Source organism: Ptychodera flava, unplaced genomic scaffold (genome assembly GCF_041260155.1).
Source record: "Ptychodera flava strain L36383 unplaced genomic scaffold, AS_Pfla_20210202 Scaffold_45__1_contigs__length_1260105_pilon, whole genome shotgun sequence".
In the NCBI taxonomy this organism is placed as follows: domain Eukaryota; kingdom Metazoa; phylum Hemichordata; class Enteropneusta; family Ptychoderidae; genus Ptychodera; species Ptychodera flava.
Window position 1 is genome coordinate 503,114 of NW_027248367.1, and position 115,174 is coordinate 618,287.

Consider the following 115,174-nt stretch of genomic DNA (forward strand, 5'->3'; position numbering starts at 1 on the left):
GGCTTAATTACTATCCATCCACGGCAGGGCCAGCTATCCTCAATAACATTGTTTCCCTCTGAACGTAGGTAACCATGTTTAGCAGAGCAGAGCTAAATTTGACTGTTCCACACAGCCATGTGTCCTGTTGATAAAGGTCTTGCTATCCTAACACTTGTATAAACGTTGTCAGTCTACAGATAATGGCCTAAATTTAGTAAACCCTGCATAAGATCAAACACTCCTTGCCTTGCTTGCTTCACACTCCTTGCCTTCTGGTTTTAGGTTCTCTTTGTCTGAAACATAAACAAATACAAAATTTTTAAAATGTTATGTATTTTGTGCAAATAAGTTTCAGTAAGATAATCCAAGTACAAAGCCTTGCCTTTTTCATGGTGGCATATTCTATGAATAAGAAGAACAAAGTTTGATATGGACTAAGGAATTACTATTACATCTCTCTCTCTCTCTCTCTCTCTCTCTCTCTCTCTCTCTCTCTCTCTCTCTCTGTGTCAGGGTAGTGCAAACATGTTGCAGTTACATATTGCAAATACTAAAATATAAGAGTATGTAATACACTCTTGATGGAAATCTGCAAGGTATTAGCACACATTTGTTTCAATAAAATTTATACCACAGATAATAACTTTGTACAATGCTTACACACACTATCTATATCATCCTAACATTTGAACAAGCAGCTAAATAGTTCACCTTTGGCACTAGTGTCCATGAATAAAAAACAATTAGATTATGAGGGATATTTATATAAGGGACTGGTCAGTTTCTTCAGCCTGGGGGGGGGGGGCGGTGGATTCATGGGGGGGGTCACCCTGTTTTTGACTTTGGTGATAGGGGGGTCACCATGTTTTTGAAATGCCCAATAGGGGGGGTCAGTGTGTTTTGAATTTTGACAAAGGCTCATCATTGCCTAGAATGCTAGTGTCAGCCACGAATTTCATCATTCAGTTGTATTTTTCGGCGCGCCCTTCGGGCGCGTAACTTTAATAATCAGTCATATTTTTCAGCACGCCCAACTTTAACATATCAAGCATACATACATCAGAGATATCTGTATGCTCAATATTTTTCAGCGTGCTCTTCAAGCTCATTACTTTAATATATCAGACATTTTTCAGCATGCCCTTCAGGTGCATGACTATATATACAAGGCATATATCAGAGATATCAGGATGTTTCATATTTTTCGGCATGCCCTTCGGGCGCCATACTTTAATAAATCAGAGATATCTTGATGTTTGCTAAGTGAAAGTGTACCATTATGAAATCTGCAGTTCATATGAAAAGGATGACAAATTCCTGATACTTTTCTGTTCTCTCTATGAGAATTCAGTATGAGAAAGCAACATGCACAAATATTTCACAATATATATTTGATACAGTGACTTATTTTAGAGATAGAAAAATGACAAGATATCTTTCCTTCTCATTGATGCAATTATTTTCCTTTGTTTCACAGGTTTTCTATAGAAAGATGCTTTATTATGAACAAAATAACAGTTAAAAAAGGCAGTTTTTGTCATTATTAGCTGTGCTTTTATGGTTTCAATGTTACAAGGAAAGGTCCTCTCAGACACTGTACACATCACATTTGGCTAAAAAGCTCTCTATGGATCCTCAGGAGATTTAATTGGATGGTTGGCAAGTCTAACACCCATCAAAGTTTTTGATTCACTGCTTTTTCCTCTTTGATATTATGATTGACATCCATTTCTGTACAACAGTTCAGGACATCTGGTTAAGCATAGAAAGTGTGAAATACATTCACAGCTCATTCAAAATACAGCTCATTCAAAATGTACTGTATGCAAACTTTAAGATTGACACTTTGAATTCCTATCTTACAACTGACATGTCAACAATTTCATTAAAACATAGAATGACTATTTAAAATATAAATATATGTAAAATGTAAATATATATATACGTATATATATATATATATATATATATATATATATATATATATATATATATATATATATATATATATATATATATATATATAATATATATATATATATGAAATTTATGTCCACCTTTTGTTTTACCTATGTCGCGCCCCCAGGGGGGGTCACCCTGTTTTCGAAATTTGGAATAGGGGGGTCACCCTGTTTTCAAAAATTGGAATAGGGGGGCAGCCACTTTTTGAGATCGGCAAAAATAATCCACCGCCCCCCCCCCCCAGGCCGAAGAAACTGACCAGTCCCTAAAACCATATGTAATACAAAAGACAGACGGTCAGTTCCGCCTGCAATACACATCTTCAGTCAGTAGGACACCTACAGTAAACCTAACAATGCCCTAAATGCTATATATTGCATCTGTCAATGTCTCCCTTACCAAAAAGATAGCGCTATTTATAGTATATATAGCGCTATTTTTGTAGGTTCTTAGGAGTTTTTGGTAGATCTCAAGAGGTGTTAAATAGGTGTCAGTTTACTTGTAGGTCTTCAGGAATAAGTCTTGTTATGCATCTCCTTAGTACCTAATAACAACTATCTTACACCTACTTCTGTATTAGATCAACTGTAGGTGACAAATAGATTTGTGTAGGTAAAGCACACCTACATAGACCTATCATGACCTATCATGCACCTAAAGGAAAATTGAGGCGCCCTCACAGGCGAACAAACGTAAAAGCCGTGGTTGAACTTTAAACCCTATTTGAATAAAGAATTCTGCCTACAGGGGTACACCCAATTGATCATTGCTTAGGGGATTTCCCGGCCTTTCTTATGATAAAAGTTTGTCGGCTGCAGGCTGGTGAATATTTATGTGACCTTTGCGCTTGTTTTCGACCCAAATGTTAAAATTGGCCGATCTGAGCGATAGCACGGAGGTTGGACATCGCTTTGCTGACATTTTTTGTGGTAGCAGCAGTGAGTCATTTTATGGTTTTACCAAGTCCCGACATCGAGGATGACATGATATACTCTCAGTCTCTGGTTCTACTATGTGATCGCCATGAATCGACTGACAACAAAGTTGACGAAGACAGTGCAGCAATGATCAACCCGGAAATAACGCTAACATCGATTCAAGACCAACATCGTATGCTTCAACAACTTCAAGTTGCGGTAATTCTGACGACGATTCGGGTGAGTGGAGTCATGAATTTGAAACGAGAGATGGTTTGACGATAAGAACATTGATGTTTGGTCATTGCGGGAAGTTCGTAATCGGAGAATGACGGTAGCTGTTGTAATATTGAACTACATTGTTACCCGAAGCCATGGAGGTACAATTAGTTGGATGTAGGAATCGAACGATACGCGAACTAACTGAACAGCATGGAGGCGAAGCAAAATGATTCTAAGTCAAAATGGCCTGAGAACATCTCAAGAACCTGGAACATTTTGATTGAACATTTTCAAGTTTGTTTCGTACTAGTAACACAAGATGGGTCTGGTTGATATGCATGTATGTTTTTCAAATATTTTAGCTTGAATTTCTGGCCCACTTGATCCAGTGCCTGCCTTCAGTGCTACTATGCCGAGAGACATGTTAATTAATTTGTGTTGACTGTGACAGAGTAATACATATAAAAGAGGTGATCCTGCAATTGACAAGCTTGGAAAATTCGTTGAATTCTAGCCCTGCGTACGATGCTGTGTGTTCCGCTACAGCTAATCGCCCGCTCACCACAGCCCTGCAAAGACCGTACGTAGGGTCGGTGACTTCAAATCCATTTTGGGACTTGACGTAAAAAGCCAAATTACTGCTGAAATTCAGCATTCTTGGGCCCAAGTCGTATCCCTGCCTGCCTCAGCTACTCGATCGCTTCCAAAAATACCAGTCTTTTATTCACTTCTCGTAAATAACGTCGATGTCGGCAACTCTCTCGCTAGCCCCTGCGTACGATGCTGTGTGTTGTAGCTGTAGCTACAACACACAGCATCGTACGCTGAATTTCGACAGTAATTTGGCTTTTTACGTCAAGTCCCAAAATGGATTTGAAGTCACCGACCCTACGTACGGGTCTTTTCAGGACTGTGGTGAGCGGGGCGATTAGCTGTAGCGGAACACACAGCATCGTACGCAGGGCTAGTTGAATTCGTGGAACATGATCACCGGTATAATCTTAGAAAATTCTGAGCGATGTTTGTCTGTGGATGTTACCATGGTCAAGTTCAAGGGACGATATTATTCCACAGAAACAAGCCAAGCATGTAAGTTATCCGGAGTCTAAGCAAACGCACAGAAAAAAATAAATTTCTTGTAAAATTTTCGAACCAAAGATTGCTAAAATTCTCAATTTATAAATTGTAATGTTACTTTATCAAATGTGCATTTCCGTGCTTTTTAGAATGTAGTTACTGTGGTCACATCATAGGTCCATCGTAGGTCTCTAATAGGTGCTAGTTATATCTTGTAGGTGTGTTGCAGATCTATGTAGGCATGTTAGTAGGTCTGTCGTAGGTCTGTACTAGGTACAAGGTAGGTGTCTCAGTAGGTGACTAGTAGATTTCTGTAGGTATCATGTGGTTTGAAATCTTCTTTTTTCCAGGTGAGGCAAGTGGTAGGTGTGCAGTAGATTTTCATAGATATTTAAATGATTAATTTGCATCTCATAAAGATTTCGCTGAAATACTACTTATCGCCTATGATAGACCTACCTGTTGCTTGTAGTTTTGTAATAGGTGTAGGTAGATTGCAAGTAGATATCCATTGTTTCAGTTGGAAATAAAGCTCTGTACACAAAACTTTCACCTCTTTGTCACCTATTTGTCACCTCTGTAAAATAGCACTATCACCTACTAAAAATAGCGCTATGTTTTTGGTAAGCTGTCTTATCATCTCTGTTGTTACTCTGTCTTTTCCTTGTTGCTTTGAGGTCTGTCATGTTACTAATAAACATCAAGCTATGCCAAGTGTCATCATCGATACATACATCTAACTGTGCACTGCAAGTTGTCAATTATAAAGAGGAACTAGCCTACCTTTTCTACTCTGCGCTGCCGCGGTGCTGGATTACTTTGAAGGCACGGGTCGGACTTCCCGTTGCTCAACTGGTGGCTGAATTTCTTCGCCGTTGGTGTGGTCATAGGCCGCCATTTTGATCTACATCGATGTCCCGTTGGTCTAATGTGCGATCTTCATTTTCTGAGTGGCTTTCTACTTGGCTCCGGTCAAAACAATCAACAAAACAACACAAAAAAAACAACGGATCAAAGCGTAGCTGTCGTCGGCCGCCATTTTTAAATTCCTGTCAACTTTCGCTAACGATCGCCGCTTAGATATCACAAACTTGACGAAGCTGTTCGTATTTGAAATAGTATGTGGTTGCTTCGAAGGTCCTATTAATCCTGTTTCATAAGTCAGGTCCATGACATATGTACCAACATCAGTGATTGGTTCATCTGGTCCATTTGCGTTATGCTGATTGGTGGGACCTCATGCGTTAGGTCTCATTGCTATGTATTATTCACTTTACAGCTCCCTGATTGGTTAATGTGTAGGTCCGGCCCATTATTCACTTTACAGCTCCCTGATTGGTTAATGTGTAGGTCCGGTCCTCCAGTGTTCACTGCCTCATTATGCAATGTCCCACGTGCTTCCTGGCTACCGCTGAAGTAATACGTTATTCGTGATGTTCACCGTGATGTTCACGGACCGGCCGAAAGTTACAACGAAAAATGCCCGACAAACCTTCATACGTTAAATATCCATGTTTTTACTTATCTCTGTCCCTTTATGCATTAAGTAGACTCGGTTCAAGTCTGTGATTTGTTAATGTTTGAGAGGAGTGAACGCAACGATATGTATTTTGCTTTCGTGTGAAACGCGCCCGTGAGTGGAGTGGACGCGATGATTCGGGTGAATCCTATACCCGGAGGTGAATCCGGCAGAAACTAACTCACTATCCTGCGCAGATTCAAAGGTAGCGCATTCAATCGCTGGGAAAAACATGGCCTGGGCTACCAAATTCCGAATAGTTTTGTACGAAATTGGACAGACACAAGAGAAACTATTATAAATGATTTTATTTTTTTTAAATTCATCGACTTGAACCAAATATAGCATTACAGGCATGTTGGCTCTTTGTTTTCCAATTGTTGGTTACGTACAAAGTACACGCTTTTCATTTTCATTTTGATTTGACGGGGGCATTGGCCGCATCGACAACAGTGAGGCCTGTGAATGACAAGAGGAAACAATAGAGCTTCAAGGCATTACGTAACAAAAATTACGTAACGGTTTCAGACGTCAGTAGCTCATTTCAACCATCTACCGAAGGGAAACGGACAAAATTTCTGCTGACAATATTTAATTCATGTATAATTCACATCACATAAAATGCCATGAATAGTGAAGGAACTCTCGAACAAGGTCAAATCTAACTAGATATTTTGACAAAAACTCGGCATGAGTACCTTTCTTCACATACTGGGATCGAGCTGCGACCACGTGCAGGGCATCATCCAAAAGTACATGGGACATTGCATAATGAGGCAGTGGACACTGGAGGACCGGAACTACACATTAACCAATCAGGAAGCTGTAAATTGAATAATACATAATAATGAGATCTAACACATGAGGTCCCTCCAATGACTGCTCCAAAAGTGGACCTTAGAGAAGCGGATTAACCAATCAGAGCATGGAGTACATGTGTGTAGGACGTGTAATGTAGGTCATTTTGAAACAGGAGTATTAGGTCCCCCTAGCTTTCTGACTCAGTGTTGTATGGCTGGCATTGCAATTCAGGCCGGGAATTCGACCTGACGTCAACGTATTGCAAAATCAGGGGTCAAAAGGTCATCTTGCGGCACTTTAGTGCCGAACGGGGTTCAGAGGGTTAAAGGTAAGTATATGATAGATAACTGGTGTTGTGTCAAATTGTGCAAACATGAAACTTTCAGTATCATTTAGTTTACTGCTACTATGTGGTATTCGCATAAACTGCAGGGCTCCCTAAGTCACCAAAATATTATAGAACTCATTAGCCAAATCAAAAATCTTGTAGCAACTTTGAAAAACTTTTAGGCAGTTTACGATCTCAAGTGTGGCAACAGCTTTCTCGGCATTCAGAAGTTCCCAATTTACAAATCAAGATGTTTTGTATGTTTTCATGATAGTGTTTACATTAAAGGAATTTGTTCAGTTTTTATTACATTAATTATCTGTGTTTTTATTATATTAAAAGGATAGAAATATTTTTTTCATATCTGATGGTAAACTTTTACCGCCAAAAATAAAATTAGTTGGTATATTCTAAAAGTCTGGTAGCAATGTGAAGTTTATATTACCACAGATACAGAATACTTCTGCAGCATTCACTCAGTGTTGTTTATTAATTAACCCATATTGTTTTTAATGCTTTACCTTAGCTGTCAACAACATCATTGAAATGTATGCCGATGATTTTACAATCATGGCAAAAGGAAAGAATCTGGCAGAAATTGAAAAAACACTGAATGATGATCGTGAATCAGTAAGACATTGTGTATGCAAAATAAAATGGTTATAAATACAAGTAAAACAAAGACCATGCTTATGACCACACATCAGAGATTGTCACGTCTACCAAGGAATGTTCTTCATTGTAATCTTGGTCAGAATATTTTAGATTCTGTAAATGAAGAAAGACTTATGGGAATAGTTGTAGATCAACACTTGAACTGGAAGTCAAATACTGATTCAATTTACAAAAAGGTCAACTTAGACGTATAATACGGCATGGCCATTAAGGTTCCAAGACAAGAAATTGACCTTTTTTAATCTAACAATTCTCTGGTGGTTAATAAGCTCAGAACCCCCTAAATTATACATTTTCTTAAAGCCTAGATATAGGGGAACAATTTGGTAACCACAGTGTTTACATAACTATCACATGACAGGTAATTTGCATAACCTTTCAAAAATCGGTTTTCCCTATGTTTTGTCTCAATACTTCAAAATATCTTACTCAAACTTGCTGGAATACAAGCTGTCACAATGCTCTTCTAAAGTGTGTCTCAGATTTTTTATATCTTGGTTATTTTTTAGCACAATTTTAAAGAAATTAACTAGGGTTAAATTCGCTGCTCTGGAAGTTTTTCTGGCATAAAAATTGTTTAAGAAGGTTTAAAAAAATTCTGAGACACACTTTTAAAGATCCCTGGGACAGCTTGCACTCACACAAATTTCAGCCATATATCTCAAAGCATTGAAACAAAACATAGGGAAAACCGATTTTTGAAAGGTTATGCAAATTACCTATCACGTGATAGTTATGTAAACAATGGTGACACTATGGTAACAAAAATGTTCCCCTATATCTAGGCTTTTGGAAAATATATAATTTACGGGGGTTCTGAGCTTATTAACCAATAGAGAATCGTTAGCTTTGAAAGGTCGATTTCTTGTCTTGGAACCTTAAAGTACTAGACGTACTACTACACGTACATAATATAATGCATATATACTTCCCATTTGGACTATTGTTGTAGTGCATTGGGAACTAGCAAATATAAACAAGTTATTCAAATTACAGAAACGCACTGTGCCAGTTATGATGGGCACTAAGTATAATTATCAGAAAAATGGACTTTTAAGATCATTACATATTATGCCTTTACCTGATAGAATTTTATACATAAATATGTGTTTAGTTTCTAAATCCTTGAAAGGTATAGCCCCATTGTATATGACGTAAATGTTCCAATATGTCAATCAGTGTCATAGCCGTGTGACCAGAGCTAGCTTTCAAAATAAGTTTGATATCCCTAGAGCCAAACTGGATGTTTTTAAAAACACATGGTCAGTCCAGGGAGCTATGGAATGGAATAAGTTGAAAACAGAATTCAAATCTTCTGAGACACTTGTCTCTTTTTAAGCAATTATTAAAACAACATTGGGCAGAATTTTAATTTTTTCTTGTTTTTTCTATTAAATGTGGCAGTTGTTATATGTGGTTATTTGTATTTTAACTTTTGAAAATTGTTTTTGTGGTTTTGTATGAATTTGTTGTAATGTCGAGAGCCCTGAGGGAGATAAACTCTCTCTAGAGTTTACCAGGCTACCCTCATTAAATAAAGCCAAATAAAATAAAATGAAAAATAAAAATAAAGTGTTCACAGTATGACAACTTATCATATATGTAAGCTACAAACTCCTCGGGTGGCAAATGTATGCAATCTTTAAGTCATGAAAATTTTGTGAGCCACACAAATAAACATTTTCGATGAAAAAGAAAGCATTTGGTAGCATAGTGGCAGTGTAGATACAAGTATTGTTGTCTTTAAGGCTCTGGTATTGTGTGATAGTTGTGATCAAGCAGGCTCAATAGCATGTTAAGCATAAGTATTTTTCGTGAGACAAAAAGGGTCTGGCCCAACCCAAATGCTGTAAAACAAGACACAATGATATTGTTCATTTAATTTCCCAATGTTTCTAAAAGTACATGTAATCGTTGTTTTAATGATTATGACAAATTTTAGCCCAGAAATATTTTCATTTGATATTTTGATATCATCAAGACCTGTCTGGTGATGTTCAATATTGCACTGTTGGAATCTGCAAAAATACTAAAATAATTCAGAATCACATGATTTCTTGTATAAGTTATAGTAGTTTGAAATAGGGCAAATTGAAAATTTTAACAGTTGTACTTTTGAATTGTTGCTTGGATGTTAAGTTACCATGCAAAAATTGCAGTTCTCATATGTGATGATTTGAAAATGGATATGCTTACTGCAACTATTGTTGACAATTTTCCTTTGCCATGACTCTTACAAAATTTATATTAAAACTGACAGTCAAGCTAAATGCCATTAAATGAGAGCACCAATGAATTACCTTTGAACATAAGATTGTACCTATTGGACCTCCCTAGGTGGTTTCTTTTGAACCATAATTGTGTACTTAAGGGTCTTCATTCATGACATCACATGAGATGACCTAGATTTGTCCTTTGAGAAAACCTCAGTTTTTTCTCCTTTTCCTTGTTTTATGCCTCTGTTTGTGAAAGTTTCTTTGACATTATGGTTTTTACTATAAAACTGAGTAGCTGCAGGCCAAATTGTGATTCAAGCAAAGTATTTAAGGCTTGGACTCAGGGACGACTCGTGACTCACATTGCAAAGCCAGCCTCAGTGTATTCATGGACGTAAGTCCACGGTGGATTGTAGTATCGAACAGCAACAATGTTTGTTTTACGTACCAGGAATTTGTAACTTTGCAGAAAGGAGAGTTAACTGTTTCAACATCTTACAACATTTTACTTTTAGCTGTAGTTTTCTGTTGAGGAGGCACTAGCTGTCTAAAAATTCAAAAGCCACTATAATATAGCCAAGCAGATTGCAACTTTGTGCCACAGGGCTGGTCTGATTGAAGTTGGTTTGTGACAATTTTTTTCGGCCATTTGTCAGAAATTACTAAAAAACTTTAGGTCATTTTGCAAAAAAATGGCCATTAGCTGAAGGCAAGTAGTAACTGAATCACTGTTATTTCGGAGTTCTATGACTTATTACAACAATTATGAAATATGCAAATTATTAGATATTTATCAGATCAATATCTGTGGCAGGTTTCACTAAATTCAGTGCTGTAATATCAGAGTTATATACCTAATTACACAGTTCATTAAATATGCAAATTAACCTTAATTAACTTTGCAGTACTAAATGCTTTAACAACACAGTTAGATATCTGTCGGATCAGTATCTGCAGCAGATTTCATGATATTTGGTGCAGTTGTATTGGAGTTATATACTAATTACAAAACTTCATAGAAAATGCAAATGAGCTATTTAGTAACTTGACACTGCTCATTGTTTACAGCAGATCCATTTTGGACACCATTCTACCTGCATGCATGTTCACATGCTGATGCTTGCAATCTTCGAAAATTCCCTTCCACAGTTTAGCCAAGGGAATAAGATTTACCTCATTGACAACTTGACATTTGTAATATTAACAAATTTATTAGGAACACATTCAGCATTAATTTCAGAATTCTGTATTCTGAAAAATGTATTACTCATATTTGTAGTTTCAAATTTGTAAATTTATAAATTGCGCAACACCTTTCGGATTACGAGTGACCCATGTAAAATATAGTTGAACGTTCCAGAATCAGAAATTACGGCTGATTTTTCAAAAGATCAGAACAACAACTGAAACTGCAGTTGAACATTCTCTTGAGAACATCAGCTTATTTTTTTCTTGAGATGCTAGGAAAATTCCAATGGGTTTATCCCATATTACCTGAAGAGAATATCTACAACTGATTATTAAGGACTATTTACATTTATGATCCAACCATTCTGTTCAGATTAATTTTTAAATCATGTTTATAACAATTTAACATCATTTCCATGTAAAATTTGTCTTCGCAGCCATTTTGCTATATTTATGTGATCATCAATTTTTCTGCCAATTAAGATAATATCATGTAATCTGAAAACTAAGCACAACAAGCAATAATTTTATTGCGAGAAAAAGCTAGTGTACAAATGAGGAAGCCCTAATCCTTTCACATCCTTATTTTTGGCCAAAATCCATTGTGTTCAATAGTGATCTATTAACAGGCAATTGTGTTGAACAGGTCAACCTGTAAACCGCCATGCCCAAATACATTTATCACACCTATACAGCACTACATTCACTTGTATACATTCACACACTAGGTTATTGTCTCTGAAAACTCAGCAGCACATGCAATAATTTTGTTGTGAGAAAAAAAGTAAGGAAATCTAAATCCTTTCACAAGCACGCTGTTGGCCAAAACTCAATGTATTCAACAGTGATCTGTTTACAGGACACGGGGGGGGGGGGGAAGGTCAATCCGTAAACCACCATGTCAGAATGCATTCACCTCACGTATACAGCACTACATCCACTTGAATAATTCACAAGCAACAGGTCAAATATACAGGTAAACTCCGTCCCATAAGTGGACAGAGCGTGGCTCAATATTGGTCGACTATCCCATAGGTAATGTAGATTTCAAGGACCATTAAAAATGTTGAATGGTAGTCAGACAAGATAATGAGCTTTGATAGGTATTTAGGGATGATAAACCAAATAAACGCAAGTTTACAGTATATATTTTTCAAGCATGTGAGTACTGTTAATGACACATCAAGAGACATACAGTTCTTATTGTGTTGAAAATATAATAAATTCTTGCAGGTTGAACTACTACTTATTCAATAACATTGCTCATCCTTGCTCTGACTCGAGTCTCCGGGGAAATAGTGTGGATGGTTGCTATGGTTACATGAATAATTTTGTCAAGCTGCCAAAGGGATATATTTTTCTAAGTGCTTAATTCAGAATCAATAATAAATGCATCATGATCAAATATAATCTGATACAGAAGACAAGACGGCATTGATAACTGCACTTACAGTTGTACCTGTACTTTATGTGCAGGTAATCACATGCCCCTTACAAAATAGACTCTTAGATTTAAATTATGTAAAGTTCTATACTATTATATATGTATTTATAGAAGATCAATGGAAGTTTATAAAGTCCTGGCATCATTTCTATAGAATATACTACAGACATTAAAATAATATTCTATAGAATTCTGTTGATTGAAAGTTTACAGAACATCTTTCATGAACGAGGTACGATGTTGCCTTTGGATACAAGACCATCATCCTCGAAATAATGACTAAATGGACTGTCTGGATACAGTGATAAAGGCTTAATTACCATAGACAGCAATATGGACTAAACAATTTATCAAGAGCGTCAAAGTTGTTTTAATATGTTGAAAATTGACTATGACAACGCTTTCCAGAAATATTTCTTTTCCAAATTGAGCTGGACACGATGAAGAGTGGTAGTCGGGGGGGGGGGGGGGGGGGGGGGGCAATGGAACCTTATACATATTTGCCCTCAATACCTGGTCTTTTCGCCTATCTTCAATTCTTCTAAAGTATGGACGTCATATAGACATTGTCGAATGTTATTTCACCTGTATAGTGTTAATAAATAAATAAAATAAACAAAAAATATGGAACGTTACTCTTTACATCAGATAGACGTTTTTTTCAAAGAAAAGATATATTCCATCATGATGACTTATTTTGCGTAACAACGCTGGCATTAAACCAAGTAATATTCTGTAATATGATACTAATCTATATAAACCTACAAATTCGCCAAGCTTTTCAAATAGTTACAAAATATCCTGGCCCAGGCATTTTTTCAGTAACCTCTTCAACACCATGATTTACCCAGACTCACGGTTATCATTTCGGAAAAACGTAATCATACATATAACAGGAAAAAAAACAAACATAAAAGACATCCTTGCTCAAGCAAAAATCAAATGCCGAGTAACGAACGCGTGATTTTACGGGTCTTTTCTTTTGGTTACGTAGCTCTAAAAAGTTTAGGGTCGGCAGGTTAAAAAGATAGGGTAGGTCGGGTAATCGGTACAGCACAACTTTTTTTGTTCGGTCTAAGTCGGTTGAGCGTGGGATTTTAATCCTAAGGTCAAGGGTTCAACCCCTTAGCGGGCGGATAAAAAGTTTTGTTGACCATAACAAATTATACTTGACAGCAGATATCAGGGGGAACAATCGACAGTGTAGCGAAAGACTCCAGTCTTTGATTACGTAATATGTTATTGACAGTTGTGATGTCATTAGCTGACGGGAATTTTTGTTGAACGGCAAACTTTTCTCATCGCTGTCACCTTTATTTTGATACCGAAAGAGCGTTTTATTTTCAATTTAATGACACGTTATCAAGAGTTCATACATCACAAGGAACAAAAATGCTCTAAGGAAATTTGTAGCTCAACCTTCATGTGCAAACGATTTCATCGCTTTTTTCCGCTCAGTGTGTTCATTTTCAGACAAGCTTCATTTTATCGATGACAAGGTATGTTTGCTTGGCTCAAATCGGCTTTCTTGTAGACAACCGGCCGGGATAAACATAATTAACATAATTAACCCTATTATCCATTAATTATTTTATCGAATGTTTCAAAATCAATCATAACTATAAAGCAACAAAGTTGAACCATGTTGTGTGAAAGATCAAACAATCATCACGTCTGTACGATTACTTTGCCGCAATAGCAATGTCGGCTCATGCGTATTACGGTATCATTATTATACCGGATAGTAAAGTATTTTGCATACGGGTACACTGCATGAAAACCCAATAATTCAGATAAATTCACATTAATAAGTTGCCTGTATTATAGTGTAATACACGTGAATTCACATGAATCCACATGAATACAGGCTTGCTGAATACAAAAAATGGATTCTTGACTGTATTCATCTGTATATGCACTCTTCAGCTAAAATACAGGCAATAATTCATGCTAATACAGTGAGTATTATAGGGTTTTTATGCAGTGGTAGTTCAAAGGTTACTGCTCGACAGTCCGAAAGCCTGTGATACTTTTACAAAAGCGACTACCTCATTCGATCACGTGAAACTTTCAGGGATGGAGAACTGTTTTGTCATTATCTGGTGAGCAAAATTGATATTCAGCGGATATCAACTTTATGTGCATTGCGGTGCATTTTGATGATATTTTTAGCATTATTCTGTAATAAAAACAAAGTCTTTTTGTATTTTTCCCTCGGAAGTAATATGAAATACAGAGTACAAATTAAGCCCTGCTTGCAATATGAAACCTTTTGGTCTTACACGTTTGCATTCAAATTCAGTTAACGTTTTCAATAAATCATTGCAGATTACACACATGCAGTCTTAGCTGATCATTATGTTATTTCAGCATGAGTTTTGAAGTACACCAAGAAAGGAGTTAGACCTAAGAGTAATATTTAAATCGCGCTTTAATTTTTTTTATTTTCTGGCATAGTTCTGCAGAAACAATAGCTTCGTCGTTGACTAAAGATTTTCTTGTGTACGTACTGAAAAACATCAACACGCAGTCGAAAGCGACGAAACTTTTAATAATGGTTGCCACGGTGAACAAGCCATCGTTTCTTGGTTTCAGATTCATTTTCAACGGCAAGTCTGATGTCCCCGGCTGTTCTGATGTCGACTTTTTCTGTTTTTTGCACAACCTAGTGAAAATATGATACCACCGTTTGAGAGCGATTGTCAAGTATAGTGAACAGAATCTGTGAAACAGTGAGAGGTTACAATGATTGACCTTTGACCATAACATTCGGACGACCGGGCACCTAAACTGGTTAACCCCTTTAACTCTATGTAGGCCGGCCTACTCCATGCAAATCGAATAATGAATCGGTGAGATACTCTATCTGTAGACTGTTCATGGTTGTCGACATCATTCCACATCGAAGTCGGCGAAATACTTCTTGTATTTATAATTCGAGGTTTACGCTTTGTCTGTAACTTCCAAAACGACTTGATGAAGTTTGAAAATCGTTACTGCCACCCCATTTCAACATGAAAATTTTTGTCGAATTCCTCCACGGCTTGATCCGATTCCTTGTAAGTGTCACCGAACCCAGGGTTGACAGCCTCGTCTGTGTCGCAGAGGGAGTCAAAACCTGCTCAGAGAGAGAGAGAGAGAGAGAGAGAGAGAGAGAGAGAGAGAGAGGAGAGAGAGAGAGAGAGAGAGAGAGAGAGAGAGAGAGAGAGAGGGGGTTCAACTGACAGATTCAACTGTACATTGAAATAAAAATTGTGAATCCCATAAACCACGATATGTTTACATCATCCCCGAAAAGTACCGTTATTTTTAGCTTTATTAAACTGCCCTAACTTGATAATCTGCAATAACCAGGATGTAGTGCCTGATACAATTCTCACCTTGTACAATCTTGCAAAGGACCGTTAATTTCATTGGTGCACACAGTAGATCTTTGACGCCAGGTACTTTGATTGCTTTGTGACATTTCCTTTCAGCTTCTTTAAATTTCTCCTTGCAATGGACCACACCAGCGTTGAAAACATCTGTAGTAAAACAAAACGACAGGAAATTAGGAACATTCAGAGAAGGGCTGAGTTACTGAGTCATTAAAGGAGACTTTCTGATCTACATTGTGGGGTTCATATTATTGCTCTTTGTGTAAGAAAATTTTTTATTGTGTTAGTTTTTCGAAATTAAATTTATTTTTTCTTAGTAGAGTTAACAGAAGAATTCGGGCCGTTTTGAATTTCAAATATCGGTAAATCTGGTAATCTGTTTCTCTAGTACCAAATTTGCACGGTGATCCTAAAGAATGATCGAAATATCCCTGAGATAACTTTGCGCAAAGTCACTTTCGACGTGCGTACTACTTTAACTGGACGTGTAGCATTTGTACCTCAGAGTATTGTCACACAACCATGTAAATCTCTCGTGCGTTAGTAGACTTGTTTGTATATGAAGGACTGCAGAAAAATCAGAATTGTTTCGGAATTTTTTCCCGGTTTGAACAGCGGCAATCGTTTGTCCTTCCTGTCATTTTTATTTATATCCTATGACAGTCATGTAATATGGCAGAATATCATCACACATCAAAAATAAGAAATGCATCATTTGGCAATAATCCCGTTGGTGACAGTCTCTGGGAAAATGGGTACCATGCAGTGTTCAAAAATTATTGGAAAAGGGGAGTGTGCGTGAAAACAGGAAGAAGAGGTGCTTTTGTAGCAAAGCCGATCCGTGAAGCAATGAGAATACCCCTTTGAAATCTGGTAAAAAAATTCCTTTACATACATCCATGTCAGGGCTAAATGGAAAATGAGATAGTATAAATATAATGTTACTTTAAACTATAGTAAATACAGGCGAAAATATAGTAGACATTTTGGAGTTTTCAACTATCAGTGCCAATCGTTCTTTACAACGATGAAATGGCTGTTACTATATTTTGAAATCATTTCTCGCTTTCTTCAGCTTTTGTAAATTAAGGGTATATTTTGGGCTAATTGTTTCCTAAATTTCTCAAAATAAGGTTGTATTTTTCGTAGGAAATTCCAAGGTAAGGGATGATATGAATTTTACTGAACAATCGTACATATACCTAATCTCGTGACTGTCACTGCCACGTCGGGGCTGAAATGTATAAATTTGTGAAGAATATAATGACCTCGAATGAAACGCTATTAAATCACTCCACGTGCGTAAAACATTGTGTCGTACATTATAAAGCGATTAACCTTTGCATCTGTAATCCAGTTTTTCTCTGTAATTGTCTTCAGGATTCTCTTTTTTCTTGGTCTCTCTTTGCATGCCTTCATCGTCCTTCTCAACTTCCTCTTCTATTTTCACAAATTCTTCTTTCAGTTTTCCTGATATCTCCTGCATGTCTTTACTCTGAGACTGAGCAATATCAAATCAAAACAGATCTGATGTCATTTCTAAACAAAATTCAAAAGCTACGTCTTTGAACGATTTTAACGGTAATGTTTACTTAGCAAATTTAGACACACTACATCTTATTTCAGCAATGCGATACTCTGACAACTCTTCAAGTGGCCAAATTTTACAACCGGCGTCTACCGTATACTGCATGAATGGCCTTATGATGACATTTTTCCACATCTCTTCCACATTATTTATTCGACAAAATAGTATAAGGTTTGCCTGATTGCTTTGAAAGATCACCTCAGGGGTCAAAGTTCAAGGGTGAGTTTGTTACCTGTATATCTTTGAGGACATCTGAAAAGGGTTGATGCATTAGTTCGTAGAGTAATTTACTGTTGTTGTAGGTCAGTGATGCAGTACAGCTGATGGACCGTGAAAGCTCCCTGGCGTTGGTGAAGATGTTTGTGACCGGACCTTACATAAACAAAAAGAATACTTTGATGATACAGTACATCTCATTATGGCAACCAGAGGAGACCAACGATAACAATAATGATAATGATGATGATGATGATGATGATGATGATGATGGAGGACGCACTATTGATCACGTACGGTCATAAAAAGTGTATGAATGTGGTTATTGTTTGAACGACGAAGAAAATTACTGCCACGGCGACGATGTTGCTGCTGCTGCTGATGGTGATGATGATGATTATCATTACGACGACGACGAAAACGTCGACAACAATGATAATGTTGATGACGGTGACGGTGATATCATCTTACACGATGTGCTGGTGACGATGATGCAAATATTAATTATTCAGCCAAGGGATGTCTCATCGACAATTATTTTGGGAACCTTTATTCGGCGATGTCTATCAATAAGCTTATTCTCCCATTCAAGTATTCATATTGGCATTCTATAAACTTTACTCTTTTTTTTCATTGAAACAATGAAAGTTAATTGTGAATCTTGTTGTTCGAATTTGGACTGCACTTACAAACACCATGTAAAATTTAGATACCTTGATTCAAACACTTACCACCTAATAACATAGCGATAGTCATGGTGCTGACGATATTTCTTCCATACTTGCTGAACAGATATGGGATAACCAGGATTATGGTACATCGAATCTGAGTGGATGTTGCAAAGCCTATAGCCAGCAGCGCCTTGAGAGCGCCCCCTATCAGCAACTTTTCTCCATCAGTGAAAGGTAGCCGGATCAACACAGTAAAATAAAGAGCTGAAAGTGAGGATGGGAGAACAATTTGTTTCGTAATTTAAAGACTTTATCAAAAATGATGTATCAGTCACCTGAAAGGAACAGAGATTTTGAAAATGTCGCCACCGAAACTGTAACTGTACAGAGAATACACAACGAAAACGGCATTCACTGATCATAAGAAAAATACGAAAACAAATCAAGAGTCGCTGAGTATTAAATAATGTCGGTAAGGAACCCTACGCTACATTATTTTAGTCCAATTTCAGGGGTGAATGCCGTTCATCACAGCTTACCGACGTGCAGTTACTCCAAACTGTTTTTGTTGTTGAGCTTCTACCGTGTGAAGAAACTCAAAGATTAGCATCGTATCCTGAAAAATCAACTAAAATTTCATTGCAAAGAAAAAAAAGATTTCTCGCCGTGAGTAACGAGCTGAGAAATGCCCTATCTTCATAAACACTCACCAACACCAACCGCTGAACCAAAACAGAACCCAAGCACTAATTTATTAATCTATATTCATCAGCTTTGCTCCATAACAACTTCTCCAAGCGAGGAAAATGACGCCGCAATGCTTCTCTGAAACCTTCCGAAATAAATAAATAAATAAATAAATAAATAAATAAATAAATAAATAAATAAATAAATAAATAAATAAATAAACGTTAACATATCTTTGCCATTAATTGTCACCTCTATTTTAAGAACCGCAGTTATGCTTTGCGATATTTTCACTGGTTACTTATTTAAGAAATTAAACCGAAGGTGAACACGCTTATACTATTTTGGCGCATAGCTTGCATCTTTTTTATTCAGTGTGAAATCTGATATTGCCGGAGGGAAGGCAAAACGTATCAAATGGTGACTTGTTGTTTTGCTTTTACCGGATTTCAACGTTTAACACCAAAACTATCACTTAGCATGTTTTGCACATCTATACTTTGATATGAGACAGACATAGTATGTAACATATAAAACCAAGCACCAAGCATCTCTACGGCCGCCGAATGACGTAAACTCCTCGTGAAATAAGACGACATACATTCAAAGTTTATGAGAAAGAACGACAAACGTTCTAAATCAAAAACAAAACAAAACAAAAGCAAAACGCCACTGTATGCCTACGGCTCCATTCCATCTAGCTACTGATCTATCAGAGAACGTCTAGAAACAGACTTGTCGAGAGTATTGGTTAGAATAAGTCAAAAAGTGTGACGAAAAAAACACATTTGAAAGTCAATGTGAAAGAAGGTGTAAATTGGACATTACCTGTGGAACACTTCTGTAAACAAACGGCCAAACATTTCATTTCTCTGAGATTTCTGCAGCATAAAAGTTAAAAATTAAAGAAGAACTGTTAGTGATGTGTGGTTCTTCTTCTTATAAATGACACAAACACCGAACCGAGAACGTAGATGATGGAATTAAACGCGTTCTACAGTGCGCGTCAGGACCGGTTGCTGGGTAATGCGCGCCACCATGGAACTCTTTGAAGACGCGCGATGATCATTGGAATTCCATTGAACCATGACGTGCAAATCTAATGACTTTATCTCAGCAATGTCATGCTATATTTTTGAATAATTAAAATAACAGCGCAAACAGTGACACTGGTTCTGTATATATGACAGTAATTTCTGTCGCAATATCCTTATTTTTGCCCGAACACTATATAAATCCATATGCTGTTACATCTGTACGTACACTAATACAATATGAGTTTGCCTCTAGAGCCGGAGGGATGCCTGATTACCGTAAAGTGGTGAGATCCGCTGTTTTAGTCACTTGTCCTTTTCTGTTTAAGTGGTGGGAATAGCCATGAAAAACTACTTTTTGTTCTTCGCCGCAAAAACTGGACAGCAAATCAAAAGATTATACAGTAAATATCTTTGCATTTACAGTAATTGAATTGAGAGACTGAATGAACTGTGTATTTGGCGTACCGCGTATTTCAAATCCAAACCATTGGTTGAAAATCACGAGTAAAATTGATAAATCGCGTCCAGCTAGCAATTACAACGTAATAATAATTCCTGCGATGGTGTTGTCGCAACTCTGTCCATCTTCACTCTAGGTTTTACTGGGGAATAGCCTCAACCTGTCTGTTGCGAACAGAAGTCGTACGTTGTCCAATCCTTACCAGATATCGGAGGTACCAAGGGACCGTAATATTTGTGTAATGGAAAACGAACACGCCGTTAGAATTGAGATTGATGGCTTTATTTACAGCAAGAGAACTCAGCCTGAGTTACAACTTAAGCTCTCTCATAATCGCTCTCTCTGAATGAATGTTATTTCTCATTGATCACAATTTTAAGTTCACTCTCTTACATAATCTACCTTTACTCTTAAGGTAATGACACATCATCTCGTGATACAACGAATTGCTGACTCTTCACAATCAATACAATTGCATTTTTCTCAGTGGTGTCCGTAATGGTTGAAATACTGTGTACACAAATGCCTTGCGTACACAAATGCATCGTATAAAATATACGGTGTTATCTTTGACAAATACATTCTATGCGGGGATACATTCTGTTGTCAACAATATCGTTGGACAATACAGACACACTGGATGCATTGACAAGTTGTACACTGGAGATTTCGACAATTTTGGATTACAGCACGAACACAGTTGAAACTACACGGGATCTCGAAGCTGTTGAATTTATTACAGTGTTTACTATTGATGTGGACTCTGACACGTAGGCAAAGGTCATTGTTTGTTGCACGTGAAAATTTGGGAGTCACTTTTTTCTTGCCAACACTTTTGAAGTGTTGGCACTTTTTACATGTAGCGTCATTTAAGAAAAAAAACAACAACAACAACGCCGGCCCTCCCTCGCTCTAATTTATTATTATTTTATTATTATTATTATTTATTTATTTATTTATTTAGAGAACCAGCTCATACACCAAAATACATACAGAAAAAAGGGGGACTGATAAACTTTAAAAAACTATAAAAACACTAAATCATGAAGGAAATTAAAACATACAGACAGAGAAAACTTTAAAAGCAGTCAGAAAACAGTCTTTTCCAGAACAGGCTACCACACATAATATATGTATTGATAGCAGCACTAATAAGAGAATTTACACTATTCATCAGCCTCATATAAAATTTCGAGCGTAAAGTGCGCTGTTTACTTTCGAGTCCCTTAGCCACGTGGGCGCAAGTGATACATCGAATCGATCGTCTCTTTGATGTTTGTCGGTTTTATTTCTTTTGTATATTTTGGTTCTTAATTTCTCCTTGAATGTATGAAACTCACTATTTTTACAGTTTCTTTATTTCTTCATTCCGCTATTTTGACATTTCGCGGTAAAACATTTCTTTACCTTGGAATGACACTAATTATTATGGAAGAGCGGTCACGACATGCGACATGCGGGTTTTTTAAACTGCGATCTGCGGTTAGGATTAGGGTTAGGGTTAGGTCGCAGATCACAGTTTAAAGACGCAGGTCGCATGTCGCAGGTCGTGACCGGTCTTCCATAAATTATTGGCCCTTTCAACCCGTTTCGACGTCTGTTTACATCTCTCGAAATGTAACTCTAGAGGGCGCTACATTAAAGTAACCGAACTTGTGTTACAGTAGTGCTTGCCGGTCAAATTGGTTAAAAGGGGGCTGAGAATTTAAGTCTAACTGATAGGTACAAAGCTACTTTATGCAGTTGTCTTAATTCAACAGGAATTGTCAGCAATTCAGTAAATGATTTAAATTGGAAGATTTTCCATAGAGGCCTAGTCACAGGGAGCCTGGCCAAAACTTTCAATTTAAGTGATGGGAAATGCCATATTTGTGGCCAAACAGAAACACTGGAACACATCTTATTTGAGTGTAAATGTGTAAAAGAAATCTGGCAGAAATGTATTCTTTCTTTGTCAGAAAACACAACTTTGATAACGATATCAATATCAAAAACATTAGCGATTGCAGGAATCGAAAATGATAAAGGGACTGGTCAGTTTCTTCAGCTGGGGGGGGGGCGGTGGATTCATGGGGGGGGGGGTCACCCTGTTTTTGACTTGGTGATAGGGGGGGTCACCATGTTTTTGAAATGCCCAATAGGGGGGGTCAGTGTGTTTTTGAATTTTGACACAGGCTCATCATTGCCTAAAATGCTAGTGTCAGCCACAAATTTCATCATTCAGTTGTATTTTAGGCGCGCCCTTCGGCGCGTAACTTTAATAATCAGTCATATTTTTCAGCACGCCCAACTTTAACATATCAAGCATACATACATCAGAGATATCTGTATGTTCAATATTTTTCAGCGTGCTCTTCAAGCTCATTACTTTAATATATCAGACATTTTTCAGCATGCCCTTCATAGTGCATGACTTTAATATACAAGGCATATATATCAGAGATATCAGGATGTTTCATATTTTTCGGCGCGCCCTTCGGGCGCCATACTTTAATAAATCAGAGATATCTTGATGTTTGCTAAGTGAAAGTGTACCATTATGAAATCTGCATTTCATATGAAAAGGATGACAAATTCCTGATACTTTTCTGTTCTCTCTGTGAGAATTCAGTATGAGAAAGCAACATGCACAAATATTTCACAATATATATTTGATACAGTGACTTATTTTAGAGATAGAAAAATGACAAGATATCTTTCCTTCTCATTGATGCAATTATTTTCCTTTGTTTCACAGGTATTCTGTAGACAGATGCTTTTTTATGAACAAAATAACAGTTAAAAAAGGCAGTTTTTGTCATTATTAGCTGTGCTTTTATGGTTTCAATGTTACAAGAAAAGGTCCTCTCAGACACTGTACACATCAGATTTGGCTAAAAAAGCTCTCTATGGCTCCTCAGGAGATTTAATTGGATGGTTGGCAAGTCTTAACACCCATCAAAGTTTTTGATTCACTGCTTTTTCCTCTTTGATATTAATGATTGACATTCATTTCTGTACAACAGTTCAGGACATCTGGTTAAGCAGAGAAAGTGTGAAATACATTCACAGCTCATTCAAAATACAGCTTATTCAAAATGTACTGTATTCAAACTTTAAGATTCACACTTTGAAATTCCTATCTTACAACTGACATGTCAACAATTTCATTAAAACATAGCATGACTATTTAAAATATAAATATATGTAAAATGTAAAATATAATCTATATATATATATATATATATATATATATAATATATATATATATATATAATATATATGATTCATGTCCACCTTTTGTTTTACCTATGTCGCGCCCGGGGGGGGGGGGGTAACCTGTTTTTGAAATTTGGAATGGGGGTCACCCTGTTTTCAAAATTTGGAATAGGGGGTCAGCCACTTTTTGACGTCGGCAAAAAATAATCCACCGCCCCCCCCCCCCCCCAGGTCGAAGAAACTGACCAGTCCCTAACGCAACAACTGACATTAGGCCTATTAACTGTATTACTTCCTTTGTAAAATACAGTTTGGAATATTCAAAATTCGGTTACTCTTGATGGGTTTAAAGTTTCCCCTGAATCCTATGTTATGCAATTAAAATGTTGTCGTTTCTCATGAATGAATACATTGTATTTCACTTATAAGATGATGAACAAAGCTGAGGATTTTATCACAAAGTTTTCAAGCCGTGTAAGACTTGAAGAAGAAGAATGCATCCTGAATGCATTATTATGATGATCTTTGTTGTTAAATGACTGATTTTTTGGAAGGTTATTTTATTCAGACAAGCTGCGTTGTAATTTTAACGCATTCACAGTTATGTAAACCTTTTTCATTGCGAATTTGTTGAAACAAATCTATCTTTAAAAAACGTAGTACTTCAGCACTGACCTCAATCTCCGTACAGAGATTGTGCTCGGCGTTGATAATTATAATCTAACTAGGGAGTCTCAGCTGTAGCCACGGCACTTGCTAACTAATTATAAACGGAAGTAATTTCACTGAAATAATTGATTAAGTTGATTAAGAATTTCAAGTTCTAAATATTTTAAATTATTATTATTTTTATTTTTATTTTTTTGCGAAACGTTTGCAAAATAATTTACTAAAATATTTATGAACGAATTTGAGACTAGGAATAACTTCAAACACATGTACACAATGGCGGCCTACTTGAACATACTGAACAGCGAAAGCCGTTTGAAGTGTTCAGGTGGCTATTGTGCCATTCTTATCCACACGTTAGATTGCCGAAGGACTTCTGGACACATGGTACTTTATTTCACGAAAACCTGTTCTTTCTAATAGTGTTCAACTTAGACAGTCGTCTGAAAAGTTCGTCATGTTTCGTAGGAAGTCCATCGTCAAACTTGCTGAAGATGAGTGTCTTCGTGAAGTCCAGCGGATTTTGAGAGAGAGACTTTCTCAGAAGTCTGTTCAAACGAAAGTGTATGGCCTTGACAGCCAGAGGAGGTTCGTATTTTGTTGTTGCTTCGATCCACTGCCGTTTTGACTATATTCGCAATTGCTCAATACGACCACAGGCCACTGCTGACTGCAGTTTCGTAGCCCATAACTCACCCCAGCGATCACAGGCTCGTGACTCAATGCAGGCGAACCGCTAGCCGTCACTGATGCAATAAATGATTGCATCAGTGACGGCTAGCGGTTCGCCTGCATCTAGTCAAGAGCCTGTGCCAGCGATCTTGTGTGGTGGGGACCACAGTCGTTCAGAACCAAACACGACGGCAGCTTTTGGTACGGTGGTAAATGCTCACCACACAGCGGCTGTCGTGTATCGGTTCACAAGTGACTGTGTTGGGGACCGTTCAAAATCGCCGGGAAAGATGTTGGCTACGGAGGTGCACGACGTCTACACTGCTTTACAGGCGTGACTAAACATTAATTAATAAACTCATTTCAGTTTTCCAACAGTACCGGTATGTATCATCCTTACTGCTCTGCAATACTTGAAAAATCACGGTTGGCCTATATGGGTTTAGATCGTACTCAACACTGTCATTTTCAGTACCTTTATGATACAAGTTGGTTTTGTTAGCTCCGCTGTCAGAGACGCGGAGCTTATCAAATAGGCTGATTCTCCGTCGTCGTCGTCGTCCGTCGTCGTCTGTCGTCCGTCGTCTGTCAACAATTGCCTTCTCCTCTGAAACCGCAAGTCCGATTGCTTTGAAATTTAATATGCAGTTCACTTGGGGTGACCTCACTTAAGTTTGTTCAAATCGCGTTGAAATTTGCATATTTGTATTTTTGGGGCATTTTTTGGTGTTTTTGGTAAAAAAATCTTCTTCTCTCAAACCGCTTGTCCGATTGCTTTGAAATTTCATATGAAGTTTACTTAGGGTGACTTAAGTCAGATTTGATCAAATCATGGTGAAATTTACATATTTGTATTTTTAAGGCAATTTTTGTCATTTTTGGTAAAAAAATCTTTTAAAAATCTTCTTCTTTAAAATTACCGGTCAGATAGCTTTGATATTTGGTACATATGTCCCTAGGGATGATCTATTTCAGATTTATTCAAATTTTGCAGAAATATGTAAATTTGCATTTTTAAGGCAATTTTTGCCATTTTTGGTCAAAAAATGTATTTCTCAAAAAGTACTGGTCTGATAGTTTTGAAATTTGGTATACAGGTTTCTATAGATGAACTAAGTAATATATATTGAATTTCTGATGAAATCTGTAATTTTGTACTTTTGGGGCAATTTTTGCCATTTTTGGTCAAAAAATGTGTATTTCCAAAATTACTCATCTGATAGCTTTGAAATTTGGTATACAGGTTCCTACAGATGAACTAAATGATATTTATTGAAATTATGATGAAATCTGCAATTTTGTATTTTTGGGGCAATTTTTGCCATTTTTGGTCAAAAAATGTGTATTTCCAAAACTAATCATCTGATAGCTTTGCAAGGTGGTATACAGGTTCCCACAGATCACCTCAATGATATTTATTGAAATTAAGATGAAATCTGCAATTTTGTAATTTTGGGGCAATTTTTGCCATTTTTGGTCAAAAAATGTGTTTATCAAAAAGTTCTGGTCTGATAGCTTTGCAATTTGGTATACAGGTTTCTACAGATGAGCTAAGTAATATATATTGAATTTCTGATGAAATCTGTAATTTTGTATTTTGGGGCAATTTTTGCCATTTTTGGTCAAAAAATGTGTATTTCCAAAACTACTCATCTGATAGCTTTGAAATTTGGTATACAGGTTTCTATAGATTAACTAAATGATATTTATTGAAAATAGTGACGAAATCTGCAATTTTGAATTTTTGGGGTAATTTTTCCCATTTTTGGTCAAAAAATGTGTTTCTCAAAAAGTACTGGTGTAACAGCTTTGAAATTTGGTATACAGGTTTCTATAGATTAACTAAATGATATTTATTGAAATAATGATGAAATCTGCAATTTTGAATTTTTGGGGTAATTTTTCGCATTTTTGGTCAAAAAATGTGTTTCTCAAAAAGTACTGGTGTAACAGCTTTGAAATTTGGTATACAGGTTTCTATAGATGAACTAAATTTGATCTTTTATAGTTATGATGAAATCTGCAATTTTTATTTTTGGGGGCAATTGTTGCCATTTTTGGTCAGAAAATTTTATTCTCACAAATCTACTCATCAGATAGCTTTGGTTGACATGTTCTTAGGAATGATCCAATGTGATATATTCAAAGTATGATGAAATCTTCAATGTGTATTTTTGCAGCTTATTTTAGCCACTTTTCTCTGGCCACTGCATTGAGCTATCAAAGATTTCCACCTTCTTCATCAACATGTGTCAAAAATAGTTATTCTCTACATAAACACAGCGGAGCTATATCGGCCGCTAGGTCGCATGTTTCATTCTAGACATCTTTTAGATCTGAAGATGTGTTTCCATGGGGGAAAGCAACTCGGCCTTAGTGATTTGTCCCAGAGGCAGTGGTAAAACAATGGTAAGAATAGAATAATGTCTTTTACCTTTGATCAAAGACAGTATTTGCTAGACAAAGTTGGAGAAAACACTTCCTCCTTATGAATCAGGCAATTTTATTTCGCCTGACTGTTTTTGACATTTTATGGTTCATCATCATTGTTTTCCCCACTTTTCTCTCGCAAGGGGGGGAATGCTGCCCTCTGCTTCAAAACAGGATTTTTAGCTCCCATAGCCATATGTATACATGGCAATCATGAATGGAAGCTATTCTTATAGGCTAGGGAAATGTCTATGTCTGTATGTCTGTACGTCTGTATGTCTGTATGTCTGTATGTCTGTCCGTCAACATCAAAAACTCCAAAACCGCTGTACATTTCATCTTGATATTTGGTGTGTACATGGATGATGGGCTGTAGATGAGATTTTGTTCAAATGAAGTTGTCATTGCCAAAAATATGCAAATTAAGTGAAAAAATGTAAAAACAGTCAAAATTGAAAAAACTCAATAACCACTGAGCAGATTACATGAAAAATTAGCAAGTAAGTACTTTGGGCTGACATGAAATGATTGTGCACATCTTGGGTCAGTATCTTGGACTTGCTATTTTTCGTGAATTTTTTTGTAATTTTCTCCCATTTTTGGTCAAAAAATCTCCTGCTCTGAAGTCTGATTGATTTGAAACTTGGTATGGAAGTGCAATAGGAGTGACCTTTCCCAAATTTGGGCAAATCGTGGTGAAATTTGCATATTTTTAGTTTACACGTCCATAGACTCCCATGTATAAGGCAGATCTCCATAGACTCCCATGTATAAGGCCACGAAAAATAAAAATTTAGTTTCTCATCGTATTCATATTGCAAAATGGATGCAGTGATACAATTTTTAGTCCCCACGGATGAAGTCCAGTGAGCTTATAGATCGGGTCATGTCCGTCTGTTCTTCCATCTGTGAGTCCATCCGTTCACGCAGATATCTCGGATATTTTGACAAAATGTCATGTGACCTTGATGACCTTTGATCTCAAATATACATATTTGTCCATAACTCAGTAACCACAAGTGCTACCACCCTTCATATATGGTATGATGGGACAGCTTATGACGTCACATATTGTACCTCATTAATTATGCACATATCTAATTTTGAGCGAGCCAATAGAGCTAGAGGTCTGATTTTTGGTATATAGGGATAACTTAGCAAAACAATTTTTTTGACAAAATGTCATGTGACCTCGGTGACCTTTGACCTCAAATATACATATTTGTCCATAACTCAGTAACCACAAGTGCTACAGCCTTCATGTATGGTATGATGGGACACCTTATGACGCCACATATTGTACCTCATTAATTATGCACATATCTAATTTTGAGCGAGCCAATAGAGCTAGAGGTCTGATTTTTGGTATATAGGGATAACTTAGCAAAACAATTTTTTTGACAAAATGTCACATGACCTCGGTGACCTTTGACCTCAAATATACATATTTCTCCATAACTCGGTAACCACAAGTGCTACACCCTTCATGTTTGGTATGATTGGACACCTTATGACGCCACATACTGTACCTCAATAATTATGCGCATATCTCATTCTGAGCCCCAATAGAGCTGGATGTCTGATTTTTGGTATATAGGGATAACTATAGGACAGAAATTTTTTGACCAAATGTCATGTGACCTCGATGACCTTTTACCTAAAATATATGTTTATGTCAATAAATAACCACAAGTGCTATGTCCTTTGTATTTAGTAGGATGGGAGACCTTATGACAACACACGCTTTACCTCATTAATTATGTACACATCTAATTCTGGGCAAGCGAATAGAGCTAGAGATCTGATTTTTTGGCATATAGGGATTAATTAGCAATATAATTTTTTTCAAAATGTCATGTGACCTCGATGACCTTTGACCTTGATTATACATATATATGCATATTTCAGTAACCACAAGTTCTATACCCTCCAATTTTGATAGGATATTAGACCTTAAGATGTCACATCTTGTACCTCATTTATAATGCGCATATGTATTTCTTGGCTGGCCAATACTGCTAGAGGTCTGATCTTTTTTCCCGATTTAGAACTATAACTTAGACATGCCTCATGTGTTTCAAATTGGGAACAACGACATAGACCTATGTGCCCATAGATCTCAACATACACTCCAGTGATACTTCTTAATGACCACATTTTCCTGCCCCATCAAGACTAATACTCCTATTACAAGTGGGGACTATGTCATTGTAAATGACTTGTTGAGTTAATGGTTGTATCACAGTATTCGATATATCTAATTCTGTATTTTTTCCATTTTATATTCTGAATAATTACATTAAACATATTTCACTGTCTCCAGTACATTTCATTTAAGTATTTTCACTTCATGCACTTTATCCCTTTCACACATGTTCAAATATCTGACCAGAGAACAAACACTAAATAGTCCAGGATGGGAGCTACAGTGTCATTGACGCTATTTTTTTTTGAAGGGAGGCACTATAATAAATGAAGCAAATCAGACCTCTTTTGTAAGTTTTTTACAACACAGTTCTCATAAGAAACCTAACAACGAACTGATTAGGAAACCCAGGCATTTAACTGTTTACGTAACTATCCAAACAAAAAGGGTGAAATGACTAGAAGTTGCTCTGGTAACATTTACCTTCTTATACCACCCAAACAAAAAACACAATACTGTAGGGACAAGCACTAAAATATTTGTTAGTAAACAAGAAATTCAGGTATGATAGTATTATCAAACATTTCAGCTATTTTCCATGTAAAATGTCAAATTTATCAGCCAGAATAATAACAAAATGAGTTCTCTAGGACCTCCAGTTTAGCGGTCACACTTTATAAACAATGAATTTAATTCTGTCTTCCCAGTGGTCTGTATGTTTATCCAACTGTAAACAGTAAACTAAAGGGTTTATTCCAGAATTGCAAACGTAAAAAGATTATTGCTTTGACAATATATGAACACTACCGTAAAATTCCCAATTGAAGCCGCGGCTTGTATTAGAAACATTTTTGAGGGACCCCTGGGACCACGCACTGAAGTCATGGTGCGGCTTCAATTACGTACATTTCCTGTGTTTCGATATTTTTCTCAATGCTCACCAAGCATTGCAGGGGCAATCGCTATTGTTATGCAAATTAGTACCAATGCGTGAATAAATTTCCGGCATAAAAAGTCCCTACCCTCGTGTAACTCCAATATAGAAAAGTTAGGAGAGTGTATTTGGTCGTTAAACTTGGTAAAATTCCTTTTATATAATAAGGAAACTATTAAAAGATGTTAAAACAATGGGAAACTGGAGTTCCCTTGACAGCATCGTAAGGAAAATGACACGTTTTTCCAGCACTTTCTTGATTCTCTGACCCTGGTCACCCCCGTCCTCTAAATAGAATAGTCTCACTAAGGTCGGCCATGTTGATCAGCAGCGGGCATGATGTCTTTGTTTCAAGTGGTTTCAAGGGGTTTTTGGACGCTGAAATTTCACAAAAATGTCACTTCTGTACTCAGAGATTGTACAATCAATTTCTTTGGACGTGTAAGTCGATTTTGAAAGCAACAGAAGATCAAATGGTGTTGAAAAAAAATCGTGCATAAAATTAGCATAAATTAAGCGTTCACTGCAGATGGGTCCCCTTGATTTACAGCCGTCTTGTGTTGCCGAACCGGTGGCTCGTACTTGAATAGTGCAATAAAGGCAAGTGAATGACCTTTGGTAACTTTACTGCCATGTTTTTGTGAACTATTTTGCGGTCAAATTTTATTTTCTCAAAAACGGAACGTTTACAAGCTTATACGCACCCACCATGGTCATTCAACAGCCACAGTACAGTATAGGCATGGCAGTTCATTATCAATCAATCAATCTTTATTTACTCGACACATACTAACAGAGAGTATGGTATGGTACATCAAGATGTGTTACAAATGTAAGTGAACAATACAGAGAAAGAAAAACAACCATTCATCTCTGTAATACGAAAACATGCAATAATTACATTCATTGGAGCTGCTTCAGCTCAGTATAAACATGTGCTCTTTAAGAAAACAGTAAAAGTCTGAACAACAAATGAACAAAAGTTACCAGGACATTTTTCAGCCCGGAGCTGCTGGAGGGTTCAGCATACATTTGTATTCTTTAGAAATACAGCTAGATCAAGAACATTTTGTTCCATTAACTTTTTAACAACTTCTTCTTTTTCTAAGAGACTATAACATTTACAAAAATCTGTACCACTACTTTGTCCCAATAAAATTCTTTCTGAAGTATGATTTTTACATGAAAATAATAAATGAAACTCATCATCAATTTCATTATAATCACATCTCTGACAGATTCTTTCATTCAAAGGTAATCTAGGTTTACTTTTTCTTCCCATTTCAATACCCAAGTTATGGTCACTCAATCTGAATTATTATGGCAATATGATGCAGGTGGTGGTGTTGTACGTCAGGCATCGGTAAGGGTACGTGGGTATTGAATGAAAACTACGTATTTGAAACATGGTATCTCAATCTCTCAACTATTTTAACTTGTACACAAACACCGTTGCTTCAAAATTGTTGCATCAGGTATTGACTATGGCGGTGTTTACCACACTGACAAAAACTTCGGCCGTGTTCAAACATACACACAAACGTACCGATACATGGGGCATTGTTTGTACTTTTGTTACTATCATTGACAAAATGCACAATGGTAGAAGTGTTAAAAAGGAACTTTTTATTGTGTATTTTTTCTGTAAGAAAGACACCTGTCAATCATTAGCACAAGTCAATGACGCATTGCAAGCCAGCTGGTGTGAATTTCAGCATGCATTGTTTCATGATGGGCTCAGAGAAGGGGTGCGGCCTCTATTATGGTACAATTCAAAAACCCCAAATGGGCAAACAATGAGCCAAGACAATGTTTCAAAGTCAGGGTGCGGCTTCAATTAGAGGTGCGGCCTCAATTGGGAATTTTACGGTAGTGTGAATAGATTTAATTTCACAACTTTGATGTTTGGTAATTTTTACTGGAATTTTCTTGAAAAGTGGATTTTATAAATGAAATAAAATCCCAGTGAATAATTTATGCAATATTACATTATACAGGCTTTGTTGAAAAAGGCACTTTATTCAGAACAGAAATAGCTTGTCGTAGAGGGCGCACTTGTTCCAGCATGATTTCATGTCACTGACCTGAAATCATTTTGGCATTATTAAACAAAAATTATCAAACATCAAAGTTGAGAAATTTAATCCTTTCCCTTGAAACTTATTTATATTATTTATTTATTTATTTTATCTTTAACACAAACTGTTTTTGATGAACAGTGAATTTCTTAGTTGATATTGATCACCAATTTGAGTCATCGGGACCTCTAAGACAATGAAAACAGATATTTCAGTTTGTAAACTTTATCCCAAATTCATCTCGCAATGGTTTCATCCTTTTGTTGTAACTTTATGGTTCAGTCCATATAATGTAATGTAGGGGTGTAAAGAGTACACTTACAGAAATCTAGTGAATGATATGGATTTGATTTGCTTGTAGCTGTTACAGAGTGTACTGGATGAAGTGAAATCAGACAAAATAGCCAAGGAGAATTTATTGCAAGTCAACTTGAATGGTTTACTTCAGACAGATGATAGGATTGCTCTCAAGGAAATTACAAGACAGCTACAACTGGAAAATACTCTTGGAGATAAAGTCTTTGTAAGTGATAGCATTGCTGAGGTTACTATACACAAATGTAGGTCAAAACAAAAATTACAGGTACAAATTGTTTTACCATACTTAAAGGTAGAATGTGCCTTAAGTTCCATTTGGTGTATTGAATGTTTACAATGTATACAGAAAAATGGTTCAAAGTTTCAACATATACACAGTGTTACATTATTTTATATCTATGCTGTACCGGTACATTTAATCTATGTTGATGAGATCATTTTGAAAAAGAGTTGCTGGTATATTTGTATTGTGGTACCAATGTACATGTGCAGTGGTATCAGTGTATATGTACGGTTGCAGTGTTCTCCCTGAATAAGGTAACAGGGGCGTGGCACCCTCTTGTAAATTCTGAGCGCCCCCTTGCCAGAAATGAAAAAGATTTATTTTTTTTGAAAAATAAAACAAAAAAATGTACGGGGGAAAAAAAGTTGACAGTGATTTACAAGTAAAATGCAAGCTAGGGCGTCGATCCTGCAGACTGCAAACGTAATTCTCATCCATCTTGCAAATCTCGCGAGTTTGTGATGTCATCCGAGATCATAAGCCCATGTGCAACTCATTCATTGATGCACCGTCCCTCCTCCCTCGTGGGTGGAGGGACGGTGATTGATGGCAGCCATATTTGCATGGCACAGGCCGTAACGTTAGCCACGGTCAGTCCCTCCATAGGGGCCGTGCATTGTAACCGACTTAGCTGTATAAACATGCCTAGGAACTTGAGGGTAACCAAGGACAGCAGAGTACTCTGAAGTTTTTATAGGAGGTTAGAATTTCGCTTGTGTATTCCTTCCCAAAGCAAAACGACCTATTGTTAGACTCGGTCGGACGTGTACGTGTATCAGGCTGAGAACACATTTAGCATAAGTGTTATGGTGATAATTTTGACATCGATGAATAAATGTATGTCTGTCGCTATGTTTTCGTTTTCAAAAAATATAATCTTCATTGAAATCAGTGAACTGGAATAAAAGTTATGGAACACTGTCTCAGATTTCTTTTCCTTTGAGCTTTTTTATATGAAAAAATCTGAAAAAATACTCCCCAAGTGCCACCAAATAACACTATTTTAATCTCTGTTTTTCAAAAGCTCCAATGGCAGGAGGGGGGACAACCCCCCTCCTGACCTCCCCCCGCGACCGCTGACGCGGTCGCTTGTGGTGCTTCGCACCACGTCTTCGCCCTCTTTTAACAAAATCCTGGGGAGAACACTGGGTTGTACTTGCGTACCTGTGTGATGGTATCAGCATATATTTATGGTGGTAATGGTGTACATGTACCAGTATGGTGGTAGGTACCATTTTGCATATGTTGTGGTACCACCATCAATGTACTAGCTGGCATACATGTTTGTATCTGTATATATGTATGATGGTACTTGTGTACATGTGCAGTGGTACCAGTATACCGTACAAGTATGTGTATGGTGGTATGTGGTACTGGTGTACATGTGCAGTGGTACCAGTATATGTGTATGGTGGTACTGGTGTACATGTGCAGTGGTACCGGTATATATGTATGGTGCTACTGGTGTACATGTGCAGTGGTACCAGTATATGTGTATGGTGGTACTGGTGTACATGTGCAGTGGTACCACTACATATGTTTGGTGGTGCTGGTTTACATGTGCAGTGGTACCACTACATATGTATGATGGTGCTGATGTACATGTGCAGTGGTACCAGTACATATGTATGGTGGTGCTGGTGTACGTGTGCAGTGGTACCAGTTTATACGGTATGTAGGGTGGTACAGGTGTACATGTGCAGTGGTACCAGTATATATGTATGGTGGTACTGGTGTACATGTGCAGTGGTACCAGTATATATGTATGGTGGTACTGGTGTACATGTGCAGTGGTACCAGTATATATGTATGGTGGTACTGGTGTACATGTGCAGTGGTACCAGTATATATGTATGGTGGTACTGGTGTACATGTGCAGTGGTACCAGTATATATGTATGGTGGTACTGGTGTACATGTGCAGTGGTACCAGTATATATGTATGGTGGTACAGGTGTACATGTGCAGTGGTACCAGTATATATGTATGGTGGTACTGGTGTACATGTGCAGTGGTACCTGTATATGTGTCTGGTGGTACTGATGTATATCTGCAGTGGTTCTGCTGTACATGTATGTCATGTATGATGGTGCTGATGTACATGTGCAGTGGTATCAGTACATATGTATGGTGGTGCTGGTGTACGTGTGCAGTGTACCAGTTTATAACGGTATGTAGGGTGGTACAGGTGTACATGTGCAGTGGTACCTGTATATATGTGTATGGTGGTACTGGTGTACATGTGCAGTGGTACCAGTATATATGTATGGTGGTACTGGTGTACATGTGCAGTGGTACCAGTATATGTGTCTGGTGCTACTGATGTATATCTGCGGTGGTTCCGCCATACTTGTTTATCAGTTCGGTATACCAGTACATGTATGCTGGTACCCATGTTTGGTACTGGTGTAAATGTGCAGTGGTACCACTGTACATGCAGGGTTCGAAATACCCGGTGGTCATGCGTCAAAAAACCACCAATTATCTCATTTGGACCACCAGATTCTATTTTGGGTGGTCAATCTTGACCAAGTTTTTTGAGGTCACAATAGTGCACTGCAGAGCTGTAAATCTTACATGCCTCTCACAGTTTTTTACTAGGAGTATCCAGAAACAATATATTGTCCCCAGAGATAGATATTTTAGCAGTTTAAGTAGTACAATACATACAATGTCTTGTCTGTTCAATCACAGTCACTCCATTGTGGTTCAATGTCAGTCCTTCAACCCCACTCCACTACTCAACTGAGTGTTCCTTTGGATAGACAATGTCTCTCTTTGTTTTACTGTTTACTGCTATGATTATTGTGATAAAGTCTGCAAACGTTGAATAACATCTCCTAGCAAATTTCGTCTAGTCATTAAAGTGACACAGATCAATGTACAAAACTCTTACAAAACTTCATAATAATCCAAAAAAATGCAATAATTGTCATGTTATCAGCAGTAATTGTCATTCTTTATTACACAGTAATTCTGTCAAAACTTAAAATCTGTAACTCAAGTCCTTTGCATATAACCAGTCAGTCAGTCAGTCACTCATGCAGCAGTCAAGTTGATCTGTAAATGACTGAAAATTTTCCAGTGGATTTACTGGGCATCCAACATACATGTAAACCAACTTAACATGTGTAGCAGCATGGTGAAATGGTTTCAAAACATCATGTACACCCCACTATTCAACCCCACGGACCCCAACCTCCACAAGATTTTACACTCTGATATGATCAATTTTTTTGACCACCAAATGTTGCAATTGACCACCAAAATTTTAATCTGGTGGTCAAACTTGACCACCAAACAAAAAATAAATTTCGAACCCTGACATGTACAGTGGTTCAAGTATAGTTCTACCCATCTTACATGTAGGATGGTACCTGTATACACGTATGGTAATACTGGCATATATGTATGGTGGTACTGTTATTTTTGTTAGTCCCCACGGACACCGTCCGGGGGGACTTATAGGTTTGGTCATGTCCGTGCGTGCGTGCGTGCGTCCGTGTGTGCGTCCGTCCGTGCGTCCGTCCGTTCACGCAGATATCTCAGAGATGCCTGGAGTGATTTCATTCAAACTTGGTACAAGGATTACTTCATATGTCATACAGATGCACGTCGATTTGTTTCGTGATACGATCCAATATGGCTGCCAGGCGGCCATTTTATTACGATTTTTTCATGTACAGAGCAACAACTCAGGCATGTTATAACTAATTTTATTCAAAGTTGATACAAGGACATTGACCAATGTCATAGATATGCACTTCAATTTTTTTGGTGATACAATCCAATATGGCCGCCGTGCGGCCATTTTGTTACGATTTTTTCATGTACAGAGCCATAACTCAGGCGTATCTCAATCGATTTTATTCAAAGTTGGTACAAGGACATTGACCTATGTCATACATATGCACGTCAATTTGTTTTGCGATACGATCCAATATGGCCGCTGTGCGGCCATTTTATTATGATTTTTTCATGTACAGAGCCATTACTCAGGCATGTTTCAACAGATTTTATTCAAAGTTGGTACAAGGACATTGACCAATGTCATAGCTATGCACATTAATTTGTTTTGTGATACGATCCAATATGGCCGCTGTGCGGCCATTTTATTACGATTTTTTCATGTACAGAGCCATAACTCAGGCATATCTCAACCGATTTTATTCAAACTTGGTACAAGGACATTGACCTATGTCATACACATGCACATTGATTTGTTTTGTAATACGATCCAATATGGCCGCCGTGTGGCCATTTTATTGCGTTTTTTCATGTCCAGAACCATAACTCAGACATGTATCAAGCGATTTTATTCAAAGTTGGTAAAAGGAGATTGACCAATGTCATACATATGCACGTTAATTTGCGTTTGTGATACGATTGGTCATACATTTGCACGTTAATTTTGTTTTGTGATACAATTCAATATAGCTGCTGTGCGGCCATTTGTGTTATGATTTTTTCATGTCCTGAACTCAGACATGTATCAAGCGAATTTATTCAAAAGTATTTTTATCACAGTATTTTTATAACAGACCTAATGAAGAGGACTCTATCCTCTCTGAGGACCTGTAATCAAAGTACCCATTAACAAGTGGGGACTGTGTCATCAACGATGACTTGTTGACAGTAGCATAATGTTGGACAACATGATGCAGAAAAGAAATGATCAGAGGCAATGTGATCATGTTACATCTCCCAACAGTAACAGTATTTGATGATAGCGTGTCTAACCTCAGTACAGAGTCTTTAACAGTATTTGATGATAGCGTGTCTAACCTCAGTACAGAGTCTTTAACAGTATTTGATGATAGCGTGTCTAACCTCAGTACAGAGTCTTTAACAGTATTTGATGATAGCGTGTCTAACCTCAGTACAGAGTCTTTAACAGTATTTGATGATAGCGTGTCTAACCTCAGTACAGAGTCTTTAACAGTATTTGATGATAGCGTGTCTAACCTCAGTACAGAGTCTTTCAGTGTACATGGTTTCAACTCCAACCCCCTCTTCCCTAGACATGACATCCATCATTTCTGAAATCTTTGATTTCCATTTCACAGGGTTCATTTGCAGAAACACTGGCGTTTCTTCTGGAGGCATTGAAAAGTGGTAAGTAGTTGTCGTCTCTTTGTGATTTCTGATAATCACCTCTCCTTCAGTTGAGTACTGTGTTTACTCATACAAATCTCCTTTAGACCATCGACTGGTGAACTAAAAGTCTACTTTATTACTATGCCTGGCACAAGTGTAGGATTCCGTATATAAGGTCTTGCTGTGATGCCAGAGACAATCAACAGTGGTGTCCAAATATGTTCAGTTGGTATGAATATTCATGAGTACAGCACCACAACTCAGAACTGACACATCTGTAAGTGTAAATGTGACAGATATTTGACCATATTAGAATTGCTAAATTATTTTCCTTGTCACTATGCAGGGATCCATCTTTGCCACTGAAATCATTTTGTGATCAAATGGGTCACAGATGGAACACTGAGGCAATTGAATGCTGGTAATCTTAACAACGTCATGTCTACTTTCACCAAATAGGAATGATTTTTCTGTGTTGCAGGTGACAAGACATCGCGGCCAATCCTTTTTGTATGGGAGGAATTTGATCTGTTTGCACATAATAAAACAAGACATTGTTGTACAATCTGTTTTATATCTCCCAGTCAGCTCAGACACCCACTGCTGTCATCGGACTCACTTGTAGACGTACAGGTCACTCAGATAAAGTTTGATATCTCTCAGTCAACTCAGACACCGATTGCTGTCATTGGACTCACTTATAGGCTGGTAAGTTACTGCGATACAGTTTGATATCTCCCAGTAGGCTCAGACAGTCATTGATGTCATCAGACTTAATTGTAGACTTGTAAATTGTTTCGATAAAGCTTGATATCACCCAGTCAGCTCAGACACCCATTGCTGTCATCGGACTCACTTACTTACTTACAGACTGGTAAGTCATACAGTTGATATCACCCAGTTAGCTCAGACAACGATTGCTGTCATCGGACTCACTTATAGGCTGGTAAGTCACTCTGATAAAGTTGATATCCCCCATTCAGCTCAGACACCTGTTGTTGTCAGTGGACTCACTTAAGACTAGTAAGTCACTCCGATGAAATTTGATATTTCCAAGTCAGCGATGGAAATTGACCCACAACATTCTTATGACAAACAGAAGATTACAAAAAACAATTCCATCTAAAGTACCTACCTCAAAAAGTACCTTTTGTCGGAGTGATATTGAAACTGTTTTACATTTGTTTTATGAGTGTGAGGTAACTAAGAAATTTTGGTCTTCTCTTTTCAGACCTGGGAATATATTTTCACTGTACAAATATTGTGTCAGCCAGAGTCATTTTGTTAGGAGATCCCGCATTACCAGAGCCGTTAAATTTCGTTTTATTAGTTGCCAAGAGATATATTTACATTAGTAGATGTGAAATAAAACACCACCATTTGTCAGTTTCAAGTCCTTTATTTTCAACAAACATACTGCAATACAATTTGAATCTCCAAGTAGGCTCAGACACTCATTGCTGTCATCAGACTTAATTGTAGACTGGTAAATTGTTCAATAAAGTTTGATATCGCCCAGTCAGCTCAGATACCCATTGCTGTCATCGGACACACTTACAGACTGGTAAGTCACTGCGATATAGTTTGATATCTCCCAGTCAGCTCAGACACCCATTGCTGTCATCGAACTCACTTGTAAGCTGGTAAGTCACTCTGATAAAGTTTGATATCGCCAAGTCAGCTGAGACACCAATCACTGTGAATGGACTCACTTGTAGACTGGTAAATCACTCAGATAAAGTTTGATATCTCCCAGTCAGCTCAGACACCCATTGCTGTCATCGGACTCACTTACAGACTGGTAAGTCATTTCGATAAATTTGATATCGCCCAGTCAGCTCAGACACCCATTGCTGTCATCGGACTCACTTGTAGGCTGGTAAGTCATTTCGATAAATTTGATATTGCCCAGTCAGATCAGACACCCATTGCTGTCATCGGATTCACTTGTAGACTGGTAAGTCATTTTGATATAGTTTGATATCTCCCAGGGGCTCAGATGCCCATTGATGTCATTGGACTCACTTGTGGACTGGTAAGTCATTTCGATAAATTTGATATTGCCCAGTCAGATCAGATACCCATTTCTGTTATCGAATTCACTTGTAAGCTGGTATGTCACTCTGATAAATTTTGATATTGCCAAGTCAGCTTAGACACCAATCACTGTGAATGGACTCACATGTAAAAGGGTAAATCACTCAGATAAAGTTTGATATCTCCCAGTCAACTCAGACACCCATTGCTGTCATCGGACTCACTTGTAGGCTGGTAAGTCACACCGATAAATTTTGATATCTCCCAGTCAGCTCAGACACCTTATTCTGTCATCGGACTCACTTACAGACTGGTAAGTCACTGCGATACAGTTTGATATCTCCCAGTCAGCTCAGACGCCCATTGATGTCATTGGACTCACTTGTGGACTGGTAAGTCATTTCGATAAATTTGATATTGCCCAGTCAGCTCAGACACCCATTGCTGTCATCTGACTCACTAATAGGCTGGTAAGTCACTCTGATTAAAGATTTCATATTTTGAAAGGACTCTAAATGTTTCATGATATAGTATTCCTTTTTGGGATATTAATGTATGATTAAAATAATCATTTCCAAAATTTGTCACAAAAGACTGACATTTTTGTTTTATCAGTAACAGTAAAACAAGTTGCAGTGCCTGTCAGAATGGTGTCACAACAGCAGAGGAATTGTTGGAAGTTGTTTACCGGTACAAACAGTTGTTGATACAATTGTATTTGCCATATGAATACAGTGTTGAATGTTTAATCTTCAAGTTAAAGAATTGGCATAGCCTTCCAGATCAATAATTCTATGATGTCACTTGTATTACATTCAACATCTCTCACTCTGTGATGTCATACATATTCACAAAACTGATCTCCTCATCATATTAGAATGATGTCTGTCTTGCTTTGATGTGCAGTGATACAGGAGTAAACTCAACAATAAAAATACTAAACCTGTTCATCCCCTATTCCACACAGACAGGTCCACACTCACCATTGTCAACAATGAGTTTAGGCCAAACCATGGTTTTAAAAGGGTTACAACCTTTGCTGGGCAGAGCAAGGCTAGACAGATTTTCAGGGGATAAATCACATTACAGAATTTGACAACTGAACTTTTGTTTCATAATTATTTGATTTATTGCTTACACTTATTTCTAATAAAATACAACCAATTTTTTGTTTGATTTCGTACAGGATGTCATGGAGTTACTTGAGAAGAGGATGAAATCATGTTTCTCACATCGGCAAATTCACATCTTCAGATCACTTACATTTGAAGAGTACAAAGAAGTCTTTGTTAAAATTCTTAGTCTTCCAAGAGAGAAAATCTATGCAGCAATGGAATCAACATGTGAAGATGAGTCATGTCATATCATGAACCAATCACAGACGAGGGCTAGATAAGGAGGTAAGTCATGTGATATTTTGAGCCAATCACAAAGGAGGGTCACATCATGGAGGCATGTGATGTCATACTCCAATCAGTAAAAAAGGGTCATATCATGTTTAATTTCAGTTAATTGCTACAAAATCAACTCATATTGCTGAGTTAGCCCATTAAGAAGAATCCCAGTAGGATAGCTGTATACCATGTTAATGTTAAATATTACTGTACATAACAAAATTACTGTATTGAAGAATATGGAAATCATTATTGTGACATATGCACTGTTACAATTGAACAATCTCACTGCAGACATGACTTTCAAAAGACATCAGTGGGTTTTGCTATCAAAAACAAAAAGCAATTTTCAAAAAACTTGTATTTATTTTTTCCTGTTTCATTGAATGACAAATAGTTGTGTGTGCATATCATTTTTGGTGATAGTATTGGACTTGAAATGGTGAGGAAGGCTTGACATTATCTCTTTGTTTTCTTTCTTTGCAGGAATTGTCAGAGGAAACAATGACAGTTGATGTCTTGCAGAGACTCTATCACTCTGATAAAAACATCAGAGCTTTGAAGTCATTTCTGGTGAGAAAAGTCAATAGTATCCTAAAACCTGTCCTTTTTGACACCTCTGTGTTTAGGAAACCTTGTTATCAGGTCACCTTTATAATCAGGATACTCCTATAATCAGGACATCTGTATTGTCAGGACACCTCTGTAAAATGGATGTCTCTGTTACTTGTTTATATAGATGCACCTCTGCTATGTACAAAATCTACAAGTAAAATGTTTCAAGTTTAAAGGCGTTGAATTGTCTCATCAGAAAGTTAACCCACAAGATTACAATTTAAATGGAAAACAAAAGGCTATCACACCTCCATAATCCTCTTACAGACTACAACAAAGGTGATCCCAGGGATTGCCATAAAGGCCTTTAAAGGTAGCGGACTCCATCCCAGTGATTGAGTTTGTTCTAGTCTGTAAGAGTATTATGGAGGTGTCATATCCTTTTGTTTTTCCCTGATATTGTAATCTAATAAGTAGATTTTCTGGCAAGACAATCTGACGTCAAGCCTGCACCTTAAATTGAATTGAACCTTTCTGTAAAGGACATTTGATTCTTGAATAAATCTTGAGATATTTGTGTTGAAAGAGTTTGAAGACAGACATATATACTGAAGTTTAGTGTAGTATCAATGCCAGAAGATTTTAACTGACATTTTGGTTGAAATCACTCAAAATGGCACAGAATACTTTTTGGGTAAAATTCAAAAAAGGTAAAATCTCTGTGTACAACCAGAATATATCTATTAAAATGGGAGTAACATTTATATAATAAATACAGTCAGTACAAGACAAAATTGTTTTTGCACACTTGCCAAACAATGAAATTTGCCGCGTACAGCATTGTAGCACTGACACATGGCTTTGTAAAGTTTGCAACGTCAGTGTCTGCAGGCCACTTTAATAATTGCAATTAACATTTGTTATGAACATCTGTACAACAGAGATCCAGCAATCATAAAATAGTTGTGTGGCTGATATTGATTAGATTTCTATATCATGTCAGTGATGTTGAAAAGTGTATGTTTTAAGTGAGAGAAGACTTCATAGACCATTGTTTTGTTCATTCATGGATATAATTTTGTTATTGTTGCAGCTTCTTCCAGTTTGTAAATTGACACCAGACCACTGCCAATTGGAGAGAACAGATTTTTTAGAATCCAGCCAATACTTGACAATGGACTCCAAAGCTGCTATGTTACATGGTGAGTAAAATAGTCCAATCTTTCAGATTCTATGATATTTTTTATTTTGAATTTTATGTTTGCAAGGATGAGTAGCTCTGTTCACTGTACCAGTGGTCCATAAATCAGCATCAAAGCAGAGAAGGTTGTCCCCGTTCCAGCTTGCTTTTTCCAGTAGACACTTTAATAGTACAACTATATTACCACAAAGTTGTCTACTAGACAATTAGAATGATGAGCATCATGTGATCATTGTGGTCTTGGTGTAAAACCTTGGTGACCTTTGACCTAAGATCCTTTGAATTGCTCACTATAAAAGACACTAGTTGTATAATAGTTGGGTGACACTACAACAGAACATTCTCATGCAGAACCTTTAATGACACACCTACAAAGATCCAGTAGATTTTGTTGTTAGTTTCTCTTTCATGGGATTTTTACCAATATTAGCAAAATGTTACAAAATTTGGTTAAGCACTTTCTTTTTGATTCTGTATCACCTTGCAGGAGTGTCTGTCCTTGAGTTGTGTCTGATCATAGCAATGAAACAACTAACTATTCTGTATCACCTTGCAGGAGTGTCTGTCCTTGAGTTGTGTCTGATCATAGCAATGAAACAACTAACTATTCTGTATCACCTTGCAGGAGTGTCTGTCCTTGAGTTGTGTCTGATCATAGCAATGAAACAACTAACTATTCTGTATCACCTTGCAGGAGTGTCTGTCCTTGAGTTGTGTCTGATCATAGCAATGAAACAACTAACTATTCTGTATGATGGAGATCCTGTCAACTTTGAGATGGTTTATAATGGTTTGTTAAAGTCATCTTTCTTCCATGTAGTTCCACTCACCCACAGTTATTAAGCTTACTCTTTCACCGAAGTGGTTTGCCCTCACCCATTGTTATCAGGGATGATTTTGGACCTGTTCATTGCAAACCGGGGGTGAACAGGTCACTGTTAGTTGATTTCAGACTCAATTTTCAATGTAGACACTGTCCAAATCAATAAGTATCAATCTCCTTAAAGGTCTATTTATTTGTCCCATGACTATCAATAATCTGCAAATACATGTATATTTTTTGAAATATGAAAACTACACGTACTATTGCCAGATGTGTTGTACATTAGTGTTTGACTTTTTTCAACTTAAGGACATATAACAGACATTAAATAAAATTCAACTCGGTCAAAAGACGCTAAGTACAGTTATCACATGCACAAGCCAAGTTTGTCCTCTCCGAACAAAAAATACGGGATTTATCTCTGGTCGTTCTACGTCACGACAACCCGCGTCTATATCATCAATTTTGGTGCGTCGGACCTTTTTTTTGTCGATCTTTGATGTGCTCGTAAATATGTAAACAAACAACATGGTGGCCGATGTTTCTCCAACGATCAAAAGTCATGTAATAAAATCGATATTTTCACAGACTACGACATTACTAATCCGAACAATGTAAACACAAGAGTGTACCGCCTGTGTATTCCGAAGGAATTACGTGAATAATTTGCGGAAGCAACGATCTCGAAGCTGGTCGCGCATACCGTGGGTTCCGTACGCATTGCAAACAGGGTCAGGCGCGACGTTTACAGTGGTCGCGCCGTCGAGATTTAGTCGATATTTGTTCCCGAAAAAAAGCGTATCTTCGTCTGTGATAAATTTCTAGGACTATGCTATCTTTGAAATAGAGTATAACTTTGCGGAAGGTAGCCTACATGTATACCGAGAGCTGTCATTTGCTCCACACACGAACGAACGTGAGCGCTAACGCACACGACGGACGACTGGAAATGATTGACAACTTGTGCACCGCGTACTGATATTATTCCTAAAGTAGTTCAAAAGTTTAAACGCGGAATCGTCATGGAAAACTTATTTTATTTTGCAAAAAATAACGAATTCCTGGCTTGTGCATGTGATAAGTATATTATTCCCTAATATTTTTCTTCGTTCAGCTCGGAAAATACTCGTGACGTAATGACCGTGTCACCACTCGTCTTCGACTCGTGGTGACACGGTCATTACGTCACTCGTATTTTCCTTCGCTGAACGAAGAAAAATATTAGGGAATAATATCTAATTATCCTAAATTTCTTTGACATATTTTTACAGTCAGACACTTTTGTAAGTTTTCAGATGAAAATGAGTAATTTCACCAAGATACCAGTGACAATAAACAAATAAATAAATGATTCAATCCTAGAAAACTAATAGCAAATAATCGCCAATTATAGAAAACAAAAAATGAAGAATTATATTTATGCCTTTATTTACAAACTAAAGTTGTCTTTGTTATTTGCAGAATATCAGACATTTGTTCAAAGGAAAGGCCATTCAATACAGTGCTATGAAAAACCAGTTGTGCTGAAAGTAAGTGTACATTAGTTTAAACAAGTTTTCATGTTTGTGGAAAATGTTATGAAAATCTCTTGTTGATATTGTTAATAATTTTTATCTGACCATCACCTTTATGCATAATGTACTTCATCTGGCAAACATTGAGATTGCTTCCAATGAACAGAAACTTTGTTTAAGTTAATACAGCTCTGTATAGTTTTTGCAAGATTTCTTTGATTTTGGTAGATTGTTAAAATGAGAACAGTAGATATTACTGTCTTGGAGTCATCATTCCATGAAATGTGATTATTGAAAAATAAGTTGAAATCACAAAGCAAATTAAAAATGATCTTTCTCAGGGAATTTGTCAAAAGAAATTTAAAGATAATTTTTTGTAACTGAAGATATAAATTAATTCAAGTTGTATCTCCTCTTTAAGGCATTTGAACATTTACAAGCTCTGGAGTTGTTGAAGCCAGTAGATGGAGGTCAAAGGTCACAGAAAGAGTATCGACCTATGACCTTACTAGTGGATGCCTCACAGATCAACGACGCATTGCAGAAATATCCAAACTGTCCAACAGAAGTTAAACAATGGAACACACAGGAAGTGCATGCCTAATTATGCAAATGAACCTCAAGTTATTTGAATGTTAAAGCCCCAGTAATGCTAACTTTCGATGATTTTTTTCATTTTTATTTTTATTTTATAAATCAATTGCAACTTCTTATTCTACTCCCCAAAGAATGTTGAAACACCCACTATTTAGCTTGTCAACTTATCCTTCAAATGTGTAAAATGCATTTTTATTGTTTACATTTGAATTGTAGTCTGGACCAGAAGTCAGTTTTCAACAATAACAATGCAGTTTACAACCATAGGGGCTGAGTTGACAAGCTGGATACTGTGTATATCAACATTCTTTGGGGAGAAGAACAAGGAATTATGGTTCACATTCAAAATAAAAATGGCGAAATTATCATCAAAAGTTAGCATTACTGGGGCTTTAATCCCCACATTTGGTATCTGTTCAACATAATATATTCAAATGGGAAATACCCTGGCATTTTGCTGGCAAGTTTGATATTAATGCTGAGAAATTGAACTGTCAAAGTAGACGCTGTATTTTGTTACTGATAAAATGCTTTCATATTTATTCATAAACTGCTTTCTTTGAATTAATTCATTCATCACCTCTGACCAATACACATGTCAGGAGCATACATGAAAAGGGCCCATGAAATCTTGATTGTTTAAAATTCATTTCAGTCTTTAAAAGTACACTGCCATTATCATTTTCCAGGATGCTTTCAATCCAAGGATTAGGACAAGTTTCATGTTCCTAGGCACACTTATAACAATTTTCTATTGAAAATCCAAACAAGAATTTGTAATCGGCTAAATGTGAAAATGATGAACAGAAAGATGAAAAAGTCAATCTTAATGTTGCAAAGGTGTTTGACAACAGTCAGAAAGTAGCAGGATAAAGTTCTGTTCAAAAGCCCATGTAGATTGACGGTCGAAATGTCACCTCTAAATCAGTCAACAGATGATACAACAGTAATTAACACAGGTAAATCACTGAAATCAGCAAATTTCTTTCAGTAAATCGTCTTATACTTTGGAATCTACGTTGGTATTGTACGTATTTTGCGCAGATTTTACTTCACAAATAATTTTAGGCTATATTAATGTAATTTTCTCATAAATATTATTATTATTATTAATCTGAAATGTAAGAGACGTCCAGATACGCTGAAAAACTTGCTGATTTCTTCGACTTTTCATCGGTAAGAGGTAAAATGTTGGAGTATATTGAAAAGGACTAATGTGCTTTGACCCTACGTCGAATTTACGATTTCGATGCATGCTAGGTGCATTTTTGGCGATCGAAAAAAAGTGTGTGGCAATGAAGTGACACCCCTTGGGTAATGTTAGGCTGTATTGAATTTGCAACGCACATGTATAGTTAGGCAGCAACGCACATGTATAGTTAGGCTGTATTGAATTTGCAACGCACATGTATAGTTAGGCTGTATTGAATTTGCGACGCACATGTATAGTTAGGCTGTGTTGAAATTTGCAGCGCATACTTTGTTCTTTTCTGCAAATAGTATCAACAACGACAACAACAAAATAACAACAACAATAACAACAACAAATTTACTGAGTCCGAATATATGTTTATTTATCTTCATTTTTAAATTTTAATCATCATCATCGTCATCATCAAAGATTGAATCCCCTATGCCCTACCGGTCCCGCCCTGCTCTGCAATGCAACGGCCGCCTTTTTCATAATCGGAAATGCCCGAAATCCGAGAGTGAAATATAAGTAATGACAAGCAAGATAGGCCTGTTGTTTGATATAATATACAAATGATGTTGACAATAGTATTTCAGTATCTTCTAAAATTTCACTTTTTTCAAAACTGTACATAGTCACTGTTGGGGGAACGTAAATTTAGTGCGCATTTCAACACTGTGGTGAATGATTAGTGTCAGCCCTGCACTCAGATAATAAACATACATCTGAACTTCGCTCAGACCAGATCTCTCGAACCAAGTGAAATATGGGAGTAAGTTTATTCATGCTTTGTAGTGACTGTGATAATTTGCAGCCCTCAGGCCGTGCGCTTGTTCCTACTGTCGTGTGGTAGGGCCGCGCGGCGCTTCACAGTCAACTTGACAGACGAAACTGGTGCTCGGCCCGAGGGCTACAATAATTACAATAGGTTTAAAACCGTGCATTATTCGTCTTTATTATATATAGTAGCAAGCGAACCTTTATTACAAAGCTCTTGTAGTAAAGTATAATACAATGTCTTTAATTTCAATTTACAAAGTGACCCTTCGATTAAACGTCGGGTGTCTGTAAATGTGGTAACTAGCCATAACGACCAGTAACGACCAGAAACGAGCAGTAACGAGCAATAACGACCTAGAACTAGACAGAACGAGCCAATAACGATCCATAACGAGCCCAAAAAATTATGATCTGTCCATACATTAATCTGCAAGGGCAGTTCCCGCCAATCTTGGAAATCCCGCCCTCTACGGCCTGTTTGGACATGGTGCGGCTCTTTACCAGTAATGAGCTGCAGCGTAGCAATTACAGTCAACAATGACAGGAAACAAGCAGTAACGAGCAATAACTAGCAATAAGGGGCCAGAACAAGATAGAACGAGCAATAAGGGGCGATAAAGAAGCCCCCCCCCCCCAAAAAAAAGATCTTTTCCCCAATGGATTACTCATGCTAAGGGACAGAAAGAAATTATAAGACGGGAGGGCTGATGTTTTTCAACATGACACTGAGGAAAAATAGTGAATTGTGAACTTCAAACGTGTTTCCATGAAAAGTAGTGACGCACATCAATTTACGTGCTCAAAAAAAGCATACCGTGAACCTTTTAAAGAATAGCTTTATCCTTTGAAATAATCAAAATAAAATCAAATAAAGTAAACAGTTGCACAAAAACCCTCCCTCCCCACCAAGGGGGCTGATTTCTTCCCCCTGTGGTTTTGTAAGGGAAAAATTGTTTATAGTTTATCCCTGGATTACCATGTGAAGTGAGGTTGTAGTTTTCGCCCGAAATTCACATCTTCACTTCCAAACACCACATTGTATTTGACAAACATTTACAAAAAGACATAGTCAGTATTGTATCGCAAAAAGAGTCCATGCTTTTCTCATAGATTGCCATATAGTAGCTCAACAGCTTGAGTAAAATTAGAGACAAATCATATTTCATGCACACACATGCACTTCTTACCTCCAAATTTCTATAAAATACATATATCAGCTATCAAACATATATAAATGTAGGGATGTCGCTTGTTTTGTCAGGGAATTTATCAGTCATAAAGTTTTCTCACATACTCAGCTCATACTACTGCACAAGGAGAAATGCACTCAACTATGATTGCCTCAATGAAATACAAGTAGTGTTTCCATCCAAATACGGATCAAGAGCACCCAAGACTCTGGATTTAATTTTTAAAATGGGGCCCTCCCCTCATAATCTCTCTCCAGTCCCTTACCATGATCACGGGCAAGGGTCAGAGTTCAGGCAAATGTGGTTTCATGAATGCAAAACGGATACTATGCGCGCTCAAGTTTATGAGCTGTCTGGGAATTGACTTTTCTGTCTTTTTTTATCAACAATACATAAATAAATGTGAATTTTTCTTTTTATTCGAAAAATGTTTATCAGGCTTCACTCGTACGCCACATGTTTACTGAGCACTGCCGCAGAGGTTTCGAGATTGTACAAAGCATGTCGTAGAGGGCGGGATTTCAAGGACAGGCGGGAAGTGCAGTTGGGAAGTGCAGTTGTAGTTCAATTTATGTACAGATCATTTTATTTTGCTCTTTATTGCTCGTATTTGGCTCGTACTTCTATTTCTTTTCTAGCTCGTTATTGCTTACTGTATGAGCACTGTTGCACAATTTTTTGGCAATACCAAATGTCATAGAGGGCGTGATTTCTAAGCTTGGCGGGAACTGCACTTGTAGTCTAACTTAGAGTCAGATCAAATTTTTTTGGCTCGTTACGGATCGTTATTGGCTCGTTCTGTCTCGTTCTAGGTCGTTATTGCTCGTTACTGCTCGTTTCTGGTCGTTACTGATCGTTATGGCTAGTTACCACATTTACAGACACCCATTAAACGTCGGAACATAAACGGTCACGGTGTACAGTTTGTATGAATGTTCATCCCTTTATAAACAAAATCTAAAAACAACTTACAGAATCATATACGGACACTGCAATACTTTGACTTATATCACATTTGATCTTGTGTGTAAACGAACCGTCACAGCAAAGACAGATACAATGTTTAGTCGAGTCGTGACGCACACTAGAGGAATTCGCTGAGCAAAATTTCATTCAAGGCTGTTTACGCAGCATCGTTCACGTTTGCTGTGGCATTCATTCACAAATTTTCAAATCACATCAACTTAATACTTTGATACACTGTAAGTCATAGCTACCACTCAGAGAATTGAAGTCAGTCACGTGGACTTGTAACTTTGTATACATAGTAACTTTACATCTGTCAATCATAGTTTCAATCAGAATGTCTAGACGCTCGATAAACTTCACTCCATATTGCTGTGCATGGATGGCTGTGTTTTACCGGTGTTATACGGCCCGTCACCACATGTGGTGGGAGGCCGTATAAACGCCGGTAACACACAGCCCTGCCATGCAGAGCTAAGCTGCAATCCATACAACGGTGAGTACCAATACACACAGTGTTACAGTACTCTAGAGCTGACTGGCGTGTCGGTATCTCAGTATCAAAATAAAATCTAACAACACAAATCTGAATTCTGATCCAACATTTTTAAATTGTAACCATATACAGACCTGCTTCCCCTCTCAGTCATGTAACATACATGCGCCAGTGGCCACTGTAATCTCATTATAAACACGTCTACGACACTGATGATGTCACTGATTTAACTTCAAAAAATAAACTACTTGTAGAGTATTCAGTGCCGCCTAATCCCTGACTATCAACTATTCGTCTTCGCAGTGTCTTACTAACTTGACATCATTGCTTCTGCAAGACTGTGGCGGCAGATTTCCAGTGTACGCAGTGTTTGGAAAACACGTTTATACCTGATATGACCCCAATTAAAACACTGATCTCATCAAAATCACAAGGAACAATCATGGCGAGTAAAGGAATATTTGGCCATTTTGTTTGGAATAAAAATGAACAAAAATAGGACAGATCAATAAAACATGCCGATAATAAACTTAACGATTAAAACTATTTGACTTTTATTTCAGATCGTTTAAAATTGACATTTGTACATAGATGTATAAAAATTAAAATCTGAACATACTCAAAATAAACCACTGTTTGTTTACATCCATTATTTTGTAAGATTATTAAAGACTTCCCATCAGACAAAAATATCGCCACTGCTACACTGTGGTACTAGTTCATTGTATTCAAACTACACAGCAAAATCTATAAAATACATTCAACTCTCTTCTAGGATTCAAAATACATTTAAAATTGTACTGGCAGACAGTGACAAATTAATCTACCGAACAGTCAGTCTATGCAAAAATTTTCAAACAACATATCTTTATTGTTAATACCTTAATTTCCATCAGTAAACAGCACAACAATGCATTGAAAATAAATTTCATATGTTTTTGTAAATTACCAAATGTCTGAAAAATCTGAAGAAATATAAATGATATAAATATCAGTGTACAATGTCATCATATTGCTGTTGTAGATATCAAAATCACGAGGTGACGCTCACCTATTCCTGTACACGTTGGTAAAAGTTGGATTGAAATCTAAAACAAAGATTTGTTCTCATGAACGTCACGAGAAATAAACGACAATGCCATAAAATGGCGATCTACGCTGGTGTCACATTTCATGTTTGTTTACATCTTACACACGTCTACGTCTGTGATGTAAGCGTCCTTAGTTACTGGTCTAAATTTTGATACAATGTTTCATACAGCATCAACCACTTTCCTAAGGACCACCGACAATTCTCACTGTTAAATCTGTCTAGAGTCACTATTCGATTTACAACAAAAGTAGGGATACAGAACGAAAGCATTGTGAATATTTCAAAGCTATACCCTTGAAAAGTTTGTACAATTGGTACAACGAAGTAATTACCTGAGTTGATCCAACTCGCGTGCCCCTCTCAACAAAGTGAGATCGACCTGGATACAACGCCCTCTACGTGCATTCCTGAACTTAGAATGGCGGTGATCGCTAAGGTTGAAGTCGTTGTTTATAAACCATAAATCGGAGTAATCTTCCTCCATCGGATGGAAATATCGACAGATTTCAACAAAATTAACATCATCAGATATGCAGGTATTTTATCTCATCTTATTTTGCACACACAATTGATATTCCGCCCGATATTTATGGCGATGTGATGGAAGGTGTATCTGTACTATTGCCTGTAGACAACCCCTTGTCAAAATTGATGAAAATTTTCAATAAAAATTTCACAAAATTTGTAAGATTCTTTCATCGGCATACAAAGGAAGTGAGCGACTGCATCTCTGAGATTGTCCGATCCAAACTTTCAATTTTAAAATGAAAAATAACGCCAATATTTAAATGTCAACAAACATTTTTGACCAATGTTGTCATTGGGGTATGCCGTGTACAACGGCAGTCAAATACCTCCATGACAAAATTGGTCAAAATTGTTGATGAAAAATCCACAAAACATCTCCGTTTTGGATTTCTAACATCCCTGAGATGGATCGACTGACAAAAATCACAATTTTTGTCAACAACTATATTTCTAAATTTGTAAAAATAACCTTGCAATCAACTTGTTGCCATGACATCCTTGTCAACAATGCAGCCAAGTCAATGCAATGCGTTCAAACTTCAACGCTCACAAAATTATTCCTTTCAAAAAATTCCTCCAAATTCTGACATTTTGATGTCATGTAGACATACACTTCATGTTGGTGTATTTTATCTACTTGGAAAATACTTTGATTTGGTCACTGCCTCTCTCTACAACACCAATTTTATCACCCATGACTGCAATGTACATAGGGTATCTCACATTACCTTCCAACAGATCACAGATCCACTTTCCATCACATCGATATTTTACGATTCTATCAAAGTTGTAACAAACATAAACATTATCATCTTCATCCACAGCAATGGATCCGTATCCCACAATGCTCCACTCTGATAGCTGACTTTGTCCGAATTGATGTAAAAAATTCAGGTCGCTGTCAAAACACTTGATGCATCGATTGCCACCGTCATAAACCATGATGACATTGTTGCTGTTTACAACCACAGACACCGGCCTGGAGAATTGTCCTTGGCCTCTAATTTGACCATTGACTTCTGCTAGATATTCTCCACTTTGAGTGTACTTGACCAGTCTATCATCTCTGTCCTCAGGTCTCACACTGGTGTCCGGAGAGGTCAAACTCAAAGTGACCAAAACAAAGTCATCCATCAGAGCTATGTCCCAGACTACTTTGATGTTTTCAGGTAGAGTAATTATTTGGATAATTTTACCATTTTCATCACAAACAACAATTTGTTTATTTTCATCATCAAGTATGAAATAGTGGTTGAAACGTGAGATGGCTACACTCAGTGGCCGGAATGGCTTTGTAAACTGACCATCAAAGCTTCCTATGACTTTGTCACAGGTATAATCTTTGTTCAATATCTGTACAATATTGTTATCACTGTCACACACCACAAGTTTATCACGGTGAAAGGCTAAACCTCTTGGACTCTTGAACTTTTGTCCTTGGTCTTTATGTTGACCATTAACCAATGTCACTGACCAGTCACCTGAAAGGTCAAAGGTCAAATCTGTGAAAATTATTGAATGCATTGTTGCACAGCTTACTTTTTGTTCTGCTGTAAAAAGAAACACTTTAATTCACATAATTTTTTCACTGCAACATAATTTTTTTAAATTCACATCGATTCTTTTAAGTGTAATATTATTTTTTAAAAACTTCTATCTCAATTTTTGGTCATTTTGCAAATTTACCATGGCAACATTTTCAACAGAAATACGCAAAATCAGTATTTTTGTCATACATTTTTAATTTCTTATACTAAATTTCCAATTCTTCCAATTGTGCATATTTGTGTATTTTAAAGATGTAGCTATCATGTACTGAAATACGAAGTCATACATTTATTACAAGTAACCATGGCAACATGTGTTTAAGACAATTGCTCAAAATATTTATTTTCCTGTAACTTTTGTATTTTATGTAGTAGGTCCAAACATTTTTCGCAAAAGTTCACAGATGGACATAAGCTTGTTTATCATGTATTAATGAATTAGTACAGGCAAGCATAACAAGTAACCATGGCAACATAAATGGTCAAATTTGCTTTTCTTCATAACCCTCTTGTTTGTTGAAGTAAAATGAAAAATCTTTCGCAAAAGTTGTAAGACTGAAGTAAGCTTGCTCATGGTGTAGGAATACATTACTACACTAGAGAATTATTAGTCACCATGGCAACAGATTTAATTCCATTTTCTCTAAATTATCTTTATCTTTATCTTTTTGCAGTTGAAATATAAATTATCCTGGAAATATTCACTGGCACAGAATGTAAACTTTTTCAATGATATGCCAATGAATTGAAACACTCTTAGAATGTTTGGTAGTATCCACGGCAGTGTTTTATAAATATCGCTCAAAAATTCTTATTTAGCCAACAAATTTTTAATTAGTGAACATTTTTAACAAAAATTCTGTGGTGTTCTCCTGCAGATTTGTGAGTGTGAATATAAATGTTGAAGTTTTAGTGAATTTTGTTTCAATTTTGCAGTCATTTTAACCAAGATCTTCTTCTGTACATAAATACATTAGTGCTATAGTGCATACAAGTAACCATGGCAACATAAGAGCTAAAAAATTGCTTTTCTTTGTACCTTATCTAGGGGTTAAAATATAATGAAAATTCTGTTAAAAAGGTTAAGGACCGAAGTAAACTTTCTATTTGTGTATCAATACATTAATACACTTGTGTGCTACTAGTAACAATAGCAAGTTTTATTCTATTTGTTTAAAATTTCATCATAACAGTTTTCTCATTCAAAATAATATGAAAATTCTCTAGTATCAATAGTTCTCATACTGTTGCCAAATTCCAAATGATAATTCAATGAATTGATACAGTCTTGGAATATCTGTTTTCCATGGAAACAGTTTCATGATTGTAACTCAAAAATTCTTATTTTCTTTTCACAACTTTTGATGTTCCACCAGACGTTTGTGAGTTGAAGTCATTTTTTTTAAATTTTCTAATAATTTTGACCAGAACTGTACATAAATACAGTTTTACTAGTTGATAGTAGTAATGTTATCTCAGTTCCTGGATCATTTACATATTCCTATAACTTTGGTAGAAACACACACAAATATTGCATTGCATTCCATAATGTGATTTTCTTCCATTTTAATGGTCACACAGATTTCAATTTTCTGAGATATCTGCAGTCTGGCATAGCATCACAGTTTTAGAGATCATTGAAATAATGTGTGAAGACAGGCTCTTGGTAAGTAACTGTTTCTTCAAAAAATCAATCGGCAATTTGCAATCTTTGACCTTTAATTCATTTTATCATATACCGGTACCTATGCCCACATCTCTTCATTCTGGTGACATTTACTGTAAAACATCAGCCATCATATTATATGAGAACTGTCTAGTTTCTGTTACCCAAACTGCACTTTTGGCTCTCATCCAGCTGCCCCCACACAGTCTTAGGAAATCCCATTCAAAAATTTCTGAGCAAAATAGTGCATTACCGACAAGAGCAATGCATCCTGGGAGCAACTGATCCATGACGTAATTATTATATTTTTAGACAAAATCATGTATAATATGCAACCTGTAGCTTCAACATGTTCAAGGTTATGCTAAAGTGGCTTTTGAAGTCCAGCCTTTGTAATAAAGTGTGAACTGTGAATTTTATATCCTGGGTCAGTTGTATTCTACTTGTCTATAAACTGATCCAAGACATAAAAGCTATGGTTCACGCTCATACTAAAAAGGGACTTCAAAAGCCACTTCAGCGTAACTTTGAAGGTTTATTTTTTCAGTGACTTTGTTTCAAAACTTGATAATTACAATGTAGATCACTTATTCCCTCGCCAAGATGCATGGCTCCAGTCCGTATTACACCATCTTGCTCAAAAAATATTTTTTGAATGGGATTTCCCCGAACTGTAATGGTACAGCCAGAGGAGAGCCCAGAAGTGCAGTCTGACCCCCTGGGTAACCTAGACTAGATAAATGTCGAGATAACAACAACAAATGTTTTCAACTTTTGAGTGTTCCTGAGCCACATTTGCAAAAAACAAAATGGCTGCCAATTTCTCTGCCTAAAGACAGCATAAACTCTTGAATGTTCTCAATGTCAGTATTTTACGAATTAATGTATATTCATGTCATATGGAAAGGTTAAGCTTTTCTTAGCTTTGGCAGTTTAGATTCCTAATAGATTCCTAAATTTTATAATTTTTTTTCTTTTATTCTACCAGCAATAATTGAATGAAATGGTGAAAGTTTACAAGATGTCAAAGCGTGATCACTGCAATACATGCATGAGGTCAAAGTTCAGAGGTAAGAGTTTAACACTGTCCTAGTTCGGTCAGTTGTCCTAGTAGTAGTGTTTTGCTTGGTTCCAGTCCGTATTACACCATCTTGCTCAGTAATTTTTTGAATGGGATTTCCCACACTGTATTGGGACAGCCAGATGAGAGCCCAGAAGTGCAGTCTGACCCCCTAGGTAATCTAGGCTAGATAAATGTCGAGATGACAACAACAAATGTTTTCAACTTTTGAGTGTTCCTGAGCTACATTTGCAGAAACCAAAATGGCTGCCATTCTCTGTCTACATCTATAAATCTGCACTGTGTAAAGACAGCATAAACCCTTGAATGTTCTCAATGTCGATCAGTATTTTGCGAATTAATGTAGATTAATGTAATATGGAAAGGTTAAGCTTTTCGCTTAGGCAGTTTAGATTCCTAATAGATTCCTAAATTTTTCTTTTATTCTACCAGTAATAATTGAATGAAATGGTGAAAGTTTACAAGATGTCAAAGAGTGATCACTGCATTCATGCAATAAGGTCAAAGTTCAGAGGTAAGTGATCAGTGCATTACATGCAATGAGGTCAAAGTTCAGAGGTAAGAGTTTAACACTGTCCTAGTTCGGTCAGTTGTCCTAGTAGTAGTGTTTGCATTCAACACATGGTTCAATGTGAACTACGTGGGGCAGTGACTAAAGTGTTCATATATGCTTCAACACAGGGTTTACAGCAGAGTAAATTGTAGCAGCTTGTGTTTGGAAGTGTAACAGAACACATGATGCAAACATGACAATTCCCTCAGATTCAACTCTGGACCTGTCTCTGTTAAATTCACAGATATCATCATTGATTTTGTTTTTTTATCATGGTGATAACTGCTCCAGAATTCAAGCATTCCTATGAACTTCAAAAGTGGTAAGTCACCTAACAGTAAAATGTCTTACCCTCTCAAGAAAGCAATACTCTTTTCAAATCTGTAGTGATAGGCAAACTGCATCAATATTATTACCGAAAATTTACGTGATGAATCATGGAATTTTGATGAACCGTGAAATAGTCCATATTTATGAAATGTGCACTCTGACCTCAGGTCTATCCCAGAATGCATCAATTCTGATAAAATGGGTTTGTACAAAATTCTTCCTACAGCTGATTACTGTTCATAACAGAGACAGGATTACTTGATCAACAAGGCAGATATTTATGAAATTCAACACATGGTAGACTGTGTTCCCATGTGATCAGAATTGATACATGTAATAATGATTACTTTCCTGCAGTCAGTGTGTTCATTACAGCTGTAGTGGAAGGTGTCAAGTGACTTCTTGTAGGTTTTTTACAACTTGAAAAAAAGATGGTGTCAAGTTTAAGCATCCTTTGTCAAAGACAGTGGTCTGTCAATAGTTGCTATTGTCCATGAAACCAATCACAACTGTAGTGGACTGCAGGTAACCATGGTGTTTACAAATTTATGTAAACAACTGATGCAATGGAATGCAATCAGCTCTCTGAATGGTGTAACAAAACCTAAAAACAAGTCACAAATAAACACCATCAATGACAGCTACATTGTACAATGTGCAATCTCACCAAAGATCTATCCTGAAGTCCATCAATACGTCAGTTTCAAGTTGTCAGGAAACGCACAAATTTTTAACATCGGTCGCATGGGAGCCCTCGAGATTTCGCAAAAAAGGGGGCTAAAATTTCAGTGATGGAGGGGTAAGTTGCAACATCACCCGTGAAGACGTCCGTAAATGAACATGAAAGAGCTAGGAGAATTTTTAAAAGCAAGGAATATTCCTCCTTCCAAAGCTAAAAACGCTGAGTTGGTAGAGCTTGCTGAGAAATCCATTGACCTTGGATTAGAAACTAATGTAAAAAATGTGAAAGAGGCCTTACTATCCAAAATGTTTTTGTGTCGAGTTTGTGTTTGATTCGTTTCGAATATCTGTTCCTACATTCTTATCCGATTGTTTGTGTTAATAAAAATGTTTGTTTCGCTTCGGATATTTGTAGGGAAGTTTGGATTTGTGTGTACGGTAATGTTTTGTTCGTGTGTGGAAAGCTTATGGCGAGACGCAGCCAGGCCTATGGTGTGACAAAGTTGATAGAGTGGCCCTTTGACGCTTGCGTTTCGAAACCGTGTGGTTTCTTATCAGTCGCAGTGTAGATTCTTTCCTTAGTTTGTGTTTGTGAAAATTTATTTTAATGCATTTTAGTGATCTTGCTCTTCGAGTAGCGAGGCAAGTTCCCGTTTTACATGCGTTGGCGAGACGCCGACATCGAGACTACGGCTGTTTCGTTTAGCGAGTACGTTGGTTGATCTGGAAGAATTATCGCCCTCGAATAATGTCGAATAATGTCGCTCACGCTTATGTTTTGGCGATGTGTCCGTCGAATTCGGCAGAAAATCACACGAAACGAGAGTTTTTGAAGCAAATTGAATACCAGGTATGAATTTTGAGAACGATAGGGAACGATCATCAGTTACATGATAGACGAAGGTCCTACTAATTATTGCCAGTGACTGCCCGTAGCTGCCCGAGGACTGCCCGATGAGCAAGTGGGCCAAATTTCGCCCATTTTAACACTAAGCCAATAGGTTGAACTTATAATATGCCCAGACAACAAAACCTGAAAGATGCCGGGCTTTCAACGAGAAAGACGTCCCCCAACTTGAATGAGAGATCATACCATTCAGTGCAAGGGGTGGTAGGCTGTCAGGCTGTACGCACTCGGCGAGGTTATTGTGCCACCTCTCGGACTGAATGGGTTGATCTCACTTCAAGCCGGCGACGTCCCTGGACCAACGTCTTCCGTGTTCCTAACTGCCGGAGAAAACATCAGGTTACACCAAATCAATGATATTTTTGTTTGGCTGGGCATGATATAAACTGAACCTATTGGCGTCTATAGTGTTAAAATGGGCGAAATTTGGCCCACTTTTTCCTCGGGCAGTTCTCAGGCAGTCCTCAGGCAGCTACGGGCAGTCACGGGCAGTGATTATATAAGTAGGACCGTAGACGAACTTGCTACTTTTCACAGTAAAATCGAACGTCGATGACATGGTGGCATAATCCCTATAGGAAATTGCCATTTGGTTTCTTGACTTTCTTTTTCTCAGGCATATGTACACACTTCGCAGAGGCGCAGAGTCCGAAAGCGGAATAGATGACGAACATGTGGAAACTGTTAGGTAACCAGCTAAGTTCACGTCGTATTATCCTTATCCTTGTCGATCTCAGGTGTTTCTCTTTCTGACATTGGGGAAAGAGTGGAAGGTCCCGCCATTCATCCATGGGTATTTATCAAGATTGCTGGCTTTGAAGTAAAAGTTTGGCATAGTCCAACGCTTACGGTGACAACAGAGCAGATGAAAGTAGACTAAACTTAGGTTATTGATACGGAGTCCAGAAAGTAGCCCTCACTTCCGGTCAAAGGAAGAGCGCCCCTAGTGGCGAAAGCTTAAAATCCTTGAATTACCACATGCCAGGTCTTATGGTAACTCGAAACCGACGTATTCTAATGATATAAGGTACCCGGTACTACCGGTATGGCACTCGTGTAACAATTTTTCTTAAAAGTTTACATTTTTTTTCTCTCAGATTATGGTGATACAGAATACCACTGTGAAAGTCTCCAAGACTTCAAATTATATTGTTGTGTGATGTTCTGTGATGTTAAAAGTTCACAGGTAAGTGAGTACATTAAAATCGGGATTTCCATAAGTTGTCATTCCTGACATGAATGAAGGCATGGCATGACATCAATGACCTTAGTGTGAACTGTAGTCAACAATCTGAGTTAGTTCATGTCAATACCGTAGTTTATATTTTTGCCTTTGCATGGGACAAGGGAGTACTTGTAGTGTGTCAGTTCAAGTTGTCAATCATCCCTACATGTCATAGTTTTTGATGTACTAAACACAGACATAGGAACGTTCTAATGATATCAGGATCTGACTGAATTAATTCATGGATATATTTTCTTCAGTAAAAGTTCACACATTTTGAAGAATTTTTCTGAGGCATTTGATGACAGTTCATAATAATGTTTCTATTGTTTTGTAGATTGTGACACATAGCTGATACAATGGTGAAAGTTTTCATGACTTCAAACGATGATTTCCTGAGTACCTCATTGTGTCAAAGTCAATGGTGAGTGAATCAAACACACTTTGTTTTACAGTAAGTAGATTTTCCCATCATGCAACTGCAAAGATGTTAGGGAGTGCTTTGTAGGTCTTAGAAGAAGATAATGTAAGGTACAACCTGAAAAGCAATCTATGATAGCAAACTGAGAGTCTATTATCTGGGACACTGTGCTTTTCAAATGATTGACACTTTTGCAGTGTAAGGTACTGTGGCTGGTATGACCCCCTGGGGAGGGGGTACTCCGAATATTTTTATGTGGGGGGTATGCCACTTACGTTGAAAATATCTAACCATGAATTAAAAAAATATATGACCCATTGTTAGGGATATTCTTGACAAAGTGGGGGAATTTTTAGATTATGAGGTGATTACGAAAATACCGCAAAGGATGCACGTGGACATTGGCTCATCGTATCGCCGGACGCGAAGCGGAGGGCGATGCGCGGCGCCAATGTCCCAGTGCATCCTTTGCGGTATTTTCGTAATAACCTTATTATTATACATCTTACATTCCTGATCGGGGCATCAAAATGTCGGAGTAGTGACCGTTTTCGTGCAGTGTCAACAATTTTTCTTCCGATTTTATCGCGCCAGTGTGGAATGCTACCTTGGACGCGCTTCTGCAAGTTTTGGAGTGTGTGCACTACACACATACGTACGTACAGAGCGCGCGAGAGACTTGTTCTGGCACTCGTCCAAGGGGTCCCTTGAAACCGTTCTACAGTGAACGCGCAGATACAGCCGCAGGGAATGGGGCGCCTTGAAACCGTACGTGTTACGGAACGGGCGCGAGTTCCGTAGGGCTTTTTTAGCACAAGCTAAATCCTATTGTTCTCGATGGTAGATGTATAATAAATTGTTTTACTGCATTTAAAGATCTCCTTGATTACTGACCCAGAATAAGGGATTTCTGGATGAAGAGTGACCCATGTTTAGGGATTGTTTTGTGAAAAAGTGTTCCATTCAGGCGGCACATGCCCATACACATTTTCATAGTGTGAAATAATAAGGAAGTCATTATGATCATGAAATCAATGGTTTATCCCTGAAAACCTAATATTGAATTTTGATGTTCTATGCACAGTGATATATAAAACGTTTTGACTAAAAAAGAGAAAACTTAGCCTCAGAAAATGTATATTTCTTCAGGTAATCCCTGACAAGTTATAAACCAATGTGATTGGTATTGGACAAACAGTTTCAGAGATGTCAGAGATGCATTTGTTTGAAGAAAATTGAGAAAAAATTGATGATGATCAGTAAGGGGTAAAAGTGGGTGGTACCTAAACATTTCTAAATGAGATAGTTGTTCTATGAATATGAAATGATGTTACTTTAACATCAAATCAAATTTTAAAAGTTCTGTATGAAGAGGGGGGAACCCCCCCCCCCACCAGGGTCCTTGGAAATGCCTGGTCAATAAAGCAAGATACATGTATTAGTATCTAGAAATGTAGTGACTACAAACGCTGCATCTGGCTTCAAACTATCCCTGTATTTTCTTGATGTAATATGCTTGTCTTTGTTGCATCTCTGCCTGCTAGAGGACACTAAACATAAAATATATAAATGTATGTTTGATGCACAGCTTTAACCCTTCAATTATTGTGCCGTACAGAATCACTTTCCCAAATATGCCAAATTAGGAAAGGCAGTAAATATGATCCAAAACGTTGGATATAATTTTCAACTACTTGGCATGGTCAGTAAAAACCTGGTGTTTACAGTATCTGGGTTTTCAGGGGCCTTCAAATGTTCAAGCCCTTGTTAAAATGCAACAAATTGGAGGGATTATGCCTCAACTTTACCTGATTGTGATTTGAACTTGACAGGATAAAGATTATACAGTCAAAAACTGCTGTTATGGTCACCCCTACAGATCAGTCACAACCTTACGTAAACATGGTGACTTGCGAAGTGTTCGTCTAACTTTCCGTTGTTTCTGTTGCACAGAAATGTTACGACATACATGTATCTTACGTCACTTTGTAGCAGTCAATGTTCCCGGCCCTCAACAGAACAGGTAACTCACTATGTGGTTATACTCAATTTTGGTACAAAACCTGTTTATATTGGTATAATCCATGCATATCTGACTGAATGTCATCTGTCAAAACTGCTTACACTAAATTCAAAAAATGTGTATACTTTTACTGATTATATGCTTGTGTCATATGATTTTAAAGAGGCACATGATATTGAATGGCGATACATTATTGTCATCGTCTTCTGAATTCACTAGTCAACACACCACTTACACTGAAGCCTGAAGGTTATTCCACAGCCATCCTGTATAAAGGGAGGCCTGTGACCTCCATATAGTGGTCACTTTTTCTTGATCTTATGCATGACCATTATACATACACAACTTTGACTGTAGATGTGACATGGACTTATTATTACAGCACTTAATTTTGAGTTTGGAGTTTCACTGTTTGGGACACATGGATTTCTTGACTGTGAAGCACAAGTTGTTTTAGTCGAAAACACAACACCGAAGGATGTGCAGTCGATTGCTGCATGTTCTCTTATCATACAGAACGTTAAAATAAAAATACACTGTAGCAGAACTTTCACCTCTCTAAATTCTTTTTTCCCGGTTCACACATATGATTGGCTCAAAACTTTGCAGTCTGGATCAACAATGAATATACCGGTATGCCTGCCTTTCCTTCAGCAAGTCATAGACAAAAATGAAACTGAATAGTTGCATTTTCGTCAAGTGATTCTTTGTGTTTAACACTAAACCTTCGGGCATAACAAACAAGAAATCTGTGCGTGTCGAACAGTGAACCTCCTAAGTCAAATGACAAGCGCAACTGTAATCTAAGACATAAAATCAAACACTCCTTAATACCTTTCCCTCCTTGTTTCTTCAGATCAGATTGTTCCAATTGATGTTCTAATTCTGCTACTTTGTCCTGAAGTTCCTTGATCAGCTTCTGGTTCTGTTCAAGTTCACTCTGTAATTTCTCTCTCTCCATACTGTTCCCAATACGTTGACTGACCAATGACTGCTCAGTGCTCTCTAACTTCTGTGTCAGTTCCTTACATCTCTCTTCCAAGGTACCCTTCTCTTCCTTTGCCTCCTTCAGTTGAGATTCTAGAGTTGCCCTTTCCATCTCAGATTTAGATTGGATGTCTTCAGTGGCTGACAGCAACAAAAAGTGGACACATTTAATTAAACAAACAGTAAGTGTGAAATACTTATATTATCACATGCATAAGCCATGTTTATCACCTCTAAACAATAAATACCAGGATTTATGCTTTGGACATTCACATCAGGACAATTAAACCATGTCTATGTCATACATTTAGGTGCATCATAAGTTTTTTTGCGTCAAATTTTTTGATATGCTTGTCAATGTAAACAAATAGCTCATATTTCTCGCATGATCAAAATTTGTGTCAACGTGAACATTTCGTACTAAATCAGTCATAATTATTAGAATACGACAAAATACATTAACTTGGCAGATTTTGAGTCCTTGTGTTTGAGTTTTGTTGCCAACATTGGGGTTCACATTCGTATAAACCCCACTGCCACCGGAACTTTTGATGCACAGAGTACACTTTTATGTGGTAGACATACAGTTTCAACTCCACTGCAACAAGGGAACCTGGACATGTGGCCTTCGTTCAGGCCACATGCTGAGCCTCCAAAAGTTGTGTAATGAAATCAATAGTTCCATAGACTACATACGACAATAATAATCCTCGAGCAATGAAAACAGAAGAGTGTAATGCCTGCATATTCCTAAGGAATTATGTGAATTGTTTTTGGAAATAATGAGCCTGTAGCTTGTCGCATTGCTGTGGATTTAATTGATTGAGGTAGAACATGTCTTGGAGACAGATTGTCGGACGTACTCCATTTAATCTACAATTCTTTCTGATCTAACACTTGTTGGGGCTCATTTTAAACGTCTTGGAGAAAGAAAAATATTCAACATCATTCTTAGTTTTTCAAAAATCCAAAATTTAATTCCCCCCATAGAGTAATAACACAGGAATTGCGGCCTTTTGAATATTTGAATATCGCCAAATGTTTGATAACTCGTATCGCTAGTTCAAAACTTTGCATGGTAATCCCAGATTTTCATTGTTGTTTTGGTAAGAGAACGGTCAAAAGTCTTTAACTTTTGAGGCACAACTACCTTAAGCATTGAAATCTGAGGGTCAGGTGTGATGTTACAGGCTGTCTATGCTTTTGAGATTCAGAAGATTTTTGTTCTGGAAAAACAGCATAACTTTTATTTGAGGTAAATTTCTAGGCCTATGCTATCTTTGGAAATCGTGTATAACTTTGCAGAAGGTACGTGCTGACAGAGAAGATGTCTGGCATTTGCTCCGTACACATCGGTGAATGCCATGTTCCTCGGTCAAGCAAAGCACAACCTGAAATGATTGACAGCTCTCCAATGACGTATTAATATTACCCCAAAAGTTGTTTAAAGTTTAAATGTGGAATTGTTATGGAAAATTACTTGTATTTTGAAAAAAATAACGTATTCTAGCTTGGCTTGTGAATATGATAAATATATTATTTCCAAATATATTTTCTTCATTTAGGTTGGAAAATACAGTGACGTAATATGAGGTTATTACGAAAATACCGCAAAGGATGCACGAGGACATTGGCGCAGCGTATCGCCCGACGCGAAGCGGAGGGCGATGCGAGGCGCCAATGTCCGAGTGCATCCGTTGCGGTATTTTCGTAATAACCTTATTATTATACATCTTACATTCCTGATCCTGGCATCAAAATGTCGGAGTAGTGACTGTTTTCGTGCAATGTCAACTATTTTTCTTCCGATTTTATCGCGCCAGTGTGGAACGCTACCTCGGACGCGCTTCTGCAAGTTTTGGAGTGTGTGCACTACACACATACGTACGTACAGAGCGCGCGAGAGACTTGTTCTGGCACTCGTCCAAGGGGTCCCTTGAAACTGTTCTACAGTGAGCGCGCAGATACAGCCGCAGGGAATGGGGCGCCTTGAAACCATGCCGTACGGAATGGGCGCGAGTTCTGTACGGCTTTTTTAGCGCACGCTTAATTCTATTGTTCTCGATGGTAGATGTATAATAATAACCATGTCACCACTCATATTTGACTCATGGTTGCACAGTCATTACATCACTCCTGTTTCCCTTCGTGAAGAACGAAGAAAAATATTTGGGAATAATATCTAATTATCAGTATTGGTATCGATGAGATGGTAATATTCTAATTTTAACAATATCAGTATCTTCTAATTGTTACATGCAAATGGATGCATGAATGGTTATCTTCAACAGACTGATTACCGTACATGTCTAGGGTGAGTGTCAGTGTGGCCAAAAATCAGAATGGATTACATGAGAATTGATATGTCATAAACTCCTGGGCAGATGATTATGGATACCAATCAGAATTTTGATGTTGGGTAATATTTTATTTGAATATCCAGTGATCTCAATGAGAAGTACAAAGATAAACCACAAGTACTTACATTGTCCTTGTTCAGTCTGAGAACTACCATCAATTCTTCCTGTAACCATTGTGTCAGATTTCTGACCAGTGTCTTCATCCTGAGATTGTTTATATCAAAGTACAACAGTAAGGTATATTTAATAGCCTGTACTTTCATTGGTTTCAATGAGATCAAGAATTTAATTTTTTCCATGATGAATAATATAATATGAACAACTCATTGACACATTTTAAATGTGTCATTCCTGTGTAGAAATTAATCTATACCGTATCTCTCTTCATTGATAATAATTTGAATTGAAATCAGTACTTTTGTAATAATTGTAAACTTACATCAATAAGTATCTCTTCATCATCTTCTCCCTCAATGACATCATGATACATTTTGACAGGTTCAAGTCCACCTCCATCTCCTGAATGAAAATAAGGATGTGAGTTAAGACACCTTGCTGCTGTAGAACCTCTGTGAAATACCAGTTAATAGTTGTTACAAACGTCAGAGGTGTATCTAGGATTGATTATCCTTAATTCAAGTAAAAGTGTTATAAATAAAGTGTATTTTATCTAAAGGCAGATATATTACGTCTAACATGGCTATGGTTTACATATGAACTGTGCAGTCTCTTGTTCTCTTAACCAGATTGAGAAGATTGACTGACTTAGGGATGCTTTCTCCAAGGAAAGAGAATCTACTGGTTGGATTGATACAGCTACATTTCCGCAAACACCTGTTTTGACTCAAGCAGTGCTGAAATATCATAAGGTAGGGGTTTTTCAGTTTATTATGTCTGAGATGTCTCATATCACTTAGTGGACTTTCTTCATGAAATGTGAAGAATGCATTCAGTGATAATAAAGCGACAGTAAGTGAATGTTATCATCATCCAATTGTCAAAACTTGAGAAATGCAACATATTTACCACAGCTATTTATATAGAGATATAAAATTTTCTGTTTAGTGAGGTACATGTAGTTTCACCATTGATTGTAAACATAATCGTAATTTGCTTGTTAAGGTATAAAACACGGCAAACTTACTGTTTATGAAGAACAGTTCCAGTTCATCAAATCTGGCTTGGTCATATGTTGCTTTCAACTTGAGTTGTAATCCAACTTTGTCAGCCTCCTCTCTCATCTTATCAGTTATCAATAGTGGTTCAAATGAGTCAGGAAAACTACCAGATAGACATGTTTGTTTCAATCTGTACAAGTTATACAGAGTAGGTAGGTCAAGTGAGATTGCCAAGGAATCTCTTTTGGTACTTTTGGTCACTGTTCCTTCACCAAAGCTATTCCTGCAGTTGTGATCTACTCTTTGGAGAGAAGTGTTATTTGTTAGAACCTCACTTTCAGTTTTGTCAAGCTCTGCTTGGATCTTCTTCCATGCTGCCTTCGATTGTTCTTTTTTCTCCCTGACACTCATTGTTTGGGATTGTTTGTCAAGATCACTTATTTGTTGCTGGTAGGACTCTTCACATAGTCCAACATGCACCATGAGGGCGTCTGAATCTGGTGTAGAGACCAGATGAGAACATCATTTAGTTAAAATTGGCTGTGTAGTGAAGGTCAGTTCACTCTGAAACAGACTTTGTGGTCTTCATTCACAAACACTTTTTACTCAGTGCTTAGAATTTGGACCTATGAGTGTGTTTCTTTGGTCCCATTGGGAGGAATATATATATAATTATATGGATTGAAACACACTTATATATAATATAACACATATATGTGAAACACACTTAGACACACACACACACACACACACACACACACACACATATATATATATATATATATATATGTAATCAATCAATCATTATTTATATACCGGTACATGTCACTTGAATATGTTAAGCTGTACCCAAAAGTGAGGCAAAACAGAGTTACGTGTACCTGTACATTGTATCACAGCCGAGTCAGAGTCTAGTTGTATTTAGACTCTTGTTGCCTTTGCATTGTATGAAGTTCTTTGGCAAAAAATCATGATTTGCCGGAAAAGAGGTGTACATGAGAATTGCCTGGCGAAATGTACGGAGATGGAAAATCAGGAAATCTTTACCCTACACATACCGGTGCATTTAACACGTCAGTTACCACAAGCTGACAGGCTTTGCTGCTGTATCAACAATTACAGTGAAAGCCTACTGTGAAACAACACTATCATTCGTCTGTTGTTTGCCGCAACTTTACTACAATTACTGATTCTGAAGTAAATTTTGAAACATCTTCACAAACCAATTACACAAGTTTGATACCATTTAGATCAATGTCACTGTCCATTCTTATCTACGAACCATAGTAAAATATTCTCCTTTTTACTATAAATACCATGGCAAAATATTAACCATTATTCATCACCTGTACTTTCTGTAATCGTTGTTAAATCAAATGGTGGTGGATTGCTTGGTTTGGTACTGATTTCTGTCATCCTCTGAGTTTTGTGTTTGGTCTGGTTTGTTTTCATTGGACCACTTTCATTTCTTTCAGTCCTTCCAAGCTTGGATAGTTTGTGATGTCTACTTTTGATTTCTTTTCTCGGCATCTTAGGATTTCTTGTTTTGTCACTTTCATTCATCTTTTTCCTTTTCCTGTGATGTCCTTGTTTTGTTTGTCTTTGTTCCTTACTGGCACTTTCTTTTTTCAGTAATGTCTCACTCTGTTGGCTGTTCTTAGAAGTTGTTTCTTTGTCACTGACTAACCAAGATTGTTTTGTAATAGTGTCTGTTGTCTCCACACCTCCTGTATCTGAACTCCCAGGCTGCATTGCTGTGTCTTCACCAGTCTCTGTGTCAGTGACCGACATCCCATGGTGCACTGCTGTAGTGTCTGTAGTCTCTTTATCTTCTGTGTCTGACATCCCATGGTGCACTGGTGCAGTCTTTATAGTCTCCTTATTTTCCATGACTGACATCCCAGCCAAGGGAGGGTGCATTGCTGTAGTCTCTGTACTCTCCATATCTTCCTTTTCTGACATTCCATGGTGCACTGCCGTAGTCTTTATAGTCTCCATATCTTCTGTGACTGACATCTCATGGTGCACTGCTGTAGTTTCAGTAGTCTCCTTATCTTCCATGACTGACATCCTAGGGTGCATTGCTGTAGTCTCTATAGTCTCCATATCTTCCATGACTGACATCCCAGGGTGCATTGCTGTAGTCTCTGTAGTCTGTCTATCTTCTGTTACTGACATCCCTGGGTGCACTGCTATAGTCTCTGTATCTTCTATTACTGACATCCCATGGTGCGCTGCTGTAGTCTCTGTAGTCTCCGTATCTTCTGTGGATGACATCCCATGGTGCAGTGCTGTAGCCCCTGTATCTTCTGTGACTGGTACACCACAGTGCACTGCTGCAGTTTCTTTTGTTTTTATTCCTTTTGTTGCTGACATCCCTTGTTGTGGATCTTTATGTTGATCAGTTCCTTGTTCCTGCTCTTTTCCAGTTCCTCTTTGTTGTCCTGAAATGTAATTTGTATACTGAAAATTTAAAGTAAAAATCTACAATGTTTTGTCTAGTGCAACATGGCTTATATATCTACTGTATAGCTTATTCTGCTTATTCATGGGTAGATTATAATATATCTCATACAAGGATATGAAGTGTAATATGTAGAATGTAATGTTTACCGTCTTAAATGCGTAATTCAGTTTAGTTTAGTTTCTAGAGTTGGACTTATTGAAATTAACTTAAGGTAGCAACATGCCAAATAGACACTTTCACATTTTTATTTTTTTCTCAGTTATAGAAGTCCCAAACCCCAGTATTGGGTAATCCGACCAAGCACAGTACACAGTCATTATTTGCATAATAGTCATGTGACAAGTGTTTTGCTGAACCTTCCAAAAATCGGATTTACCTCCCTTTAAGCGAACACGCTGCAAGATTTCCGGTTGTAATTTTTGCATTGGTAATGTCATTCACATCCGTGTCTTGGATTTCCTTTATATGCTTTTATTTTTTCGTTATGCACTATTGAAGGTGTTAGACGATAGTGCTTTTCAAGGAATTGTAATTATTGGGCAATATAATTTGAATGAAGACTCAAAGGAAAAATTGCAAACAGCGACTTGAGGGGTATTGCTAGGGCTTGTCAATGCATAAATTTCAACTGGAAATCTTGCAGCGTGTTTGCTAGAAGGAGGAAAAACAGATTTTCGGAAGGTTCAGCAAAACGCTTGTCACATGACTATTATGCAAATAATGACCATGTACTGTGCTTGGTCAGATTTCCAAAAATCCGGGCTTTCAGAAAATATATACTTTATTGGGGTTTGGGACTTCTATTAATCAGAAAAAAATAAAAATCTGAAAGTGTCTATTTGATATGTCGCTACCTTTAGTATATGACCAAAAAACGTAATGCAGATCTGTATTGTATAAAATAGCTCTCAAATAATGTTAAATATATCACTTTAAACTGGCCTGGGAGACCTAAAAATGATCTACTATATCTAAAAAATCCAATGTGAAAACCATTTTACAGTAACTTCAAAAGTCAGATTCAAATGTAATAGGCCTGAAATGTATTTCCCTAAAATAAATGGTTCATCCCCGTCTAAAGCATTTATTTTGCTCATATGAAAGAGATTTGTGATTACATCAAAGTCTTACCACTTTCCTCGCAAAGATTAATTAAGACAACAGGGATGCCAACTGCACATTTATTAGATTAAAAAGCACCAAGCATGTGCTTTTGCTACATATGATCAAGAGAAAGGTATCACTATTTGAGAAAATGCTGAAAGAAGTTTTTAAGGGATTTGGAAAACACTAAATTTTTACGTGGTTAAAATAATATGTTTTGAAAGTTTCCAATGGATTTTAGTAAATATAATCATAGCTTTTCACAAATAGAAAAGTGTGTAGCTAACCAAATCCCACCTTTGTTATTTCAAATGGCAAGCTTTTTTTGTTTTCCTTGATGCATGCATAATACTTTTCTCTCTCATGGAATCAGGGCTCCCTGTTCTATTCATTCAATTGTGCATCATTAGCAAAACTTTAAAAAAGATATGAAAGATAAATCTCTAAATATTGATCTTAGATCTTAAAATATTCAGCCATTTGTATTTGTGATGTTCTAACATTGATAATGGTTAAAAATCTGTTGAACAGTTTTGCGTTTGTTTTTTTCATGTTTCTCAGTTCTTCCTTTCATAAATATTATAAGAACAGATAAAATGGTTGTTAAAGGTGCTATGAATCTAGTTACATATATCACAGTAACCTTCAAACGATTACCTTAACTATGCTATTGACACAGTAACCAGAGAGTTTAACTGAGACCTAAAAGCATATTCAGTTGGAATATTAAATCACCATGGCATTAAAGGCACATGAGCTGCAACTTTTGACATTATTTTCATTATTTTATATTTAGATTAAAATTAGTTCATAGAAATGTTCTTACTCACAGATGTTTACCGAAGTATAATTATTCACTGAGCTTGACTGCATGGGGTGGTTTTAGTAACACAAATAATAAACGGGTGCCACACCCAAATATGGCCGCCTCCATTAGTACCACATGATAAACAGCATAAATGTGCATGTGCACATTAGATCTTTACACAAAGGACGGGGATGGTATTCACTCCACTTTGACAAAAAAATTCCCCAATTATCGCATAACATGGCAAGATTTTGAAAATGGCGGGAAATTAAAATGAACAAAAATCTGTTCAATTTCTTGCCTCTTGTGCCACAAGCAAATATTGTTGAGCCATAGTTATGACTATATTGTTCAATTTGTAGATTGCAATGAATATCTGAGGAAACTGGAGGTACCTTGAGGTTGAACAAATTTCACAGAGTTGCAGCTCATGGGCCTTTAACATGTCCATATGATTACCATGTCAATATTTATGGCCTACATGTATATCATCTTTTTTTGCATCATGGGGTTCAATATTTACTAGCAATCTTTATAAAATGTTAAATTGATTTCAGCCTACACTGTGATCAGTACCTGATTTCTTGGTCCTTTTCTCCTCTTTGAACACAGCAGCAAATTTTGCCAAGCTTTCTGTGACCACTTCACTCTGACTGAAATCTTCTTTGAGTATCTTCGCATGATCAAAAGCTTCAGTGTTGGAAGTTAGACTTCTTGATATTTCCTGTTCCATATGTGTCTGATGACTTGTCATGACACAGAAATCTGTATGCATTGGAAAGTGTTTTTTAATCATACTAGCAATGTGTGAATCATCCTGGACTCTTGTTGGTAGACCAGCTGCCATTGCTTCCAAGCCTTCAAAACTGTAGTCAGTGTAGCATGATGGAGGAAGGCAGAGGTGAGACTGTTGAAGAACTCGTAACAATTTCTGTACTGAATAGGTTGGATAAAGTTTTGGCATGACATGAGCACTGTTAAGTTTTTCAATGAGAAAGTTCCATGTTTTCTTTATATCCTGCTCAGAAACACCTTTCACCTTCCAGTCTGGGCATACCTCGTGACATTCTTTTAAATTGTTAGCAACATTTCCAATAGATGCAGCTATTGACTCACAAGTTATCAAGGCTTCTTGCGTGTCAAGCTGTCCATATGTCAAAATACTGCAAGTTCCAGTGTCTGTTCCATTCACCACTTCACCATCAAAGTAAAGTTGACCAGGTTTTGGAAGAATCTCTTCATGAGGGATGTCTGAAAGTTGCGTTCCATCGAATGTTGCTCTGTAGGCATTTTTAAAGTACTCATATATTTTAGGACCAATTGAAAACAGCATATCAGCTTCTTTTGCCATTTTCAACATATCTTCCTCTAATTCAACCTCGTCATCATCCATCTTGAAAAGACAGTTTTTCTCTGGGAAGGCATGGTTAATTAAAACTAGCTTGGCATCAGGGAACAGTGTCTCCTTGATATCTGCAGCAGCCCATCCAGTCTTTGGGGCGTAACCAACCACATACTTGATGTTCTTGAGTTTTCCTAGGTCTGGATAATGTATTTCATGCTTCAGTAACCAGTCGAGCTTTGGTAAATCTTTTTTCATGGTACCCCTCTCTTTCCGTTTTGCAGGAATCAAGGTAACTCCGCATTTTTTAGCATCTGTTTTCTGGTCTTCACTGAGTTCTACATCTATTACAGTTGAATATGCAATGAGTTGTTCACCAGCCTTGGTCTTCCTTACACAGAAATCATGGATTATAGTCCTGTGATAGTTGGTTAGTCCACAAGCATCCTTATTCCAAATATCGAAAGTAAACAAGACCCCATTTTGCTCAGGAGGAGATAGCTGGTGTAACTGAGCTTGAGGAAAAAGACTTTCATGGATTGCAGCTGCTGCATTCTTTGTCATGGGTGAAAAGCTGACTACATGTTTTATGTGCTTCAACTCCTTCAGCCCTGGGTAGTATTTGTCATGATTGAGTAACCAATTGAGTACAGGTGGGTCTAGTACAGGATCTGACCATTTACTTCTTGTAGCTGGGATTAATGTAACCCCAACACTCTCTGCATCCTTCTTCTGGTCTTCACTGACTTCAACATCAAGAACAGTACAGTAGAGTTTAGAAACTTCATCAGACTTCAGTGTGTTTTCACAGACATCATTTACAAGCGTTTTTGTTGGTTGCAATGTCAGGTCATCTGATTCTGTATTCCACGATGCCGATACAAGCAGTGCTTCAGAGAGCGTGTTTGCCATCATGCCTGCAGGAAAAATAATGGGTTGACAATGGATTGGTAGGGGAAACAATTGTCTGTGATATCATAGCATTGATATGAACATAAATTTGTGATCAGTGGTATGCCTACATAATGATCATCAACAGAGGAGAGTTTATACAGTGCCTTCAACTCCTAAAATAGTTCATAAAATGACAATGTTGATAAGCAGTAAAATTATTTGATTTCATCAATGTCATTGTAGAAGTTGATACACTACTACTTTTCTTTTGTATGTTTCAGAAAATGCCCCTTTGGTAATGATGTTATTAAGATTCAGTCTGTTTTTGTATCAAAATATGCTTGCAAAATGATAAGCCTGATTTACATGAATGCCATCATTTATTAACATAATCAACAATCACCATAGTCCATTACATGTAAGTCAAAAACTAATTGTGTTTCCTGCTGCATGTCGTATAAAAAAGGGACAGTGAGATATTCAAAGTTTAATGAATTCTTGTTAGGGAAACTTTGAACAAGCAGTCATTGAATGCATTGCTCATTTACTAAAGCTAATACAAATCAGAATTCTGATATTTATATGTCTATATTTCAAAGATTGATAGTTGAAATACTAATATTTTTACCACTCAAAGCAATGTTTCTCAAGAATAAATAAATGTCATAAGCAGTAATACACAAGATATATGGTAATTTCAGGTCTTCTGACTTAACTGCTGTTTTTCAAACACTAAATTTAGTTGTAAGTTATGAGTTTTAATGTACCGGTATTAAATACTGTTATCACTTGAAATGTACCAAAATTAATCAGGTTTCAGAATGTGAGAGCATTCTACAACTGCCTTTCATCAACAATTCCTGTACAATGCGCAATACGTGATCTTCATCAGACAGATCACATCATGCAGAAATTATAGAGAAAATGTATTCAGAGAAAATTTCAAATGAGTGTATATATGATAATGCTTTCAAAAGAGATGTTATAGAAATGCAATGTATGAAAATGGCTTATAAATAATTCCACCAAATATTCAACAAAATAGCCTCAGAATTCCTAAACAGTTCCCCTTTTGATGAAAACATTGACACACTGTAAACATATGATATCGTATAGAGGACTATAGCGTACCTTTGTTGTTATGCTTGGCTGAGTTTCCGCTATCACAATTAGCCATCTAGATCTGCTGAATTTCCTATGCAGATTAGTCTGGTGAAGTGCTGAGTAAAAGTAGGTAACAAAAAGTTTACAAGTATCCCAGGCTGTTGTAAAATTTGACTCATAAGGTGTTTGGAATGTTGCTATGTTTGCTTAACATGTAGTTACCACTAAGGTATGCCACACTGAAGTCACAAACTGTCTCTGCTGACGTGTTGCTGCTATGTTGAAACGTAAAAAAATTGGGTCCACAGTTCAGTCTTTGCTGACCTTTGCCTATCATGCAAGTTTACTATTTTGCTCACAGCAGATAGGTATATTTGCATATAATCAGTCATGTGATTGCATTTACTTTTTTGTTGAAACAGTAAAGATATAAGTTTTAGGGTTCAGTCTTTTTTGACCTTGATTAACATGCTTGTTTTCTACTGACACATCAAATTACAAATATTCCTGACTTTGGCAAAATTTTGATTCAAAAGGTGTCTGTAAAGTTGCTGTGTTTGTTCGGAACATGTAGATATGCCACACTGAAGTCACATGATTTACAACAAATTAAATCATTATTGATAGAAGGAACAGCTAAATGAACCAGTTTAACAACATTTATCTACAGTAATGTATAAATGGCAAAATCATCAAAAATTGCCAAAAGTCATTCTTAGGAAATTCAACGCAAAAGTTGTATGGCTCAGAGCCACTATAATCTATACTACTAAATGAGATTTGCTACTTTTGCGTACCAATTTTTCTCGGAATTGGAGCGATGTTGGACCAGTCTGTTGCTATAGCCATGTTCACCTTATAATTTTGTCTGACATTTGCAAATTTCATCGTCTTTAGTGCCGTTGATCGACCACTACACAGAAAAGATTTCCGAATCGCTGGTCACCAGCGCCGCTGCTTTCTCTGGGTACATTTAAATATGGCGCACAAAATTATTATTCACTTTTGCGCAGACCTGTTATGTCGCCCTCACGTGGTCTTCGCTCAGCTGCCCATATAATCTCCGAGCGACTTCATATCGCTCTGCATTTGCTGTACCATTTAACGGTGCATGCATCGTTGGAGGATTGGGAGGGGAGCTGAACTTCATACTTGCCAGACCATGTAAAGTTGGCGATAACTTTCATGATAATTATTAAATGTGAAAAAACTTCAGGTAAGCTCCTACGAATTTGTCTTTGTACTCTGTAAGCGTTATGTCAGTGCCAGTCAACGGCCGAAAAGAAGTCTGTTTTGCTTTATGTTCATTTTATTTTTCGCCATGATGAACATGCTGGCTCATAGTTCTGCATTTTAACTCGCTTTTTATCAATGAAATCCAGCTTGCAACTCTCATTTAGTAGTATTAATTCGGTGAATTTCTTTTCCGTCTTGCACGTGTACATCTAAACCAAATGCGGTACCATGCATTGGCTATTGTCAACCAGTTCGTTTTTGTTCTGCAACTCTGGAGACAGAAGTGAAGTACTGTTACACGTGCGAATTTCGACACCTCCTTTTTAGCACCTTTTATGTAATTGCACTTATTCATTGTGAAAACAAATTGCCTTTGAAAATGTGTTCGCATATCTTTTCGCCGCCCTCGGTGAACATGCGGGCACATAGTTCTGCATTTTAACTCCCCTTTTAACACTAAAATCAAGCTCACAACTCTAATTTAGTAATATGCATTCGGCGAGTTTCTTTTCCGTCTTGCACGTGTACATCTAAACAAATTGCGGTAGCATGCATTGGCTATTGTCAACCAGATCTTTTTGTTCTATAGACAGTAGTAAAGCATTTGTCTCCTTTTCCTTTTACACGTGCGAATTTGGACATCACATTTGTAACACCTCTTTTGTAATTACACTTATTCATTGTGAAAACGAACATGCCTTCCAAATTGTGCTCGCATATTAGTAATGTATTTGTGCACGTTCTGTCACAATGCCGGCCCACACTAGATTGCTTTTTTTTCACCTCTGTCAACATGCCGGTCATATACCAACAAAGTTTATTTTTATATTCTTCATCTTATAGATATGCCGCAGGTAAAACGGAAGTCAAATGATGATGTGGACCTTCAGAGTACATTTAAAGCAACCACTTCAATAGGTAAGTTAAGGAAATAATACAATGATAATGCTTTCCCTCTGTCGAATCATACAAGTCAAAGAATAAATGCCACCCCTGACACAAATGGTGCATTTTTATTTCAACTAAGCATTTTCTTCGATGGTTTGTTTTAAAGGGAAACCACACTAAAGCTAAATTTGTCGGTGTTTCCTTCATCCTTTGTTGTGGTGTAAGTAACTACGCTAAATAGTTTGCCCACAAAATGTAATTTTAATCATGCGGAAAACTTCCCCATACAACCAAATATACATGATTACCTGTAGGGCTAACCAAAAACGAAATTTGTCAATTGCTACTAAATTTTCAAAGTTTGATAATCATAACTACTCTAAAACAACAAAATGGTAAAAACGACAAACTTGACACTCTTACTTTGGACAACATAACAAGTGATTTTTGATAGTGGTAGTATTTATACGCTCTAATCCAAAGGATAATTTATTTTAAAGCGCAGTGGTCGTCGCGCTGCGCATCCTCCTGAGGGGGTCCCCCTCTGTTGTAAACAAATCCAAGAACGCCGCACATGTTACGGGTTGATTGTAATGTTTGCGATATTGCCGCTTGTTAAAATGGCGGCTGATCTGTCACAAGCATACCAACTAACCAAATGTAACACGCAATAAAAGGTCAATTAATCTAAGTTAATATATCTGCTGAATATTGAACAATAATTGCACGCTGGATTGAGATCACATTTGCTCATGATTTTCTTGAATCAGTTGAATGGGGCTTGGCTACTGTTATCGCTCGAGCCATAGAGCTAGACGTACGCATGTATACACCAACAGACTACAACGACCGGGCTCTAGTTTTCGACATCGCTGGCAAGGACGAGAGCTTTCATTTCAAGAGGCCCGACAGGTGTACAACAAGTTGTACAAAGACAACAACTCAACTACAGAAATCTACAGCTCGCAGAGCAATGCCCGCTGCAGCAAGAAGCATCTCTGCATCTGTTCCGTTCCGTGGTCTGTATGAACGTCCGTGTCAAACCGGGTATATGGCGCGCTACACTCGGCTGTGGAGAATCCAACTCAACTACAACAAAGTTTACCCGTTTTGGGGTGCAAACGAGAATTCTGAGTACAGGTATCAAGTCAAGCGAAGGACCTTTCATAGGTCTTCTTGTTATGTGGGGGTTATCTCACTTGAAAGAGGATTCAGACCTACCCGGCAATCAGGAGGTACAACAACGAAGTTTGCCCAGCACCGGTAGGCCTACACCAGCTAGCGGTTGGATCACTGCCATGACCGTGCACAGGCCCGGGGCATAGGATCTCTCGATATGTCTATGCACGGTGTAGCCGTGCAATTTTCCTGCCAAATGCCGCGAAAACCCGCTCGTTTTGTCTATTGTTTCCTGACATTTACTATTTCTTACCACGTAATACTAGGAGAAGTAAGACATGGTGATCAACAGTTGGTTGTGGGCCAAGTCGTGGCGGGCCAGCCGGTGCGTTGTGGGACCGGATTCTCTATATCCGTGTACGTCAACGCGGTGACCGTCTCCCAACAACATCTCCCGTGTCCTGCTCAGGCTAGCCGATCATGGTCTTGAGTGTAATTTTTGTGTTAGGCATTATGCTTGTTGCTGGTCTACATATATAGGCAATGTTGATCATTTTAGTTATGTATTTTCACTGTACTGTACATAGCATTGTGTATAACCAGCGTGATCGCACGCGATCAAAGCTTTTTGTTCACTGTGTCTGCGTACAGTGAACTCAGCGACATAATGTGCTGAGTGTAGTGTCCAAATGTTCGTAGCTGTACACGAGTTTATACCACTGAAGTTCGTTTCCGATCTTAATATTTTACTATTGCATGATGTTGAGTCTTACAAAGGCCTTAACAAAGTGGGGGACTGCTCCCATCTCACTCCTATTGAAGTTGAGAAGACTTATGTTTACAAAAATTTATGTTTATCAACAAAAAAACCACGCAAGCGCGGCGCGACGACCACTGCGCTTTAAGCTACACAATGTTTGTCAGCCGCAGAACACTTTAAACTCTCATTAAGAAGTATAGATTCAGTGGGTTATTTTTTTCACCCTGCACATGAGCATCTCACGGAGTACCCGGAAATTATGCAAAACATACCCAACTGTTGTAATTTATCATGGTCTTAAATATACGGAATGTTTTTATTAATCTGTGGTAACCCGATACAAGCTAACCAGTCATATACCAACGAAGTTTGTTTGTATTTCTTCCATAGATACACAGAAAGCAAAACGGAAGGCGAATGACGAAGTAGAACTTCAGAAAAGAAATCGTTGGATAAAAATTAAATCCTTAATTTGATCTGTGATTATTTTGTTGTTGTCTTCTGCTAAGTCAAAATGTTGACTGCCAGTCAGAAATTGCACCACTAACCGAGTATGTTGTAATAAAATATATAATTCAGAATATGTAATTATGTGTAGTCATTTATTAATGAAACCTTATTCCCTTGGTACAGAGAAGAACTTATCATTACATATCAATCCTGATTCTAACTTCCTGTCATTTGGAATTATTTTGCTCTGGTGAAGTCAAAAGGCATATTAGCAGTGAAAAATGACTCAAATGTACGGGGAAAAAAAGAATGGACTGATTTACACAATGAGTTGAATCTCCTACAGCATGTACGTGCATCCAATTGAAACTTTATGTTGGTTTTACCATTTGACCTCACTAAACAAATTAATAAATGAAAAGTGATTAATCCAAAATTGACAGGAATTTATTCTCAAGCTGTGCCCGTGTGTAACACGGGTTCCTTTCTAGTACTCTTACGAAAATGAGTCATCTTTGAAATTAAACAGGAAATCAATTTTGGACACCATTCCACCTGTTCACAAATTAATGCTCAATGGTTCATTCCACAGTTTTGGCCACGAGTATAGGATTTGCATCCTTGACAACTTTACATTTTCAAAAGTAACAGATATATTGGGAACACATTATATAGAACTTTAATTTCAAAATTCAGTATTCTTAAAAATGTATTACTCCTATTTGTTTAGATTTAATAGAATAAGTGATTAACACTGGGGGGTTTACAAATGTGACATATCCTCTATTGCCTGTTCTAGAAAACCCCATGATTTTTCAGCATTGCATTTTTTATCCAACTATTTTGTTCATATTAATTTTTAAATCGTGTTTATCATGGTATTTCTGGATTTTATCATTGTCATGTAAATTTCCATATTTTTGTCATCATCAATTTTTAAGTATCTTATGATCTTAGCTTAAAACAGCAACATTTGCAAATTCTGATGTGAGAAGAAAACGGTATACAAATTAGGCAGTTTTAATCCTTTCAGCAGCATAGTTTTGGCTTTGGCTTTGGCATACCCAATGTATTCAATAGAGATCTGTTGAATGTGTAGGTCAGCCTGTTAACCGCTGTTCCCAAATGCATTCATCACACCTATACAGCACTACATTCACTTGTTAAATACATTTACACACAACAGGTTTAGTATACACTTTGACCCTTTTTATGGATGGAGCGTTGTTCAGAACTTAAATTCTTTCTCGCCTTTGTTATCACTTGAAAATGAAAATACTGCTCTTCTTTGAACCTACTCACACTCAGATATCATAGAAATAAAATTATAATGATATCTACTATTAATTTTACAGTGAAACTAGTCATCAACAATTTTTATTGTTGCTGGTTAATCACGCCTTGTCAACAAGGCAACCAGCTGTTGAGTACCTGGTCTATACTTGGCCTGCTGCAAAAGTGAAAGGCATTTTGAAAGGTACTGTATGGCACACCATACGTATAAGATATATGGTATTGATAACTGCTGTTGTTTGTCATCTTTAGTAAAATCAATTTCCCAAATGACAATACTGAAAATCAGCTTATTTCTCTACTAACAAAACAAGAGTTATCTTTTATGAACAACTTGCAGATTATATTTTTACTTTATATAAACAAAAAAATACCTAGTTATATTTATTATTAGCTACTATTATTATACTGTAATACTTTATCTTTATTGAAGAAAATTTTAACTTATTTTTGTATCACACTTTTATTGCCTAAAACGTGATGTAAATCCTATATTTACAAGCAAGCAATAAAAACTATTATTATTATTTATGTACATGCAGTTATATAACATTCAAAGTTATCTGCAGATGTCTTAAAACTTGGTTTTGACTAGGACCTCACATTTGTCTCTCAATAAAGTTATTACTTGAAAGAAATCAAACTGACATTTTGAAGAGTAAGAAGTGAACAGTTACAAAAATGTTAGTTTGTCAAATTCTTCAGGGCATAAAAACATTGTACAATTTCTACTTCTTTCAACATCAAGAGAATATTAAGACAGAGACAAAATATTACTGTACTATCACAGCGAGTCCCACATAGAGTTATTGTTAAATATAAAGTACTGTAACCATAGTAAAATAACGTTGATGGTTCACATCATCTTATTGCAAAAAATGATACAAGGACTAAATTTGACATAGAATCAAGTGGTAATTGCACCTCCGTTATTCTGTCAGTTTTTGGACACCGTGGTGCGAAGCACCAAAGGTGTCCTATGTCGCCACAATGTCTGTCCGTCTGTCCGTCCGTCCGTCCGTCCGTCTGTCCGTCTGTCCGTCGACAGATTTTGTTCCACTCATAACTTAAGAACCCTTAGGTCCAATGTCATGCAATTTGGTATTTGGTATTATCATGATGAGACTTAGATCTGATTAGATTTTGGTGGGTGTGGCTTATTAATTAATTGCTGATTTGCATATTTTATGACTTTTTTCGTTCACGCAGATATCTCAGAGACGCCTGGAGCGATTTCGTTCAAACTTGGTAAAAGGATAGTACTCTACCTCATACAGATGCACGTTGATTTGTTTCACAATGCGATCAAATTTGGCCGTGTTAGAGGATTTTTTAGTTTTCACCTCCATAGATTCCCCTGTATAAGGCAATCCATAGATTCCCATGTATAAGGCAATCCATAGACTCCCATGTATAAGGCAATCCATAGACTCCCATGTATAAGGCAATCCATAGACTCCCATGTATAAGGCAGTCCATGGACTCCCATGTATAAGGCAGTCCATAGACTCCCATGTATAAGGAAGTCCATAGACTCCCATGTATAAGGCAGTCCATAGACTCCCATTTATAAGGCGGTCCATAGACTCCCATGTATAAGGCAATCCATGGACTCCCATGTTTAAGGCAGTCCATAGACTCCCATGTATAAGGCAGTCCATAGACTCCCATGTATAAGGAAGTCCATAGACTCCCATGTATAAGGCAGACCATAGACTCCCATGTATAAGGCAATCCATGGACTCCCATGTTTAAGGCAGTCCATAGACTCCCATGTATAAGGCAGTCCATAGACTCCCATGTATAAGGAAGTCCATAGACTCCCATGTATAAGGCAATCCATAGACTCCCATGTATAAGGCAGTCCATAGACTCCCATGTATAAGGCAGTCCATAGACTCCCATGTATAAGGCAGTCCATAGACTCCCATGTATAAGACAGTCCATAGACTCCCATGTATAAGGACTCCCATGTATAAGGCAGTCCATAGACTCCCATGTATAAGACAGTCCATAGACTCCCATGTATAAGGCAGTCCATAGACTCCCATGTATAAGGCCAAGAAAAATAAAAATTTACTTTCTCATCGTATTCATATTGCAAAAAGGATGCAGTGACACAGTTTTTAGTCCCCACAGATAATGTCAGTCCGTCAGTCCATCCATGTGAGTCCATCCGTTCACGCAGATATCTCAGACGCTTTCACAAAATGTCACGTGACCTTTGACCTCAAATATACATATTTGTCCATAACTGGGTAACCACAAGTGCTAAACCTTTCATATATGGTATGATGGGACACCCTATGATGCCACATATTGTACCTCATTAATTATGTGCATATCTAATTTTGAGCAAGCCAATAGAGCTAGTCTGATTTTTGGTATATATGGATAACTTAGCAATACAATTTTGTTGACAAAATGTCATGTGACCTTGGTGACCTTTGACCTCAAATATACATATTTGTCCATAACTCAGTAATCACTAATGCTACACCCTTCATATTTGGTATGATGGGACACCTTATGACGCCACATATTGTTCCTCATTAATTATGTGCATATCTAATTTTGAGCGAGCCAATAGAGCCAGAGGTCTGATTTTTGGTATATAGGGATAACTTAGCAATACAATTATTCTGACAAAATGTCATGTGATCTCGGTGACCTTACTGAACTCTCAATATACATATTTGTCCATAACTCAGTAACCACAAATGCTACACCCTTCATATTTGGTATGATGGGACACCTTATGACGCCACATATTGTACCTCATTAATTATGCACATATCTAATTTTGAGCGAGCCAATAGAGCCAGAGGTCTGGTTTTTGGTATATAGGGATAACTTAGCAATACAATTATTTTGACAAAATGTCACGTGACCTCAGTGACCTTTGATCTTAAATATACATATTTGTCCAAAACTCAGTAACCACAAGTGCTACACCCTTCATATTTGGTATGATGGGACACCTTATGACGCCACATATTGTACCTCATTAATTATGCACATATCTAATTTTGAGCGCGCCAATAGAGCTAGAGGTCTGATTTTTGGTATATAGGGATAACTTAGCAATACAATTTTTTTGACAAAATGTCATGTGACCTCGGTGACCTTTGACCTCAAATATACATATTTGTCCATAACTCAGTAACCACAAGTGCTACACCCTTCATATTTGGTATGATGGGACACCTTATGACGCCACATATTGTACCTCATTAATTATGCACATATCTAATTTTGAGCGAGCTAATAGAGCAAGAGGTCTGATTTTTGGTATGTAGGGATAACTTAGCAATACAATTTTTTTGAAAAAATGTCGCGTGACCTCAATGACCTTTGACCTCAAATATACATATTTGTCCATAACTCAGGAACCACAAGTGCTACACCCTTCATATTTGGTATGATGGGACACCTTATGACGCCACATATTGTACCTCATTAATTATGTGCATATCTAATTTTGAGCAAGCCAATAGAGGTAAATGTATGATTTTTAGTATATAGGGACAGACTATAGGATAGAAATTTTTTGACAAAATGTCACGTGACCTCGATAACCTTTTATGTAAAATACACGATTATGTCAATAAATAAGTAACCACAAGTGCTATGTCCTTTATATTTAGTAGGATGGGAGACCTTATGACAACACATGCTTTACCTCGTTAATTATGCCCATATATAATTGTGGGCAAGCCAATAGAGCTAGAGGTCTGAATTTTGGCATATATGGATTAATTAGCAATACAATGGGTTTTTTTTTCAAAATGTCACGTGACCTTGATGACCTTTGACCTTGAATATTCATATATATGCATAACTTCATAGATCTGAACATATACACTCCAGTGATACTTCTTAATGACCTCATTTCCCTGCCCCATCAAGACTAATACTCCTATTACAAGTGGGGACTATGTCAATGTCAATGACTTGTTACTTCTATACAGAATATTATCTCACATAGTGAGTGTCTGAATATTATTCTGAATTGTATTCCAAAGCACATTCTGAAAGGACTCTTCTGGAATATACAGAATATTATCTCACATAGTGAGTGTCTGAATGTTATTCTGAATTGTATTCCAAAGCACATTCTGAAAGTAACTCTTCTGAAAATTTCACATTCTTTGCCACTGCACCATCTCCCTAATACATACTGATGACCCACGGTGTCCACTCAAGTCTCACTTTGATTACCTTACATATTTGTATTTTAAATTTACTTTATATTCAAAATACATATAATCAGAGCGATAAAAATATAAAAACAGCACAAAAAGTACAGTTAATCAACTGCATTTTCTTTGCCAAATGTCTTCACGCCATATGTGAGGGGTCAAATCTGTTGCATTACCGCCAGCTTTCTGACGTATTTTTATCAGCTGTCTCTCATGAAATATTTATGAACAAGGGGCCAAATCTGTTACATTACCTCCAGTTTTCTGACGTATTTTTATCAGCTGTCTCTCATGAAATATTTATGAACAATTTGTCCACTTCCTTGTAATCACAGTAATTTTTATCTGACATATATCACAGTATGCAGAATACTGCAGAAACACATGATTCACACAGAATTTCAAATGTGTGTATAAATGTCAGTTGCTCCAAAGGGAAGTGGCGAAAATTCTTTTTTGCGAAAATTCAACAAGGAAGCCTCATGAAAACTTTGACACAACTGTATAGAGAAACAAAATCATACCTTAGTTGTTATGGCTTTGAAGTTTCCACTGACACAAATAGGCATCTAGGTCTGCTGGAGGTCCAATGACGATTGGTCCAGTGAACCTCTGAGTAAAAAAATCGAAAAGTGTACAAGTATCCCTGGCTGTGGTAAAATTTGACTTGAAGGGTGTCTGGATTGTTGCTGCGCTTGCGCAGAACAAGTAGGTGTGCAACACCGAAGTCACATGATTTACAACACATTTATTGTGCTACGCTGTGGAAACAGTAAAGAAATGGGTCAAGAGTTCATTCTTTGCTGACCTTTACCCATCATACGATTCTTGTGTACTCAAATGACCCTTGGTAAATCATTTCTGATGGAAGGAACACCTTCAGGTACCAGATTATCAGTAGATATTGCATTTATCTTCAGTGAAGAAGATCTGTAGAAATATTATAAGGAAACTGCATAGCACTCAGGGTATGCACAAAGACATTCCTGGCAATTTTTTTACAAAAGGTATTGGGCACACACAGGGCCAGTGGTCAAATTCATACTCTTGTGAGAATGACAGTCATCATTGGTAAAATATGTTTACAGCAGGTCCATTTTGAACACCATTCTCCCTGCATGTATGTTCACAAAGTTGATGCTTGGCAATCTTCCAAAATTCCCTTCTACAGTTTAGCCAGGGGAATAAGATTTACCTCATTGACAACTTGGCATTTTTAATGTTAACAAATTTATAGGAACACAGCCAGAATTAATTTCAGAATTCTTTATTCTGAAAAATGTATTAGTCCTATTTGTGTAGATTGAATAGCATGAGGAATTAATACTTAGAGATTTACAAATGTGACATTAGTTTAAAATTTGAAATTTGTAAATTGTGCTAGACTTTTCGGATTATAAGTGATCCATGTAAAACTTAGTTGAACGTTCCAGAATCACACAAATCAGTGACAAAATTATATGGCTGAATTTTTCAGAGATCAGAACAACAACATGGTACTGCAGTTGAAAATTCTCTTCAGAACATCAGATTACTTTTAGAGGAGATATGACAGGATAATTCCAATGAATTTATCCTATATTACCTGAAAAGAATATCTACAACTGATTATTAAGGACTATTTACATTTATGATCCAACCATTCTGTTCAGATTCATTTTTAAATCGGGTTTATACCGGTTTTACATCATTTTCATGTGAAAGTTGTCTTTGCAGCCATTTTGCTATATTTATGTGCTCTTCAGTTTTCATGCACATTGTGATAATATCATGTACTCTGAAATCTAAGCACCACATGCAATAATTTTATTGCAAGAACTAAAGTGTACAAATGAGGAAGTCTTCATCCTTTCACAACCATGTTTTTGACCAAAACCCACTGTGTTTATTAGTGATCTATTTACATGCAATTGTGTTGAACAGGTCAACCCGTAAACCGCCATGCCCAAATACATTCATGACCTGTATACAGCTGCACTACATTCACTTGAATTCATTCACACACAGTGCAGGTTAAGCACATGCAATAATTTTGTTGTGAGAAAAAAAAGTAAAATAAGGAAATCTAAATCCTTTCACAAGCACACTGTTGGCCAAAACTCAATGTATTCAACAGTGATCTGTTTACAGGACAATGGGCTAAATAGGTCAACCTGTAAACCGCCATACATTCATTTCACGTATACAGCACTATACATTCACTTGAATACTGCATTCACAAGCAACAGGTTAAATATACCGGCTGACTCTGTCCCTTTAGTGGACATAGCGTGGTTTAGAACTTTCTTTCTCGCTTTTAACATCACTTATACTTCTTTCCTTTAGCACCATCTTCAATATCATATAGGACTAAAATAATGATATTATTTATAGCCTAGCCATGGAAGTTATCATTAATGTTTATAGCAAAACTTGGTTAATTATTTTCATCGTCGATATGTAGTTAGGTAAGTCACCAACTCAGCTGACTGAATACCTTAACTCTACAGGGCATACTGCCAAAATGAAAGGAAGGCGTTTTGAAAACATTTGTACGCTAGCTATACAAAAGATAATTATTTTTAATGTAGTGATATTTTAGTATATGTTGAGAATGTTTCAGGGAGTGTGAAGACATTTGTTGATCAGTCCATGGAGGCAGAAAACAGACGATTTAACATGATTCTGAAGTGTTGATGATGGGTTAGATCGATACACATACTGCAACAGGGGATGAGTCGCATTAAATTTAATGATTAATGATACAATTCAGGGTTCGACAAAACCAAGCTTTGGTCAACTATCCCAGGTCAAGTAAGTGTCAGGGACCATTAAAAATGTTCAATGGTAGTCAGACAAGATAATGAGTTTTGATAGATATTTAGGGAATGACACAAATAAACACAACTTTTCACTTTCAAATGCATATTTTTGAAGCATGTGAGTAATGAGTTAAAATATCCTTAAAATCACATCAATAGACGTCAAATTCTTCTTCTGTTGAAAATATAACAAAATACAGGCTGAACAACTATTTATTCAAATAACAATTTACTCGTCCTTGAATAGAGGGCGCCCTCGAGCAATAGATCTTCCAGTCCACCTCTACATGAGCTCGTACCTTTACATATATACCTTACCCTAACCCTAACCACTGAGGAATGCCCCAGGACATATGATCTGGAGACTTTCTTCCACGGATTCATTGCCACATTGCTTATAACAGGTTTAACTAAGATGGTAGGTGTATTATTCTTCAAATTTGAGCAATTTGAAGTAAGCACAGCTCAACTGACACAGATTATAATAATTATTGATTTTTCTGGTTCTATAATCTGCTTCCTCAAAAAAGACTATATTTTGGCTCAAAAACCTGGAAAAAAACCTCATTAAATGTCAAACCCCTAACTGGTGTTGCTTTCCACAATTTATTTCAGCTTTCAAAATTTCAAATTGTCAAATACAAGCTGTTCAGTGATTGGTTGATGAAGGATATTTTGTTTAGTTAGAGTTATTGAGAGCCGATGAAATGGTCCGGATTTCATTCCATGTCACTTGATGATGTACTTTCATCGGAATCTGGTGGAGAACAGGCATAACAGAACTCCTGACAAGAGGATAAGAAAAACAAAGTTGCTATTCACAATCACATTGTGGATTTCTTCATGAAATATATGGGCAGTAGCTCAAAGTGCTCGAGAACAATGGGGAGATCTGATTTGGTTCTGTATGTTTTATACATTGGTAATGTAATCAATTTTGGTCAATTGCGAATTTGTGTTGAATGTCTGCAATGATCAGGTGACCACTTTGAACCAATCATTAAACTTGTTGACATTTTTTGTTGAACAGCTGCAATAGCCTTTAAACAAATTAAATCATGTAACCAAATTCAGACATCAGAACAATATGAAACAATCATTTTGCTATAGAGTTTCATTATTTTGATATGTTTGACTATACATAGCATATTTCTGCTACTTTTCAGTTTATAGAATGTGACATTCGTATTTCATTTCATGTAATACGAACTTGTATATCTGGAGAAGGCTGGGCTAAATCTCACTTATGAAAACAATTGGACTTTCTTAGGGAGCCTCCTAATGTTTCATGAAACAAATGAACCCCTTAGAATTATGTTCATTTGTAAAGTTGTCTTGTGTGGGCCCAGCAGACTTCTTTAGCCATGCATCCTTCTATTGTTTCATAACCTTTATCCACTGGCATTGTGTGTCTTCATAACACTCTTTTCAGTGTCTCAAAGCCTTTATAGACCAACCTGTATGTCTCCCCAACACTCTTTTCAGTGTCTCAAAGCCTTTATAGACCAACCTGTATGTCTCCCCAACACTCTTTTCAGTGTCTCAAAGCCTTTATAGACCAACCTGTATGTCTCCCCAACACTCTTTTCAGTGTCTCAAAGCCTTTATAGACCAACCTGTATGTCTCCCCAACACTCTTTTCAGTGTCTCAAAGCCTTTATAGACCAACCTGTATGTCTCCCCAACACTCTTTTCAGTGTCTCAAAGCCCTTATAGACCAACCTGTATGTCTCCCCAACACTCTTTTCAGTGTCTCAAAGCCCTTATAGACCAACCTGTATGTCTCCCCAACACTCTTTTCAGTGTCTCAAAGCCCTTATAGACCAACCTGTATGTCTCCCCAACACTCTTTTCAGTGTCTCAAAGCCCTTACAGACCAACCTGTATGTCTCCCCAACACTCTTTTCAGTGTTCATAACCTTTATAGACCAACCTGTATGTCTCCCCAACACTCTTTTCAGTGTCTTAAAGCCTTTATAGACCAACCTGTATGTCTCCCCAACACTCTTTCAGTGTCTCAAAGCCTTTATAGATCAACCTGTATGTCTCCCCAACACTCTTTTCAGTGTCTCAAAGCCCTTATAGACCAACCTGTATGTCTCCCCAACACTCTTTTCAGTGTCTCAAAGCCCTTATAGACCAACCTGTATGTCTCCCCAACACTCTTTTCAGTGTCTCAAAGCCTTTATAGACCAACCTGTATGTCTCCCCAACACTCTTTTCAGTGTCTCAAAGCCTTTATAGACCAACCTGTATGTCTCCCCAACACTCTTTTCAGTGTCTCAAAGCCTTTATAGACCAACCTGTATGTCTCCCCAACACTCTTTTCAGTGTCTCAAAGCCTTTATAGACCAACCTGTATGTCTCCCCAACACTCTTTTCAGTGTCTCAAAGCCTTTATAAACCAAACTGTGTATCTTCCCAACACTCGACTCTGCAATGTTTCATAACTTTTATCCACCCACCTGTATGTCTTCCCAACACTCTCTGCAGTAGGCCATGTTACAGTTCTCAGATTCACAGTGATGTGTGTTGGCATCCTCTCTTTCCTTACAGATCAGACAGCGTTTCTTGCCAAGTCCAAGCAAAGCCAAACAACAACACAGCTTTGGAAAACTGTATCGGAGTGATGTCAGTATGCTGTGATCAGCCTGGATTGAAATATTGGGAAATGAAATTGGTGTATCTCAGTTAGCTTTAATATTTTTCCAATATTTTTGAATTGCCTTACCATATTGCTCGAGTGTGTTGTTGAGAAATAAAGTGAAATGAAATAAAGTATAATTTTCAACTACAATTGTTCTTGCCTCCATTTGTGAGTTCACTATGTTTACTGACCTAAAAGGGAACAGTATTACCGTTTTGAGGCAAAAAGTATCATTCCGGTGACATAAACACAAAAATGTTAATGACGAACTCAAAATGTGGGGATGTTGTAAACAAAAATAACTATAAGTGTAACAGGAACTGAAAGGATGTGGTACTGGAATAATAGTACAAACGTTAGCAGATTAGCCATTCCATGTCTCAGACTGAAAGATTCTGTTGTGTGGGGGCGCTCCAGGACTAGAGCGAGAGGTCCTGGAGCGCACTCACACCACAGGGCGTGGCAGGAATTATTAGTGTAGAAGTTATGAATATGATCAATAAATGTCTTGTATTAAAATGTTTTTCATAGACTTTAAAAAGTCCGTTTTTAAAGTCTATGTATTAAACTATTTTTCATTATACAAGCCTTACCTGTGTCTAGTGTGTGCCTATTTACGCTAGCTATCTGTGGATAGTATTTCAAAGAAAACAGTCTATATCTGTTAATTGCCCTCCCTAATCCCCTTCATTAATTTTATGCCGTTCATACACAGGCCATTGAAACGTCTCTGAAACGGTTCTGGGCCAATACTGACACAGAAAGTTATGTGTGGACACTCCGAAGTGGTTCTGAAACGTTTCAGATTTGAGACGGTTTAGTCGGCCCGACCAGAGCCGTTGTAGGGATTAACTCTATCCGCAAATCGCTGTGTGGACAGACTGAGCCGCTTCAGAAGCGTTTCAAACGCCCTCACGCGACAGGTATTTGTAACATAAAACAAACAACAACCAATATACAATATTCACTTTCGCCATGGCTGCCGAACACAGTACTACATCTCGCGGTATACTGGTCCGACGAAGAGATAAGCTTGCTACCAAAAACCCTATCAATTCGACCAGAAAAAATTCATTACGATTTGAAAAACGTCGAATTAATAGGAAATTAAAACTGTCGAAATAATTTAGTGGTCGAATTTAATTTGGAACGACGAGGATGAAATTTAAGCGAGACATGTTTGCCATGTTGAGACTGCTTCAAAGCATTGACTGTGAAATTTTGTGAGGTCGACAAATTTAGTAACAAAAAAACCTCAACGCACGTTGGTGTCACATCAAAATCAAAGTGGCCGCGATTACAGACGGAACAATCTGTGACACTGCCACCGGCCGCTCGACGGACGACACGTAAGTTGACATCGTGTGCCAGCCCTTGGAAATATATTTTAACTCCTTGACAGGCAGATGAGATAGTCTTATAGCGTTTGATGCATTGAAAGTTTGTAAAAATAATAAAAAATTACATCACCGATCATAAGAAACGTGATGTTGAAGAAAATAGTTTTTAAAAGAAGACTGTGACGACCATATTTCTGTAAGTATTATCTAACTTTAGAAAACCAACATCTGAAGATTTACTTCAACCAACACTTTTGGATTTGTTCTACTCTTTATTATAAGATTAGTCGAATTTCTGGAAAGTAGGTGTACATTTTCGATGTCTGTGTATCGTCTACACCGAAGTCATATCCGAAAGAGTATAATCAGTTCGCGACAGCGTAAACCTCTCTCTCTCCCTCGCTCTCTCCGGCATTTCGATGTTTTATATTGTTGACATTTATATATCAGTCTGAAGTTTCAGGTCACTGCTCAATGCAAGTAGTTGATGTCAATTTTTCCGTATCGGGCATGGTCTCTATCGTCACTCTAATCGTTAGTGTTTTCCTGTTATATTCCATATCAAACTCAAAACACAACGTGAACAACGCTGATAATATATTGCATCTTTCGTATCGAAAACCGGTAAAGTTCGTAACTGGTGACATGTCACGGCCTGGAGAAAGTTCATCACCATCGATCGAATGTCCGTGGCGCTTTTGCTTCCAAATAGACATATTGAAATGCACAGGGAACTTCGCGGTATGGCAATTATATGAATTTTACCGTGAAGAAAGTCTGTGACTTTAAACTGGCCGTACAACCAACAATAAACATGGCGGAGCAATGATACCGATTTCAGAGACTTCGATTTTTTTTTCATTGCGACCTCGACCGCTGGTGAGAGCGAGTCGTCTATTTTTTTCCCACTGGCTATTTGGCTTGAATTTTCAATTGCCATCATGTGCTAAGTTAAAGCTAAAAACAAGACGGGCGTTCTCTGTAAATCAATAAGCCTTTTGAATATGAAAAAATCGGACATCTGAACCTCAACACGCAGCTTGAAAGTTGTTCTCCGAATCAGGACAGGGACATCGGCCCGGGACATCGGTGAGGCCGGATTTCACGTAGTAGCTATGGAAACCGACGGCTCGTTCGTTGTAAGAAACCATGCGATGTACGCTCCCTTGGGCCGTGGAATTTCGCCGTATCGCCTCTACAGACTACACCGTCTATTACCTAACCATGCTATTAAACAATCACACGATAGTTCAGTAACATATATCTTCATTAATCTACCGATCATCCACCGTCGAACACTTCGAAAACAATGGTCGCGGTCACGGATTCAAGGACGTTCACAAGAAGAAGTGGCGCGCAGAATTATTTTTACTGGTTTTGAGAACTTCTAAAATAACTTGTAATCTGTATATCTTCACACATCGAACCGATATTGTATACCTATCACCGTCGAAGTTTATGTCTTTCTCTGTAGAGTTCTTTTATCCAAAACACATATTCAGAAGAGTCCCACAGAGCAGTCAAATGAAAGGATAATTGCTGCAAGCGAATGAAATTGCACGAAAGAATGAAAATCAACAGCACACCATGGACGTGATTTAAAACAATAGCGCTTGTGAATAGGACTATTCTATTTGAGTAAAAAGTGCCGTTTTTCTCGCAATTTTAGCAACTGTAACGACCCTTTATTCTTTAATACCTTTCCATAATTGAATTAAACTAGGTTTAGGGCTTATACACACAGTGTACACTGATGTACAGAACTTTAAAAAGTATTCTGCTGGTAACGAACAGGGGTTTACACTCTAATGGGCGCAGTAAAACAATGGTCACGTCCATAGGTTCAAGGACGTTCACGGGGAGACACGATGCAGTGTCGTAAAATTGCTTAGACTAGTTTTAAGAACGGTACAATATCTGGTCATCGGTGTACCGCTACCTGTGAATCGAAACGACAAGTGTAGACCTATAGCTTCGAAATTTTATGGGAGAGACACCACGACTGAGACCGACAGTAGCATAACAAACTATTCCCAATTGTGCGTCCGTGTTTAATACAGACATCTCTGTAGGTGATTCTGGTTTCTCTTGAATCAAAAGTCCGACATTGACAAAATTGACATAAAATAAGTCCGAAAAGTTATGTTTTATTCAACTAACTGATTCATCTCCTTTGATATCCCTATTAGCTACATGTAAACAGTCCGGAAAGACTGACATCGATGTCTCCCGGGCCCCCATTTCTTCACCGTTTTGCAAAACATCTCATCAGCCGGACGCATGGGCAATGTCTTTGTACGTTGGTAAAAACTAATTACAGTATAGGTCAGGATGTAACATCGGTCAAAGTAATATTGAATATGGAAGACGAAAATGCTTTCATTGATTGACAAAAATGAGAGGGAACGAGTCAGTAAATATCGAACCATAAAGGGGAGATCGAGACTGCCATCCCCCATGATTAATCAACTGGGAACAAAATATATATTTCGATCAACAGACTTACACAACCAGAGACAGCATTTTATTCAGCTTTAAAATAAGTCACCGCCTTTCCTATAATAACACCCCGTTTGCGTTTCGATCTACTCTGCTCTGTCCCCAATCGGTATGGCCGTCCGGGTTTCTGCTGTACTGACTGATACATGGTTATTTTCTTCACATATTTTTTCATCGTTTGGCATAAAATACAGCATCTCTTTTGGTGCACAAGGCAAATCAACGTTTAGAAGGAAAGTCACAGGAGGTTTAGGATATTATATACCGTAGGTGAAATTAGAATGGAATGTTGAAGATGAAAAGACTTTTATCAGTCGACAAAAATTGCCATAAACCGAGAATTGAGATTGTCTATGATTTATTAATTGGGAACAAAAATATTCGATTGAGTCATTCAGTTTGTGTTTGATTCGTTTCAAAAATGTGTTCCTACATTCTTATCCGATTGTTTGTGTTAATAAAAATGTTTGTTTCGCCTCGGATATTTGTAGGGAAGTTTGGATTAGTGTGGACGGTAATGTTTTGTTTGTGTGAGGAAAGCTTATGGCGAGGCGAAACAAACATTTTTATTAACAAAACAATCGGATAAGAATGTAGGAACACATTTTAGAAACGAATAAAACACAAACTCGACACAAAAACATTTTGGATAGTTAGGTGGGGAGCCTCTTTCACATTCTTTACAGCCAGTACGACATGGTCCATTTCAGCCATCTTGTTACAAACAATGCTTGGCCATACACACCTTTTGAACTCGAGAGGGCGCATTAAGACGTCTTAAACATCAAAACAATGGCTTAATTTTGTGTATGTGGACGCAAGCGGACTCAATCTATTAATCCCCTGTGTTTACAAATCACAAATAGTGTTGCAGAAGCGTTTCAATTTTTCCCTGTCTGAACATAGCATTTGTTCTGCCGATCACGAACGTGGGGGTTTATCGCCCTGACCAAATACCTCGTTAGCAGCTCATAAGGTAGTCGGTCTACTACCTTATGAGCTGCTAACGAGGTATTTGGTCAGGGCGATAAACCCCCGCGTCAGTGATCGGCAGAACAAATTAATGAAGGGGATTAGGGAGGGCAATTAACAGATATAGACTGTTTTCTTTGAAATACTATACAGAGATAGCTAGCGTAAAGTAATAGACACACACTAGACACAGGTAAGGCTTGTATAATGAAAAATAGTTTAATACAAGACATTTATTGATCATATTCATAACTTCTACACTAATAATTCCTGCCACACCCTGTGCTCACACATCTTACTCTTTCAGTATATCCACGTCTCGCATAATATATGTCTCACAATGCTGTTAATTACGATTTCAGTCCAAACAAACAAACAATCAAGGGTACTGGGATACTTACCTCAAGATTTTCTTCACGTGCCAATCTTCTGACCTCTTTCTGCATATGTTTTAGAAAACCAATTCGTTTCTTCAAGTAGTCATTGTACAGGAATAAAATTCGTTTCTTTTCTCTCTGAAATATAGTAAAACGTAGTAATTGAAAATACACTGGGGCCTTTATTCACCAGTTTGGTATTCGAGTTGAAATCTCAATCAGCCACGCACTCCATTCCCATTTCCCGTAGTATTGCAGATTTTCCTTCCCATGCACATTCAGATTTGACAAAGAACCATGCGCAGTGTGAATTGTATATCGCATCAATCATTAAAATTCACGCATTTCTGATTAAATTTTTGTGACTGATCAGAATATAAATCTTGAATGATTGGCCTAGTTGTTCAGAAGTTTCGTGGATTTTGAAAGTTCAATGTTAACGTGTTTATTACTGCATTGTCTTATATCGCTAGGTATTACTGAGAAGTCAACCAATATTAGGAATGATACGTTGCAATAAGACATGAAATGATAAATACGAATGACGGGGGTGTAAAAAGTGCATCTCAAATCACAGGGTGCTATGGAATGTGCCTGTTCGAAATCCAATCAGAAAACCGTGAATACATGTATGGAACGTTTATCTTGATTCATGCTGTAGTTGCCATGTAAACAGGCCATGTTACAGTTATTGGACTACATACCTTTGGGTAGAAGTAAGCACAGATAACACGACGCAGTCTCAGGCCGTAGGCTTCCAGATAGAGGAGGAACCAAACTACGAACCAACATCCAAATATGAGATACAGAGTGGAAGACGGAAGATGTGACGGATATGGTAAACAAGCTGAAAAACAAAACAAAAAATTAGTGGTTTCTACAAAGAAAACTTCTCATTCGATTTTTCTCGAGAATATTTGGAGTATCTTGACTAGTCACGCTTGGAAAACCGTTTCTCGTTGTTCAATATGTTGAGATAATATTATTATTATTATTATTATTATTATTATTATTATTATTATTAAAAATTCTTGAAAAACGCACTACACATACGTCACAGTGCGCTGTACAGAACACACAAAAGAATATGCAATTTTACAAAATACAAGTGTCAGGGATAAAACGCACCACACGAGCAGACCTGCGGTGAAGAAAATGTACCGCAAAGCATAAACAAATCACTGATAATACAGATTAAAAAGATAGGTTTTCAAACCGCGTTTAAAAGACTCAACATTTCTTGCAGTACGAATCTCTACAGGCAACATATTCCACAACGATGGCGCACACACTGAAAAGGCTCTCTGGCCGTATGCTTTACTGAATTTTCCACGAGGTGGAATCAGACGTAACTTGTCTGCAGAACGGAGATCTCTGGTAGGAACATATTGCTCTATCAGCTCTGTCAAATACATAGGTGCAAAGCCTCTGATCAATTTAAAAGTAATTAACATAATCTTGAACTTAATACGTGCTTCAACAGGCAACCAATGTAAATCAACTAGTACAGGTGTAATATGATCAAATTTGCGGGAACGGCTGACTAAACGTGCTGCGGCATTTTGAAGAGATTGCAAACGGTGGAGCTGATCTTTGTTAATTCCATACAAGAGACTATTACAATAATCTAACTGAGATGTTACAAATGCGTGGATCAATGTCTCGGTAGTGTCCTGATCGAGAAGGTTACGGATCTTGCCAATTCTATATAATGAGTAGTAGCCATTTCTACAAACGTGGTTTATATGATCAGACATAGCACCATTCCTGTTTAGAATCGTGCCAAGATTACGTACAGAGTTTGAAGGGATGACATCAGTGTCGCCGATCCTTAGGCTAGATAGTCCCGTCGCATCAGATTTCAAGCGTGACGAGAAATGGACCACTTCAGTTTTGTCATCGTTCAGAATGAGTAAATTTGACTTCATCCAGCTACGTACATCGTCGATACATTCCTGAAGAGAGGTGAGTATGTCATCCGGTTGCATACAAATAACATAGACTTGGGTGTCGTCTGCGTACATCATACAATCCAGACCATGGCCTTCGATGATATCCTCTAAAGGTGATGTATATAGTGTGAAAAGGATTGGCCCGAGTACCGATCCCTGTGGCACACCATACTTCATTGTCGAACTGGACGATGTTACATTGCCGACTTTGACACACTGATTGCGATCTGACAGATATGATCGGAACCAGGACAGCACGGTGCCAGTTATGCCAAATCTTGATTGCAGTCTGTGTAATAGAATGTCATGATCGATCGTATCGAATGCAGCCGACAAATCCAACATGATGAGAATGACGTCCATTTTATCGTTTAGGGCACGCATGATGTCATTATGGACCCGCAATAGAGCTGTTTCGGTGCTGTGGTTAGGACGGTATGCACTTTGGCGCTTTGAGAACAGATCAAACCTGGTAAGATGGCTATGTAGTTGCTGTGCAACAATTCTTTCAAGAACTTTTGAAAGAAATGTAAGATTTGACACCGGTCTATAGCTCTTCAGCATGTTTTTGTCCAGGTCCGGTTTTTTCAGGAGTGGCCGAATAATGGCGGATTTGAAGTGAGTTGGGACAATGCCTGTCCGGAGCGAGCAATTAAAAAAGTCAACTAAGAAAGGTGTGAGGGTGTTGACAGATTTCTTGATAATGTCCGATGGTAAGACATCAAGGTCACAAGACTTCGTGGAGGATCGTTTTATGACTGTCTGTACCTGATCGGCTGTAACCGGATGGAAGTCAGTGAATACATGGGGTGGTAGGATATCATGGGAGTCAACCTGTTGAACTACAAGTCCGTTTCGGAGCTTCGCTACCTTGGATTGGACGTATATAAGTAATTCGGATGGCAAATCCATGAGAGGGATGTTGTTTGGAAATGCATTCGTGTTACTTGCATTCGCATTTGAAAGTTCGCCAACTATTCTAAATAGTTTCCTAGAGTCCGCCTCTTGGATACGACGTCAATGGTAACTTGATTTCGCGTCATCACAGCGACGAAAGTATTCAGATCGCACGCAGATGAAAATTTGTCGATCTATCTCAAGCTGTGTATTTCGCCATTTCATTTCTAGACGCCGTAGATTTTTCCTGTGTAGTAGGAGTTCCTCGGTGTACCAAGGTGCTCGGACTTTATTGATTATAACTTTGGTAGTAACAGGAACAACATCATCTAACACGTCCGTAGCAGTCGCGTGGAAAAATTTTGATAATATTTCAGGATTGGTGTCGCACGGGTAATCAGAGAATTTGGCTGCCAGCTTGACTTGAAAATCATTGATATTCATCTTCCGATAGTTCCGGCGAGAAGTAGTGACTTTGGAGTTCGGTGGACGCTGTACTTTCATGCTGAAATGGACAAGGCTGTGATCGGAGATGAGAGAATTGTCGATTCTGATAGAATGTAAAAACTGGTCAGCTGATCTTGTGATAAGTAAGTCGAGAGTGTGCTCGAGGTTGCTGGTTTACGTTGTAACCGCTGATCGAAGAATGAAACTCCGCCAAGATTGGATCGGACTGACTTTTGATCCAAGTTTCTGTGATTATTAGAATGTCAAGATGTTCCTCGACCAAGGTTGTCGCCACGGTAGCAATTTTCCCGTTCATCGAGCGTGCGTTCCATAGTGCTGCACTCTGGTGAATATCTTGAATTTTCCTTTGTTACGCTTGACACACAGGTCAAATGCTGAGAAAATTTAAGGTGAAAGTCATTCGGCAACCATACTTCACTCAGAAGCCACATAAAAACAAAAAAGAGCAGGGTATAAAATAACTCTAATAAAAACACAACCATGGTAATATTTTTTGTCCGAGTCGGTTGAACGTTTGCTGATGAAGAATGAGAGAGATTTTAAACTTGGCTATTGTTGTATACGGTAGATGCGGTAGATGTAATTTGAATGTTTATTCCCTGTAAGGTCCATACCTGTATTGGTGGAGACACTGTCAATGGAATGTTCACTGTTGAACCCTGACAGCATCGTACGGAACAAGTGTGCAACAGCGCCATCACCATAAATCCGCAATCGAATGGCATGGGTTCCTGATTATGAAGAAATGACGTCAGGTATCACCAACTACACATTGCGATAACTCTTACAGCATTTGGCCGACTGCATGTGTGCATGTTTATTGAGCGAACTATTGAAACTGTTTAATATTGTTTGTATCTGTGTCACAGACGTACAAGCGAAAGTGTCAGACTTGCTCAGCATTAACTTTTCACATTTTCTCTACGCATACACTATGTCTAGGCAGAATCGATGGCCCACATTAATTTATCAGAAAAGTTTTAACTACATTTAAAAAAAAATTGTTTGAAAATTCTCTGATCTGTCTTACCTTGACTATCCCTGGCTATCAATCTTGCCTTTCGTTCATTAAAGTTTTGTCGTGAACTGATGCAAATGTCGAGACGCAAAATGTCAAATCCTCGCTCAGTATGCACTGTGACTCGGCAAGTCAACCTTTCAGTCTATCATTCTGTCTGTCTGTCTGACTGTCTGCCTGTCTGTCTGTCTTTACATCAGTTTTCATCGATCAAGTTTAAGATAACTTACCTTGCAAAGTGATGGTGACTTGACTGTGTCTGGAGACGATATCAAGAATATGGTAAAGTAGATAGTCGAATATTGATACGATAATTGATATCAAGATGTTTAGAAACACTATCAAGGTTCCACGCATCTGTGGAGAAAGAGCGAAATCAGAGTGTTACATGAAAAACATGTTTCAGGCGTAAAGAAATGTAAACGTCCAGAAGACATTGGTAGTTGATCTGCAGTGCCACTGTGTCATCAACATCATGGTCGTAGTCGTCGTCATCATCATCATCATCATCATCATCATCATCATCATTATCATCATCACCGTTGCCTGAAAATGCTTTTCAAAATAAATACAAAAACAAAAACAAAAAAACACACATTTGCTACCTCGGCCAAGTTAAATATACGTAACCATTCGATGCTGTACTCACAAGTTTTGTCTTTTCGACGGCGATTAGTGCAAACTTTGTCGGAACTATCAGTTCGGATCTTTCTGCTTTCTTTAGCGGCATCAGTGTCCGTTTATTCTGTTCGTAAAAAAGATACTCTATACATTATCGAATGAGGAAACAGACTTAAAAACAGAAAGTTGGCGCGATCCGGATCGGGGAAAGATTTCTTTTAACACGATTGGAACTAATTTGGTATAATTGGATATTCATATTTTTCCAATTTTTCAAAAGTGTTAGGTGCCGTACAAATTACTCATAAAAACAAGTGTGTAACGTAAAAAGAAAAATTGATGAGTTTACATTTTCAGATTCATCGACACCACTTCACCATCTTATTTTCCCAAATTAGATCCAATCGTGTTATATAGAAAAATAAACTATGCCATCTCCTTTCCTCAGACGGAGATCATCATATGCTATAGAAAACAATAAATTTCCTTCTGGTACTTTTCAAATTAAAATTACGATTGTTGCTAGTCATGCAGTTTTTATCATTCAATTATGCAGCGCCAATTTTATCAAAGGCGTCAAAATTGCTTCTCATTTATTGAAACTGATTATGGCGATGAAGAGAGAGAGAATTGAGCCATTCTACATATTTGCCCTCAATACCTGGTCTTTTCGCCTATCTTCAATTCTTCTAAAATATGACGTCATATAGACATTGTCGAATGTTATTTCACCCGTATAGTGTTTGTTGTAGCTATGGGCACTAAAAGATATGAATAAAGAAGGATGAGTTTTATAATGAAGCATTTCCAATGATAACTTTGGCCAAACACCGCTGACATAAATCAAGTGATATTCTTTAATATGGTACTTAATCTATATAAGCCTAGCAACTGCACCAAGCTTTTCAAAAAGTAATAAAAAATCCTGGCCCGTACGTTTCATCATCAACCTCACCTCACCTCACCGCCATGATTTTGCCCAAACTCATTGTTGTCAATATTGAGATTGAGGACTGGGCTGACAGGGAAATAAAGATGAATAGGTTACAGAGACATCTTGATGTATGAAAGGTTTCTGAAATATGTATTGATAATTTTAAAAAAATGTCAAAGAATTCTAGACGGAACATCTTTTTCCCAAAGTCTTACAAGTTAATGCGCTGTAAGTTATAAATATGCCATTTTGTTTGCTGTTTGTTGCCTCTATGTAATTTTTTCACAAAAATCGCTAAAAATTCGATTCGACTTGTGATCTAAAAAGACTGTTCGTGATGGCATCTAAAAAAGACAATTAAATTTCATAGAAGTCCTTGATTACATTTACTTTACTGAACTCATTTACAAGCATGAAGCCCGGTTAGCTCAGTCGGTAGAGCGTGGGACTTTTAATCCTAAGGTCAAGGGTTCGACCCCCTTAGCGGGCGATTACCTTTTTTTGTTGATACACTTAACATATTATTCACAGCTCGGCGATGGATACATCTGGTGACGTCATCGCATGATGTATCAACGAGTCAATACACATAAAGAGCATTGCAGTTCCACTGCTAACATCACTGCAAATTTCTTGACAAGTGTATTTTTTTGACACCGCAAAAACCTCTCATTTTTTCAAGTGAAATTTGTCATCTACATTATGTTTGCCTATTTTTCTTCAAATTAGAAAGAACGCTTTATGAAAGGATAGGTGCATGGTCCATAGCAAGAAATCTACGTCAGTACTAGTAATACAACAGTCGCGCCTGTCTTCTGAAATTCTGCTCTGCGCCTCGTCGCACCATGGAGGTGTGTAGATACGCATGCAAGAAAAGAAACCAACTGACTATGCAGACCATGACATGCCATATTCCGCGTTCGATTTTACTTTGAAAATTAGCAAGTTCATGTATCACGTAACCGTTCATCGTTCCTTACCATTGTCAAAAATCACACCTGATACTTAATGTGCTTCAGAAACGCTCGTTTTGCGTGATTTTCGGCCGAGTTTGACAGACACGTCGCCAAAATATAAGCGTGAGCAACATATCTACACACGTCTATGGTGCGCCGAGGCGCAGAGCAGAGTTTTAGAAGATAGGCGACTGTTGTATTGTTGTATTGTTACTGTAAGTGACTTAAGGGACGATTCAGAATTTACTTCCAGGGGAAGGGTGGAGGATTTTCTATTTTTTGGGTGATTTTTTTCCACGCCCCCCCCCTAGTAAACCATAGAAAAAATCTATGGCCCCCCCTCATCTTTCCTGTTTTTTTTCCATGCCCCCCCCCCCCCTAATATATACATGCATGCTTATACATATACACATATCCAGTCTAACAAGTTGCAGGAACTGTAGTGGACATATAATCTATGATATAACAAATCATTTCAGGGTTATGTGACTATAAAAAGAATGATTTGCAGGGACTGCAAGTGGCACACTTTTGGAAAGGGTAGCAATAAACATATCTGGTTGTAAATTTCTGAAGAAAAGTTAATTACTAAATATGAATACTTTTTTCGTTATGTCTCACTGATAAATATGATGCACACAAAGACAAGCAAAGATGTCAGTTAGAAATAGTGAACAGAAAATCAGAGGAGCAGATAATTGGCAAAGTGATATATATCTTGAAGTTTAATGGTACATCATTTGCAGATATCCAGATATTTCTGGAAAGTGAGATGTACATGTACATGCACACGTTCAGCATACATTTTCATTTGATGATGCTGAATATTTGCAGACTCACGGTGAAAGTTTTAAACATTAGGAATTAAAATTGGTGAAAGCCAACTTATTTTTAATTTTCTCTTTTTTTCTAATTTGGTTGTCATAAGACCAAGTAGCTGCCACTGAAAGCAACAATTGCTGAGGAATATTTTAGAACATTTCTTGAACAAAACACCTTATCCAAAACATGAATTCACATTTTATTCTGCTCATTCCATTCACAATCCAATGTTCATATTGAAATGCAGATTACCCTGTGTAAGTCAAAGTTCACATTTTGTCAGCAGTATTTTTCAAAATTGACAGAGCATTCATATTTCAAATTTTTTTAACAAACTTTAATTTAAAATAGTCATGATGCACATGTTTTCAGATGACACGAAACAATACATGTTAATTTGTTTTTTGCCTTTTCTGCCAGCCGCCACTGTGAAATCTTTGATTATACATATCAGAATGAATGGGACACAAAAGTATTAGCATCAATACACAATGTGTAAGCCTATCCACATTTTTCCTAGCCTCATACACACTGAGATCACTTCTTGGACTACAGCAAATTTCTTGTGTACACAATATTTCAACAATCCGACACCATAGCATTGATGCAGTGCCACATGATCTTCTGGATGCCCATACAGGATTATTGGAAAATCAACCCTTTTGTAAATTTATCACCATATATTTTTGACAGTAATACATAATATTTTTATTTTAATCATTAAAAAACTATTCGCTGAAAAGCAACTTGAAGATGAGATGGCCATAAATTTATTTTCAAAAAAGTTTATAGTAGATCTAAGCACCGTAAAAAGTTATGTAGAACATTTAAAAAATTTAGAAAGGATAAAATTGATGAGAATGAAACATAGAAAAAAGGAGCAGAAAGAGGATAAAAATACGAGGACTATGACTGGTTAAAGTTGCCCTTGAGTGGGAACCTTCAAAATTTAAATGTAAAAGAATTAAAAAAATACCTTGATAAACATAAATTACCAAAACAAAAAAAAATTGAAAGCTGAAAAAGTTCAAATTATAACCGCACATATACATGCACAACCTTCATTTAATTTAAGAAAACTGTCAGGGAAAGATATTGTAACAACTTATGTCACAGATGAGTCAGAGTCAGATAGCAGTGACTCTGAATTGGAAACCTCTGTCAATGGAGTCATTGAGAGTGATGATGATGGTGTTGGTTCTGAATATGATAGTGACACAGACACTGACACTGACAAAATCCCAGAGAACCAACGTGACCATGTTACTTTAAGAAGTGGCAGAGTAGCAAGTTGTTTTGTTTTGAATTAAGGTGGAGCTGCATGTTGCCAATACAGTTTTTTCAAAGCAATATTTCTCATCAAAGATGACAAGGAAACCCCTAATACTATATATTTTCAAAAAGCAGAGACTCTAAAGTTTAGTATGGTAGCAGTAGTTTACTCAAAGGATGAAGTGGTTGTATATTTGGGGTAAAAAACCTCAATTTGGTATTAATGATAAAAATTAATTTAAGTCAAAAACTAGACAGTATTTTCTGAAATGTAATATTTCACTTGAAAGGAGAGTATATGTAAAAAAACAACTATTTTATTTGGCATTATCCATCCTCATTTTAAAATTGTAGGGGTTTAAAGACTGACACACTAATAATTGATTAAAATCATGATCAGCAAAATTAAAATGCCTCTTATTCAAAATGCCTCTTATCAAAAATGTAACTTAGAGCTTTATTGCCAAACAAAACCAATTGATAGTCGTTGTGTTATATAGCATGTAAAAACATAATGTGAAATTTCAGAAAATTTGACCCAGCCGGAGTGGAGTAAAATTGTTTGGAAATTTTGAAATTGGGAGGCAAAAGAAGCCAAGAAATCGGGTGATTTGCATACATTTGCATAAATTAACACTTCTTTATCATACAACTTTCAACTGCTTTACAAGCTACAAGGTAAACCCAACCTTAAAAAGACATTTGCTGTAATTTTTAGCATTTGTTCAATGTTCATCTCTGTGTATCAGCATTTGTTTGTTATTCTATCACTACATAGAACACCCAATGCTGTATTTAGCAACATACCAGTGTGAACATAAATGACCATTGTTATTGTTGATAAATGAATTCTAGTCTGGACTTGATCCGAGATCTCTTTTCAACAAAAACAACCCTGACTGTTCACTGTATGGTTTGTGTTGACATGCTAAATACTGGACATTTCATGACGCTTCAGGGAGGAGAACAAGATACTGCAGTAGATGCATAAAACAAAACCACTGTGAATATTACCGAATTTGGCAGCTAAAGGAGTTTAACTATGGTTCTCTTTTGTAGAGATCAAAAATTCTGGCAAATATTGAATTGATGTTTTTTTTTCCTTGGCCCCCCTAAAAGATTGTGGTATTTTTGTCTGGCCCCCCCTAATTTTCTTGGGAAAATGGGTGGCCCCCCCTGAAAATCCTCCACCCCCCCTGGAAGTAAATTCTGAATCGTCCCTAAGAACAGGTGAATCCTCGAAAGGGGAGGTGGGGGCTAACTCTGTGGACTTACAAACTAGATTTGTGTCATCATAAATCTTTACTTTGCATGGTCTCCTTGGTATGAAGCAAACCGTAAACTTCGTTTTTAACCATAACTGTTTGAAATGATTACGTTCGATTTTCATAATAAAGGTAAAGACAGGACTTGAAAACTTCGTTTGCTCCACAAACTTCGTAATGAGTTTACATAAATGGAGGATTGATAAAATATGGAATATTACGGTCCAAATTTTTGTACCGAGATACAAGTTACCTCAATCAAGAATTCATACATCACAAGGAACAAAATTGCTATAAGGAAATTCCAAGATCAACCTTCATATGCAAATAATTTCACAAATGATTTCTCAGCTATTTTCCCGCTCAATGTGTTCATTTCAGGCAAGCGTCATTTGCTCACGTGTTGACACACGTGGGCATATGTCGCAGCGATGTCTGTCTGTCTGTGTGTCTGTGTGTCTGTCTGTCTGTCTGTCTGTCTGTCTGTGTACTCAATATCTCAAAAACGGCTCATCAGATCAGAATCAAATCTGGTACATAGATTCAGTTTGCAAATGGCAAGAACTGATTAGTTTTTGGTGGGTGTGGCTTGCTTACTTTTTGCTCATTTGCATAATTAATGATTTTAGAAAAAACTGATATATATTGACAACGACTGCACACAATTTGATGAGATTCGCTACAAATGTTGATCACACCAAGATATATCAGCTTTGAAAGATATTAAGGGGTGACGTGAAAGATAATTACTAATTTGCATGTTTAATGAAATTTCCTAATTAGGAGTATATATCTGGATTTACTTGATCAAAATTGACAAAACTTGGTATGCATATTGAAGATACTATGATTTAACGTTATTGAAAGTCATTAAGCTTTTTATTTCATCCAAATCCTAATTTGCATATTCAATGACCTTTTGAAATTAAGGTTATATATTTGAAGTTACATGACCAAAATTGATGAAACTTGCTTTGTACATTAAGATACTATGATAGAATATGATTAAATGTCATTAAGCATTTTTACATCAGCCAATTCCTAATTTGCATATTTTATGAACTTTCCTAATTAGGGGTATTTCTCTGAATTGACGAGACCAAAGTTGATGAAACTGGTTATGTACATTAAAGATACTATAATAGAACATTGTTGAAAGTCATTAAGCATTTGAAGTTTAGCCAATTCCTTATTTGCATATTTAATGAACTTTCATAATCAGGGATATTTATCTCTATTGACAAGATCAAAGTTGACGAACTTGCTAAGATACTATGATACGACATTATTGAAAGTCATTAGCATTTTACTTCATCCGGCTCCTAATTTGCATATTTAATGAATTTTTGAAATTAGGGATATATTTGAATTTACATGACCAAAATTGATGAAACTTGCTATGTACATTAGAGATACTATTATGTGGGCTAACTTTATTGAAAGGCATTAAGCATTTTTGCTTCAGCCAATTCCTAATTTGTGTATTTAATAAACTTTCCTAATTAGGGATATATACTTGGATTCATTTGATCAAAATTGGCATAACATGCTATGTACATTGATGATGATACCAGATTATATCAATATTGGAAGTCATTTCGCATTTAAGTTTTCATGTCAGCTAATTTATAGTTTGCATATCTAATGAGCTTTCAAAGTTTGGAATATATAGTTTGAAGGACTTAACCAAAGGCAATTACACTTGCTATATAAAGTGGTGATACAATGACAGCAGTCAAAGAAATTAATATTTTTTTCAGCTAATTACATATTTCAATACTTAATGACCTATAGACTTAATCTGTGGTGAATTATGTTCATTATGGTGATCATAATACTTTCAATTAAGTTGTAAACATGTGGCAAAGGTTCAAATTTACACGTGAGCATTTACAGTTCATATCTGGTTTTATTGGTGGAAATATATGTTTGCTTAGCGCACAACTCAGCTTTCTTGTAGACAACCCCTGCCAAGATGAACTCAATTTACTCCGTCATCCATTAATTATTTTATTTAATGTTACAAATTCAAACATAACCTACAAAACAACAGAGTTGAACCATGTTGTGTAAAAGATCAAACAATGATCACGTCTGTACGATTAGTTTGCCGCAATAGCAATGTCAGCTCATGCGTATTACGATGCCATGTCACTGCTGGACAATAAAGTATTTTGCATACGGGTAGTTCAAAGGTCACTGCTCGACAGTCTAAAAGCCTGTTCCGACTTCAAAAGTCAGAAAAACTACCTCATCAGATCACGTGAACTTTTAGGGATGCAGAACTTTCAGTCATCATCTAATTGACACAATTGACTGATATTAAATGGATATCACTTTTATGTTAAAAGGGAATATAGCGATGCATTTGGATGATATTTTTAGCATTTTGTAATGTCAAACAAAGTCATTTTCTTTATTTTTCTCTCGTAAGTAAGAAGAAATATAAATTACAAGACCTGCCCACAACATGCATTGCAATATGCAATCTAGTATAGTAGTTGACAGTCGGTGAAGTCCTATACGTCTGCATTTAAATTCATTTGTCGATAATAACATTGCAGATTACACACACAGTCTAAGCTGATCACTATATTATTTCTTCAAATACTTAAAATATATTTTATAGATACAGTTAAAGTTTCTGGCGTAATGCTGGGGAAACAATCATGTCATAGGCTAAAGATTTTATTGCTGTACCTACCTGAAAAACATCAAAACAAAGTTGAAAGCGACGAAACTTTTAATGATGGTTGCCACGGTAACAAGCCATCGTTTCCTGGTTTCGAATTCATTTTCAACAGCGAGTCTGATGTCCTCGGCTGTTCTGATGTCGACTTTTTCTTTTCTTTGCATAACCTAGTGAAAATATGATACCACCGTTTTGAGAGCAATTGTCAAGTATATTGAAAAGAATCTGTGAGACAGTGAGAGGTTACAATGATTGACCTTTGACCCAAAATTCGGACGACCGGGCACCTTAAACTCGTCAACCCCTTTTAACTGTATGTAGGTCGGTCACTCTATGGAAATCGAATAATGAACCGGTGAGATACTCTATCTGTAGACTGGTCATAGTTGTCGACATTCATTCCACATCGAAGTCGGCGAAATACTTCTTGTATTTATAATTCGAGGTTTACGCTTTGTCTGTAACTTCCAAAACGACTTGATGAAGTTTGAAAACGTTACCTGCCATCCCATTTCAACTTGAAAATGTTTGTCAAATTCCTCCACGGCTTGATCCGATTCCTTGTAAGTGTCACCGAACCCAGGGTTGACAGCCTCGTCTGTGTCACAGAGGGAGTCAAAACCTGAGAGAGAGAGAGAGAGAGAGAGAGAGAGAGAGAGAGAGAGAGAGAGAGAGAGAGAGAGAGAGAGAGAGAGAGAGAGAGACAGACAGACAGACAGACAGACAGACAGACAGACAGAGATAGAGAGACAGAGAGACAGAGAGGGGGGTTCAACTGACAGATTCAACTGTACATTGAAATGAAAACTTGTGAATCCCATAAACCACAAAATGTTTACATCATCCCCGAAAAGTACCGTTATTTTTAGCTTTATTAAACTGCCCTAACTTGATAATCTGCAATAAACCAGGATGTAGTGCATGACAAAATTCTAACCTTGTACAATCTTGCATAAGACAGTTAATTTCATTGGTGCACACAGCAGATCTTTGACGCCAGGTACTTTGATTGCTTTGTGACATTTCCTTTCAGCTTCTTTAAATTTCTCCTTGCAATGGACCACACCAGCGTTGAAAACATCTGTAGTAAAACAAAACGACAGGAAATTAGGAACATTCAGAGAAGGGCTGAGTTACTGAGTCATTCAAGGAGACTTTCTGATCTACCACTTGTGGGGGTTCATATTAAGCTCTTTGTGTAAGAAAATTTTTTATTGTCTTAGTTTTTCGAAAATAAATTTATTTTTCTTAGTAGAGTTAACAGAAGAATTGGGGCCGTTTTGAATTTCAAATATCGGTAAATCTTGGTAATCTGTTTCTCTAGTACCAAAATTTGCACGGTGATCCTCAAAGAATGGTTGAAATGATCCCTGAGATAAATTTGAGCAAAAGTTTAAGTCTTTCACTTTCGAGGTGCGTACTACTTTAACTGGACGTGTAGCATATGTAGCTCAGAGCATGTTCAAAGAATCATGTCAATCTCTCGTGTGTTAGTAGACATTTTGTATGTGAAGGACGGCTTGAGGACTACAGAAAAATCGAGTAACTGTTGTTTCGGCAATGTTTTTCCCGGTTTGAACGGCGGCAATCATTTGTCCTCCTGTCATTTTTATTTATATTCTGTTAAAGTCATGTAATATGGCAGAATATCATCACTCATCAAAAATAAGAAATGCATCATTTGGCTAGAATCCCGTTGGCGACAGTCTCTTAGGAAATGGGTAGCCATTCGTGTTCAAAAAATCACGGGAAAAAGGGAGTGTGCGTGAAAACACGAAGAAGAGGAGCTTTTGTAGCAAAGCCGATCCGTGAAATAATCAGAATACCCCTTTGAAATCTGGTAAATAATTTTCTTTTATATACATCAATGTCAGGGCTAAATTAAAAATGAGATGGTTTAAATAATGACGTCATCATGGACACTATTTTTCAGAGTTATCATGTTGCTTCAAACTATAGCGAATATAAACTAGTACAGACGAAAATACTAAACTACATATTAGGGAGTTTTCAACAATCCAATCGTTCTTTATGGATGTAACTGTATTTTGAAATTATTACTCGCTTTTCTCAGCTTTTGTAAATAAGTATTTTTGGGCTAATTGTTTCCCATATTTCTCAAAAAAGGTTGTCTTTTCTCGTTGAAAATTCCAAGACAAGGGGTGCTGTGAAATTTTGCTGAACAATCGTAGGTGCGCCGGGACTGAAATGTATAAATTTGTAAAGAGTATGATGACCTCGAATGAAACGATATATTAAATCACTCCTCACGTGCGTAAAACATTGTGTCGTACATTATAAAGTGATTAACCTTTGCATCTGTAATCCAGTTTGTCTCTGTAATTGTCTTCAGGATTCTCTTTTTTCTTGGTCTCTCTTTGCATGCCTTCATCGTCTTTCTCAACTTCTTCTTCTATTTTCACAAATTCTTCTTTCAGTTTTCCTGATATCTCCTGCATGTCTTTACTCTGAGACTGTGCAATATCAAATCAAAACAAATCTGATGCCATTTCTATACAAAATTCAAAAGCTACATCTTTGAACGATTTTAACGGTAATGTTTACTTAGCAAATTTAGACCACACTACATCTTATTTCAGCAATGCGATATTCTAACAACTCTTCAAGTGGCCAAATTTTACAACCGGCGTCTACCGTATACTGCATGAATGGCCTCATGATGACATCTCTCCACACTCCTCCACATTATTTATTCGACAAAATAGTATAAGGTTTGCCTGATTGCTTTGAAAGATCACCTCAGGGGTCAAAGTTCAAGGGTGAGTTTGTTACCTGTATATCTTTGAGGACATCTGAAAAGGGTTGATGCATTAGTTCGTAGAGTAATTTACTGTTGTTGTAGGTCAGTGATGCAGTACAGCTGATGGACCGTGAAAGCTCCCTGGCGTTGGTGAAGATGTTTGTGACCGGACCTTACATAAACAAAGGGAATACTTCGATGATACAGTACATCTCATTATGGCAACCAGAGGAGATCAACGATTAAAATAATGATAACATGTAACCATAATGACGATGATGGTAATGAAGATGATGATGATGATGATGATGATGGTGTTGATGATAATAATGATGATGAACGACGAAGAAAATTACTGCCACGGCGCGATGTTGCTACTGCTGCTACTGATGATGACGATGATGATTATCATTACGACGACGACGAAAACGTCGACAACAATGATAATGTTGATGACGGTGACGGTGATATCATCTTACACAATGTGCTGGTGACGATGATGTAAATATTAATTATTCAGCCAAAGGATGTCTCATCGACAATTATTATTGGAACTTTTATTATTTAAGATGTCTATCAATTAACTACCATTCAAGTATTCCTATTGGCATTCTCTGAAATAATGGAATGTGGACTGCAATTACAAACACCATGTAAAATTTAGATACATTGTTTCAGAACAGCTTACCACCTAATAACATAGCGATAGTCATGGTGCTGACGATATTTCTACCATACTTGCTGAACAGATATGGGATAACCAGGATTATGGTACATCGAATCTGAGTGGATGTTGCAAAGCCTATAGCCAGCAGCGCCTTGATAGCGCCCCCTATCAGCAACTTTTCTCCATCAGTGAAAGGTAGCCGGATCAACACAGTAAAATAAAGAGCTGAAAGTGAGGATGGGAGAATAAAGACTTTATTATAAATGATGTATCAGTCACCTGAAAGGAACAGAGATTTTGAAAATGTCGCCACCGAAACTGTAACTGTACAGAGAATACAAAACGAAAACGGCATTCACTGAACATAAGAAAATACGAAAACAAGTCGAGAGTTTCAAATAATGTCGGTAAGGAACCCTACGCTACATTATTTTAGTCCAATTTCAGGGGGTGAATGCCGTACATCACAGCTTACCGACGTTAAGTTACTCCAGACTGTTTTTGTTGTTGAGATATACCGTGTGAAAAAACTCAATGATTAGCATCGTATCCTGAAAAATCAACTAAAATTTCATTGTGAAGAAAACGAGGATTTCTCGCCGAGAGATAGGAGCTGAGAAACGACCTATCTTCATGAACACTCACCCACGCCAACCGCTGAACCAAAACAGAATCCAAGCACTGTTTTTATTAATCTATACTCATCAGCCTTGCTCCATAACAACTTCTCCAAACGAGGAAAATAACGACGCAAAGCTTCTCTGAAACCTTCCGAGATAAATAAATAAATAAATAAATAAATAAATAAATAAACATTAACATATATTTGCCATTAATTGACACCTCTATTTAAAGAACTGTTATGCTTTGCGATATCTTCACTTGTTACTTATATAAGAAATTAAACCGAAGGTGAACACGCTTATACTATTTTGGTGTATAGCTTGCATCTCAGTTTGAAATCTGATATTGTCGGAGGGAAGGCAAAACGTATCAAATGGTGACCAGATTTCAGCGTTTCACACCAAACTCTCAATTATCATGTTTTGCACATCTATACTTTGATATGTGAACTTCACTATGTAAATAAAATACGTCGTACGAGATGTAGTATGTAACATATAAAACCAAGCACCAAGCATCTATACGGCCACCTAATGACGTTAACTCCGCGTGAAATAACATGACATACATTCAAAGTTCATGAGAAAGAACGACAAACGTTATAAAGCAAAAACAAAACAAAACAAAGGCAAAACGCCACTGTATGTTAATGCTTCATTCCATCAAGCTAATGATCTATCAGAGAACGTCTAGAAACAGACTTGTCGAGAGTGTTGGTTAGAATAAGTCAAAAAGTGTGACGAAAAAACACATTTGAAAGTCAATGTGAAAGAAGGTGTAAATTGGATATTACCTGTGGAACACTTCTGTAAACAAACGGCCAAACATTTCATTTCTCTGAGATTTCTGCAGCATAAAAGTTAAAAATTAAAGAAGAACTGTTAGTGATGCGTGGTTCTTCTTATAAATGACACAAACACTATGCCGAGACGCGTTCTACAATGCGCGTCAGGACCGGTTGCTAGGTAATGCGCGCCACCATGGAACTCTTTGAAGACTCGCGATGATCATTGGAATTCCATTGAACCATGACGTGCAAATCGAATTACTTTATCTCAGCAATGTCATGCTATAATTTTGAATAATTAAAATAACAGCGCAAACAGTGACACTGCTTCTGTATATATGACAGTAATTTCTGTCGCAATATCCTTATTTTTGCCCGAAGATCTAAATAAACCCAATGCTTTTACATCTGTACGTACACTAATACAATATGAGTTTGCCTCCACTGAGCCGCAGGGATGCCTGATTACCGTAAAGTGGTGAGATCCGCTGTTTTAGTCACGTGTCCTTTTTTTGTTAAATATCTTTGCATTTACATTAATGGAATTGATAGACTGAGTGAATTGTGTATTTGGCGTACCGCGTATTTCAAATCTATGCGATGGGGTGAAAATCACGAGTACGATCGCGTCTAGCCATTACAACGTTAACATAATCATAATTCCTGCGATGATGTTGTCGCAACTCTGTCCAGCTTCACTCTGAGTTTTACTGGGGAATAGCCTCAAGCTGTCTGTTGTGAATAAAAGTCGTACGTTGTCCAATCCTTACCAGCGGATATCGGAGGTACCAAGGGGCCGTAATACTTGTGTAATTGAAGACGAACACGCCGGTAGAATTGAGATTATAGCTTTATTTACAGCACGGCAACTCAGTCCGAGTTACAAATTAAGCTCTCTCATAATCGTCTCTCTCTGAATGAATGTTATTTGTCATTTATCACAATTTTAAGTTTACTCTCATACGTAATCTACCTTTACTCTGAAGGTAAGTACACATTGTATTATAATGACACATCATCTTGATACAACGAATTGCTAACTCTTCACAATTTGTTGATTCAAACTTTGATAACTACTGTATCTTACGAAAGCATCTTAGCATTTATCAATCCATAGCTCCATAGCATCGAAATGTTATTTCTAAATTAATTCTTACTTGCACACCCAGATGACTTGTACTTCGTTATTCATGTGTAGTCCGTCCTTCTGACAGGGTCCATGATATATTGTGTAAATTAAGCAAATTGAATTAAATTGATTAATGGAAAGTTCGAGATGTTACAAAATCACTACCAGTCTTTTGTTTAAGTGTTATCCATTTCGGTCTATTCACTGGCCACCAGATCTCTTGTTATCACTCCAAAAGTTATGTCGAAATGAGTGGCGTTCAGCTTATCAACACATCTTGTTTGTGTGTATGGTGTTATTGTTGGCAATTACTCGAAATGAACTGCCGACTAGAATTAACTTGTCAACATTGCACATTGCAATATGTTTTTGTTTTCTAGAATACAAATAATGAGAAGAATGTTGTCATAAGTAATAAATCTTCTCAATTGAAACGTTGTAGTTCAACGCTACAAGTACGGCATCAGGGAAAATATTGTGATAATGACTTTCAAGCAACAATAGCCAAAAATTACACATTATACTATAACTTCATCAATACAAGTAACAT

At 37.2% G+C, this 115,174-nt stretch overlaps 4 protein-coding genes, 1 long non-coding RNA gene and 1 other non-coding gene across 10 annotated transcripts; 3 read left to right on the forward strand and 3 right to left on the reverse strand.

The window, feature by feature from the left end:
• Window positions 1–213: 213 nt before the first annotated feature.
• On the reverse strand, window positions 214–18,925 carry LOC139128185 (protein sneaky-like). The gene is made up of 6 exons (XM_070694019.1): window positions 18,894–18,925; window positions 18,244–18,447; window positions 17,529–17,668; window positions 17,047–17,209; window positions 15,712–15,855; window positions 214–275 (listed from the first exon to the last, which is right to left on the reverse strand). Exons 2-6 carry the CDS (start codon window positions 18,266–18,268, stop codon window positions 214–216), a joined length of 534 nt encoding a protein of 177 aa, XP_070550120.1. The 5' UTR covers window positions 18,269–18,447; window positions 18,894–18,925.
• A 5,581-nt stretch (window positions 18,926–24,506) lies between these two features.
• On the forward strand, window positions 24,507–46,816 carry LOC139128158 (origin recognition complex subunit 4-like). Its single transcript, XM_070693996.1, has 10 exons — window positions 24,507–24,822; window positions 27,230–27,315; window positions 32,856–33,017; window positions 38,161–38,209; window positions 38,673–38,899; window positions 42,109–42,195; window positions 43,271–43,379; window positions 44,073–44,168; window positions 45,663–45,730; window positions 46,137–46,816. Exons 2-10 carry the CDS (start codon window positions 27,259–27,261, stop codon window positions 46,317–46,319), a joined length of 1,038 nt encoding a protein of 345 aa, XP_070550097.1. The 5' UTR covers window positions 24,507–24,822; window positions 27,230–27,258; the 3' UTR covers window positions 46,320–46,816.
• A 4,650-nt stretch (window positions 46,817–51,466) lies between these two features.
• On the reverse strand, window positions 51,467–86,877 carry LOC139128152 (uncharacterized). The gene is made up of 8 exons (XM_070693989.1): window positions 85,648–86,877; window positions 75,203–75,291; window positions 72,412–74,094; window positions 67,483–67,953; window positions 66,778–66,857; window positions 66,464–66,542; window positions 63,826–64,119; window positions 51,467–54,038 (listed from the first exon to the last, which is right to left on the reverse strand). Exons 2-8 carry the CDS (start codon window positions 75,246–75,248, stop codon window positions 53,191–53,193), a joined length of 3,501 nt encoding a protein of 1,166 aa, XP_070550090.1. The 5' UTR covers window positions 75,249–75,291; window positions 85,648–86,877; the 3' UTR covers window positions 51,467–53,190.
• Window positions 52,436–90,721, forward strand: LOC139128164 (uncharacterized). 5 transcript variants are annotated; one of them, XR_011551209.1, is made up of 12 exons: window positions 52,436–52,565; window positions 53,634–53,726; window positions 55,686–55,770; window positions 56,759–56,840; window positions 57,649–57,726; window positions 59,939–60,010; window positions 60,420–60,508; window positions 60,885–60,971; window positions 62,922–64,160; window positions 67,085–67,207; window positions 77,255–77,329; window positions 79,569–79,870. It is a non-coding gene; the product is annotated as an uncharacterized lncRNA (long non-coding RNA). The 5 variants fall into 5 exon arrangements; XR_011551206.1 differs by lacking the exon at window positions 62,922–64,160 and having other exon boundaries at window positions 79,569–79,866; XR_011551207.1 differs by lacking the exons at window positions 62,922–64,160; window positions 77,255–77,329; window positions 79,569–79,870 and adding an exon at window positions 90,481–90,721.
• LOC139128153 (E3 ubiquitin-protein ligase DCST1-like) lies at window positions 87,679–113,587 on the reverse strand. The gene is made up of 16 exons (XM_070693990.1): window positions 113,502–113,587; window positions 112,730–112,852; window positions 112,106–112,309; window positions 111,450–111,589; window positions 110,968–111,130; window positions 109,594–109,737; window positions 109,157–109,278; window positions 108,669–108,823; window positions 101,377–101,476; window positions 100,744–100,839; window positions 100,325–100,451; window positions 99,691–99,807; window positions 96,464–96,606; window positions 95,784–95,897; window positions 90,390–90,575; window positions 87,679–88,709 (listed from the first exon to the last, which is right to left on the reverse strand). The coding sequence occupies exons 1-16, from the start codon at window positions 113,539–113,541 to the stop codon at window positions 88,644–88,646; spliced, it is 2,040 nt and encodes a 679-aa protein (XP_070550091.1). The 5' UTR covers window positions 113,542–113,587; the 3' UTR covers window positions 87,679–88,643.
• On the forward strand, window positions 102,067–102,139 carry Trnak-uuu (transfer RNA lysine (anticodon UUU)). The gene has a single exon. It is a non-coding gene; the product is annotated as a tRNA-Lys (tRNA).
• Window positions 113,588–115,174: the final 1,587 nt, after the last annotated feature.

Excerpts from the sequence above, each read along its gene's own strand:
- LOC139128185 (XM_070694019.1), bottom strand. The coding sequence starts at position 18,268 with ATGACTATCGCTATGTTATTAGGTG. Across the intron at positions 17,669-18,243 it reads TATCGCTATGTTATTAGGTG|GTCCGGTCACAAACATCTTC; the intron begins GTAAGTGTTTGA and ends TGTTTATGTAAG. Across the intron at positions 17,210-17,528 it reads ATGTCCTCAAAGATATACAG|TCTCAGAGTAAAGACATGCA; the intron begins GTAACAAACTCA and ends GATATTGCTCAG.
- LOC139128158 (XM_070693996.1), top strand. The coding sequence starts at position 27,259 with ATGGGGGAAAGCAACTCGGCCTTAGTGATTTGTCCCAGAGGCAGTGGT. Across the intron at positions 27,316-32,855 it reads GAGGCAGTGGTAAAACAATG|CTGTTACAGAGTGTACTGGA; the intron begins GTAAGAATAGAA and ends ATTTGCTTGTAG. Across the intron at positions 45,731-46,136 it reads AAAAACCAGTTGTGCTGAAA|GCATTTGAACATTTACAAGC; the intron begins GTAAGTGTACAT and ends CTCCTCTTTAAG.
- LOC139128152 (XM_070693989.1), bottom strand. The coding sequence starts at position 75,248 with ATGGCTAATTGTGATAGCGGAAACTCAGCCAAGCATAACAACAAAG. Across the intron at positions 66,858-67,482 it reads GGAACTGTTCTTCATAAACA|GAGATGGAGGTGGACTTGAA; the intron begins GTAAGTTTGCCG and ends ATTTTCATTCAG. Across the intron at positions 66,543-66,777 it reads ATGAAGAGATACTTATTGAT|GATGAAGACACTGGTCAGAA; the intron begins GTAAGTTTACAA and ends AAACAATCTCAG.
- LOC139128153 (XM_070693990.1), bottom strand. The coding sequence starts at position 113,541 with ATGAAATGTTTGGCCGTTTGTTTACAGAAGTGTTCCACAG. Across the intron at positions 109,738-110,967 it reads ACTGGATTACAGATGCAAAG|ATGTTTTCAACGCTGGTGTG; the intron begins GTTAATCACTTT and ends GTTTTACTACAG. Across the intron at positions 90,576-95,783 it reads CACGTGAAGAAAATCTTGAG|GCTGATCACAGCATACTGAC; the intron begins GTAAGTATCCCA and ends ATTTCAATCCAG.